This window comes from Pituophis catenifer, unplaced genomic scaffold (assembly GCF_029215685.1).
Source record: "Pituophis catenifer annectens isolate HBS135680 unplaced genomic scaffold, rPitCat1.0.hap2 SCAF_1, whole genome shotgun sequence".
Taxonomy (NCBI): domain Eukaryota; kingdom Metazoa; phylum Chordata; class Lepidosauria; order Squamata; family Colubridae; genus Pituophis; species Pituophis catenifer.
Genome location: NW_027256881.1, coordinates 239,215,872 through 239,327,057, shown reverse-complemented (window position 1 = coordinate 239,327,057; position 111,186 = coordinate 239,215,872). Strand labels below are relative to the sequence as shown.

Below are 111,186 nucleotides of genomic sequence, written 5' to 3'. Positions count from 1 at the left end.
TTAACGGCAAGGGTGATATCAGGTCTGGTCCAATTAGATATGTATAATAATGACCCAATAATTGATCGATATAAAGTGTTATCTTTGAATGGCTCGTGTTCATTGTGCATGTTTCTATGAAAGTCAGTTGACATGGGAGTTTCACAAATTTTTGAGTTAATCATATTGCACTTTTGTATGAGTTCTATAATTTTATCTTTTTGGGACAATTTGAAACCCTTATCGGTTTTATCAATTTGGACTCCTAAATATTTGTTTACCTTTCCTAATATTTTTAAGTTGAAATGTTTACCCAATTGTTCAGCAAAATCATCACATTTAATTTTATCATGTCCAAAATATAATATGTCATCAACATAAATCAAAACATATTCAATAGAATTATTATTTCTTTTAGTGAAAAAACATAAATCAGATGAAGTAGCTATAAAACCCATATCATTAAGTATTTTTGATAAACATTCATACCACCGTTTGCCAGACTGTTTCAATCCATAAAGACTCTTATTCAATAGCCAAATCTCTCCCTTTTTTGTATTCTTTCCTGGGGGTGCTTTTACATAAATTTCTTTATCAAGATCAGCATGTAGATAAGCAGTTTGTACATCAAACTGATATACATCTAAATTTAAGATGGAAGCTAATACCAATGCTGTCTTCACACTTTCTGATCTAACGGTTGGAGAGTATGTGTCCTCATAGTCATCAGGAAATCTTTGGGCAAAACCTTGAGCTACTAACCTGGCTTTATATAGGAATTTACCATCTTCTAGCTCTTTGATTTTAAAAATCCATTTAGTGCCAATGGGGGACTTTTCTGTGGGTAGATCTGTTGGTGAGTATACATTTAGTTCCTTCAAACTATCCATCTCCTTTTTCATTGCTTCCTCCCACTTAATTTTTTCTTCTAAAGGTAATTTGAGTATGTCATCATATGTATTGGGAGTCAGATATTTAGCTTGGATAGACAGTATGTAATCATCTAATCTTTTAGGTATTGTACCCCTATTAGATCTAATGGGTCTATTCTGGGGTTGTTCATTGCTATGCATATATTTAGTTTCTTTTTCAGTTAATTGGTCTACTTTCAATGTGGGATGTCCTTTCTTCCATTCATCATTAATTATTTTTGGGCATTTGAGTTTGTTTGTTGTTATAATTTTGGGGTTGGTATCTGTTGAATAATGTTCTGTGTGTGTGTGTGTAGTGTTTTTTGATTCTGGATATATCTCGTTGAGGTGTATTTTTGACCAATTCACGTGTTCATGAAACACGGCAGATCTGGATACAATGAAATGGTTATTTTTATCAATGAAGCGATATCCCTTGGTTCCTGATTCGTACCCCATAAATATTAGTCTTTTGGATACTTTCTCTCCTTTGCGTCTCAATTGTGTGGGTACATATACATCAGCAGTTACACCAAATACGTGTAAATGTCCAATTTTTGGTTTTTTGCCATACATGAGTTCATATGGGGTTTTGTTGAGTGTACTTGACCATAAGTGGTTTAGAGTATAATTGGAATAAGTAAGGGCTTCAGCCCAGAATGATTGGCTTAAACCAGCATCGTCTAACACACATTTAACCATGGTTTGTAGTAAACCGTTTTTTTTCTCTGATACTCCATTTTGAAAAGGGGAGAAGGGACAAGATAGTGCAAAATTCCTTGTAATTTTAGCCAATCTGAAAATTTGTTGGATAAAAATTCCGACCCTCTGTCGGTCATTATTTGTTTAATTTTAATATTATGTTGGGTTTCTACCATTTTAAAGAATTCCTTAAATTTTTTGAAAACTTCACTTTTATGATTAAGGGTGTACACAAACCCAAACCTACTGTAGTCATCGACTATGGTTAAAAAGTATCTTTTCCTATATTTAATTGAAGGTTTCATTGGGCCTACAACATCCATATGAACTAGCTGAAAAATTGAATGTGTGGTGCGAGTGGCTTTTTTGGGCTTAGGTTTATTTTTGAGTTTGGATGAATTGCACACGGAGCATTCCAAATAATTTTTACAATTTTTTATTTTTAAGTCTTCGGAACATTCTAACATTTTCCGTATGACAGGGAAACTTGCGTGTCCTAGCTTTCTGTGGAGTAAATGGGTACAGTTGTCGTGTATAGGTTTTCCATTGTGTAAATTTTCTGATATATTAGTATCAGCAGTTGGTATATTATTATTACCCCCTTCATGACTATCTGGCTTTGCCTCTTTGTTTTTTAATTGATAGTTTGCGTAGATTAATTCGTTATTTTGTGGTAGTAGATATGTTAGTCCTTCATTTGTGAACAGTTTGCCAATGTTTCTGTTGTTTTTAGTCATAAATACTTTTCCACCTTTGAATGTGGTCTCTACTTCATTTTCTATGCTTAATTTTAGAGTTGCCAATATATAATTTGGAATTTCGGGTATAAATAGCACCCCCTCTATTTTTCCTATACCTTTTATATGCGTGTCACCTACTCCTCTTACTAGGACTTCATTTTGGTTTGCTACTTTTATGTAATATTCCTTTTCTGTGAAGTTGTTTAATATTTTTCTATTATGAGTTGTGTGACATGTGGCTCCAGAATCGATGAGCCAAGTGTTGAGTGAATCTGATGTTGATGTATCACTGTCTTTTATTCCATATAGTGATCCTTTTTTGTTTTCCCTAGGGTTGTTTCTGTACATTTGTTTTTCTTTAGAATGTGGTGATTCCCTGTGTTTATATCTGTAGTCAGGGGAAGTTCTATCTAAGAAATGTATTCTTCTATCTTTGTGATGATATGCATCACTATATCCTGCGTTCTTGGGGCAGTCTCTTTTTTGATGTCTTTCAGATCCACATGTTGAGCATTCATGTGGGTAAAACATGTATCATGTTTTAGTCTGGCAGAATAGAAATCTCTTGAAATTTTAGTGGTTGTGGCTACACTTTGCTATAAAACAAATTAAATAATTTTTGGTATGTTTCAGATACGGTTAGATTATGTTCAATACTAGGAAGGATACTTGGGGAAATAGAAGCAATTAATATATAATAAGCCTTATGATGGAGGCAGTCTATTTCATAAGTCCAAGGTTTGTCTGGTGGATTATCAATAAAAAATAAAACATTTTCTCTCAAATATATAATTTGTAAACACTGGCTCCATTCCATTAAGTTGCTTCCATCTAATTTTAATTTTATAAAGTCTATAGATAGTGTTCCTGAGTGTTGTGAGATGTTATTTATGTTCAGGAGCTGTCCATGGTTTAAGACCTTAGCATACTCGCAATAAGGCTTAGGTATGGTAGATGCATGTCTGTATTTACTTATCTCTATGTTCTGGTTGGATCTGTGCTGACTTGTATTTATGTCTTCTTCTTTTTTCTTTGCAGGTTCGTTCTGCGCATGCTCAGTCCTCATTCTTCCCCAGCAGTCGACGAGGGAGGATCCTGTGCCTGCAGCTCCCGGGATGAAGTCCCAGTCGGCCTTCTGTTCTTCGGCTTTGTTTCCGGAGGGCCTCTGGTGACTGAAAAATGCCCGGGATGCTGTCCTGCTCGTCGGGGAGTCTCCGAAGTCGCGGCGATCGAAGAAAAAGCCACCGAAGGCTTGTCGGCCATGTTCTTCAAAGCGGTCAGGAAGCGAAGCTCGAAGCGGGCCGTCATTGGCGATGAAGTCGGGTCGCTCAGTAAGGTGTTCTTCGGCAGGTAAGTATGGTTGCCAGTGTGTCTTTTCTCGGGTGACTAGGTCTTCTTTTAGATAGTTTATTTCCTTTTGACTTTTGATAGGTGTTAGTTTAGAATTTTCTTTTTCATTTTCTGATTGTTTGTTAGGTATTTTTAGTTTAGTCCCGAATGCTGCAGTTAACACCTGTATGGCATTATCTATTTCAAGTTCAGTAGGTTGAGTGCTGTATTGTTTAAATAGTTGTTTTTTATTTATTTCTGGACTCGGGTAGGCATCTTCTTGGTAGGTTTTGTTTCCCGCTTTGTAGTTTAAGATTTGGGATTCCTTTAGTGATTGGTCGGCCATTTTGGGAGTATTAGATAGATAAGATGGCCACCATGAAAAAGGCGGGAAACTATCGCCATCTTCAGTGTTGTTTTTATAGTCAGGGGTTGACTTTCTTACCTTGGATTTTTCTTGTTTATTATGTTCGTTATCTGCTGCTGTTCCGTGGTTGTTTATCATGCTGCGGATTTTCACAAGCAGATTTGATTCAACTGTAGTTGTTTCTATTAATTCTAGTATTTTTCTTTTTACTTCACCTTCTTTGTTTGAGGTTGAGGGGGTGTCTTCTGTTCCAGCTAGTGGTTGTTTGTTTTGTGTTAGCAGTTCATTTTCTTGTAATTGTATGTGTTTCTTCATGTCTTCAATTAGTGTGTTTTTGTCAGGAGTCAGCTGGGCTGCCATTCTTTTTGTTATATATCTAGTGGCAGGTCTTCTTTTGTCTTTTTGTGATTCTTGCATTTTTATGTTTGGTTGGGCCTACCAAACCATCCTCTTGCTACCAATTTGTTACTAGTTTAATTTTTCTGGTCAGGCCCAATATAAGAGACTGAAGCCTTTCTTATAACAAAGGTATTTATTTCTTGTCTTCCTCAGGAATACATTTGGACAGCAGAGGTTCTGACAGGAGCAACGGCTTATATACAGAGGAGGCGGAGCAAAAGGTAAGTAGGGACCAATGGCAAGGAATATAATGACATCACATAATAACATATATACAAATACACATATTTACAGAGAACAAGTTAGGTATTTTCAACTGTAACAAATATGGATATTGTTCTATTAGTACACAACCATTCTTTTTGCCACAATCAAGGCTTGATATATCCAAAATTCTTCATAGATTGAAAGATTATAATTTAGGGCAGTGGTGGGTTGCCCCCGGTTCAGACCAGTTCTATAGAACCGGTAGGAAAACTGGCGGGAGACGCCACCCACTGACCCTGACATCATCAGAAGCGATCTGCGCATGTGCAGAAGCGAGGCGCATGCGCGAGCAATCCCATTGCGAACTGGTAGTAAAGGTAAGTAGAATCCACCCCTGGTTTAGGGGGGATATCATTTAACAACTATTGACAACTTTAACCCTTAAGTACCTTTGAAAGACCTGATTCAGAATAGCAGGGATATCTAACCAATAGAGAATTACAAGCTCATAATATATGTACCAAAGTTCTTTCAAATTACTACTTCTCCCACATTAAAAAAATGAGAGCCTGAGGGATGCAATAGACTCTAAAGAGAAGTGGTTTCCCTCCCCCTTGAACTGGCCAGTTTTTAAGTCTAAGAAATATGCCTACAATTCTTTACAACTTTGAACCATTTGATGGGTAGTATATGAAAAGTATCTTCCCTTTCCCCTCCCCCTCTATTTTTTTTTTCTTTAACTGAACATTAGCTTTCAGATAAAGAAGCAAAATGAAAAGATGCTCTATTTGTAACGAAATGTAAAATATGTTAAATTAAATGAATACATTTATACCTGTTGTTTGAATAAACTGTACTTTCCAATATTAAATGTCAGACATGAATTTAGAAGCAAACCAGGTCATATATCATGTTTTATAAAATAACAAATTGTTATTTTATGTGTAAAGTTTAAGTATTGCATATACTGCAGGTGTTGCATATATTTCAATTTTCAAAGACACTTAATATACCTGCTCTATTGCTTCAGAATTTCCAGCAATTTACATCTAAAAGTGCAGTTAATAATCTTAATGTACACATACATTCCAAGAGATACTTTAGTGAGCAGTGTTCTCAACAGCAGCTTTTGCCAAATTCACTGAATGAAATCAGTACAACAGTTTTCATGTAGTAGCAGTTAAAATAGTATGTAGTAACTGATATGAAGTCACCTGATATCTAACTATTAATCATAGTAATATATGAAATATGGTGTGATGGCAATAAATTTTATTGAACAACATCCAACATACATTGCTGCAACAGACCCTTTAAAAGCAAAAATTTCCTCATTCTACTCCATGCAAAAGGAACATAAAATGAATGAATTCAGCACCCTCCCCTTCTATGTCTATCAGTGGAACAACTTGCCTCCAGAAGTTGTTTTTAAAAAGAGATTGGACAATCATTTGTCTGAAATGGTATAGGGTTTCCCACCTGAGCAGTGGGTTGGACCTCCAAGGTCCCTTCCAACTGTGTTATTCTCTTATTCTGTCTTCGTTTCATATTATACGCATTATGTGAAATGCGAAACATGACAACATAAAAATCCTAGCATTTGTACAAAGAGGAGCTGAAAAGGCATCAAGCTACCTTTAAAAAAAAAGAAAAAAAGACCTGAAATCTAGGAGCTTAGAGAGATGAAAAAATAAACATTCTGGCAATGGGAAAACAGACCATTCCCAAACCTCACAGATCTTTAGGAAAAGGAAAGAAAAGACCTGGTTTTACTGCAGTGGAAGCTGAGCCAGAAATAAATGGGTCAGTTCTTAAACATAGTCAATCCTTTCGGATCAGAGAGCTCTGGAACTCCTTTTCAATTATTTTCAGAACACGGGAAACATAAACGTTTTGAATCCAACTCAGACTCTGAACATATCCATGGATCAAGTCTCAGGTCTACTGGAAGACAAAATGTGTCCAACAGCCAGACGTGGTATTCAACTGGTTCAGGCAAACCGGTAGCGGAGATCGCACGTGGGCCCGCCCTGTCCCGCCCCCACCCCCACCCCGGCTCTATGCTATCCTATTTAGGCATGTTTCCGAGGCCGGGTGCATGCACGGAAGGTGCGCGAGCAAGCAAAGCGCATGCGCGGAAGGCCAGGTGCATGCATGGTAGGCATGTGTGTGAAGTGAGCGTGCCCCCGCGCGCGTGGCAAACTGGTGGTAAGAATATTGGAAACCCACTGCTGCCAACAGCCCTAAGTCAAATGAGGATTAGACTATTGTTCTCTGTCTAAAAATGTTTGCTTGGAAACATAGCTTGAACAAAATATCAATTTTAAATTGGCCTACAAGTCTTGCTTTGATGGCCAATGACTTGACCCAAAGATTGCTCGAAGAATGACCTCACTTTCTTAATTCAGCTGAATGATGCAGTACAGCAAATTGCCCTACGATCAGATTAAGAAAAGATGAACAATTAATTGCAGGAGTTTCTACAGTGTGAAATCATCTTTGCTACTTTGAAGTCTGAAGGAGTGAAGATAATATACTTGCACATAATATGCTGCCTGGGCATGTTTGTACTGTAGTTAAGTGCAACTAAGAAAAGATACAGAACGTTATAATATTAAACGCTTCCATTACCTTTTAAATATATTCAGAATTGTTCAATTCTTGTTATTTTGTTATTTTTCTCACATAGCTGTTTTGCAATGTAGTATTCTGACATGGAGATACAAAGCTTATTTTAATCGGACATTAAGACACATATCTGGTTTGAGTTATTTATTGTTTTATTTCATTTGATCCTGTCTGTCCTCAACAACTCTTTCTTCATAACTTTAGCTTTAGCTATGGTGTTATCAGAGAAAAACAATTTAATGGACAGTAGTGTTTTATTTAGTTCATTTGAATTATTTCTGTACTGTTCCTCATTTTAAAAGTTTGAAATGATCCTCAAACATTCTAAATAAATAAAATAAACTAGTATAATGCAATATATAATAAAATAGTTTTTAAGATATTCAAATTATTCTGTTTCTAATTTTATTCATAAAATTAGGATTTCTGAGACTTAGCTGAAATCCTCAATCTGACCAAGGAAATATAATAGATTTTGGTATCAAAAACAGAGCATTTGGGTAAATTTGTGCATAGTTACAAATAGTCAGGTATGAAAAGGCCAATTCAAAGCATAGGAACAAGAAATGAATAAAGTCTTGGAAATGACACAACATGTGATGTGATATCACTATGAACAATAGATCACAAAGATAATTTTTTAAAATAAGTTTTATTAAATGTTTTACAGAAAACAAAAACTAATGCAAACTAATAAAAAGAGCAAAGAAAGAATAAAAAGAAATATAAAGAAGCTTCCTATTTCCTTTGAAGGAAATATAAGTACACTTACAAAATTATCTCTTAGTCTATGATTGCAAATAAAAAAAGTTCACTTTTTTCTATTATCCATTTTTTTTCCTAATCATCAAAACCACAAATCATTTTTTGACAAAATAAAAAAATAAATAAATTATTATATGTATATGAAATCTTAATCTGTTCACTGCCCTGAGTCCTTCGGGAGACGGGCGGTATAGAAATTAAATAAATAAATAAATAAATAAATAAATAAATAAATAAATAAGTACATTTTTCCCCATTTCATTCAAAAAAATCTATTAGGGGATTCCAGTCACCCACAAATATAAATGTTGTTTTTCCTCTTATCAAATAAGTTAGCCTAACCATCTCCAATTTGATACTTCAGCCCCCATTTCCTCATCAGATAAACAATCAGTTCACAAGAGCCCTTAATTGTGCAGTCAGTCTCTAGCTAGATGAATACTCTGATAATCGTCTGATTAATGTGAATGATTCATGAGCTGAAAACTTGATTGATGCATGTTTCACTGAAATGATATTGTAAATAGCAGCATGACAACTCATATTCAGAGAAATGATGGTAGTGAACAGGTTTTAAGTATAAAAACTTGATTCTGTGTCATGAAAATCAAAAAGTTGGCAAAAGCAGGTAGTGTAAAATACAGGTAGTCCTCAACTTACAGCCATTTGTTTAGTGACCATTTAAAGTTACAACGGCACTGAAAAAAAGTGACATGACCATTGTTTACACTTACGACTGTTGCAGCATCCTTGTGGACACATGATTAAAATTTGGATGCTGGATAACCACCATGTATACATGGTTGCAGTGTCCAAGGGTCATTTGATCGCCTTTTGTGACCTTCTGACATTTATGAAACAAACAAAATGTTAAAAAGTTATGGTATTTATATAGTTACTTACCAAGCACATCTAAATTATATTGAAGTAACCAAAATATCTCCAAGGCATATCACCCATGCTCAATTTTGGGCCTAGCAGGCCTCCCTGCAGCCTCTTGGGACCAAAAGTGGGCCACGGGGGGGACACTGCACCCCCCCATGCTCCCCCCTCCACACCCTGTGCATGCGTGCACATCTCCCGCATGTGCCCCAATCCCCCGTGCAGGCGCGGCAGAGACCCAAAAATCATCTGGCTGGCAGGAATCACACGCACATGCGGGGTGGAGCTGAACTGGGGCGATGGCTCATGTGCCCGCAGAGAGGGCCATAGGTTAGCCATCATGGTTCTATGCTTAACTTCCCCAACCCCATGCATTACCTGGATGGGTTTGTAACAAAGAAAGTGTACATAACTATATGGGGGGAGTGTAATACTGTAGGAATTAATTATTCCTATAGTTAATAACATTTAATAACATCTAATAACATTAATAATAACATTTTAAAGGCTAATAGAGACCCATCAGGCTGTGTTCTTTTAAGCATTTCTTTACCATTTAGAAAAATCAAGATTGCAACAAGCAAGCATATCATGAAGTAACCTCCCAATATGTGGCTGGCCTCACCCTCTCTGACTCATTCCTAAAGGCTAAACGTACCATCCAGAGGCAAGAAAAGAACCCAGGCCAGTTCCAATAACAATAGTAGGCATCATAAATCCAACAAAGCAGATAAACAAGTGAGAACTCAACCTTTTCATGAAGTCTGCCTTTTTGTCTGCAGAAATTCTGTATTGCAACAGTTAAATGATATTTCCGTCAAGGTGACAGCTTCCAAGAAGCCCTTTATTGCAAACTCTCTATGGCAATCGGGAAGTTAAAACTGCAACAGAAACTGGCCACATTGGCATTCAAGCAGCCTGTCCTGCAACATCAACAGGACATTCAGAAGCAAGTGGTACAGGACTATTACTGCCATATACTAGAGAAAAAGTAACTTCTTCTAGAAATCCATCAGAATGCCCATTCTAGACCAATTAGCCTCCTCAAAACTCTCAATAAGCTCTCTGCAAGACACTTAGAGTGGAAATTCCAGGCCTGGTTGGAACAAGAAAGCATACTTGAGAGGAGCAGAGCATTTTAGGGAAGGCCTCTCCACTATTGAGCAGTGCCTTGTACTCTAGCATCTCATTGAAAAATGCTCCTCCTGCAACACAACCTCCTTTGTGCTGCTTTCACAGACTTGGAAATGTAAATCTGTTACTATAAACTTATAATAATAATAGTATTAGCATTCATGACTTTGGTTTCCTAGCCTAATCTACCTTGAAAGGCTGACAAATTCCTTAAACACAAAAGGACCTTTACTCTGCCATTATGTCATGCCCTCCTGTCAACTGCCCTTGAAGCCTAATATGGGAAGATTCTCTACTGGGAGAGACAATGCCTCTATGATTCTGGACACATCGAAACAACAAAAGATGGGCTTCTCCAGTGGCTGTTCTACAGAGATATTCACACAAGCTTCTTTACACCATTACTACATAAATATTCTTTTTTTTTTTAATTTTTATTTATTTCTTTACAAACAAAGTATTTATTCACATACAGATCGCGACGGGAGCTTTACACAATATATTAACTTCAGTCAAAATATACAAATAAGATATAAAATCTATACTAACCTTATCTTCTTTTTATTCTATTATTCAATCAAGTATACCATTGGTCCCAGCATTGAAAATATGCGGAATCCTTTTGATCTCTCAAAATTTTTGTTAACCTGTCAGCTTCCGCATATTCCATAATTTTTCCCAAAATCAAATCTTCAGCCGGTAAGTCTTTCCCCTTCCAATATTGAGCAAAACATATTCTTGTTGCAGTTGTGATATATACAATCAGACACCATGTATTCGTGCCTATCTTATCTGGCCTTATATTTAATAGATAGTATTCTGGTTTCAATTGTAATTTATATCCAATGATTTCTAATATCCATCCCTGTATAAGTCTCCAAAGCTCAATTACCTTGGGGCAGGTCCACCATATGTGAAAATAAGTACCTATCTCCCCACTTTTCCAACAGTTTGGGGAGAGTCCTGGGAACATTTTGGATAGTCGGGCAGGAGGGAGATGCCATCTATACACCATCTTATACAAGTTTTCTTTGTAAGTGGTTGCCATCAGGAGTTTCAGTTGTTTTGTCCATATTTCTTCCCATTTTACCAACTCAATTGAGTAACCAATATTTCTCCCCCAGGCAATCATTGAATCTTTAACAATCTCATCCCCTATCCAGTAATTTATTAAGAGTTTATAAATCTTGGATAACATTCTTTCCTCCTTTCCTAATATAATATTATCTATTTCTTGCTGGGTCATATCTATGCCACCCTTTTCCTTGTCTTTCTCATGTTTAGAGCTGATCTGGGCATAAGACCACCAATCCAATTCTATTCCCTGAAGATCTAACTCAGTTCTTGTTTTTAAATGGCCTTGAGCATCCAATAGCTCCCGGTAAGATAGGTGTTTTTCTTTATTGTAAAGCGAGCTATATGTTATAGCTTCTAGTGGGACCAACCAAGAAGGGGTCAAGAAGTAGAATTTACCCTTGATTTTTCTCCATGTTTCAATTAAGATGTTCCTTACATAATGACCTGCAAAGCTCATATATTTTTTAACCTTATCTTGCCAAAGAAAATAGTGCCCACCCTGTTGTAATCCCGAACCTTTCAGAATCAACAATCATCTTCTTCTCAGCAGGATCCATTCCCTTATCCAAATTAAATTTGCAGCCTGATAATAATATTCCCATTTTGGTAAGCTGAATCCCCCTCTTTCTTTCACCTCTTGAAGCATTTTAAGTTTAATTCTGGGCTTTTTATTTTGCCAGATAAATTTAAGGACACATTGATTTAGCTTTTTAAAGAAATTGTTGTCTAATCTAGCTGGTGCTGTATAAAATAAATATGTCCATTTTGGGAGGATATAGGATTTTATAATCACGATCCTACCTAATAGAGATGTCTGAAGGTTCTTCCATTTCTCTAAGTCCTGTTCTGTTTGTTGAAGTAATTTCAAGTAATTATCTTCTTTAATTGTTGAGCATTTGGCTGTTAATATAATACCTAGATATCGTAATTTATTGACAATTTGAAATCCCAAATTTGCTTCTAATCCTTCCTCTGCTTTGTTGTCAAATTTTTAATGATAACCTTAGACTACATAAATATTTAAAACACATAAGACTATTGTACTCCACCCCATTACTACATAAATATACAGGGCACATAGGACAATTGTATTGCACCCCATTACTACATAACTATTCAGAACACACAGGACAATTGTACTCCACCCTATTGCTTTCAGATACCTATCCTGTTGCAACATATAATCTTGGTAGGTTCTTTTCAACAATGCTCCAAACACATCAGATAATGATCTGTATTAAAGGCTCAACTTTGAAATTTGCTGTATTAGAAGGCCATGTAACACTTCTTCTATATACTATTTATGCTTCCATATAGCCATCTAACGTTCCCATTCTTTATTTTAGATTCTATTTTTGTATCTATATATTTAGTTTTTAAGGTACGTATCATTTATATTTTTTATATTTTTATATGTTTTAGCATTTTATTTTTACTCTTGATATACACTTTGTGCTTTTTAATGACTGTACACTACCCTCTTTATGCTGCTCTAGGATCATAATAAATTTTTCATGTAATTTGACTTATCACATAAAACATAACATTCAGGACTGTAACGCCTGTATATTCCAAGCAGAACTGTGATTTCTGACAAACAATTTAAAAAGCAAAGTATAGCAAATATAAGAATGATTATTTAAAACATGAAATCACGTTAGGTTGGAGAGCTACTAGTCCTTAGCCTATTATTATGCAAAGATTTCAGCTGAAAGATACGCTAGGCCAGCAAGTTTTTACCGAGAGTTAATATTATGGCACAATATACATATAATGCAAGGGGATAAATTTGAATCTCTTTGGTATTTATTTGTCAAGCATATATACGATTACAGATAAAAGTATAAACATGATTGTGAATACATGAGATGGTTATGAATAAAAGGGGACATTAGCAGGGGTGGGTTCTACTTACCTTTATGACCGGTTCACAATGGAATTGTGCGTCTTGCGCAGATCGCCGATGATGACATCCGGGGTAGTGGGCAGGGCCTCCCACCGGTTTTACTACCAGTTCTTGCGAACTGGTCCAAACCGGGGGCAACCCACCACTGGATATTAGGACAGGGACAGTAGGCATGTTGGTGTGATTATGCACACCCCTTACAGACCTCTTAGGAATGGGATGAGGTCAACAGTAAACAGTCTAAGGTTAAAGTTTGGGGAGTTTGGGGAAGAAACTACAAGAGTCAGGTAGTGCATTCCAGGCATTGACCACTCTGTTGCTGAAGTCCTATTTTCTGCAATCGAGTTTGGAGCGGTTTACCTTACATTTGTATCTATTGTGTGCTGAAGTAGCCATTGACAGGTAGAAGAACATTGTAGCCTACAATTTTGTGTACTACACTTAGGTCAGACCGAAGGCGGCGTAGTTCTAAATTGTCTAAGCCCAAAACTATTTAGTTTTTAAAGGCATATACAAATATAACCATTGTTAAGGATATTGTTGTGTTAACCAACCAACAGAGTGTAGAGCACAGGGAAACGGTGCTGAAAGCATTGAATAAAATACATACAAACTGGTTTATCAAAGATTTTACTTTGTAGTGAAAAACAATATCATAGTCTTTAGACAATCCAAGTCTTTGCCAGCCAAATCAGTCCAGTGATACAAAAGTCCTCTTACCATACAAAACAGCAGTAGGTAATAAATAGCAGCACATTCACGCTGGTAACAGATCACGATGGTAGCATATCCACCCACGATGATAGCATCTCCACACACGATGGTAGCATATCATCAATGACTACATTTCAGCCTTCTCTGAATCTCCCCCTTCTCCTCTAAAAAAATGTGAACTCCTATGCTCAGTCAAAAACAGTAAGGAATGTGTTTAAATGGATGCTCCCTGAGTACCCCTCCCTGAGTAACTTCTGAATGTTTATTTAGTGGTCCATGGCAAAAGAGTTGAGATCTTGGATGCTACAGTGATAGTTAGTTAATTTCTTCTAATTCTAGGTCTTTAGCCTCTCACGTATGATGGCGAATCTGGCCATTCTATTTTTTTAAAAAAATTGCTTCATTTAACAATCGAGCTGGCAGTCCCACTTGTGCTTGCTAAACAAGGACTACCTGTAACCAATTGAAAATACCGGTATATGGTCTGTTGCTGTCTGAATGAGCTCACCTGAACTTGTAAGACTCCCTACTCTTAGAGTTGGAAAGGAAATTTAAATTTCTTTTCTAAGACATGGTGGACTATTGGAATTGAATTTATTAATAGGCCAGAATAATATATTTAATTTATTTGTCCTTCCTTACCAATTGAGAAAGGAAAATTACAAGGAAGCCTTTAATTTCCTCTCTCACATGGACATGGGAAATGGACATACATGAAACTGAGACTTCTGTTGATTCATTCATGTAACAATCCATAATTCTCTTTATATTCCAAATTATATATTTTTTTTCTGGGCAGCTGAACACATTTCTACAACAAAGACACTCACTCCCCACCCTCCCCCAAGGAAAATAACGGGGCTAGAAGCAGCTCTATCTGAGTGGGGATCAGTCATATTCATCCAGTATTCATAGAACAACATTCCTCTCCTTTTCTCCTTAAAACTTGTAGCACTCAGTGTCAACCAATCACTTATGACAATGATTTTAAATTCTTTGCTGATTGGAGAATTGATACCTGATCAATTTAGTTTTGAACCTAACAAAATGCAAGTGTATCTTTTTTTTTTTTTTTTGTATTGAAGATTTTCTACAGTTGATGGTGAAGATTAGCTCTCTGAATCATTTTGATTTCGTGGCTTTTCTTCCAAAAGGATGCCTCAGCCAACTGGCAGAATCTTTGGCATTCTTAACATTAGATTAAGCCTAAACCTGCTTTACCAAGGACCCAGATATTAATATTCGTGCTTTCCTGTTAAGTTTGGGGAAAGCCTCATTGTGAAAGTATCTTGACCTTAGTATGAGAACTGATGCCTCGTTGTACCATGTTTACCTTAAATGCAGGATTACCATATTTTCCGGCGTATAAGACAACTTTTTAACACATGAAAATCTTCTCAAGTCAGGGGTCGTCTTATACGCCGGGTGTCGTTCTCCTGTAACCAGGCAGACCAGCCCGAAAGGCTCTCACGAGCCAAGCTCTGACTATCCCAGCTGAGTTGCCTGCTAATCAGGCAACTCAGCCTGGATCGCCAGAGCCATGTAAAAGGAAAAGTTTTCCCCTTCCAGCTTGCTTACCTTAGCTGCTAGTCGCAACGCTTGCCTTGCTTCACTTGCCTGCAATCCATTCCATCAGCAAGCCACTCCCTGCCTGCAATCAAGCAGGCAGGGAGTTGTGGACTTCAACTCCCAAATTCCTCAGCCAGCAAAGCAAAGCTGGCTGAGGAATTCTGGGAGTTGAAGTCTACAAGTCTTAAAGTTGCCAAGGTTGGAGACCCCTGTTCTATTGGGTAAGCTTTTTTCCCCTTTGGGAGCTTTAAAAAAAATAGTTAATTGGGTTTTTTTTTAGTTGTTCTTTTTTAGACCTAGCCATTTAAAGTTTAGGAAGTTTTAAATTTAGCCTTCATATAAAAATAAAATAAAATATTTGTGCAGCTTTCTGAGATTTAGTGTGTTTCTGTAGTGTTTCACTTTAACTACACAAACACACAAAATCTCACAAAGCTGTATGTGGAATTTTGTGTGTGTAAAGTGTGAAAGTTGGGTTTTTCGGCTTTTTGTATCTGTGTGAGGTTCCTGCTTGTTGCAGGGGCCATTTTGGGTCTAGCACAGCTGCTTTTACATTGTGGGTGAGCCAGTTGATGTTTTTTAATTTTTATTTGGTGTACGTTGGAAGAGGGGTAGTCTTATACGGCGAGTATAGCCCAAACCCTATATTTTAACAGGAAAAGTCGGGGGTCGTCTTATATGCCCAGTTGTCTTATATGCCGGAAAATACAGTAGTTTTAAGTTGGATATGCACTGATGGAGATTTGAGGCTTGCCTGGAAAAAAAAGGAAGCAATAGACAGTCCTGAATTGTCTGTAATGTCCCCCATTTAGAACAATGGCGTCAGTCGTACAGCAGCTCTATTTTTTTTACATTGCCATATATGACAATGTCCCACCTGTGTTTTAAACAGACATATTATCCTGGTTTTATTACAAGGGAAAAGAAGGCTTAGGAGAACCACATTCATATTTATCCAATCACAACATGTTATTACTAAATCAAATAACAGTTTATTTATTTATTTATTTTATTTCTATACCGCCCTTCTCCCGAAGGACTCAGGGTGGTGTATAGCCTAATTAAAAACACAGACAGACAAAATTTTTTAAAAAATTAAAATTATTAAATGATAGGCCCAATTTATAAAACCCCAGATTTAAAATCCCATTTAAAACCAATTAAAATCTTTACATTGATAGTCCAGCCAGGCGGAACAAGGTTTTGCAGCAAACCTGACACTTTTAATTATCTCATTCTGATTTAATCCCATTCGCACCCCAAATCCTTTCTTTTATGTGGTTAGTACTGTCAAGATATCCATTGCAAAAGGGTTTAGGGATCACTATCAGATCCAAAGTTGATTTCTAACTCGTCAATACTATAATTGCAGAGCATTCATTGGATGTCATAAATAAGTAGTATTTATGTTGCAAGTGCAAAATATAAAACAATCCCATAGGTTTACTGTTCCACTTGTTTCAATCCACGATTTCATATATCCTGAAGGTAAAATATAAGTGTGTAATGGATTAACGTAATAGGATAACCAACAAACTTCAATGTTTCCCTAAGGCCTTATAAACATAGTAAAGCTCCTCCTCCTTTTGGTAGGTGACATTGCTTTATTTATATTTAATTTTCCACTGAGCTTGATTTTCATCTTTCTGGCCAGAAATAGATGTGGACATTAGACATTTTTTTTTTCTTTGATTTATATGCCGCCCTTCTCCGAAGACTCAGGGCGGCTTACAATGTGCTCAGCAATAGCCTTCATCCTTTTTGTATATTTATACGAAGTCAGCTTATTGCCCCCACAACTGGGTCCTCAATTTACCTACCTTAGAAAGGATGGAAGGCTGAGTCAACCTTGAGCCTGGCGAGATTCGAACCTGCAGTAATTGCAGGCAGCTGGTCTTAATAACCAGCTTAATAACAGGGTGCCTTAAACCCCTGTACTACCAAGGCTCTTACTTCTTAATGTCATCACAACAGAAGTCATAGATCCTAAGGCAATGCACTTTATCTGACAGAAAATTACAATATTCACCAGTGAATATTAGGAGAATAGAACACCATCTACCACAGTTGTCTTCATGCAGAATTAAATGTTCAAAAACCTGATTATTCTGTCACTTTGTTAAAGACTGGCATTCAATAATTACATTCTCACATCATTCCACCTTCTCAAGAGTAATGCTCAGTTCAGGGGGATGAAGTGTCTATCTGAAACATAGCTAAGACTTCTGCTTAGATAAAATTAAGTTTCCAACAAAACAAAACAATTTTTACTTCTAAGGGGCTGTTCAACTTTCTGTAGGAAAATTGTTAATGTTCCACACAAACAAGTATTGTACTTGTCAGCAATTTATATATATACTGTAATAGTTGACATTTATAAAGTAGTTCCTCCTTTCTGAAGAAACCAAGCTAAAAACTGGTTTAGTCTTAGAATGATATTTTTTTACTTTTTTTGAATCAGTGGTTTATTTTTTAAGGATTTTTTTTGAAAGGGTATTATATTGTAAACTAGATTTCTCTAGAAGGGAGAACGGCATAGAAATATTAAGACTTCTAATGTATTTTAAAGAAATGGCAAGTGGGACAAGGTCATGATTTGCTCCATCAATGGAAGCTGTGTTGAAAGAAGCCTATTGTTGATGTTCTTGCACTTACAGCTTGAGAACAATGGAGGATTGTAGCATGTAAAACACAATGCACTATGATAGGCTTCAATGTGAGCATCAGAAGAGATTGAATGCTTTCTCCAGTTCATCTGCATCTACTAGCTATGAGAAGCAAAGATCTATTAAAGGTTGACTGAAATTTCTTCAGAAGTAGTAAAACCTGTGGTAGAGCTGCCCCATAAATGACAAGACTTCTCCTAAGGCAGATCAAGGAGTGCAAGGTGGTATACTTTGCCCTCTTCACTCCATAAAATAATTCTAGGGCCTCTCCAGATTTTGCTTTTTCCAAATTTTATGCTAAATCATAGGTAACCCAAAATGGTTTGGCAATACATCTGGAATATGTGATTTTTATTGGTCTTGAAACAAAACATTTTCCATTTCATGCATTCTATTAATATAGAATTTCTTTTGCCTCACTGTGCTTTAACACCTGCATACAACCACGTAAATAATTTTTTATTTTAGTGGCAAGATTCAATTTAAAACTATGTCTTGAAATTGTACAATAAATTTAATCCTGAAATCCTTACTTCTAATTTTAGCTGAATTCAACCGAAACCCCTTTTCTATCCAGAAGACATGTAAATTTACAATTTTGTTCTTGAATCGTAAGCAGGTATCTCTTATGTTTTTTAAAAAACCTTGTTAAAGTAAGAGCCATTAAATGTACGTTTTGTTTAAGCATAATATAAAACAAGATGTAGTAATGAAAATTGAGATTTATTATATACTTTTAAAAAGTGTAAAGCAGATATTTCTATTAACACTATTGCAATCTTATAAAATTTATTTTAGTATCTATACACATTCAGCAGGTTGCCAACATATATTGAAATCTGCAACTCAAAATTAAACCATTTCATCACACTATTGTTAACAATAACAAATTAAACACAATACATGGCATGATTAAGATTTCACAACACTCAAGGTGACATGAATCCCTAAACAAGAATATGTTTCCAAACAGCAGGTTCTAAACATCTTTTGAATACAGCAGTATTTGTTTCACTTTTTGAGTATCCTGAATCAATTGTATGTTACAGAAAAGGGCCTGAATTTGCTGCTTAATATATTTTATCCAAGGAAAAGTGGAGTGTTGAAGAATTAGCATTGTTCAAGAATTTTATTTCCCTTTCTTAAATTTTGATGTTGCCGAACCACTACTCTTGGCCTTCTTTTTGGCTGATCCCTTAGGTTCTGGTTCCTTACGCTTAGCTGAGGTAATAGAGCCAGTCACTTTGAAAAAATCATCCAGCCGGCCCTGAGTGCTTCCCTGTCGGCTCTTGTTTAACCTCTTGATCCCATTACGAATTCTTTCTTCATTGAATTGCTTCTCTCCACACATGAAGCTAACAAGCCCTTCCTCATCAGGCTCATTCCACTTCAGTTCCACTTCTTCTGGGTTTACAACTTCAGGCTCCAAGAAGAGTTTTTGGGCCTCCTTATGCAGCCAATTCTCAGGCACAGAATACTTCTTAGTATCTAGTTGCTGAATAATCTTCTCTATGTTTTTGTGCTGCTTGATGAGTTCCACTGCACGCTTGGGTCCAATTCCACGGATGCTTTCACAGTAATCACAACCTAATAATATACACAAGTCCACAAATTCTTTCTGGCTCAAGCTCATATCCTGGAGAACACGGTTTAGATGAAATTCCTGAATGGGCAGTTTCTTTGCCTCACTTACAGTAAGATGTCGCATTAGCACAGGGCTGCCAAAGGTCAAGCAATCCATATCCTCAGTTGCAGCTGCGTAGACCTTGTTTCCTTTCACCAGCGCAGCACAGCTAGCTTCAGCTTCACCAGGGGCATCTACATATGGGATACCCATCAAGGTCAGCAGTTTTTTACACTCATCATTGTGCTGTTTAGTCACTTTAACTAGCCTCTTGCTGAACTTCTCTACATTTTCCTCCTCACCCATCTCTTTGGCTTCTTGCAGCTGCTTTTCTGATTCTTTCCGCCGCTCAGTACGTTTAGCCAATTCACCCGATTTCAGCTGGGGGGGTTTGCCATCAAAGACGTAGGCAGGCTTGATGCCATTTTCCACCATGCGGATAGTGCGGTAGAACATTCCCATCAAGTGGCTTGTAGTCTCACCTTCTTCATTCTGCAGCATTTCAGCTCCCTGTCGTACAGCAATTAGGAACTGGTAAATACTCATAGAGGCATCAATGGCCACTCTCCGCCCAAAGTAACTCTTGATGTCATTTTCTCGAATGGCAGCAGGAGCCATATCTGCGATCAGCTTGGCCAAACCATGGATTCCCATCTTGACTGGTCAATCAATGAATCTGAGGCAATATAATACAGGAGAAACCTAGGAAGTAAAGTAATAGGTAAATTTTTAGATGACAACAAACAAGTCTAGTAATGGAACAAGGCATATTTTTTTCTCAGTGTACTGATAATAAATCTTTTATCAATATCACACAGATCAATCATCTTAAGTGACATTTCAAAGAACTTTAGGAAGATGTTACATTTCCCTTATGGATTCTGGGTTTGTTTCTTTATGTTCCCAGCCTTTTTTTTTTCATCACTCTTCTCATTTTCATCCTTCACTTTTCTACTAGCCTAGGATACCACGCTAGGAAACAAAACCTAGATTGTCGTTGGTTAAGACTCGTGCTCGTCCGAAGGCCAATGCCTGCAGGGCGAATCGACCTATAGGAAATTCAGAGTTCGCGCACATGAAAGCAGACGGGAGAAACACCCAGGTGGATCCAAGCTTGCAGTCGACACCTTTCCGTATTGATCCCAAGAGCTTAGCCGCCCACTCAGCGGTAAGCCTTTGACCTCTTGCTAATAATGAATGGCTCTTCAAACACTCTGTTTTGCAATTCCACCATCCCGCGCCACACCTGACGTGTCCACAATTAGAAAACCCAACTGGAATGATAGCAACAATAAAAACGGTAACACCTACCCCGCTACCTGGCAGAGAGCTCTCCTTTTTCGATTTTGTGCACAGGCGCAAAAGCAACTTGATTCCGCGATTTTCCTCCTCCTTCACCACCACCCCGAGCGCGCCAGCAGGCTCCCACCGCTTTTGTCTGGCACCGCCCCGTCAGTCGGCAGCGCGGGAACTAAATCGCGTCTCTCGCTCGCGATCTCTCTCTCTCTCGCGCGCGCCAACCCGGCGCTCCGACACTTCTCTCTCTCTTCGCGCCTTCTAAATCCCGCGCTCGGGGTCGCAAGAGACGAGGCCGCGCGGTGATCTCTGGGAGATGTGGTTCTGACGACAGCTTTGTGCGCTCTCCTACAATTAGAGGGCCAAGCGGACCACAACTTCCAGCAAGCTTTGGGCCGGAGAGACTGACGGCAAGACAGCGCTCCGGAGACGGAAGGGCGGAGCGAGGATGGCAGGAAAGAACGGACGTGTCTTTCTGTAACGGGAGCCGCCGCCAACGCAGCCATGGTAAGGTGTAGGGAGAGGGACCGTCGGCGGCTGCTCTTTGCATGGCGGCTTTTTCCGGCTGCGGCCGTTAGTGATTGACGGGCCCAGTTCCGGGGCGCCTGTAACCACGAGAAATCTTCTCAGGGGCCCCTTTAAATGAATGTGGATGGCCGGAGGCTCAGACACAGAAAGAGGCTCAGACACAGAAGCTGGACCTCCGGGGGACCTTGCTTTACATTCCTGTGGAGGGAGGGATGGGGGTGTATGAAGGCCAAGAGGCTAAAGCTGAGCGCTAGCAGGCTTCAGCATAAGGAAAAGGCAGGGAGAGGTCGTTGTAGGGGCATCAAGATAATGGATTGTTGTGGTTATCCCTCTCCCTCTGTCTCCCTTCCTCCCTCCCTCTATCTATCCTCATTTTAAAGTATATAATTCAAGGTGTTACAAATGTACCTAATGCTCCCACCTCCTATTTTCCCACAACAACAACAACAACAATCCTATGAGGTAGATTGGGCTGAGAATGACTGGCCCAAAGCCATCTAGCCGGCTTTCATGTCTAGAAGTGAGAAGCCCAACTCTCTCAGTCTCCTGGTTTCTAAGCCAGCGGCTTCACTGGCTCTCACTGTTGTGTCCCTCCTCTCAACATCCATGAGGGGCAGGGCGAAATACGGTAGTTCCTTTGCCTCATACTGCAGTTCTTTCAATAAGATATATATTAAAAAAATAGTAGTTAAATCTTCATAGTCTTATATTCTTTTTCTTGTCTCACTTCCCACCCCCCATTTTTTTCTTTATTTCAGGAGCTTGAAACAATGAGCAGATACACCAGTCCGGTGAATCCGGCTGTGTTTCCACATCTCACTGTGGTGCTCCTGGCCATTGGCATGTTCTTCACAGCTTGGTTCTTCGTGTATCCTTACTATTGCAGAGATATATTTTGGTTATTTGCAAATATATAAGGTGGTCAGCAGTTCTGTGGAGAGCACCATACCTTTGTTTAGTTTAACTGCTTACTGAAAAAATCTGAATAGATTTTTGCTCTTGACCAGCGGTCTCCAAACTTGGCAACTTTAAGACTTGGGGACTTCCAGTTCCCAAAATTCCGGTCAGCATGACTAGCTGAGGAATTCTGGGAGTTGAAGTCCACAAGTCTTAAATTTGCCAAGTTTGAAGACCCTTGTTCTTGACAAATGCAGGAAAAAAAATCTTAGGCACACGCACCAGCCGGCCACTCCCACGGCCTGGTGGTAATTAGCCTGCGGCCAAGTAGTGAGCCACACTCCACATGTTGGCAAGCCCTGTTCTAGAGGTATGTCATGTTCCACTCAAAGTAAGTTCTTAACACTGATGGTGATATAATCCTGAAATGAAGAACATTTGAGATAATTTTCATAAGACAAAAGTATCATGCAGAATAATTTCAAGGTATGGCATAACATCACTCAGGAAATCACAACTTTTCTATAATATATACCAGGATTCAGGGACACACTTCCCTTGCCTAAAGTTGGTGATCATGATTCCATCATTAGAAAAGCACTTAGATAAAAATGAAATTCATTGAAATTTCTGGTTTGCCAGAAAGCAGCTAGATGACTCAATATTAGGATCTCATAAATGAAGGTCACATGTTTTCCTGTTCCTTTAAGCACAGAAATATAATTATTACTTTTGCTAAACATAAATATTTTATAGCATCATAACATGCTTTTATGTCAGGAGTGGAGATAATTGCCAAAATTCAAAAGACAAAAAAATTATTTCCTACAGTTTGAAACAACAAACATTACATTCAGGATTTGTGCCACATGCTCAGTTTAAAATTGTATTACAAGCAGGGCTGTGGAGTCGGGAGATAAATGTTCCGACTCCGACTCCTCAGTTTTGTGTACTTCCGACTCCGACTCCAGGTACCCAAAATTTCCTCCGACTCCATCTCCTCGACTCCGACTCCTCAGCACTGGTTGTGGGGTCGGGAGATAAATGTTCCGACTCTGACTCTGACTCCTCAGTTTTGTGTACCTCTGACTCCGACTCCAGGTACCCAAAATTTCCTCCGACTCCAACTCCCCGACTCCGACTCCACAGCACTGATTACAAGCGTTATTATGAAACATCATTAGAAATGCAATTGTTTCTCAAGGGTTGGAAGTAAAAAAACAACTAAAAAAAAATAATGAACATTTAAATTTAGATGATGAGAATTGTGAAATTTTGATAAAGAAAACTTGACTATCAAATGCATGTGAGACAGCATGGTGTGACAAATATTTCTAACAGCTCTGACTACCATAATAATTGAAGCTGAGAGTAGTTGCTAAACTGCTTCTGTTCCTTTAATTCATTCCATTCTGTTTAACGTAACTGAAGAAAGTGATTAATTAGTCTTTATTTTTGGCAAGGAGAGGATTGCTTAATTTCTGTATTATGAGCTATGTTAAAGATAGGTGATCTATATAGTGAGTTGTCATTCCATTATGTATAGGAAACAAGTATGTTTTTTCCCCAATTTACATTGATAAGTTTTCTATAAACCTGTCTGGTTATACCTTTAATAATGATCAGTTATGAAGTGACATCCACCAAGTATACCCGGGACATTTACAAAGAACTACTCATCTCTCTAGTAGCATCACTCTTCATGGGCTTTGGAGTTCTCTTCTTATTGCTGTGGGTTGGAATCTATGTGTGACAGTAGTTTGGAGCTATTTCAGGTGAGACATGTTAAATGTTATGCTGGGGCCTTCTCACGATAAGGATCTGATTAATAAGTGGATAGAACAAACTGAGATGAAACTTTTAAAAAGCATATTTAAAGATGTGATGTAAATACAAATAGTCCTCCATTTATAACTATTCATTTAGTGACCATTTGAAATTACAACAACACTAACAAAATGATTTATGACTGGTCCTCATATTTACGACCAACAGTCAGATCAAAATTGGCAAGCAGCATGTATTTATGACAATTGCAGCATCCCGAGGTTATATGATCCCAATTTGTGATCTTCCCAGCCAACTTTCAACAAGCAAAGTCAATGGGGGAAGTCAATGATTCCCTTAACAACCCAAGTGATTTGCTTAACAACTCAGATGTAAAACCATGCATAACACATTTAAGCTTGCTTAGCAATAGAAATTATGCTCCCAGTTGTGGCTGTAAAGTCATAAGGACTACCTGTAATGCTAAACATGTTCCAGCAGACGGAGATGAACTGAAATGCAGGGACAAACTAAAACATTTTCAGCATCCAAAAATAAGTATCAAGAACAGTCCTTTACTTTTTACCTAGCTACGGTCTCCTGAGTTTTCAAAAAGACTTGATTTTGAATAGATGTTTGTAGGCTTACACTGTTAATATGAGAATATTAAATTTCAAATTAACTATAAGAAAACTTGAAATATTCAAAAACAACCTAACAATATACATTATTTTCAACTGGGTTACATTTTAAAATGAAATAAAAGCAAAATTAATATTGTTAAATAAAGTTTTAACATAAATGCTGGTATGCATTTATGTTAAATGCATAACATTATGCATACATTTTAGAGGCAGCCATTAGAAACAACATACAGCTCTTTAGAAATATCACTTATTCCACATATATATTAATTATACAAAAACAAGTTTTAAAATGCCAAATCTTTTGCAAAAGATATCAGTATATTACAAAAGAATTTGCTTCACTGAAAAGTGTGTACAGTCAATATTTCATAGAATCGGAGTTTGAAGGCAGCTAAGTGCATGATCTGCTAAACCATTTGGAAGATTGCTACTGGGACTCTCAGTGAAGAGGAATACAGTATACCTCTTCCAGAGACAGCCTATTCCACTGACAGCTCTTTAGCATCAGGAATTTCCTCCAAATATCTAACCTAAATTTACTTCCTTGTAGTATCAGACCATTGATCATGTTTCTGCTATTTCGCTGTGTAGACTTTTCTGCAGATGAGCAGACATGCTATGAAATACACAGAAGCTTTCTCGGATGGAAGTTGTGACTTCACCTGCCATTGATGTCATATTTAAATAATGATGGTTTTTTAGTCAAACATCAGATGTGGCCAATGGCTTTCAGTTGTTGGTTTCTATGGAACTGAACATTCACATTTTCCACCAGCAAGTTTCAACCAATTGCTGGTTTCCCATGCCTGATGGGAATAGGAAACTAATAAAATAAGGCTGGATTGTTGAGAAAAAGAAGGAAGATGTTGCTATTTTTTTTCTTTCACAACATCCACCCCAACAGCATACATTTTGTTGTGTGCCTTTTCCAAGCTCTGGGTTGCTGGAGTTGCAGTTCCCTTGGCCTGTAAATTTCCAAACTTTAGTTTCTAACAACCTGAACATGCTTGTTTAAATTCTGACAAGACAAGCCCGTTTCCATTGCAGTCATAGTTACCATACATTTTTATCAAATATGCTGAGAGCTAAGTAGGTTCATTGAACGTATTTCAAATGGAGACTAGATAATCATCTGTGTTGGATGCCTTAATTAGATTCCTGCACAGCAGAGGATAGCTTAGGAGTTTTGTGACCCATTCCAACTTGAAGACAATAACTTTATTTTATGTTATTATTTAGGCAAATATATTTTTCTAAGCCAAGAATTCATGTAGTATCTATGTACAGTTTGCATATCCTGAGGTATTGAGTCACATAGATTAAATAGATCTAACGTAAAAAAAAGGAATGAAAAATGTAAGTTACAAGATCAACCATTCACAATAGAAACACTATATTTTAATCTGGATATTTATTAATGTACTACCTAACGTTTGATGTTTTGATCCCATGTTATTTGTCTTGCTTTGAATACACTGTGTGCACAATTATTAGGCAGTTGTATAGTTGAGGATTAATTTTATTATTGAACAACTACAGTGCTCTTGGTCAATCCAAAGTGTTAATAAATCTCAAATTTGAATATTTAAGAAAGTAAAAGCTTTCCTAGGAGAATATGTGTGTACAATTATTAGGCAACTATTAGTGTGCAGAATTATTATGCAACTAAATGAAAAATGAAACTTTCCTCATCTCATTTATTGTCATCTGTTAAGATGAAAATAATAACTCATAATTTACAAATAAACATTTTTGACATTTGAAAAAAAAATCAGGGACCAATATAGCCACCCTTCTTTTCAACAACAGTCATAAGCCTTCTATTCATGGAGTCTGTCAGTTTCTTGATCTGTTGACGATCAACTTTTTGTGCAACAGCAACCACAGCTTCCCGGACACTGTTTAAAGAGATGTACTGTTTTCTTTCGCTGTAAAACTCCCATTTAAGAAGGGCCCATAAGTTCTCAATAGGGTTTAGGTCAGGTGAGGAAGGGGGCCATATCATTATTCTTTCATCTTTAAAGCCTTTACTGGCTAACCACACAGTGGAGTACTTGAATGCATGTGATGAAGTGTTATCCTGCATAAAAATCATGGTCTTGAAAGATGCAGATCTTTTCCTGTACCGATGCTTGAAGAAAGTGTCTTCTAGAAACTGCCAGTAGATTTGTGAGTTGATTTTGAGTCCATCTTCAACCCAAAAAGATCCAGCTAGCTCATCTTTAATAATACCAGCCCATACCAGTACCCCACCTTCACCTTGCTGGCGTCTGAGTCAAAGTGGAGTTCTGCCCATTATTGATTCAGCCATGGGCCCATCCATCTGGTCCGTCAAGAGTCACTCATCAGTCCATAAAACCTTTGAAAAATCTATTGTCAGATATTTCTTGGCCCAGTCTTGCCATTTCAACTTATGTGTCTTGTTCAGTTATGGTTGGGTTTCAGCCTTCCTTAGCTTGGCCTTGTCTCTGATCACTAAACACCTTATACTTCTGGGCACTCCAGGTAGGTTGCAGTTCTGGAATACTAGAGCACTGGAGGATAATGGGTTCCTGGTAGCTTCACGTTTGATTCTTCTCAAATCTTTGGCAGTTAATGTGCATCTTTTTTTCCTCAACACATTTCTTGCAACCCTGTTGACTATTTGCAGCAAAACATTTGATGGTTCTCTATCACACGCCAATATCTTTGCAATTTCACGCATGCTGCATCCCTCTGAAAGACTTTTTTACAATTTTTGATTCAGAGTCAGTTAAATCTTTTTTGCTTGAGGAAAAGAAATTGTCTAATAATTATGCACACCTTGATATAGGGTGTTGATCTCCTTAGGCCACACCCTTTCTCATTACACAAACACACATCACCTGATATGCTTTTATCCAATAAGTATTGAGGTTTATACAGCTTGGAGGTGGAAAATATGCATAAAAATGATATGGTCAAAAAAGTCACTTGCCTAATAATTGTGCACACAATGTAGTGACATGGAAAACAACAAGGGAAAGCTTTAAAGAAATAATATTTAATTTTGTTCTTTTTCTTCTCCATTTCAGGTTCCAGAAGCCTTTCTGCACCTCCTTTTTACTTTTTTATTGAACAGTGTGGCTTATCACAGTTCTGGACTATAATTCTAACATGTGAGAATTCTAACATCAGATCAATAAAGCTGAATCTGTGATAAGCTGAATGTTGTGCTATACTCTTGAGGTATTGGGGTTTTTTTCTATCCGTTTAGATCCATTTATTTGTCACTGGCTGGTCAGCCACACTTAGCCTTGGGTTTGTATATATTCTCAGTAGGAGAAATAGATATCGTTCCCTAGGAGTGGATATCTATTTCTAGGGGTGGATATCTAAGCAGAATGCCAAGAATGTGAAACTGAGGTGACCATTTCACAGTTTATTGATGCATCTTATTCACTGTACGTTTTTTAGATACATGGAATAAATGCGTAACATTTAGAGTGATGCATATGTGCATCCCGTTTTAGGGAGATAGATATTAACAATGAGCTTGAAAACATTTAGGGGACAAATGTAGTCTGTGTCTTCAGCTCTTTTGAAATACTTGGATCTTTCCTATACATGATTTCAGGAAAAGCTGCTGCTGCTTTAACCAATTGCATATGTAATTGCATGGACCTACATATTCCAGAGTGGTCTCTGCTCTGATGGTGGTCCTGTATCTGATTAAATGAACTATTTTGACAAATATATTTGGCCTTAACGTGCTGCCAAATTTATTTTTGCTACAATAATAGCACTTATACTTTGACTTGTATACCGCTTCACAGTGCTTTGCAGCCCTCTAAGTGGTTTGCAGAGTCAGCATACTGCTCCCAACAATATGGGTCCTAATTTCACCAACCTCCGAAAAATCCTTTTGGGAACAACATGGAGATAGTAATTCACCTAATGATCTTTTTGATAGTCACATGCATTACTTCAGTTGCAAAGTCCAGAAATAACATTGATTTTACCATGTTTCCCCAAAAATAAGACCCTGTCTTACATTTTTTTGAATCCAGAAATAAGCACTTGGCCTTATTGCCATGCACTCAAAAGCCCAATTGGGCTTATTATTAGGGGATGTCTTATTTTGGGGGAAACTGGGTACCTCTATCTTATGGCTATCTTACGTTACTGCTAAATAATTTCTTCTGCATCTTATTTTGAAAAGGCAGTTAGTGAATAGGAAGTTTCACATTTTAGCTCATATAAATGAATCAGTTCATTTGTGCAGTGATTAAAGGATTGGCCTAGAAACCAAAATTCTAGGCTTTGCTTCCCTTAGGCATAAAAGCCACCTGGATGACTTTGGGATAGTCATTCTCTCCCAACCCACTTCACAGGGTGGTTGTTGTGGAGAAAATAGGAGAGGACATTAGGTACTTTGACCATTTGAATTGAGTGTGTGTGTGAGAGAGAAATAATATGACTCAGTCATCCAGGTCATAGTTGTCCCAAAAGTGCTTTTTCAAGAGGCAGCTGGACTTGTTTTTCTTTGAAGATGTTTTGCTTCTCATCCAAGAAGCTTTTTCAGCTCTGACTAGATGGTGGGCAATGGAAGGATTTATATTCCTTGCAGACAGCTGGTCATTTGCATTCTTTTTTATTTCTTTTATAAAAACTGCAGATAGGAACATTAATCTAAAACATGATTATTTTGTCATCTTCAAATATTTCCTGTAGCATATTATGTGCAGCATCCAAACCAAATTGTTTTTTCTTGATCTGCATCCTTAATTGCACTGTGTGTAACAATTCAGTCTACTGAAGTGAAAGAATAAGTGATGAGTCAATCTTGGGTACAAAGTAGTATACTTGGGTATTTATTTATACAGGTACATTTCCTAAGAATTAGGCTCTAGATAAGCAAACAAAAGTAGAGGAATCCTGACCACTAGAACTCCAAAACAAGAACAAAATATAAATACAAATTGGAAAAGCAGGTGGTAGAAGAAAAAGCAACTTTACTTATTCTCCACCAAACTAAAATAATAATAAAACATTAACATAGTACTCACTAAGTATATGACTTTGAAATTGTGGACAATATACAATGATTAAAGCTGTGGTAGCAACTTTTAAACAAAACAATTAGTGCTTTATATTCCTTAAGGCTCACAGTGATGGCATAAAATATTTATATACAGGCTTTAAGCTTTAACAATAATAAAAATACAAAAAGTGTATGGATTTTCCTTTTGAGAAATCATTCCTAACCTTCAGAGTAGCCAAACTTTAAAAGCTGGCTCCATTTCCACCCTTGTTTTTTCTTCCTGTTCCTCCAAGTGTCTAAAGAGGCACAGTTAGAATTTTAGCTCTTGGAAAGGTGAGCTACCAACTAAGCAGGAAGCACCATCTCTTAACCTGTCTCTATCAGACAGGAACAGATACAATTGTTAATCACTATTTTGCTTTTCAGAAGTCTGTAAATAATGCAAATGGGAAGGAATGTTCTGAGAAGATGAGTAAAGATTGTATGGTCCAAAGGTCCAGTTTATGTGATTATGCTAATAACTGAGGCACTGATGGTTATTAATTTGCTATGATTTTTGGCTAATTTTCTCTCTCCCACACTTGATACTTTGAAGCATTTTGAGACAAATGAGATATTATAGATGCAGTGTTACAGCATTTTAAAACAATGAAACCTGTAATATAAAGAGCAATACTTGTTATAAAAGATTATGCATACCAGAGAAAACTTTGATGTGAATTTGCCAATAAAAAGATTTGATATATGTATATGTGTGCTTGTGTGTATGTATACACACACACACATACATACATACATACATGCATACTTATATATAAACACAGATACCTTCTCTCCAATTCCATTGGATCGACTGGGAGAAGAAAGTGATTGGTTATTTTATTTCTGATGTCATTTTGTCTTTGCTGCCTCACCCTGATCAGGATAGATAACAAACAGTGGTGGGTTAGCTATTTATATCAGTATTGAGGAGTAGGTAAAGGGATAGTCAGGAAAATGTGAATGTCCTCATCAGATTGTTTTTAAATGAATAGCTCTTAACTAAGGGTTTAAAGATTTCTTACTGCTTGTAATAAGGGAGTATTTTGGCACCTTACTACTAAGAAGAGCCATAATAGAGCTACGATGGAATAAAAAGGAACAACGGATTCTTCCATTTCTATGAGTTTCTACTTGCAGTTCTTTAACTAAATGGGCGCCATTGCAGGACTTCTTTCCATTTGGCTGGAATAACATTGGAAGATCCCACTATGTGGGAAGCTGAAAGAGTTTAACCCCGACATGGAAAAAGTGTCACAATTGTTACAATCCTCTAGAATGACAGCAGTTCTTGCACTGCCTTCAGAAGCATGGTCATGACAGACCAATAGGTAGGTGGTAAGCAGGGTTGTGAGGGGAGTAAACATGCATCTTGATATGCATTTAATTGCTAGAAAATAGGAAGCTGGAGGGGTGTTGGATACTTGCATGGCTGGCTCTTTATAGGAAATAGGTTCTAGAAAGATAAAATATGCTTTGAAACAGATCAGAATCATTACAATTGTACTCATCAATGATAAACAAGAATTAAATTCTAGCAAAGGCTGAATGCAAATGAATAAGGATGGACAAAATCATGAATTAAAAAGAATAGTTCCAAAAAACAAACCCTCCTCACGGCTTTTTAAGCATTTTGTTTCATCTCATACTGGTCCCTGATAAATGCTTACATGATTAAATGGACAGCATCCCAAGAATAACCATAAAAGAAATTTTATATGGCCTATGGTTTCATCATTTACTCTTGTTATTCTGAGCACAAGTGTGTGTATAGAGGAAAAAGACTCCAAACAAAATCATGTTAAAATGTACAATATTTTCCTCTATTCTCCTTTACATTGGCTCTGTTACAATTATGTCCAAACTAAGGCACTGACGAGAAGGAAGAGGAGGAGGAGAAGAAAAAAAGAATGTAGAGGGAAAGAGGAAAACAGAACAGTGGGTGAAGAGAGAAGCTGATGCTATCAGGATGGCCTAGAGAAGTACAGGCAATGGTTGTCTTCATGATAACTGAAGCTCAATTCTGCACTGAAATGCCAATCAGTGCAATCCTTCAATAAGCAGTGCTTAGCAGTGCATCCTTATGGAAGATTGCTGAACTCAAATTCATTTCTTTCTGTCACTCATCAGTGAATGGTGAGTACAGGACTGCAATTTAAACTTTTTTTTTGGCCAGAGAGCCTTATCTAAAGTATATATTATCTTCAATGTTTAAAACATATAGTAATGACATCAATAAATTACAATTCCAGTTTGAGTTAATGTTAGTTATCTGAAATTAAGTGCCAAATTAAATACTGTATGTATTAAAGATTTCCTACTTCATGCCTGTTTGCTCCTTAGATCTCTTCCTGTATCTGTAAAAAAACTGATCATTAATTCTTTCTTGTGCAACAATGCCAGCTGGTGGCAAGTTCTAGTAATGACAGCCATGCTGTCTTTACATGTCTGTTTTCTCTGAGGTGGACCTAACTAGAACTTTTCTGTCTTCTCCCTATATCCATGATGGCGAACCTATGGCACGCGTGCTAGAAGTGGCACGCAAAGCCATTTCTCTGGGCATGCAAGCTGTCGCCCATTGCTCTTCCGGGTTGCGCCATGATAGCCAGCTGGTCTTCACGTGCATGGAAGCGCCGGAAACCAGAAGAGCAGCTGCCCAGTGCGCGCATGCATGCCAGCCACCTGGTCTTCTGGTTTCTGGTGCACATGCGTGCACGAAGACCAGCTGGCCGGAATGCATGTGTATGCCGGAAACTGGAAGATCAACTTCCTGGCATGCGCACTGGGCAGCTGCTCTTCCAGTTTCTGGCACTCCTGAGCATGTGAAGACCAGCTAGCCAGCGTACCAAAACCCAGAAGAGCAATGGGTGATGGCTCGCGTGCCCAAAGACATGGAGAGGGGATCCCAGCAGTTGCTTCCTAGGGGAGCAGAGCTATCAGCCAGGATGGGCAGGCTGTGGCTTCCCTCACTCCCTGTCTGAGTGGGCATCTTGCGCAGCTCCAGCCCTCCAGCCTGCGGCTCCACCGCACATCCATGGTCCAGAGCACCTGGCTGGCTTGGGTGCACAGGCCAACGTTAGCTAGCTGGGCAGCCAGCCACCCTGCCCGCTGCTCCTGCTGGGGGTGAGAGGCCGGGGGCGGTTCTCGCGCTGCCACTTCTGGCCGGGATGCTGGAGCAGAGTTGGGGCGTAGCTCTCTTGCCTGCTGGCCCCCCAATCCAAGCCCCAGGAATGCCCTCCAAGTCTGGGAAGGGGCTCCGGCTTTCCAGCGGAGGGAGATGGCATTCCCCCCGCCCAACTTTCTCTCCCTTTTCAGGGCTGTGGAACTGAGTTTTTGGTGGGGATATCCCGCTACCCCAACAGGGACCAGGGGAGCAGGTAGGGAGGTGCAAGGGCCCCCAAAAGGCAAGGTGGAGCCGGTGGAGGGCCCCTGCATGCGGGGCTCATCCCTCCCCCACTGCTGACTGCTTCGATGCCCCCCGCCACCCTTTTTTCCCCATGACCCAGGCGAATTTTCACATTTGAATTTTGAGACTCCCCCGTGCGCTGGCCAGCTGCTCTTTGCACTCGCATACACACCAGAAACCAGAAGACCAGGTGGCCAGCGCGCATGTGCATGGCAGAAACCGGAAGATTATCTTTCCAACGTGTGCATGCACACTGGTCAGCTGCTCTTTGGTTTCAGGCATGCACACGTCTGCGCTCCCCTTTCAGCACTTGGTGCTGAAAAGGTTTGCCAACACTGCCCTATATCATCAAGTGTATCATCATTGCTCCCAATGAATAGGAATACCCAACTGCTATTTTTCTTTAGGAGCTATTCTTGGGCACACAACATACAGCATCCCAAAGAAAGATGTCAATCATTAACAATGAATTAATTTTATATTGCATCCATAAGTACCACTTGCTTTAAAGCATCCCGAAGAACAATTAGACCAGTACATTATTTTCTGAAAACAGGTTAAAGGTAAAAGTTTCCCCTGTCCAGTTGTGTCCGACTCTAGGGGGCGGTGCTCATCTCTCTTTTCTATGGTAGCTGAGGCAGTCAGCATTTCCATGGTCATGTGGCCAGCATGACTGAGGCACACGGATTGCTGTTACCTTCCCACCAAAATGGTACCTATTTATCTATTCAAATTTGCATGTTTTTGAACTGCTAGGTTAGCATACATATTAATACATTTATTAGAAGTGTTCTCATAAAACTATTTTTAGCTATCATTTTTCTCCGGGAAGTGCGATTTTTAGCATAGATATACAATGCAGTGTCAAATATGCAACACGGATAATAGCCTAAAAGTATGCCTACCTGGTAATAGATAAATTAATAATGTGGCAGTTTCACCAAGGAATGCAGGCAACACTACTGTATGTTTTCACAAAGACACCAATGCTTAAAAAAATATCAATAGCCAAGGTCTACTTTAGTCATTTTTAACTACAGTAATCCAATTTAAAAGCTTGCAGTGCTGGATGGCTGGAATATGCCAAAGGCAGGAATGCTTCTTTTCATATATTCTTTATACAGTAATTTCATTCTGGTTGAGAGAGCTGAACCAGCAGCTTCTTACTTTCCCCATCAGATTACCTCCTTGTTTTCTATGCAACTGTTGTTGCTCCTACATAAATCTTCTTTTAACTATTTTAGAAAGAAATGGCCAGTGCCTGAACCAACCTAACTCATTTGTCTTCGAATAAAAGGCTGATACCTTGACATTGTGCTTATACATCTGACTTATCCCAGCACCTAATTCAAAATCTTGGCTCAGGTTGGCACTCTGTGGATTCAACTTTGGTTTCCTATGAGGCACAAGCCAATCAATAATTAACTTGAATATTGGCTGCTGCTTCTTTTCTCTTTTTGGTGAAAAACCCCCATGTGGTTTAGCAAATTAAAATCTTGTAACAGTAAATTACCTGAAATATGAAGGATATTCAAAGCCTAGAATGAAGAAAGGTATTTTGTTTGTTACCTCACAGAGACCCCTGTGACCCCTTAGGGATTAAAAAAAAAAATCAGTGTAGATATTTTTAGCACTGGGTACATTGCTTCTGGTGGCCTCCTTTTCCTGGTTTCAGGCACAAGGGTTAATACTATAAGTTTTTCCATATTCTCTTTGGGATGAATGTATTTTTGGCAGCAACAGATAATGGGATTTAAAAGGTTTCAGTCAATGCTTTTTCGATACCAGCATTGTGAAGTCCAGTTGTAGAGCCCAGGAGCTATTTTCTCAAGTATATTTGAAGAAGAGAGCTATCTTCTTGAGAAGCATCTTCATCCAGTCCTGAAAAGAAGGCACTTTGGGTGCAGATGTGACCTGCCTGAGAGTGGCTTTTGCAGGGTCCTTGAGGTTTGTTGTCTGCCAAATACAAATTTATAGTAAGATAGATGCAGGAAGAAGTGAGAGGTAAACCCCATAGCTTTTCCATTGGTTATTGCTATTAAAAACAACTATCAGCCCTGAATTCCAGTGTCACCAGGATTTCTGCCAAGCATAGCTTTAAAGAGAAGCATCTGACTGCCAGCTAGAAAGTCGAAAATTCCAGTGTACGACTTGCAACGCATCTAGATAGAATTCCTTTTCAGACAGATCCAGTGTTTCCATTTTAGAATAGGACTTCTAACATCATTGGTAAGAAATTTGCATTAAAAAGCTGCTTCATTGACTTTCTGGGCACCAAGATTTGTTTCCAGTCAAGCCATATCTTTCAGTTCTGAGATGTCTGTTCTGAAATAGACTGAACACAAGCATGGTCAAGCCTAAAATTTTAAAATCCAGTGTACTCAGAGGCTAGAGGAATTCTAGCATCCTACAGCAAATCAAGAAAACAAAATGCCTCTGTATTTCCTTGTTTTGCTTGTGGCTTCCCAAAGTATGACATTCTAAGATTAACCTCCATCTGCTAGGAAGGAAACCAAAGTAACTCAGGCCCAAAGGAAGAGATTATCGATTAGAAGCAACTAGTCAGGGCGTGGTGTTCTTTGAAGAGAGCATTCAGTCAAATGAGTCTTGGAGCCCATCGTTTTTCTGCTTCTATCAAAAGGGTGCAGGTGTTCCCGAGACTCATTCACAGAGCCAATAAAACTGGAAATAGTAGTCATTAAAGAGAGAACCCATCTGCTCCACAGGGGTACTGCAGTTAGCTTGGCCCTGTGAGGAGGGAATGGAAAAAAAAATAAGGTTCAAGGGAAATGAAGGTGGTTTTTTTTTTTTTGTTTTTTTTTTTTTTACTGAGAGGAACTCTTATCTTGAGGGAATCATGAAGTTTTGCAAATAGCCATCATTATCAGAAACAATTTACCTTCGGCGAAGCAAACCATGGAGAGTTGGTCAGATCATTAGCTCAAAACTATTACTTCTTTTGGAAGAAATGTAAACGAGTTCAAATTTAAAGTCAAAGTAAAAAGTGAGCTCATACTCTGAATGGGTCCCTAGAACTCTTGGATCACTAGAACTCTTCTCTGATTTTATGAAAGAAGGCTAATTCCCTGTGCGTTTTCAAGGCACAGAAGCTTTTATACTGATATCTTGTGTCAGTAAATCACACTTCCCCAACAAGCTCCAGACTTTTAAATCTGCTCCCTAAAAGTTCAAGTCTCTCCTGTGCTCTCACACAAGTAGTTGCACTAGAATAGTGTTTCTCAACCTTGGCATCTTTAATATATGTGGGTTTCAATTCCATGCTGGTTGGGGCATTCTGGGAGTTGTAATCCACATATCTAATAGTTGCCAGGTTGAGAAACTCTGCACTGGTGCAAAAACAGCAACCCCAATACTGTGGCAAGAAATTTCATAGTGTTCTTAAAGCCTCTCAATTAGGAACATATTTTTCTCTACTGAAGATTAATCCTAAAATGAAATAAGCATGCCTGTGAAATCTAGACATTCTCCTTCCCATGGATACAGGATCATTTCTTATCTATACCAGACTTATCAGAAAGGAATTTAAATATGGGATATTCGCACCATCCTTGTACATATTGCTATATGTGGATATAATTTAGACATTCGTTTGTCTCATTTAACAGTTTACAATTTTTGTTCACTCAAGTGCCCAGCTTAACGTGATGCCAAAGGGAGATTTGTTACCAAAGGGCAACTTCATTGCTTTGGCTACATTCATTTTTTTTTCACTCTAAAAACTAATATGCCTTACAAATGTATCCTGAAGAGGACATGGCAAGCATTGATACTCACAGGCCTAGCTAGTCGGAAATGGTAAGTAAATTCCTGGAATGGCATCATGACCACAGGCCAACGGTATGTTGCTCCCTAGAAAAAAAACAACAACTAGTACCTGGGATGAAAGAAAGCTATTGCTGCTGTTTAATATTTCCCCATTTCCCAGACTGTCAAGACGATTTGGATCTCCTTTGCTCTCTGCTCCCACATTTTAGCAAGAAACTGATGTTAGAGAACAGTAGACAGGAAGGTACCATATATACTTGGGATAAGCCAAGAACTTTATGTGCCAAAACACACCTCCAAAACGGAGTTTGGCTTGATCCCATCCTCTCAGTTTTTTAATCGAATTCGGTTTTAATTGGGTTGTTTTAAATTCGGGCCAAAATTTATTTAATTGTTTTTAAAATGTTTTTAAATTTTATATGCTATGTTTTATCCTGGCTGTACACCACCCTGAGTCCCGCAGGAGAAGGGCGGTATAGAAATATAATAAAATAAATAAATAAAAATAAATAAATAAATAAATCTGCGAGTATATACAGTAATACATTTTAAAAGTACCTGTCTACAGTAACTCATATATACTTGCATCTAAGTCTATCCATGGATAAGCTAACTCAAATTTTTAATCAAAATATGAAACATATTTTGTTTCATATTTTGAAACAAAATATGCTATGGATTATACATGGATAATCCATAGCTTATCCATGTATAAACTAACTATGAAAATTAAAACATGAGCATTTCAAGGTTCATCTTATTTACAGATGGGTTTATATGCTCAAACTCTTATGTTTCTGTTTTGAAAGGGACAAGGGGAGAGAAGGGGAAATGAAAAGAGATAAGGTTACTAAAGAGTGATTTTCAAGAAACTAAGGCAATGATATCTATTCCAAACAAAACTAAGATCGGTCTAAGAACACAACAAATTGAACCCGATTTTCTATTATAAACAAAAAAACTAGATGCAAATACATTATCCAGCAGGTAAGCACTTATTTTGTGAGATATCTTTTTCTTTTTTAAAAAAATACCTGAATATCTGTTGCATTAGACAAGTTGTCTAGGTTATTTCCAGTGTGCAGACATGGACTGTTGGATGTGAGTTTACAAAGATAGCCAGATATAGCTGAGGAAGCACTGAGAGGAAGGAAAGAAACAGAAAGCAACAACGATGAGCAGGTCATTTTCAATACAGCCTTCTCTTGGCATTGATAATAATATAAATGCCACTATTTACAATATATTGGCCTATGAATTAATGTTCTAATTTCATTGTAAAGTACTCTTTCTCACTCTGCACTTTCACCCACCAAAAATACACAACTCCTAATTGTATACCATTATACCAGGCTTGGACTTGAAGAAGGAATGCACCGTAGCACTGGGACCAGTGGTGGGTTCCTCCCGGTTCAGTCCGGTTCGGCCGAGCCGGTAGCGGTGACAATATGACATCACCGAACTGGTTCTCCCCCTGGCCCTCCCACCCACTCCCACATTATTCTTATCTTTTATTTGGTCCCACCCGCAATCTATTGCTGCCTCCTGAGTCCCAGCTGATGACTAGAGGGAAAAAAACTGTTGAAACTCTTGCCGCGGGGCTTCAAAGGGCCGTCCTACAGCTGATCAGTGTTAAAAGCAAACAAATGAGTCGGGTCGTAAGTGCGAGGACTGGTCGTAAGTGTGAGGACCTTCCAGAAATGACTCTGACCAGCTAGCCATGCCCACCTAGTCACATGACCTCCAAGCCACACCCACAAAATAAGCCACGCCCACAGAACCGGTAGTAAAAAAAATTAGAGCCCACCCCTGACTGGGATGCATTCTTCCATCTTCTTTCCTCCTTTGCCCTTTGAAATATCTCTCCGGAGTCTTTTCAGAGGTGCTATTGTTTTGCAGGCAGGAAGAAAAGACTGAAAGTCTTTCTTGTGTTACAGCAGAAAGCAAAGTATTTGGGGCTCCAAGGAATAACGGAACTACATTTTGCGAAGTTATTTTGAACAGATCTAAATCCTGAAAGTGGTAACTGACAAGCCACTTCTCTAATTTCCTCTTTGCTTTCTATGAAACATTTTATAGGATACATTAGATACAATCCAAAAACAATAGCATGAAGACTCCTTGATCCAAACCGCTCTGGTTTTCCAGGTCTAACTATACAGACGAATATCACAGTGGAGTAAGGTACACAGAGGAACAAAATGGTCTTTTAAGAATACAGAAGATGCCTTGCATTAAAGCAACACTGGCCCATCATCAGATTAGGATCATTAGGCAATATGTGGTGTTTCAGATGCAGCTGGCCTAAAACTCCCAATGATCTATCCATTCTGTCCTGACAGTAGTTTTCTAGTACTTATTTATTTAATTCATTTGCCACCTATCTCACCATGGGGCTATTCTAGGCAGCTGACAATAATCAGCAGCATCTGCAACAGTGGAATATTGGAGTGTAATGAAGGAGATTTTGCAGCACCAACTGGAGATGTCAGAGACCAAACCTGATTTTTTGGGGGGGCGGGGGGGGACACACACAAAATGTATGTGCTCTGTCACTGAGCTACAAAACCCTTCCCTTTCGACAGACAGAGTTTCTTCTGTGTCATGCCTAACTTTCTATCTTCAGCATGTCAGGATATGAAATACATGGCATCCTCCCAGAGTAGCACTGACACTTTAATTTTTGACTGTGGCCATTTTTAGGGTTGTTGCAGCAAATGGCTCTGTAATTATGAGATGAGAAGTGGCATAGAAATATAGGTAAATGAACCACCACAAAGAAGTATCTGCCTTTCTGTGAAATCTCCAGTCCTGTGAGGAAGGGAAGATAAGGATTCTTAAATGGGGTAACCAGATTTGATTTAAAAAGTGCCTGATTGTCAAGACTCACCAAAAGCCTGTCCCCCATCTTCCTCATGACTCAGTACTATTTTCCTATGAATTATATTGAGAATAGTACTCTCAATTTGTGAAATGATAGCAGATATCACATCTTTATCAACTATTCATATCATTTTGGAATTCTCCTTTCTCAATCTGGTTTCCTATTAAACTGTTTTAGCTTTTGCATTTTCTACAATATTCTTTGCCAGAATCTGTGTTTTCCCAAAAGTTCTTACTTACTTCATTTCCAAAGTAAGATTTGTGTTCACTGATGTAAATTTGCTGATGGGAATACGATAAGTGATATTTCCAGATCTGCAGGAATAAACAAACAAACAAAAAAGATATACCTCAAATTTTTGCTTATCTTCATACTTTCCTGCTGTGCTTTGCATGTATTCACTCAAATATGATTCCATCATTTGTCACTGCTAATATGGTAACCAAGATGCATGGAAAAATCCTAAATTGGTATATTTAGTTATCTGGATGACAAAATTTCCTTCCTAGGAATCTGATCTTTAAATCTGATGTATGCAAAAAATGCCTACGGTGGAATACTGGAATATAAAATTAACTGAATTTCCAAAAATAGCAAAGCTGACCAGGTTGGTCAGAGAAAAGACAATAAGGACATTTTTGAAAGATGAAGCTGTATGTGGACTTTTTGTTGAAAGAAGGAAAAAATGACTTGATAATTACATGATTTGGAGGTTAAAAAGGGATGGAGAGTTGGAGAAAACTTTAAAATGATTATTACTTGACTAAAAAAAGGACAGAAGGTCATAAATGTTTTTTCTTTCTCTTTCTCTCTTATCCTCTATTTTTTATTTTCTATCTTTGTTCTGGTTTGTTTTGTATATTTTACTACACTGAAAATTTCAGATAGAAATATATTACAAAAAAGAACTGCCAGTCTAACAAAGCTTATTATGGCTGCCATGCTCCCACTTACCTGCAATTGTCCCCTGTAGCACAGACTTGGGGTAAGATGACCACATTCGCCTCCAACAGTGACACAGACTGGAGCACAGGTGCTGTTTCTACAGGACACAAATGATCAAGATGGAGCAGGAGCTTACTCTGCATAGGAAGTTCCACAAAATGCTAATCATTCTAAAGGGAAAGGTTTAGGACTGTGATCTTCTAACTAATGCAACCGTATATATTTCTGCCTAAAACCAAGCCGAAGGGAAATCAGATAGTTTGGAATGGGATTCATAAGCCATGCCTGCTAAGAATGTATGTGTACCATCACCTCACAAAGCTTTACATGCAGCATAGGGCACAATAGGAACAGGCAGTGTAGCCAAGGAAGATCTGGCACAGACGGAAAAATAACAGGTGTTCTCCTGTTTGGATATGATTATATTGTATATACATCAATGTATATATATATTGTGTATTAATGTATAATGTATATACATCAACAGCTTTTACCATCCTGTAGCCTCCAGATGTCCTAGGATGACCATTCCCATAGTCCAAGTCATCAGAGTTTGAAAAGAAACTATACTAGCAAATGTAATGGCTGGTAGTAATGAGCATGTTCTGGAGGAAAGTAAAGAAGGAATTAAAGATGTACAAGATATATTAAGGAGGTGCTTGCAGATAGTTAAAACATATGTGAAGAATTTGTAGCTCAAGAACGGGGAGAAAAAAGGTTTCAGAAGCCTTGGCTGGTTCATTGCAACTCAAATCTTCCCTGCTTGCCTATCAGGGGTTCTTTCGAGTCAGTCCTGACTCTTCATGATTGCCTGGGCTGATCCTTGCAGTTTTCTTGGCAAGTTATTTATTTTTTTCAAAAGAGGTTTTCCCTTGCCTTTTTTTTTAAGACAGAGAGTGTGACTCACATTCTATGTGTCTAAAGCAGGATTATAACTCAAGCCCTTCTGGTTTCTAATCTGATGCATTAACCACTGCATCAAAGTGGCTCTTTCCTACATGCCCACAGGCTAATCATTAGTCAACTGGGGAGAGCCAGATTGCAGTAGGGAGGAGGAGATAGGCACACATGCAAGAAACAAGGGGTGACTGGGCTGCTGCTGCTCTTGGCCACACTACTATGATGCCTCTGAACCATGATCTATTCCTGCATGTTGTCTTTGGGGGCAAAACATTTTTCCTTCTTCTGTTAAATAAGCAAACAAACAGGCATTGTTTATTTGATTTATATGTATTCCCCTCTCATCTCTGGATCATATACCAGGCTAACATTTTAACATTTTAACAACAACATTTTAACTACTCAAGCCCTAACGCCCAAGATCACAAATAATAATGCAAACTTATAAGAAAGCAGCAGTCAGTGGCAGATCTTGACAATCTCCTGGCCCAAATGCCTGGGGAACGGCCAGGTCTTTAATGCCTTATGAAAGGCTAAAAGGGCTGAGGCCATCTGAAATTCTGGAGGGATGACATTCCATAAGGCAGCCACAGAAAAACACAGTTCCTGGGTCCAACAAGAAGACATTGTTTAACATGCCACACTGCTAGATTTGGTGGGATGAGCAGAGATGGTGGAAATTGTCTCTATTCCCAAATAATCAGGGAAAATAGGAAATATGTCTACCATTATGCTTCGTTCTTATGATGCCAGGCTCCTTAGCATCTGGTTGGCTGATGCTCCGTCGCTGCCGTGATGTCTGATCGGAAGGAAAGCTGTTGTATGTGAGGGGGAGGTTGGCAACATATTTGGACTTGCCCTGGATGTTGGTGAAGAGGGAGGAGGGGCTGGCATTGGGACCCCCAAAGTCCCGTGATCGGTCAGAAGTCTTTGGCCACTTTGTGTGGGAAGCTGTCTTGCCGCTGATCCCCCTTGATTTGGCTTTGATGTTTGTCACTGGTAGGAGTGACACGAAGCTTTGGTCTATGAAGAGCAACAAAATAAAAATTAATAAAGCTAATTTGAGAAGGGACCAGCAATGGACAGATAGATAAGAGCCTAAGGTGTGATAACTAAGACAGCATAATTCTCAGAAATGATAAACCTGTGGCTATTTTCTAACACTGTAGACTCAGTTAGACAAACTTCAATTTTTAATATAGATGAAAATTCCCTTAGGAGAATTTCTGTGAATTCTGGCGTTTTAGTCAGATATAGAGTACATTCTCAGTGAAGTTTCTTAACACAAATATAATTTCATATAAAAACATTTTTGTAGAAAATGCATCTGTACGAACTGGTTTGCACTAGGCAACTGATAGAAAAGCCAGAATTATTGATTAAATCTTTACACACATTGAATTTATCAATTTCCATAAGAAAACCAAAATCATTCTCTAATATTTAAATATTCTTGACCATTGTATTCTGGAAATTCCAAAAAGAATGCAACAATTAGGTATAAGTAGGGGAACCTACTTATAGGCTCCCCTACTTATACCTACTTATAGGTATATAAGGTTATATAGGTATATAAGATATACTTATACCTATACTTATAGGTATAGTAGATAAGAGATTAACAGAGTTGGAAGGGACCTTATAGGTCATCTAGTCCAACCCCCCACCTAAGCAGGAGACCCTACACCATTTCTGACAAATGGCAGTCCAATCTTTTCTTGAAAGTCTCAAGTGATGAAGCTCCCACAACTTCCGAAGGCAAGCTGTTCCACTGGTTGATTGTTCTCACTGTCAGAAAGTTCCTCCTTTTCTCCAGGTTGAATCTCTCCTTGATCAGTTTCCATCCATTATTCCTTGTCTGGCCCTCAGGTGCTTTGGAAAATAGCTTGACCCCCTCCCCGCCCCTCAAATACTGGAACACTGCTATCATGTCTCCCCTGGTCCTTCTCTTCACTAGACTAGCCATGCCCAGTTTCTGTAACCGTTATTCATATGTTTTAGTCTCCAGTCCCCTAATCATCCTGGCTGCTCTCCTCTGCACTTTTTCTAGAGTCTCAACATCTTTTTTATAGTGTGGTGACCAAAACTGAATGCAGTACCCTAGGTGTGGTCTTACAAAGGCTTTATAGAATGGTATTAGTACCTCACTTGATCTTGATTGTATCCCCTTGTTAATGCAATTTAGGATTGTATTGGCTTTTTTGGCTGCCGCTGCACACTGCTGGCTCATATTTAGTTGGTTGTCCACTAAGACTTCTAGATCCCTCTCACAGTTACTGCTATTAAGCCTGGTTTCACCCAATTTATATGTGTACTTTTGGTTTTTCTTACCTAAGTGTAGGACTTTACTTTTCTCTTCATTGAATTTCATTTTGTTAGATAGGGCCCAGTGTTCAAGTCTGTCAAGATCCATCTGGATCTTTCCCAACAGAATGATCTTTCCTAACAGAATGATCTTGAAATAAAATGATTAAAACCCCGAAGAGTAATGTTTTGAAACTGATTCAGTTTTATGTACAGTAAATAATGATGCTAATATGGCTTCATCACCCAGATCTTCTTTGCTTCCTTCTATTAGGCGAGAAGAAAAAAAATATTCACAGAAAAACATTCATTTACCTGATGAAAAAAGCTCTTGGCACTGAGCTTTGGTTTGCTCAAAACCATTGACAGTCTTGCTCTAATTCCTCCTTTTGGCTATATGAAATTAAGGCAGCGGATCTTTTCTTTTAATGGCTACAATACTTGTTTAAAGAATTGATTCTGTGAATGTAGATTGTTTACTCCTAGATTGCCAGGTGTACAAATACCTTCTAATAACCAAAGGTATCCAAAAACTAGTAGAAAAATTATTATTATATAACCACATCCTCGTTATTCGGCATGTACATTTAACTACTGTAGAGAGTTTGTGTAAGAAGCTATGGTGTGATATAGCAAATAAATATCTATTTGGCAGTAAATAAGGATCCATTTAACACAACAGTATAGCAGAGAACTCCCTACAGCATTTGAGGAAATAGGGTAACTAAATGGTGCAGAACAACATTCACACAGAAAATGAACTACACCAACAAGACATTTGGTCATCTAGATTCTCTTTCCTCGCTCCCAAAACTTGGCTCTACTTCTGCATATTCAGGAAATAATGAATAAATATGAATTATTGCTGCAACTACAGCACCACTTTGGGGGTGGGGGTGGAATGCTCGGGTGCTCTGCCTTTAATGGTCTTGACCAAGAGTTAATGCATAGGTTCAAATCTGAAATTCCAACAATTGCATATGTACTTTTGAAATGTCCTATTATCCTTGGAGGATGTACTTAATCTCTCCTCTAAATCACAATTTGTTCAGAGCGATTCCAGGAAGCAATTGTTTGCTTCCTATTAAATGATCAACACTGTGGCCAAATTCTGCAATGGCAATTAGAAATTTCTGGTTCTGAGCACAACGCAGGCATGCTTAGCTTGTGCTGTAAGTGGGGTTTTAGCTTAGGTAATTTCCATTTTAATGTTCTTTCCTACTTTTTGGTCTACAACTGTAAATTCTTAAATAAATAAATAGGACCAAATGGTTTTACCTATCCGGTTGGTGGCGACAGTAGTGGTCCCAGAAGGTCCAGGAGTAGATATGTTGTTGGGAACAGAAGAACAACAGGTAGAAAAACAAGGTGGGTTGAAACAGACTACTATGTTATAGGCAGGCAAGGCAGGGGACAAGTCAGGTACATGGGTTGTGGCTGTGAGAAAGGAATTAACAGAATCAAGATTAGTTGTGTCAAATCCAAAACCAGCATCAATTAGCTTCCTGCACTAAATATATAATTCATAAAATTATGTTTTAATTTAACTTTTCTTTCAATCTGGATGAATTCCCTGGTACCTACCATTCTCAGAAGGGGAAGCATTGTTGGGGGTATTCGATGATGCAGTAGTGGAAAATGTCATCTTATTTTTATCTATGTTCTGACCGGACCTAAAATGCAAGAAAAATGCAGGCATGAAGTTTTGACCAAAAACAGAAACAGATGTCTAGCAAAGGGAAGAGATGCAATAAGATAGAGGCTGTGCATGAGGTCACATTTCAAATGAGAAGATGACTTAAAACTATTGCAAAAATAAAAAGGAGGGGGCAGGAAACAGGATGGAAAGTAGAATTATTGTTCTGAATGAACAGAGATCTACATATGAGCATAGTTGGACAAAGTAACAAAGGGCGAATGGGATAACATTGCTTTAAATCAGTTCTAAACCCACCCCTTTCCACTGGAAAACAGATAACTCTTAGGATGAGATTGCAAGCATAATTAAGAATTTGATAAATGGTCCTGGTTCCAACCAAAACACAATCCTCCCTGGTCTGCTAACTGTTAATGTTTTCTATCTGATGACACCCATTTACATTATTCAGCACACAGCCACATAAACATATAACTGAACATCACATTTTGCAAGCATAGAAATGGTCCAAGGAATCTGAGAGTTGTTTACTTTCCTAGTACAATCCTAGATCCTTTACATTCCATTAAATGCTGCCTTGTTAGCTGCATCAATGGAGGATGATATCAGCCTATGAATTTGGGGTGAGAACTTTATGGCATCCTGCTTTCAGTCTGAGTGCAACCCAAATCTATTTAGTGAAATACAATTCATTAAAAATGAGGATGATTTCTTGCAATTAAGAACTGCACTTTCAATCTTCCTATTTTTCAAGTTATACTTTTGCTTATACTTATTCAAACTAAATGTGACTTTAACACATTATTTAAGCTTGGTTTCAGTATACCAATTTAAGCCTTATAAAAACTCTTTCCCTGTTCGCCTTTGTTGAGGAGAAGCAACACTAAAATGCAGACAGATATAAAAAGAAGGGAGAATGCATAAAAATACAAGGCGGCAGATTTGAAAGAATAGGACAAATGTATTGCAGCATATTGAAAAAGTAGGACCATACCATGGACAGAGAGCAACTGGGACGCCAGGACCTCTGTGCTGAAAAAGAGCCAGAAGGCAAGAAGTAGGCACAGCAAAAGAGCTACAAGGCACCGAAAACAGAAAAGGAAAGGAGGAATGGAACAACCAGGCAAGGGAAATTGTAACAAAGAGCATTTGATGGGAAGAGTAGGCAGAGAGGGATTTGGGGAGATAAATAAATGGAGCAAAAAAAAGCAAGCAAAGGGAGGGAAAGAGAAAGGTCAATTTAGTAATTAACGTTCCACTGTGAATTATCCAAAATACATCATTTCAAACTGGTATACAGCTAGGATATGTGGACAATTACATAAAACAGCACAGGTTCTAGAAACTGATCAATGACTATTTACAACAGATCCTAAATATGATGTGCAACAGTGTACCTGTACACATTTCATGGTGTTTATATACATTTGTTATAGAATCTATAAATTGGAAAAAATTCTAAGAAGTGGTCATGAAAAGAAATATCCTAAACATATACCAGTGTCAGTTGAAAGTCATAGCTTGGCAGCATGTAAGGGATGCAGGCATTCAGCTGCTGCTGCCTACCCTCAATACCCTTTACTGTATTATTCTTTTGTCATCCCAAAATGGTAAGGCTGGCTCCAAACATCTGCATCAAAAATTCCTTAAGAATTTTCCCTCAAGTCAAATGGGAGTCCAATTACTTTTCAAAGCATATGACCAGGAAGAGGGAACATACCCTTCAATATCCACAAGGTCTTCCTCACTGCGGTAACTTAGCACATAGAGTGTAGACATGGACACCACACTATGAAAGAGAAAACATCAAATAAAGTTTCTAAAAATAGGGTTTCTGTGTTTCAGACAGAATAGGAGCTCTACCCTAACAGGCTGTTTTTGTTTGTTGCTTATATTCATGAATGTAAATGACTTTGACTGAAAAAGAGTTCTACTTCACAAGCTTATTCCTATACTCTCCAATCTCTTTTCCAATATCTACAAAACATCAACTGACTATAACTGCCATTACTATAGTGTAGCTCTTAAAATAGTTTTTACAAAGAATACAAAGAAAAGTCTCACATAGTGATGCACATTTCCATTTAATTCTCACTGATGAAAGCACCATGGTGAAAAGATGATGACTATTTCAGAAGAAATAAACTACCATATTTTGCGGAATATAAGACACATTTTTACCCCCTAAAATAGGGTGAAATTTTGGGTGCGTCTTATACATTGAATGTAGCCCTGCCACCTGCTAGCCCCCACCCTTTGGCCTCCGTGCGTACTCTCAAATGGAGCTTTTGGAGCTCCTCTCAAACGGAGAGATTAGAGATTATGGCGATTGGTAATATTGGTTATATACCAGAAAAAACAGAAGGAAAATAAAACAAAAAGATTAGAGAGAAAGAATATTATGGCAAAAAGTGAAATATATAAATTGTGTTGGAGAAAACTAAAAGCCGTACAAATTTTGACTCAGCCAATACACTGTTCAAAAAAAATATATTGTTTGTGTTTGTTTTGAAAAACAAATAAAAAACTTTTCTAAAAAATAATAATGGAGAGCCTCTCAAACAGCTTCCAAAAGCTCCATTTGAGAGATTGCCTTTGCAGCCTCCAAAAGCTCCAAAAGGTCTGTTTGCAAAGGAGCTTCTCTTTGCAAAGGCAGCCTCTCAAACGGAGCTTTCGGAGGGTGAAAAAGCAAGGCACGGAGGCCAAAATGGCAACCTGGAATAGCTGCTGCCTTGTTGGACCGGTTCCGCGCTTCCCCTGCTGTACTCACTGGAGCTCCCTGCGACGATCAGCTGCATTTTTGAAGCTGCGTATCTGCCCCAACGAGGCGCATGCACACTCACAACCAGCGAACCTGTTGCTAAAGTTCATCTCTGGGAACAGCTGATTGGGGGTATTCTGGGAGCTGATCCACCCACCAATCAGCTGCTCGTGCTGAATCAGGCTAATGTGCTGAAGCTGACTAGGCTGTTTGCTAAGGATGCTAGCCAGATGAATACCGATGGATGCTGGTAGGCAGAGGCAGATTTTTTCCCCCCTTATTTTCCTCCCCCAAAACTAAGTTTTGTCTTATATTCCGGAGCGTGTTATACTCCAAAAAATACAATAATATAAATAATACATATCCGTTTATCTACTCATATCTATTCACTCACTGGCTAACAGGCCTCTCACACATTCTGAGTGTTGCACCAACCCAAGGAGTGCGTAGTAGCCCAAATGTGCAGTCCCTCACCTGAATGCCATGATCACCACCAAAGCAATAATGGTACCTTGCAGAAAACGTTGACTGATGCAAGCTTGGTCTTTGACTCCTTGTGGGGGAGTCTGCACAAAATAAAAGCAAAGGGACAAATCATGTCAAATGTCTGCTTGACAAATTTAGTTTTGAGTCTTATAGGTTGCTTGTCATCTTGTTAATAGCAAACTGTACTTTCTATGGAATCTTTGGAATTCTTATCTAAACCTTTCCAAGGAAAAATAAATATTCACAAATCAATTAATGGAAAATGTCACATAGGCTAAGGAATGGCAGAGCTACATGGAGGGCAAGGCAAGTATTTTAAAGTAGAAATTACAAATCACTAAAACAGCTGCTGGATGAAATGAATTTGAGCACCAGCTCATAAAAGAACTTTGCATCAAGGAGTGTATCACACATAATACAATTCTTAGCCACATCAACTATGAATTTATATTCATAGCCGATTAATATAATTTACAATATGAATCCATATTATTTAGAAATGACAGAGGATAGCATATTAACATTTGTAGAACAGGCTGGTGTTTACTCAACAGTGTAATATACATGCTGAACAAACATGACATTGCTCAGAACTCAAACAAATCTTTTGCTTCCATATCTTCAAGTATCACAGAATTTGTACAGTAGGAGAATCGGAGAATCAGCTCCCACATCTCCTACCAAAGACCAGAAATTTCCAATGATACCTCCTTTAATACAGAAAATCAGACAAATTATGTATCTTTGTAAAAAGTTACCTTGACTGCCACTTTGGGGGACCTCTTTTTATGCGGTATGCTTTCTGCACGGCTGAACTGACTCCCAGCTTGGCTGTATTAAAAAACAAAGTTTATACTTATCCAAATAAGCATTTTTCTTCTTTTATTGCATTTTTGCCCTGGTCATTCTTCCATTTCTAATGGAAGTTGTTCAACAAATAAATAAATAAGTGTGTGTGCATGTGTTTATGATATGATATATTATAATATTATACAGGGGGGAGTGGAAAGCCACTAAACGAAATGAAAACCATACATTTTCTTGCACAAGGAACCATTACAAGTATGAACCTGTCTTCAAATTTGTTGCATTGTTTATCTGATTGTACCATCCTTCTTTGAAAATGTACTACTGTAGGCCTTTTCAAGAATGGGCTTAAAAATATTGATTTACATTCATATATATCTTGGGAGAGTTCGGAAATGTGCCCTATAAACCCTACTGTAGAGAAGAGGTGTGTTCTCAACCATCAGTGGTCCATATGGACACTCATATTGTCTAGGAACTTGAATGGTGCAATATTTTCCTCTTCTCATTAAGGATTAGAGAAATATCACGATGATGCTCTTAATTATGGTAGAAGGAGAGAAAAAAAGTCCTTTCCTGCTCTCTTGGAAAGGGAACTCAATCTTCAGCTTGGAAAAACACCTGAATCTATTCCAAATCTCTTTGAGCTTCTCTATTACTTTAAATCTTAATATAATTACAAGTGCCACTGTACTCAATGTAGCCTCCTCCTAAATCATAGGATTGCAACCTACATGTTATTTTTGTGATAGAGAATTAAATCTGTCAACAGTCCTTTCCTCCAGGTGGCCACTCCATATTATGATCCAAAGCTGAATAAAAGTTATGTTTAAAATTCAGGTATGTGTATTACCTGAATGCGCCAGAGCTTCCAGTTGACTTCATACTGTCCAACCTTTTGAGCTTGGCCAGTTTATGACTCCACCTCTCTAGTTCATCAATCCGGTTCTCCAGGTTGTCAGTCAGTTTGCAGAGCTCCTTCACAGCCCCAACATTTTCCATAAAAATCCGCTCCTGCAATGAGCAAAATCAACGTTTGCTTTTATACAGAGATTGTCTGATGGGCTCAAATCTTTACCTTGTGATTTGGTCTTTTATTTTCAAAGGGTAAGGATGTTTTGTTTTCACAATTTTTTTTTTTTAAAAGAAACTTAACACATCAGGCAAAGTGACTTAACAGACATTTTCCTCAATGTGGGCGTTTGCAAAAATCTTTTCACTCTGCAAAAGTTGTAGAGAAAAAAGTGGATACAGAGACTTTGCAATGAGGCAACTTATGTAAAAGTCTATCCTTGAAGAAAGGATCTCAATCTCAGACTCTTTCCTCCGCTCCTTCTTTGATTTCTGAATTTCTCATATTCACGTGTTTCAAAGATGAAACTCAAACAATCTGGGTAGGTATTTTTCATATGTTTACAGTATCATTAATTCACTGCTCACTACCATTCTTCTCTCTTCTGGAGAAAGATTGCTTTCTGACTACTTAAAAACCTTATGTACAGTTTAATGAATCTATATTCCACTCCAAATTATATTTAAGGCAGCTAATGCTAATATAATTATTATAATCGTAATTATTATAGCACATGCCAGCTCTGAGACTGATTCAATTGTTGCTATTATTAAGGTAAGGAATTTGCCACTGATCATACCTGATATCTCCAGGAATGAATGCAATGACATATGCATTTTACCCATGTAAATACACTCTTGACCATCATCAAAAATTACATATCTAGCTTTATCTATCTTCAAGATTGAAGATAGGAGTACAATCAAAATGTGAAACTGTATTTTCCAGATAACCACAATTCTATAGTGTGGCTTATAAAACCATTTTATGTATATTTACTACAACCATTTTATGTACATTTACTGAAATGTAGGAGTGATCTCTTTCTGGTCCATATCAGTCTTCTATTTGTTGATTCACAAATCTATTTCATCTCTGCATTAGTATCTCAATTTTTTAAAAAAATTCACAAAAATATATTTTACTATATTGTCACAAAATAAACCCTTTATAATTCACTATAAGTGAAAATATTTGGCATTATTATTTAAATTTATTGGCCACCCACCTTACCCCAGGGCTACTCTGTGTATAATTATATAAAATATGTATACAATTTATTTTAACAGAATAAACATTCAATAGGTAAGGATACCTATGGACTTATTTTATTCTATAATCTGCCCTACATCTAGGTTAGGGCAAGACATTCACTCACATATCATGTGAAAAAGTAGTTGGCATACTTTTTCACTAGTTTGAATTATTCTTGGTCCTTATAAAAAATAAGCAGTTACTTGAAGTCAAGCTAAATGTAGGAGACACAGGAAGAACTAAGACCTGTCCTTTCTTTTCTTCTGAAGGCTTTTTGAGAAACATAGACCGACCAGCTACCTTATTATTCTCCACCAAATCACCTGCAAGGATTTGAACCAGTTTTTTCTTGTCAGCAGCCTTTCTATTTTTGTTTTTGTTTTCTCCTTCACATCAATTCAAGCCAGCAAGTGTAGTTGTTGGCTCTTCTTAAACCAAGCACTGGTAAACAAAACATCTAAGATGCAACTTAAAAAAAGGGGGGGGGATATATTTTCCAGATTTTGTATGGATTTAGTCTTCTTCAGAATCTGTTGCTAGTTTATTTCCAAGAGTTTCACTCACCTTATTTACCACAAGGAAATTCTCAATACTTTTCCCACTGGTAAAGACGATTTCCCCAGAATCTTTTACTGCTTCTGGAAGAATCTCCTTCACCTCTTGAGCAATAACACCTGCCCAGGAAAAAACAACATAAAACATAACAGCTTTGAGCTCAAGAAGTGTCATTATAGAAGATATTTACGCCAAAAAGTTACAATTAAAGATATAATTCAAACATATGTATTATTTTACAAACATTAGCAACAATTGCAGTAAAGTAGTTATTTTAAATTTTTCACTTCAGAAACAGCTAAAAGGTTCAGTGTAAGCATAGGCCCTAGAAAAACTTATGATAACAGAAAGATAGTATTTGTATGCCAGAATGATTTTGGCATCAGGAACTCTTGCATGAAGCACACTACTTTCATCACACCCTTACACTCCTTCAACTAAGAGATGAGCTTAAGCAATACCTTAGATTGCTTCTGGTTAAAATCAGTGGCCTGATGAATACACCTTCATTATGAAAAGTGCTACAGAAAATATCTGAACAGGTGACAGATCCTGGCTGGCCTTGTCTGGTATTGGGAAAGCGTTCCTTGAAGGAATTGAGTTTTACCCATAAAGTATTTGGAATCTACCATGTGCCCCATAGTGAGAGAGGATGAGGGGGAGGAGGAAATACTGTATTTTTCGGAGTATAAGACGCACTGGAGTATAAGACGCACCTACCTTTTTTGGTGAGGAAAAGAAGAAAAAGAAATCTCCCTCTGCCTCTGAGCAATTTTGCCTCCTTGCAGCAAACAGCCTGCTTTACTTTCATTTTCGTTTTCAGCATAGCTTGATTAGCACAAGGAAAAAAAAATCTGCTCCAGCAATTTACCTCTTTGCAGCAAGCAGCAGAGCTCTGTGCAAAACAGCTGAGAGCAAATCAACTGAGAGTCGGGAGGACGATCCAATCAACTTGTGCTAATTAGCCTGTGCTGAAGGTGAAAGGAGCTGTTTTCTCTTGCTATTTGCTTGCAAGGAGGTAATTGCTGCAAGACAGAAGCCAAAGGGTGGGGGCCAGTGGGTGGGCAGGACTACATTCGGTGTATAAGACGCACCTAAATTTTCACCCCCTTTTAGGGGGGGAAAGGTGCGTCTTATATTCCGAAAAATACGGTAAATGGAACAAGTATTAATTCACCATTGTGTGATCATATACCCTATCTTGCAACACCTGCCCATAAGGTATTCCAACATCTATGTTCCAACAAAGGCACAAAAATGTGCTCTGCATTTTACTAATTTGCTATGAAAAACAATAGTATAAGTATAGCAATTACAGTATATCTGATATTTAAATTAAGTAAAGATAGAGTATTAGGCCTGGGTTTTCACATCATGATGAATGATGCTTGGTAAATGATTTTCCTGCATCTTGTATAGTGTTAAATACCTAGGTATTATACAAAAACATACTCTCTAAGTATAGAAACAATCTTCAGAAAAAAATGTCACATATAACTATAACATCATTGCCAAACCCATAAGCAAGTATCATCAAAGAGAAGCCAAGAATATGAGGGTCCATGGAACAACTGTAATCAATAGTTTTAGATGTACTTGTTACAGTAATGTAAATTAAGCTCAAGGTCAGAAAAATTACCTGTACCTGTCTCAGTTGTATTCTCCAAGCCAGCAGTGGCAGCAAACTCTGGCTTGTAATTATAGTGCACCAGCCGCATACGGGAGATTCTCTTCAGTTGCTCTGTGGTGTCTACCTAAAATTATAAGAAAAAGAAATCTATAAAAGTACTCTATGGTCCTCAATACTCAGGCACCAGATAGTTACATCTAACCATATTTGACAAAAATCAAAAAGGTGTAGTGGAAGTTTGAATATACGGTAGATAATCACATGCCGATTTCAGTTCAGTATTTATGTGTTCTCTGTATTATTGATTTGAACAGTGGGAGCAGCAGAATTTAGCCTTTTGAGAAAGGACAGCACTTCAATTTTCAAAAAACCAAGGAGACTTAGTATTATTTTCTACCACCCGAAGCAAAGCCTATCCAGTTTTATAACTGGCTGTAATGCTTAGTATCTGTGCTGACCTTTACAGAATAAAGTACTGTATATTCTATAAAAACCAGCAAGAATGTAAATCATTTGAATATATTTAGAATACCAAAGTGAAAATACACACACACACACACACACACACACACACACACACACACACACACATTTAGGTAGGTATCTAAACTATTAGTCTAAGCTTAGAACTGAAACTCTAAGCTTAGACTAAATATCTAAGCTCCCAAATCCAAATGTATTTATCTAGTGTTCAGGAATTAATATAAAGTATTTTTAAGTAAAAAGAAAAAAGCAAACAAACTGGGAATTTGGAAGCCAGGTCAAGTTACAACCTGAGATTATGGCAATCTAGCAACTCTTCCTTTCATATAGAACACAAAGTATTAAAATCAAAAGTTTGCAATTGCATTTTCCAAAGACAAGTTGATATACAGTTAAGGGTATAGCAAGTCCCATGTACAATAATGGAACCTTAACTAGAAGTATAGTTACATAAAGAGCCACGGTGGTACAGTGGTTAGAGTGCAGTACTGCAGACTACTTCTGCTGACTGCACTTTGGCAGTTCAAATCTCACCAGGCTCAGACTTGACTCAGCCTTCCATCCTTCCGAGGTCGGTAAAATGAGGACTCAGATTGTTGGGGGCAATATAATGACTCTGTAAACAACTTAGAGAGGACGGTAAAACACTGCAAAGCGATGGCATAGGAAAAAAACAACAAAACACACTGTGAGACAGAAGTATTAAACGAATAACTGCCTTGGTATGTTTGCCTCCTGAACATTGTTGAGACTAGAACATCTGCTTATTGCAAGTGTTAGGCAAAGGTTGGCCTATTTCTATAATGTTCGTTTTTTGGTTTGCAATGAGTACTTGCTCAGTGCTTATGAAAGTTTCAGTTCAGAAATCTAAAGTGACAGTGTGGATTTTCAAAGCAGATGCAGTACTGAATATAATTTCTGGAGTGAACACTTACCTCTTGGATATCATCTTTTACTCGGATGTCTGATGGATGCATAAGGGATCCCATAACTTTTACATTGCCATGGACAACCAAGGCTTCATCAGGTCGGTCTGTGTTGATGCCAACCCGGCCATGGTGAAAGACAGTGTCAGGGAGCTGAGAGCGTTGCCAAAGTACATCACTGTCACTCTCAAATTGACCTGGGTTAGAAGCCTACAAAATAGACATCCAGAGAAGAGTTGGGGGTTAACTGTCAACAATTGCAAATGATTGAGAAAAACAGAGAAGAAAAGTCCAGTGGTTTTACAGCAGGAAAAAGTATAGGATAAAGTAAAGCTCTCCTCCTGAAGAAATGGAAAAATATCCATTTGCACCAATAGCCCATTCACTGATAGGGAGGTTAAACAAGAAAGAAACGGGACCCAGCAGTCTTCCACAAGATACTTATTAGCCCAAAGCTTTTGCAAGTATATTACATGATATACTTGATGGACAACTGTGATAGAAGGCAGCCACACTTTATGTGCACTCATGTGTTAAGGTGAAAGATAGGTTATACAATGTCATATAGAATATTATGGAAATTTCTCGATTTGCAGTACTTATGATTATCAGCATGGATAAGAACACATAATTCTTTGCCCATGTTAAGAGACAAGAGATATAGCCTCTGTCAAAATCTACTTTATATCATAGTTGTTCCTTTAGCCTAACAGTAGACTGCTTATAACCAGAGAGAGCTGTCTGATCTAGTTTGCCAACTCAGCACAAGGAGCTTGAGTCAGCGTGTGTTTACAGAATCAGCCAGATAAACCTTCTTTCTTAGCTCATAACAGAAAGGTTATATTGCAAATAGGCTTTTCTTACACTCAGTGGGAACAAAGTGTTCCATAAAGTAAAAAAGCATCCCCAGCTCAAAATAAATTCTTGCAGGATTGTGAAGGAAGAGCCTGTAAGAGATTTAGGTGAACAAGAGTGATGAATTCCTCTAAGCAATTTGGAAAAACGGGATAAAAAGGAAGAAACCATTTTATTCTACATATCCCTGGCAATTAGATTTCTAGGGTACATGGCTTAAATGTTGTGTTTTCATACAGAGTTGAATATCAAAAAGGGATTCCTGGGATGTTTCAGTGGAATTTCAAATAGTAAAAACATCAGCGTTTCAAAAGATTTCAACTTTTTCATTGATGAGCACAATACTTTGTCCTACATATATAGACTTAGTATGCAACAGTTGCTGAATAATTTATTGCCCTTATAAACTGAGTCTACACATTAATAATGATTTTATTCACATGAAGCATTTCTATATAATTACTGATCAAAATAAAAATCTACAGTATTTTAAACAACTGAACCAATAATAAAAATAACTTAAAATAAACCATACAAATTAAAAACTGTACAATTGAAATAAAATGGAACAAAGCACTGAGGAATTGTTTAAAATGTTTTAAAATAATTTACAAAGGCCATGTTTTTACTTTTTCAGGGAAAAACTGGGAGAACACTGTTTCAATCTTCCAAGTTTACGAGTATTGGATCTCCAACAGAAAAAGAAGCTTCTTCATTTCTTATACTCTTACAATCCAAATGTCCTGTTACTTTAATAAGATCTGGCTCGCAGGATACCTACCATATTTTTCGGAGTATAAGACACACTTCCCCCCCCCCCCCTAAAAGAGGGTGGAAATGTTGGTGCATCTTATACACCAAATACAGCCATTTTTGGCCTCCTGAAGCCCCGCCCCGCTCATCTCATTTTTGTGAAAAATGGGCCCATTTTTCGCAAAAATGGGGCATGCAGAGGGTTTGGGAGGCCTGCAGAGTGCTCCTGGGGGATGGGGAGGGCAAAAACATACCCATTTTTCTGAAAAACGAGCCCATTTTTGTGAAAAACGGGGCGTGCAGAAGGTTTGGGAGGCCTGCAGAGAGCTCCTGGGGGCTGGGGAGGGCAAAAACTTTTTTTTTCTTACTTACCTCTTCAAAATCTTAGTGCGTTTTATACACCAGTGCATCTTATTGTCCGAAAAATACGGTACATTTCAAAGAATTTTTTTCCCCCAGAAGGTATCTGTGCCACAAAGCCACTTCTTTGGCAAGCTCCATTTTTTCATTCTTCTGGGCAGAAGTAATTTGCTTTGGCATATGCTTCAGAGTATCATACATAAAGACTCAGAATGGTGCTTGAATGGCTCAGCTTTGAAGGGGAGGAATGGCGGCTACAGATGGGTATGGGAATAGGCACCATTTAGGCTTTACTTCAGGCAGCAAAGTATCTTTGCTGATAATGTTAACATATATAATTGCTCACATCTCTCTCACATATACTAGCATTTGCTGACTATCTTATGGTGTTTAGATTCTAATCTCTCTTAAGCAAGGTGTGGTGCCTTTATATTACATTATAAGGACATTTTAAAAATCAATAAGGAACACATCTCTTGAAACCTATTTTTAATACCAAGATTTTATGTACTATAAACATGAGAATAGTGTATTTCCATATGGACTAGATCTAATTATAGGATAAAGTTCAGCTAGTTCTATATTAATATTATACAAATTTTTAAATCTTCAATTTTAGTTCCTTTTAATTATTACATACATTTTTGTGATTTTACTGTTACATTGTTGTTGCTTTTTGCTTATATTTTGTTTGCCATGTATCAAAAAAAAAAAAATCAAGCCAAAAAAAAAACCCCCTAACACGGAACTGTAAATTAGTGATATTAACTAGCTACTATTACCATACAGGCAATTACTAAAAATACACCATGCAGCAAATCCATCTCTTTCCAGGGAAGTGACATGGTACAATTGTGTATACAATTATGTATATTTTGCACAATCTTACTGGTATGGAAATGTGTGCAATTCACAGGTGCTTCTAATGTATAACCAAACCACGTATTTGTGCTAATGCAGACAGATCCTTACCCTAATTGGTCAAATCGGATGCAGCTAAGCATCATGGATATACTTCCGTTTCCATCTGCTTTACCCACTAATCTACAACAAAGGTCCCCCACCCCCACCACCCCGGAGACTGCATAAGTCAGCATGTTACTTACTTGTCTGCAGACTCCGGGGTCCCCGTCTGCCCTCTGTTTGTGTTTTACCCCCGAACCGGCCCTTTGCTAGAGGAAATGGACACAGCACTTAAAAAGGCAGCAGGGCGGAGACAGCCAACTACAAAGTCACAGCTTAGTGTCCTCCTTATTTGCTTACTAACTTTGGCAGTGAAAGAGCCACAGCTGACTTCTTCACTTGCCTTTCCCCAAGGTTATTCCATCTAAAGCGAAGAAACATTCCACTTGTTTATTCAGATTGCTAAACAGATTGTTAAGAAATTTGATTAGCTAACCTTATTTGGGGACATCAGTTTCACAAATATTCCAAAGTCAAAAGGGCAGAAATAGCCCCACTTGAATAAAGTATGCCCCTAGATGAAATCGATCATAATACTTCCACAAGTTTCCCTCATCTGTATTTAACATTTACTTTTTGGGAACTTTAAGGCATAGGTCTGCAAAAGTACAATCTCTGGGGCAGGTTTAACTTCAACAAAACTGATGAACATCTAATCCAGAAGACTTGCCTTGTGGCTTGTATCACAGAAACAGGGAAATTTGATAACTGGTGGTATTGGTTATCACTAACACAATTACATGATTAACATGGACACCACTTGTAAAATCTATTATTCAATATTCCTAGATACCCTCCAAGAATAAACCTGCTCTCCTTGCATGTAATATTTACTTCAAACCTATAAGTCTCGAAAGCATTGGAATTCATTTAGTGTAAGCATTTACCAAAGGCCTTCTTTGTGTAGAAGAGAGAGTCAGAGTTCCGAAAGCTAAACAAGATTAGGGTAGAGGGTATTGTGAATGAGAAAAGAAAAGCAAGGAACACTGTGGAACAAGGAGCAGGCTGGTATTGGGTTTAAGAACATGAAGGAACTTCTGTCAAGTAAAGTATAAAGCTCTAAATGTTTACAATCATGGGAGGATATGTTGCAAGGGAAAGGAATAGACTTACTCTAACAATGATGCGCTCTGAGATATGAGCAGCCAGAGTGTAGTTCTGGTTCTGAGAGTGAGCTTGCAAAGCCACAACCAACATGAAGTATCTGAAACAAGACAGGACCAGTTAAGCATAGGTTTTTCCCAATTTCCCAGATGGAAACATAGTACATATGAAATATGAGATTTTCTAGAAACATAGTGGACACTTTATCAAAATATTCAAATCTTCAGTACAAGATAATTTTCAAATTTATTCCATTCTTTAATAAAATAAAGAAAAGTTTGTCAGACATTAGAACAACTCTACTTAACACTAAATGGCATTCACAACATACTGAAAACCAATTAATTCAGTGGATGACAATGGCTCTGAAAACCAGCCAGGTATGGTGGCAGACTATCCTGTAGAACCACAAAATACATTTAAAATATAACTGCAAAACTCCAGCAATTCATTTAAAATTATCCATACTGGACAGATTTGCAGAGCTCATCAATCTGTGTCCTTTTTCCTGAATAGATATCAGAGATCAACCTAGCCCAGCACAAGTGAAAACCACTTTTTTTCCACACAGGAAATGAACAAGCATAACATCAATCAGTGATATCAAAATATTTGAAAATTCAAAGTTGATTTTTTTTTTCCTAAGCCTCTCTGCTTTTCAAGATATTATTTTATGTTACAATTTTACCAAAGTAAAACTGAAGTATTAAATTCCAATCACACATTTCACAATTCAGTTTTGTTCCTTTGTTTTAAAGGAGAGAACAATCTGAGATCTGTGGCTGAGAAACAAGAGGGCAATACAGATATTCTGCTTGTGTAGCATGGACAGTGAAAATAAAGCTCCCTGTATGGGTCTGGCAAGTCCTTTTCACAGAAAAGTATAGCGTTATTTCAAATGATCAGCTATGAACAGTTTCAGGTATTCTAGCAGTGTGAACAGCATGTATTTTCTAAAGCAACATCCAAGTAGTTGCTTTGCCATGTCCTCTCTTATCCCACAGCTGGCAGGAAATTATGCCACTCTGAAACTGAATCCCCTAAAACATAATGTCTTTACCATACACTTGGAACAAATCTGTGTTGCATTTTTGCCTAATAGCTTTAGTGCAAAACAGTCCAAGGGCAATGATCGGTGGTTCCCTTAGCTGAAATTTCAGCCTCTTCCATGTGGCACTCACAAAGCTCTGCTTTCTCTATGCATTATCATTTTTTTCTGTTCCCAATGCATTAACAATTGAACATTTTTACTATTATTGTTTCTTGAAACTTTGGATCAACAGATGGCCTATTCAATTTACGGACCCTTAGGTGGCAGCCAAAAGTTGGGCACATACATTATTTTGTATCTCTTGGCTGCCATCCAATGCTAGCCTGGATTTCTGCCACTGAGATGCAGCCATGGAATAAGTCCTACTGAAAAACCTGACTCTAAGAAAGGCTTAGCTATGGGAAATCAGTATGGGATCTGTAAACTATCAATTTCTAAATTACATGATAGTGAATATAACGAGAGTAGGAAGAGATTCCCTGGAAGCAGCAGCATGGGAAAGCCATTGCCTGCAAAGAGGCTACTGTACAGATTTGCAAGAGACAAGCCCTTCCAATTAGACTTCCAATTACAGGCACAGGCTGGTCAATTTCAGGGCTTTACACTGAATGTAAACACTGAACAACTAATTTAAAAAAGAAAAGTGGCTGCAGAAGACAGAGTTCTGAACTTGCAAACACAAAAGGACTAAAAGGCAAGTGAGTAAGTCAGGGCCAGACTGAAGAGATGGTCTCAAAGGAAACCAGCAGATTCAACTGGAACCACAAGATTGTTGGCAAATGTGTGTCAAATTGGGCTGCCTCCACAATAAACTTCACCACTTCCTACTTTGCCTGGATATAACTTTTTGAAATGACACCTTAGGAAAACACTTCTGGGGTGTAGCACCCTAGGCCATCCTCAGGTGACTCAGCTGTAAGAAGATATTGAGATACAGGTGGAGACATGTAGACAGGCACTTGGGGAATCAATAGTGAGTTATCCTTATTTATGGCCATTTACATAGCACAAAAAAGTTGTTGCCCAAAAAAAAAGAGGCAGGTTGGGCACAAGAGAATGACTGACCCAGTTATTGTGTGATTCTTTAGCTGAAAGTAGATCTTGAATTTGGGTATCCCTTGATGGAATCCTTAACCACCAAAGTTATTTTAAATTCCACATTAGTTTCATTATTATCCTGAGAACCAGTGGTGAAATTTTCCCCGGTTTGCCACCGGTTTGCTGCCTGCGAATGTGTGGTGCACGCCAAGCATGCCAAATGTATGCTATATGCATGCGCATGTGCAGTGCACATCAAACACATACTGTGCACACATGTGAAGTACACACCAAATGCACACTGCGCATGCACCAAATGCACACTGTGCGTACACACATGCATAGTATGTGCCAAACACATGCTAGGTGCGGAAAATGGAGGCTTGGGAAGGTATGTAGAACAGCGAGGGGGGTGAACAGCTGCGCCGAGCGATTTAGATTCACTAGAAAGCAGGATTTCCTGCTTTCTAGCGATTTTAAATCGTGTGGCACAGCGGATCATCGGAAATACCGGTTTGGACCAACCGGTAGCTTTTATCACTACCGGTTCGCCCAAACTGGTGCAAGCCGGTAGGATTTCACGATTGCTGAAAACCTTTATGTTGAAAAATAGCTCTGGAAATCTTAAATAAAAGTCATCAAGTGGAAGCTTACCTTTGATCAGGATTAGGCTTCCCCTTCTTCCTCATGTTATTGGCCGTGGTCTCACTGAAGTGCAGCCGCCCCACTGTGACCTTTGTGACTTGCTCTGGAGGCAAATTGACCCTGAAAATAGAATAGAATAGAATAACAGAGTTGGAAGGGATCTTGGAGGTCTTCTAGTCCAAGCCCCTGCTTAGGCAGGAAACAGTACACCACTCCAGACAAATGGTTATCCAATCTCTTCTTTAAAATTTCCAGTGTTGGAGCATTTACAACTTCTGGAGGCAGTTCCACTGATTAATTGTTCTAACTGTCTGGAATTTTCTCCTTAGTTCTAGGTTGCTTCTCTCCTTGATTAGTTTCCACCCATTGTTTCTTGTCCTGCCCTCAGGTGCTTTGGAGAATAGCTTGACTCTGTCTTCTTTGTGGCAGCCCCTGAGATATTGGAACATTGCTCTCGTATCTCCCCTAGTCCTTCTTTTCATTAAACTAGACATACCCAGTTCCAGCAAATATTCTTTATATGTTTTAGCCTCCAGTCCCCTAATCAGCTTTGTTGCTCTTCTCTGCACTCTTTCTAGAGTCTCCACATCTTTTTTACATTGTGGCGACCAAACTGGATGCAGTATTCCAAGTGTGGCCTTACCAAGGCATTATAAAGTGGTATTAACACTTCACGTGATCTTGAGGAGAGAACATTAGAATAATGGAGGATCTACATGTGTCAATTAATAAGTTGAAGCAGGACAAGGACATTTTATAAAAATCATGGATCAAGAAGTAGAGGGAACCAGAATTTAAAAAGAAAATAGAAGAAAGACTAGAGGACTAAACATAGAAGTAAATACATAGCTTGACCCCAGTGCCTGATTTCTCCCTGAAGCCCTGAGTAGTACTCACATGACAGGATTAAAAGGTCTTTTGCTGCGATCTGACTGCGACTGTTCTATGTTGATTGACTGGTTTAATGCTTCCAACTGGAAAAAAAAAGGAAGATCCAGATCAATTTTAAAGACAGTTATGAATACATTGTTTTCCTTTATGCGTATTCAAGTGGATTCAATCTTAAAGAGGCACTTTAATTTTAAAGAACTGCAGTAAAATAATTATATGTACTTGAGACTGGCAATTTCCTTCCTATAGGAGAGGAAGGATATACGGAACACTTGAACATATAAATTCACACAGACACGCATATATGTACTTCCTAAATGTACATTTTTTATGTGTATAGCTTCCCAGAGTTACCCTGTGATAAGATGGGCAGCCAATAAATTTAATAAATTTAAAAAAATTAAAAAGTAAGTATGCCATTTAGATAACTCCTACAACAAATATAATCACAGGGAAATTAATAAAGAATGTGTTGTCTAAGTCAGACCATCTGTCACTATTTATAAGATAAGCATACAATTAGCAAACTAAAATTGAAAAATAGTTCAGTAAGGATTACACAAATGTTAATGCTCTAAATTCTAATAATTAACTTCACAGAAGTGGGAGCAAAATATAATAAAAATACAACAGCTTAAGACCTAATGTAATTCTTCATTGTATATTAGAAACAGGATTTGATAAAGGGCATCCCTACAAAAGATCTGGATACAAAAACATATTCCATACTCCCCTTTGAATGTCTATAAATTGATATATAGATGGTGTCTAATACTACACAGAATGAATTTTATACCATAAGTACAACAAAAATGCTAGAGCTGTAATTCTTATATGCTTTCTATTTGATTTTTAAAATTGTATTCTAAATTCATAAAGATGATGTCTGTATAGTAATGGATTTTTTTTTAAAAAAAGGTAACAGCTGTTAACTAAAAAAATATCTGGATTTTTAAAAGTTGCAAAGATTCTGCTAATCTGATCACCTGTTTACTAGAGTCACACACCCGTTTTGTAAAGGCTATTCAAAAGAGAAAGGTAGTTGGGTCCATGATGTTTTCATTCATTCATTCAGTCAGTCAGTCATTCAATTTGTATAGCCACCCATCATATTTGTGACTATGAACAACCAAGCAAAACTATTAATAAATAATACAAAGGTCAATAAAAACAATAACCTCTTTAAAACCCAATTAAAACGAACATTTAAAACCAGAAAACATAATAAGCAGGCAAGACAATATGCAAGCAAGCATATAAGTTTAATAAATAAATAAATTAAAGTGCAAAGACATGTGTCAATCAATATAGCCATCCAACAGGCTCCAAAGCAGTGGTGGGATTCAGCCAGTTTGCACCACGTCGGGAGAACCGGTTGTTAACTTTCTGAGCAGTTTGGCAAACTGGTTGTTGGAAGAAATCATTAGGGCAGAGAACCGGTTGTTAAATTACTTGAATCCCACCACTGCTCCAAAGCCATATTAATATTGTCACATATAAATATGTAACTTTGCATCATTTTCCTCAGTAAATAAATTTGTTTTAATTGGGTCGTTCTTATTAATTTTTAGGATTTAAAAGGTTCACAATCTTTTAAGCACCAATGTATGCACTGGGTATCTTTTCTGTTTTAATGGTTATCTAACTGTGGTAATTTTAATGAGAATTTATTTTATGAATATGTATTAAATTTAATTAAAAGCAAATGCTTTGTCAATTACTTTGACCTAAAACTTAGCTTATCAAATATGCCACACAAACAAACTCAGATATGCATTTGTAATTCCATATTTTGGATTGTTCTACTTATTTTTACTTAAAATTCCATGAAACTGTAAACAAGCCCCTTAAAAAATCTATATAACCCCCCCCCATTTTATTTTTAATAGAGAGACACATTTACACATTTCCTATCCTTTTAAATGATGCAGTTCACTATTCTTAGACTTGCCTTCACCCCATGCAGTTTCAGATAGAAGCATTCAAGTGGCTTCAGACCCTCAGGAGTCTTGACAAATTTGGGCTCTCCAATCATACCAATGTACACGGTGACTTGGAAGTGGTTCTTTTTCTGGCACACGAAAGCATCATCTCCCACAGAGAAATTGAAGCCTTTATCTGCATCCACTCGGTATGTGGGCATAGGTCTGTAAGCAAGGGAAAAGTAGACAAGAGAACACTTGTTGGACAAAAGAACAAATGGGAGCACCAGTAAGACACGGCTATATCCAAAATTTCTTTATGGGCAGTCTTGTTTCCACCATCACATATGGCTGAAACCAGAGATTTTCAAACCTTTTCAAGCAGCACAATGTGTTACTTTAAAAAAAAAAAGCCCCCAAAATCCTGATCAAAAGTCAAAGTTGTAGTGAAATAAAATTGGCTGCACTCAAGTCAAACAACTTCTTCAATCCTGCTGGAGGTGAACATGTGAGAAAGCATCAGAAAGAAAGGTTTAAACCAAAAGCTTCATCAGAAAGGAAAACAAGAAGGAAAATGGAAAACAGGGAAAGACAGCGGGTGCTGAGTCAGAGAAATGGGCAGGACAGAAGGAAAAGAAGAAGATCCCAGAGCAAAAGCAGAGTTCTGTGTGGGAGCTTCACAGCCTCTCAGTATTTTGCCTTCATTTCCAAAAGTCTGAAATCCTGTACAGATTGAGGCTCCTCCTCAGACATGCCAATGGCAACTGGATAAACTCTACGCACTGTCAGCACCTGTGGGGTGAGTGAACCTGGCAGAGTTTGTAAGGAACCATTTAGATCTTCCTCATAGTAACAAGAGGGACCTCAAGCTGCTAGAGATGTGCCCTGAACAAAAAGCAGATGGTGGTCACAGAACAAGCTACCTTAGTCAGAAAATATGAGAGGAATTTCCTTTCCCTTCTCCCCACTCTTCACATTTCTGGTGATTCATTTTGCTATTCCTTCCTTTCTTCCTACATATCTTGGCATTCTACTCTATTGAGAAATCAAAATTTTCCCACCCATCACCTAAAAGCAGACATAGACCTCTTCCTCCTTAATCTTAAACCACTGCACACTGTCTTTGGGTCCAACTATGACTTCTGTAAAAATATTCAACTCATCAATAAAACACGAGAGAAACAGTTACAAAAGGGGAAATCAAAGCAAGCACGAGTACTCCTTCAAACAAATTCTATACACAGTTCATTTGAGCTGATTACTGCTCAATACATCTCTAAAACCAGAAAAGAAAGACACTTTTGGTTGTCCAGGAGAGTTAGGAAAGCTTCCACCCAAAGGAATAGGAACTATTTAATGTCCAAACCTCTATAGGTATTAAGATTTTTGGACTCCATTAGAGTAACCTCATACCTTGTAATCTGTTCTCAACACCGTCCATATCACCCAAGCAAGGCTATAAACAGCACAAGGGGAATTCAATGTGTCATCAGAACAGTTCCAGCATAGATAAATAGTTACTGAAATAGGCCTATTCAGTCATATACAAAAGGAGGCATATTCCACAGAAGCAGGCTTGGTAAGTCTTTTTCTTTGTCATCATGCAAATGACATCAGCTGGCATAGGACCCAACCTTCACAACTTAAGCACAGATGTTTGCAGAGGAGAAATCTTCATGCTGCAAACTATAGACAAGGTGGCTTTGGCACAAACAAGGACTATGATGATGTATCTTTTATAAAGGAGTCATAACATAACAATATAATGTAATGTAACACAACATAGTATAATGGAACATAACATGTCAAAGGGGCTGGTTACTTGAGGGACCACCTATCTCCCACAACATCTGCCTGGTTGATTTAATATACTTGAGTTCCTTTCATTACATAATGTTATCTTTCAGGACTCTAGAAGTATACCTTCTCTGTGGCAGCATCTGTCCTCTGCAATGAAGTTGTCATCAAGATCTGGGTGGCCCCACTCTGCTATTGTTTAGAAGAGGCTAGAGCCATAATATGACCTGGCTCTTCACCCAGGGCTTTGGTGAGAAAGAGAGAAAACTGCTACTTCATTCCATTCAGTCTGTTGTACTGGCCATCTTTTATATTTTATAGGTTTTATTGTAATGTCTTGGATTATAAATCATTGGGTGGTATACAAGTTTAACAATAAATAAACAAACAAATGCCAAAGGGTTTTGATGATTACTTGGAGTGTCAGGCCAGTGAAGATCCAATTAAACTGATTTATTGCTAATCATGCCTATGCATGGGAGTCTTCTAAATGGTTAGCACCTGCTTGGAGTTAGATGAGGGTCAAAGGAATTCAAGGGAAGTTGGACTTAATTCATCTGTGTATGCTTTTCTATGTACTTAGTTCCCCAATCACACTGCCCTTAATGGAGTATGCTTTTTTTAACAATCAGAAACTGCCCTCCTATAACTTGAATCTATTTGCCCATGTTCTACACAGAGAACTCTACATTTTCTATGTGATACCTTTCAGTATTTGAAAGTACTATTATATCTTGCCTCAGTTGTCTTTTCTTACTGATAATCATCCCATTTCCTTCAATCTCTCTTCACAGAACCCAGTTTTTACTCCTAGGATCATCTATGTCACCTTTTTCTGACTCTGTTCCAAAATCTCTGATCCTTCATGCCATTCCACTCAATACCATTAGGAACCGTACTCTTAGGAACCATGGGTGAGCACACTTTCCTTTTTTTTCTAGCAAGCCATTTATCCCACTTAATTGTCATCCAGCCTATAATTAGCTTGCTACAAAGGCCATGAAGTATAAATGCTTTGCTGAAATTAAGATATATTATGCCCATAGCACTTTTAGTCTACTACACAAATTACTAAGTTTAAGAAAAAATGAGGTAAGAACAAGTCCTGTCAGACTAATAAAATCATTCTAATGTCTGCTAATTACTATATTGTTTTCAAGATGCTTTGATTTAACTTTCAAACATAGCCTGCACATCTATACAAAAGCATACAGAAGTATGAGAAATAAGCAAAATGAGTTTAAATTCTTAGTATAGGAAGACAAATATGATCTAACAAATGTCTGTTACAATGAATTCCATTATTGAAATACTGAAACTGTAGGATACAATTTATTGTACTGAAAAAAGTGATGTATGACTCATCTTCGCTCTTAAAACCATCACAGCATCCTGTCAGTCATATCACTATTTTGGTGCTTGACAACCGGTATGTATTTATGATTGTTACAGCATCTTGGAGTTGTGTGATCCCCATTTCTGACCTTCCCAGCCAGCTTCCAACAAGCAAAGTAAATGGGGGAAGCTTGCTTCACTTAACAATAGTGTGATTCACTTAAAGACTGCATCAAAAAAGGTTGTAAAATTGGGCATATCACATAAAGTCTCACTTAATGACTGCATCACCTAGTGATGGAAATTCTGGTCCCAACTGTGATTGTAAATTGAGGATTACCAGTATCATCCTTGAAAAGATCCATTTAAAAAAACAACCACCATATATGAGCTTTTTAAACATAGATTGGAACATAATACAGAGCAATTCAAGAATAAATGAAGTAGAATTAACTCTGAGCAATGTAGGAAAAATGAAAACATGAGCATAAAGTCAAAACAAGAAATAAGGATTAGTGATCCCCTAAAAGGTGAATAATGTTCCAGATCCTGAATCTCTGGCAGTGAGGATGTCTAGGTGGCAGCATAATTTCTACAGATACATGATCTTCAGAGAAGATAAAAGTTTCAGGACACTGCAATGTTTATAAGAATGGGGAGGTTCAGGTCCACCTTATTGAATCATGGGTGGATGTCTTTGGTCAAGCCATTCATTCTCTGCCTGAACTATCTCAGAAACTAGCTGGTGTGAGGATAAAACAAAGTGAGGTCCTCACATAAGTCACAGCTCTTAGAGAAAAGAAAGATATAAGTAAAATAAATGCTAAAATAATCATTAGCACTCTTCTAAGGTAGAAAATTAAGATAAGAATATGATAGATAGGATATTATGGATTATAAACGTACAGTCTGTCTTTATTGAAAAATAGATGAAGGCAAAGTTTCAGATCATTCTGAATAATAACTGCTGCCAAACTCACTCCACCAACACCTGGAACCAGTCCATGAAACATTCCTAGGAAAGGGTTATGCTGAAAGTCAACAAATGTATTTTTTTTAGTCATTTGCTGCACATTCATTTTGTGCAGTGCTCTGTGCACAGACAGCGTATATTCATACAGTTGCAAGTAAGTTGAACATTTAGTCAATAAATTGACTGAAAATAGCAGAATGCTAGTATTCGACTAAGGAATTAATGTTATTCACCACTACCCTAATTTTCTTCCCCACTTGTCAAATGTCTAGCTAAATTCAGTGATTATTGATAGTAATGGTTATTGAAGTAAGAAACACAAAACAGTATTATAGCGTAACTGTGCTGGGTAGAAAGTTGCAAATTAAAGGTTTCAGAGAGTTGATGTAGTACAGGCAAATGGATATATATTGGAAAAGTAAATGTTATTTATTTTCTTATTATACACATTTCTATCCTGCTGCAATCAAAAAGAGTCTTGACAACTTACATAGAATACAGTAAGACAATTTAAAGCATCCACTTTGCCATATTGGTGGCCACTAGAAGTTCATTCTTATTTCAATGCAACCAATCCTTCTTGTCTGATTTCACTTAACTCCTCACTAACCTACCGTAAGGGTGAAACAAAACACTATTGTTAAACATTATACTGAGCCACATCAACATCCATGGCTTTTTCTTCCTCAAAGGTACATATCAGTTTTAGAATTTCCCTTACTACCTATCTTTTATTACTTACTGGATGAACTAAATGCAGTGCAAAAGACTGGCATCTCCATGACATTTTAGAAGAGACACTGGCTAAGATTAAAGTGTTTGAGAAAGAAAACAGAAGGAAAAAAGAGAGTGTCATGTTTTGCACCTATTGTAACTTTATTGTATCATAATAAAATCCTCGATTCAATACAAAGTAATAACTAGTTTTGACATTAGTAATACAAATGTCCTCAATCAGTATTAATTTCCCCCAGTATTAATATTAGCTATGTAAAGTCATGAGCTGATGTCAAGAAGCCAACAAAGAAATTCTGGTACTTTTTAAAAAAGATAATTGTATTAGTGTCAGATATTTATCTTAATGCAGGAATGTTTCTATTGTATTTTGGTTAATCCAAGCGACCCCGTAAGTCTAGTTTAAGGAGCACATCTCAATAACATTTTTGTCATTTCCCTGCCCAATAAAGTAAACTGTCATTTGATCAAAGCACCACAGGTTATCAACCTTCACATGCTCTTGTATTGATTCACATTAAACTGTGATTAAAAAATGGCTCACTGCAAACACACTATCACCACTAGAATTGATCCAAATGATAAAAATTAAAAGGGCTTTAATTGACTTAGTTGTATCTCAGGAGTTTCCCACTGCTACTCTGTGAAAATGCAAGAATATTCCATAGAGATAATATAATTCTTGCCTACTTTCCTAATTGGAATATCTTTTATGGCAACTTTCGCTATAAACTTGGCACAATTTCTCTGTAGCTAACAAAATAATTTATATAGCAGTAAAATTCTTGTTGTGAATTATCTTTAACTGGGTGAAACAGTTAAACAGTTTGTGGGGGTAACAATTTTTGAACTAAGCTATCTCAAATAGGCTAACTTACAGAATGTGTCAAAATCTGGGATTCCTGCCTCCTGAGGGAATGAAGTTTGGGAAAGTTGTGGCTGCTTCAGTGCTTTTGGCTGCTACAGCACTTCCTCTCCCTGACCCATGCTGCAATGCCAGATTCCTTCCCTGACCAATGCAGCAACTCTTACATGCCCCCGTACATCCTTCTCAAGCCATACTGCATGCTGCACGCCTTCCCTGACCGGGCATTGCACCACCTAAGCACCTCCACAATCCTTCCCCAAGCTTTGCCCCTTCTCCAACCCATGCAGCACCTTTTGGGCACCTTCACACACCATTCACAACCCATGCCATTCCCCTACCCCAATCTTTGACCTGCAATTAATTAATACAATTAATTAATCAGCAAATACACATTTTGTAATTAAAGTAAGCTTTTGAAGCTCTAGCAAGCTTCAGAAATGAAAGAGAAAAAAAAATAAAACAGTGGACATTTTTAAATGTATTTTTGTTTTGTTTTTCAAGCTTAGCATCCTGTGAAGCACTTAAAAAGTTTTTTTCACATGTTACTTTCTAAAATTAGGCTTAAAAAAAATGCCATCACTAAAAATTCAAGATGAACATTTTTCATCAGGAATAAAAAAGAAGCGAAAGCTTCTCCTTCTAATTTTATTGCAAGAAACCCAGTACTGGCTATGAATTCTGCAAATCAAACAGGGTGTTTTTCTTTACCTCCTCATATGTAACACTGTGAGGAATGCAGCCTTCAGGATGCAAATCAGGATGTGCTGCCAAGTGCATCTGAAATCTCAAGACTGAGTGTCAAGCATATCTCTCCCCAAATCAGAAAGGTTGGGCGGAAATCGAAGTCTTCCCACACTTCCCCTGACTATTTCTTGCTCAGATCTTGGCCCTTTCAAGCAAGCCACATCACTGCAAAATATTCCTTTGATCGTAATCCGTAGGAACTTCTAATTAATACTGGGAAGCTCCAAAAAGCTGAAATAGTCCAGGGCACCGAAACAAAGGATCAACACTTTCACAAAGCCCCTTATTTCTATAGAAGGAATAAATACAGGTAGCCAGGAATTGGTGCTGAGTTTTTTTCCCCCCTTCTGTGTTGGGCCAGATCTCAATTTCTTTATCGCTCTCTGTACAAGTTATGGAATTGTTATTTACTCCCAGCCTTCAAGATCAGTCTACATTCATGAAAATATAATCTTTTCTTTAGAATCTTTTTTTGACCTGTAATATTTTATACTCTTTCCAATCTCTTTGGAAACTTGGGCTGAGAGCTTTTCATTTATAAGAGACCATCACCAGCTTGTGGCTGGAACTCTGGTGCAAATTATCACAATCTGGGCAGTTTTATGATTGTCTCCTTCCATACTGAATGCCTAGATTTTAATACTTAAAATTTTATTTTAATACTTAAAATTTTATTTTAATACTTAAAATCAAAAGATGTATGTATGTATGTATGTATCTATGTATCAGTGGTGGGTTGCTACCGGTTTGCCCCAGATCAGGCGAAGCAGTAGCAGCGGCAGTGGGAGGCTCCACCACCCGCCCGGATGTCTCTGCGCAAGCGTAGAAGTGGCACGTGCACACGCCCACAAGCAAACTGGTAGTGAACGAAATTGAAACCCACTACTGGTATGTATGTATGTATGTATATTCTAAACAAATAAAATTTTGATTTTGTTTATTCCCTGGAGACTGATTTATATTTAAAGAGGGGGAAGCAAGAACTGAATCCTCTAGTTACCAAACCTCTATGCCACATGGCCAGAAGAGTAATTGTAATTGTAATTACTGTATTTTTTGGTGTATAAGACGCATTCCCCCACAAAGTGGGCCAAAAATGGGGCACGTGAAGGCCAAAAATGAGGGGTGCGGAAGCAAAAAATGGGGTGTGTGGAGGCCGAAAATGGGATGCGCGGAGGCCGAAAATGGGGCGCAAGGAGGTGGTGATAGGTGGTGGCAGCGATAAGTGGTGATGGCAGCGATGGGCGGCAGTGATCCCCGCAGCCTGGAACAGCTGATAAGCGGTATTCTGGGAAGCCGATCCAACCGCCAATCAGCTGCTTGTGCTAAATCAGGCTGTGCTGAAGCTGACCAGGCTGTTTGCTGTTTGCTGCAAGGAGGCAAATTGCTGGGAGGCAGAGGAGAGGCAGATTTTTTTTTTGTTTTGTTTTCCTCCTCAAAAGCTAGGTGTATCTTATAGTCCGGAGCGTCTTATAGTCCAAAAAATACGATATTTAGATTTGTTTGTTATTGTTTTGTATTTTACTTTTTAAGTGACAGGCAGCATAAGGTAAGAAAGCCCTTTCCATGAAGTTATGAGATCACAGATGAAATGCCCTTGGAAGATAGATAGCAGCCATAGGAATTGCCATGCTTCTACCTGAAAACAGAAGTCAGGACCCAGTTGTGAAGACCCAGATAGCTTCTACAAGAGGAGGTTAGGGACCTCCAGATTCTCACTTGTGGATCTCAGCCCTGCTATAGGATGGCCAACTAGATACTTCCACAAGGCTTAGAAGAAATATATGAAGACCTTGGCAGACAAGGCATATATATTCATTTGACTCTCTATATTTAAGATAAATTGTTCTGAATGACCACATTAGTGATAAACCAAATGCTTCCAATTTTCAGTAACAAGTGAGAATATAATTATTTTGTAGAAGGCAGGTTAAAAAAAAACCCTACTCATAAATTGGAACAAATGGTATTTTAAATCAAATCATTTAAGAGAATTTAGCACTTGGGTCTTATTTAAAGTTTAGTTTAAAGTTAGTATTTCAAAGATATACTGGGAAGTGGTTTGAGATTAAAAATATTTAATCATTTTAATACATAAAATATGCCAGATGTCATCCCCATTCCCAGCTGTAATGATCTGCAGCCTCAGAAATCAGAAAAACCTTTGCCTAAGAAGAGCAATTCATCTATTTTTGACTCCTTTAGGCTATTGTGTGATCTCTAGAAACTCATTTTCTTTGGTACCTTCTTACTAGATGTACTGTTTCTTTTTAAACTCCAACCTTTATCGTCTTCATAAGAAATTGTCAGGTAAACAGGGGGGGAAAATCAGATATTAAGAAAAACTGGATTCAGAAGTAATTTTCTTGTCAGAACAGTATATTTGCAGTGGATTTATATAGGTAATTGGCTTGCATTTCCTTGGTCAAAGAAATTTGTGCCTCTCCCATGTAAACATGGGGGAGACACAAAGAATGGCATAAAGATCAAAATTCTTTTAAGGTTAGAATAAATATCTATACTCCAACCTATCTGCCTTCTCATGTTCATGAAATTATTTATAAAATAAGAGAATGCTGGCATATTTTAAGGAATGGGCAAGCAAATTCTCTGTTATTCTTGGCAAGGGGTAAACTTATTTTGAAAGACAATATGGATAAAAAATTTTCTCTTTTATTTCGCTGGAGTGTGTGGAACCTTCATTACCATAGTTGTTCTTAGCAACCTAGCAAAATTCACTTCTAACTCACTTCTAAAAATGAAGCTGCATTATGAGATCATGACATTACCTCCCCCCCCACCATAGCATTACTATAGAAGATGCCCTCTCCTAAATTAGAAAAAAATACTGCTTGACAATGTCAGAGGTAGGCTAACTGCTACCTGCAATGTCACCAAAAATATCCTTCAAATTTGCTGTATTGAAGAAACATCTCTCCACAACTTTCAATCCCAGCTTATTTAGAGCCCTGAAGGCTCAATGTTAAAGCATGATTTGCTAAAACATTAAGGAAAAAAAATTATCCGATGAATAAATAACTTAAAATGCACCACTTTTATGTGTAAAATACACTTTTATTATATTTTAATTTGAAAGTACTACGCACTGGATTTTTAATTATTTTTTACCATGACATACATTTTTCTAAATAAATCCACCCCTGCTCTGATAGAATTGCTTTTTAATTGTTCAGAGGAAAGGTTAGTAAAAAAATTTGCACTAATTTGCCCTTTGGCTGACATAATACATCAATATCTTACTCTACTCCCATTCTATGCCTTGAAGGAACTTAGATAAATTGCCTTCTGCAAGACCTTGGGAAGGCAGCCCTGGAGGGCACACTTTGTTTGGGTATCCCAGGCCATTCAGGGGCAGCCTCTCACTGATGCCACAGCTGGCTTTCATGTAAATCACTGGCCTTTTCTCTCCAGATTGCTCTCATGAAGGCAGATAACCATCTCATTTTATTTGGTATCACAAAAAGCCAAGGTTCCCTTTCCCCACAAATGGAGACAAACAAGAGATACAAGCTGTCTAGAAATAGAGAGGATTTTTTTTAAAAAAGGAGGCCATTCCCAGAATCCATGTGGCTGACTGCCAGTTCTCTATCACCTTTCTGGAATGTGGGGAGGATGTGCAGCATTTTTTCCCTTGAACATTTGTCTTTCTCACCCTGTAAACTCTACCCTGGTAAGCTGGCTTTCCTCAGCCTCTGGCTCTCACCTTATGTGGCTTCTTTACCTTTCTTATGTCCATATAAGTCACCTAGATTGTTCTCCAGCCTTAGCATTTGTATTGCCCTGTATATATCATGCACCCGATTTCTTTCTATTCCTTTGTAATAAGCATAGCACCAACATAGCATAACAATGTAATATGTTAATAATAATGTAATGTAATTAATATAATAATAACATAGCATAGTCTAATGAAGAGAAGGACTAGGGTGTGACATTAGCAGTCTTCCAATATTTGAGGGTAGTCACGAAGAAGAGGGGATCAGACTATTCTCCAAAACATCTAAGGGCAGGACAACACACAATGGATGGAAATTAATCAAGGAGAGAACCAACATAGAACTAAAGAGAAATTTCCTGATAGTTAGAACAATTAATCAGTGGAACGACTTGCCTCCAGAACTTGTGGGTGCTCCAGGACTGGAGGTGTTTAAGAAGAGACTAGACAGCTATTTGTCCAGAATTGTATAGGATCTCCTGCTTAAGCAGAGTGTTGGACTAGAAGACCCCCAAGGTCCCTTCCATCTCTGTCATTCTGTATTCACCCATATTTCTCTTTTCTTCACCTTCTATAGTAAAACTATTTAAATAGCTTTACACCCAAACACCCTCAGCGCACACTGTATCTAAACTTCCCTCTTTCTTTTTAACTCCCCCTTTAGCTTTTCACCTGTAACACTTCCATATCTCACCATCCTCATCTTGCACTATTTCTCCTAGAAGCCAATTCCCATTACTCCTTCCTAAATGTGCTCTCTCTTCAGAACTAATAATGTAATTAGTTCCATTAATAATAGAACTAACTAACTATATTATCAGTTCTGGTTCATTTTTTAATCACCTATCAATTTTTCATGGTAACTTTTTGCTCTTTAAATTGATAAAATAGTTGCTGATTGTAACCACAGAACATATTCCCCTGTCCTGAAACCCCTTTTTAAAAAAAACACATTAAAAATGCAATCCAAAATTTATTTTGGATGAACTAAGTTGATGAGCACCTAGCACAAAAGTAGTCATAGCTCACCTATTTTTACTCATATCTCTAGTTTTTTAAAGACTTCCGTTCTGTACTCTAAGATTTAAACTGCAGACACCTCTATGCTAGAGTCCACATAATTTATTGGCAATTATATTTCTTCACAAAGATGAAACAAACTCACTTGATGCTCAACCTCATGATTCAAGACTTGAGTACACAGGAAGAGATCTTATCCCAGTGTCTGAAGGCTGTGAGGGTCTGGATGGGAACAACAGGCTTCAGCTGAACCCTGGCAAGACTGAGTGGCTCTGGACTTTGGGTCCCATTAGTTTCACGACTGGTTACATTAGCCATCTCATTAGAGCTAGATCTAGACTAGGAATGCTCTGGGTAATATCAGCGTGGGTTCAAGGAGATGTGCCTTCTCTGTCATGACAACTACCATATGGAACTTTCTCCCCCCCCCCCTCCCAAAAAAAATTGGATTACTTCCATCCTTTTTGACATTCCAGAAGGTCCTCAAGATCTGGTTATGTAATCAGGTCTGGAGGTTTCACGAAACCAGAGACATGCTTAAATGGTTCTTTGCCTACTGTTTATATTTCTGATTTTATAATATTTATTGTTACAGTGATTTTTTTTAAAAAAAATAACTTGTGGTTCTTTACATGTGTTTTTTCCCCCATTTATTTTAGGCCATCCAGAATCACCTTCAATGAGATGGGAGGCTATGTAAATTTGTTTAATAATAAATAAGAGGCACTGAAATATACAAACATATACAAATGCCCACAAAGCATTTTAACTGAGAAATAACTGCAAGAAAAATAAATAAATGAAGGGGTGTACAAAAATGCACACATTCTAAAGCAATCTATCTAAAAATGTGTTAGGAATTTTTAGGCAAACTTTTAAGAAACAAATTCACAAAGTGGTGTTGAAGTGAGACACACCAATTTTAAAGGTAGGAAAATAAAACCACAATAAAATTGAACATCAGATTCCCTACAAAATTGTGAGGTGTGAAATGTCTGCTCATCAGCACTATAGTCTTGAGTGGACCCAAAGGAACCCTGTTGAAACTGTTAGGCAGAGGAGTCTACAGCATATGATTGTAAATACTCACAGTTCTTTATAGGTGGCATCATACAGAGTCGACCACTTGTTCTGCTGATGTGGCTGCCATTTTATAGATTGGTAGTTGGGATCCAAGTAGGAAGAGCTGTTCAAGCTGTCATTATCCTGAATCAGTCCTACAGCAATAAAAAAAAATGAACTGAAATTTGCCCATATACCTGATGCAAATGCTACTTTTCTATTCCTCACTCGCAATGCAACAAAACCCATAAATTTTTATTTTCTTTGCCTTGTATTCATTTTACAACCACAATTGGGACCAGAAATCTTGTTGCTAAGCAAAGCATCATTGTTGGAAGCTGACTGGGAAGGTTACAAATGGAGATCGTGTGACTGCGGGATGCTGCAACCATTGTAAATGTACAACAATTTACAATGTGCCTGATCACAGTCACATATCAGTGGGAACACTCCAACAATTGAAAGCATGAGCAATGATCATTAAGTCATATTTTTCAGCACCATTGTAACTTTGAACGGTTGCTAAATGAATGGTCATAAGTTGAAGACTAACTGACATCAGTTTTCTTTTCTTTTTTTACAACTGATGAGACTTCTCACTTCCCACTCTCAATGCGGTTGTACAAAGATGCTCTTCCTGAAAATACACTGCCTTTCTGTGAGCTTCAGTCCAAACCCCATACCTTGTTCTCCATGTACTATTTAATAAAAAAATTCTACCTCTTTGGAGCATAAATAGTATCTGGGTACTGATAATACTAGAACGGAACAGAAAGAATAACTACAGTACATACCTGGGGAGAGCGCCCCCTGCTGATGCCAGGGAGGTGTCTGAACTCTTTCAGAGTTGAGGGGCACAGATCCTGTACCTGGCTCCTGTTTTATCATTCCATTGAACATCTGGGCATTGAGAGTGTTTGATGGTGACTCTGAGTGTTTCCTCTTCTTGGCAGGGTGCACTGGAAGTCTGTGGAAATCAATCATAAATTACAACAGGCATGCAAAGGAAAATTACAGCAGGCATGCAAAGGAAGAGCCTGTAGTACAGTGGACTAAAGCACTGTTATTAACATCCGCTGCTTGCAATTACTGCAAGTTCAAATCTCCCCAGGCTCAAGGTTGACTCAGCCTTCCATCCTTTCAAAGGTAGGTAAAATGAGGACCCAGATTGTGGGGGCAATAAGCTGACTTTGTATAAATATACAAAACTATGAAGGCTATTGCTTAACGCATTGTAAGCCGCCCTGAGACTCCGGAGAAGGGCGGCATATAAATCAAATAAAAAAAAAAAGTTTATTCAAATTTAGCCTATGTATGTATGTGTGTATGAGTACATATACTATATATTATATAACATACACACGCACACATCTTGTATCCCAGACATAAAGTTGTCCAGTAGGAAAGACTAAATTAGATTACTAGCCTCCAACTGACAGTCACAACCTGACCTACAAGAGGCAAAACGGTTCCAGCCATAAATGTACTCCTCTGCTACCTTTCCAACCTTGTTCCCAAAGAACTTACTCTGCTCCATGTTGTTGAAGTAGCTGATGAAGCATCTGCGATTGCTGAGCATGATGGAGGTCACCAGGTGACATGCCTTGTCCTATAGTGAACTGTGGCATCAGAGGCTCAGCCTTTGCGTACATGTCCCGTTGCATGCTGGGATAGTGATGGCTGTGCTGCTGCTGGTGTGAATGAGGAGGTGGTGGTGGTGGCAGTCCCTGAAGGTGGGGTGGGGGTAGAGGAGGCGGAGGGGGTGGGGGATGCTCTAACCGTGAAGGGGGAGTAACTTGACACATATTCTCAGGAGTCATAGTTCGAAGAAGGTGAGGATCTAAAAAGAACCAGAAAGATGGATTAATCTAAATGAAAAGTGTCAGTTCCCTGTTTTCAGAAGTCCTAAACTATGATCAATCATCCCATTTCGGCTCTCAGTCAGAACAGCACAAAATAATAAATACAAAATGTCAGTTCAATAATAGAGACATTCCAGGTCCTCTCCTTAGAGTTTCAGCTTTCATTAAAACAACAAGTAGATTATCAGCTTTTTCATCAGTAGTTGGGAGCTGCATGGCAATAATGCAGCAATGTTTGTAAAGGGCAATGGCCAGATTTCAGCCCTTTTTTATATTTTAAAAAACATTAATAGGGGTACTAAATTTAATAGATGCTCACTGAAGCTATGTTTATTTCTTGCTGCATTTGATACAAAACTGTTAATTTTATGATTCTGATTCTGGTTTATTGCTTGTTGCGTGTATGTACACTGAGAGTTTATGCACTGGACACAAATTCCTTGGGTTTCCAATCACACTTGGCCAGTGGTGAAATGTAAAATTTGTTACTACTGGTTTTGTGGGCATGGTTTGGTGGGGGGTAATGTGACTGGGTGGGCATGGCCAACTTTTTTTTTTCTTTTAAAAGCATTTTTTCTACAACCTCTTTGGCTGAAGAGGTTGTAAAAACAATGCTTTTAAAAGAAAAAAAAAGCCTCTGACGATTGGGCAATTTAGCTGGAGTCGTCAGAGCCTTTTAAAAGCATTTTTTAAAAACAACTTCTTCGGCCAAAGAAGTTGTAGAAACAATGCTTTTAAAAGGCTCTGACAATCCCAGCTAAGCCACACAATCATCAGAGGCTTTTTTTTTTTTACTTTTAAAAGCATTTTTCTACAACAAGAGGTTGTAGAAAAAATGCTTTTAAAAGTTTAAAAAAAGCCTCTGATGATCGCGCGGCTCACCTGGCATGGGCGGGGCAGGGATTTTTGCTACCGGTTCTCCGAACCACCTGCCGTCATCATTACCGGATCGGGTGATCCGGTCTGAAGCGGGAACATTTCACCCCTGTTCTTGGCCAATAAAGAATTCTATTTCTATTTCTGTTTCTGTTTCTATTCTATTTCTACTCTATTTCTATTCTATTTCTAATTCTAATTCACTCCACTCCACTCCATTCTAATGTTACCTGAGAGCAGGGGTGAAATGCTCCTGGTTCGGACTGGATCGCCCGATCCAATAGCGATGGCAGCGGGTGGTTCGGAGAACCGGTAGCAAAAATCCCTGCCCCCCCCATGCCCAGCTGAACCTCGCAATCATCAGAGGCTTTTTTTTTTACTTTTAAAAGCATTTTTTCACCGAAGAGGTTGTAGAAAAAATGCTTTTAAAAATTAAAAAAAAAGCCTCTGATGATTGCACGGCTCAGCTGGGCATGGGCGGGGCAGGGATTTTTGCTACCAGTTCTCTGAACCACCTGCCGCCATCACTACTGGATCGGGTGATCCGGTCCAAACCGGGAGCATTTCACCCCTGTTCTTGGCCAATAAATAATTCTACTTCTATTTCTGTTTCTGTTCTATTTCTATTCTATTTCTACTCTATTTCTAATTCTAATTCACTCCACTCCATTCTAATGTTACCTGAGAGCAGGGGTGAAATGCTCCTGGTTTGGACCGGATCACCCGATCCAGTAGCAATGGCAGCGAGTGGTTCAGAGAATCCCTGCCCCCCCCCCCCCCATGCCCAGCTGAGCCTTGTGATCATCAGAGGCTTTTTTTTTTTTACTTTTAAAAGCATTTTTTCTACAACCTCTTTGGCCAAAAAAACCCTTTAAAAGTAAAAAAAAGAAAAAGAAAAAGCCTCTAATGATCGCGCAGCTCAGCTGGGATCGTCAGAGGCTTTTAAAAGCATTTTTTTCTGCAACCTCTTAAGGTTGTAGAAAAAAATGCTTTTAAAAGTAAAAAAAAAAGTTGGCCATGCCCACTCAGTCACATTACCCCCCCCCAAGCCATGCCCACATAACCGGTAGTAACTAATTTTACATTTCACCACTGCCTGAGAGCTTCTCATTGACTTTCAGCAGTGTGACCTTGACCACAGCCACAAAAAATGGCTTAACAGCTGCTTATGTCCCAAGGACTGTGGGTTGCTCATATCTATCTATCTATCTATCTATCTATCTATCTATCTATCTATCTATCTATTTGAGTATGAGCAACCCGCAGTCCTTGGGCCATAAGCAGCTGTTAAGCCATTTTTTGTGGCTGTGGTCAAGGTCACACTGCTGAAAGTCAATGAGAAGCTGTCAAGTAACACACAGACAGAGAGATAGCATGTACATGCATGCAATTAGTAAAATAAGTCTGAACCACATTACTTAATAAGAAATAAATTTAGTTTTCTATCAAATGAATTAGAATTTTAGGAAATAGCTAGTATGAATATGTGCATGCATATCTGTGTCTATGTGCGTCTGTATATTATACAAAATGTATTAATTATAGCATTTAAATATATTTAAATATATGTTGTCTAGAATAAATGAATTAAAAAAGAATAAGAACAAACAAGTTCAAATCCAGCAAAAACACTATCAGGCAGTAGCTAAATTCATACTGGAACAAACTAAGGAATTTGAGACTGCAGAGAGCCAAACAGAGAAATGTGTTATTTGATTGGTCTGATATGATCCTTCTGCATGATGGAAAAAAGCTAGAGCTAGTTAAGTTTATATATCACAAGAAATATTGACATTTGCTTATTTCATGTTCTGACTTTGTTCTGACTTTGTTTATAGAAATAAAGAGCAGTAATATAAAATAAGAAGCTAACTACATTTTTTAACTTTGGTCTCCTACTAATACTCTCTCCAGAAATATATATTAACTATATATATTAACTATCAGCTTCTTTGTAATTATTCTGCATTCAGATTCTAGTTTATTACTGACTATACACTTCTTCCCGCTCCACTTTTACTGTTTATTCTCCCCATTCAAAGCTGCACTTATCATTTGATTTCCTTCTTTTCAGTTCTGCCCCAGGAACTTTTTTCTACCACACCAACATGATTCTATTTTCTTCTCATTCCAATGCCATGAATGAGATAAGCTGAGGTCATCTTTAACTGTATTGAAGTTGAAGTAATGTTTTCCACCTTATTCTGACATTATCTAGTGAAGGAAAATTAAATTACTGGCAGTGATTAAGAACTGAGACAGAATAGGAATTAAGGAGGGAAGAGCAAATTTAATGTTAATGGTTCTTTGTCAACTCAAACATGGGTGGCTAGTTCTATAACTTAGTAATGGAGAAAGATCCATTGTCTCTTAAGACAATACTGAATCTGAAAAAGCATGAAATGTTGGATAAAAATACACTAGGGTCCATACAGAGACACAGTAAATTTTCTATTTTGGAATAGAACATTCTAGAAAATAGAATTAATAACCAACCTCTCAGCTTTTCCATGTTTGAAATAATAAATAAGTTTGCAAAATGAACTTGATGGATCCTGTTCAAGGTTTAATTTCAAAGTAGTTCATATAGGAACCATTTTACTCATTTGAGCAAATCATCATTTCCAATGATAAATACTCATTGCATGCCACTTGGTTAGCAAAAAAGGAGCCTTGGTAGTACAGTGGTTTAATGCACCCTGTTATTAACACAGCTGCCTGCAATTTCTGCAGGTTCGAATCTTACCAGGCTCAAGGTTGACTCAGCCTTCCATCCTTTCTAAGGTAGGTTAAATGAGGACCCAGTTTGTGGGGGCAATAAGCTGAGTTTGTATAAAATATACAAAAGTATGAAGAGCAATAGCCTTACTATTGCTTAATGTATTGTAAGCCGCCCTGAGTCTCCGGAGAAGGGCGGCATATAAATCAAATTAAAAAAAAAAAAAAGAAAAAAAAGAAAAATACAGCAAATCCTTTCTCTTATCATTTTTGGGAATGACCTATAACATATGATGCTCATAATGTTTGTGAAGGTAATTACATTACTGAGGCAAACTATAAAGCAAACTTCCGAAGGAAGTTTTGCCACTTAAGGGTGGTGCTTAGCATAATAAGTGTCCCATCATCCACAGCTATCATAGCTAATGGCCAAAACAAGTGGTAATTGCAGTCTATCTCATTTAGAAGGCTATAACTTGCAGAAAGTGTCTGCAGAACATTCACCAAAGCCCTTGACTCAAGTTCACATCCCTCCTTAGTACAACAGATTGAAAGTTTACTTAACTTTGAAGCGTGATTTAAAATTGGAAATGTATATACACGGCTTTGCTCTGTCAGAGTGTAGGGCTAACACTCTTATTAAGTCAAAAAGGTTCCATTCAAAGCCAAAATTAACATGCTTTGAATTATAAGAAACTCAGGAGGTAAAAAAGACAAATCTGCTTATAGATATTGGTTTTCCCTCAAGTTTACTAGTGTGACCTTTTCCAAACTGGTGTCCACCCTCCAAATGAACATATTGTCCATTACCCACAGATAATACAGGATGTGATTGTAATGGTAACACATGGAAGAAGAATGGAAGAGGGTTTAATTTTGATCACTATTTGGGCCAGAAAAATCAATAACAGAAGCAAGTATTATTATGGTTCAGAAAGACCAGTAATTCAGCCATTCTTCCATCTCCACCCTGCAATCAAACAGCACTTTTAACTATCCACATTCCATTTTAAGATCAATAATTAGAAATGGTCAAAATTGAAGAAGCTATTTAAATGTTAAAGCAATATTAAAATATTTTTATAGATGTATATTATAGGGGGTTGTTTATCCTATGATGTGTATATATGTAAGTGTGGGTGTATATACATAAATACAAATAAAGTGGATTTCATGCACATTTTATTAAACCACTTTTACAAGGCAGGCTATAACAAAACAAACATATGAAACAGTGTCCTTGAACCAAACTTTTTATTTAGCAATGCTGTGAAAATAAACTGGGTGCCTAAACTATTCCATTATATATTTTAGCTCATATGAGAAGCGAGCAGTGTGAGTTCATCCCAATTCTGAGTTCATCCTAACTCTGATGGCCACAGTTTGATAACTGGGAACATCTTATTATTTTGTACTGATCAATAGTACAATGATCAGTGCAAAATAATAAGACATTCAATTCATCCAATAGGTATCCTTTTGTCCTCATTTCTTGCCATCATTATTCTCTGATTTCAACTTCCCAATATCCAAAGGTTCCTCTAAAAAATCCACCCACAGAAAACAAATAAGAACGAGAATTCAAAAAATGAACATTCTGTTCAAACAAATTCAGACTTAGTGCCCTTCCAACCTTTTAAAGTTACTGGAGTGAAATAGTTAATGTTCAGGGCAATTAATCAGATTCTTCTGTAGGAGGATGCATTAACAGAGGAAGCAAAAATGATTATGAAATTAGAGGGGGGGATTAAACACAGAGGAGGCTGACATAAAACATAATAAAAAAATAGCATTAGCACTTCCCCATTTCCTTTCTTAAAAAATAACTATTACAAAATCTTGTGAAGTTGGGTGCAAATTAAAATATGTTTATTAATAAGTTAAAGTTAAATGAAGGTTGAAGCTTAGAAATGACATCAAATGACAAAGGATGGTGAAATCCCACCCAAAAACCCCGACTCCCCACAAACACCCAAGTACCACCAGAACTTTTAGGAATGACAATGGTTGGCAGCTGTTTCAGAACAGACAAAACAAAATATTTAGCAAAAACTAATTTTTCACTACTTCAAGATAAGGTGTAGTCACAGAACTGTGCTCTAGATGATACTGAAATCCTACTACAATTTCAATTTTCAAACAATTTTAGGCTTTGTAATAAACTAAGTAGACACCCATAGAAGCAACAGCAAATCCAAATGTTTATTGTTTGAAAACTGAATGGTATAACAACTACCGTAGAGTTGTACCGTAGAACACTGAAGCAATATATATGTTCTTGAAAGCTATCTCCTCTTTCACGTCTCAAGGTTACCTGGCATGCGAACGCCTCTCTCAAAATAAGAGAAGAATTCTAGAAATTATGAGATCACAAATGCAACTCTTTATACATACTCCAGGGCTTCCTGGAGTTGGTGCATTACCCCCCAAAAAATCTGAAATTCAAATTATTCCTCCCTCCCCCTGCCCACCCCAGAATGATGAGGTAGGTGCTGTTGTTTTAATGGTGAGAGAAAGCAGTTCACTCTGTGGCAAATACTCTGGCCCCTTGGCTATATTTAAAAAAAAGGGCCAGGAGGAATTCCAGGGATTTTTGTAGTGAGATAAAAAGAACTCTTGACCTTTTTCACAGAGAAAGGAGAATGAGCTACTTCTACAATGAACAAGGCTTAAATTTTAAAGGCAGGGGCCATTGGGGAAACTTCTGAAGTTTGCCACAGGCAGGACCGTGCCCTTAATTCTTTCGCCCCTATTGCTAATTCTGTTGTCTCAACCTCCAAAAAAGACTACAAAAGTAGCTAGTGAGACATAATTCTCCCCTTTCACACCTACAAAGCACGGGCAGCACAGAACAGACACCATCTGGTTAAGGGGGCGTGGGGAGAGAAAGAGGGAGAGAGGGAGAAAGACCCACCCTCTGTGATGCGGCTACGACTTCTGTGCCTGTCACAAGAATGGGAAGAGAGTCCTTGACATCAAATATAGCATACAAAGAGAGGGCAGGAGCCACAGAGTATACTCACCACCTAAAAACAAGCTCATGACAATACCTCTGTTTTGTTCTTCATTTCCAGTACGGATTTGTCTTTACATAAACCTGCAGGAGTCTTAACAGCATGTTCACCCAACAAAATGAGGCTTAATCCTTCTGTTCCGTGTCCTCACAGGGCAGGTCACCCTTATCCATTTCTCTTTCTCTCTGGGAAGGCAGAAATACACCTTTCCCTTCCCACACGGTCTTGTGTTCTTGGTCCTGCCCACCCAAACCGCCCCCCCTTTCAAAAGGGTAGTGGGAAAACAATAGGCGAAAGTCTAAGAATATTTACTAACTGATAATCTCTTCACGTATTGCAGCAGTCTGTTTTTCCCTTTTCTGATAAAGATTTCAGAGCCAACCACTTCTGCCAACCAAAGAGGGGGGGAAGGCTGGTGCTTGGGCTCTAATCTTAGCACTTACCATTCACCTGCTGAGGGGAGTAAGCTTCGGATCCGGAGTCTGGGGGAGAGTCGGGTAAAGTGCTGAAGAGCAATTGAGAAAAAGAGAGGAAAAGGTCAAACAAATGTCTAGCAGAAGTGATTACGGTAAAATAGGTTCTGAATCTTAGGTAGATGGACTGAGAGAGCATATAGCCCCATAATCTACACCACCCCTGGTTAGCAGAAATTAATTATGAATTTGTCGTCAAGGTTCTTGAATACAAATGCTTCTGAACCTGAACTCAATCTTATCTCTAATATAGCAGGTCATCCAGTAACAATTCCCTTCTACCAAAACCCTTTATTGCCAATAGCTGTTCCTGCCCAGAGTAGCAGGAAACCTTCCACTCTTAGCACTCCAAACAATTCACTACAGCCCCTCCCCAATGAAAAAGCAGGCATTCTCTCACACCCATACTATTCCTACTAGGAGCATTTTAATGTATTATTCTTAGGCATTTCATGTCATGACTTTTGTTTATCTGCTAAAGAGATCCACCCTACTTCACTCAGAAAGTCATCCTTTTTTGAAAGAGGCCAGACAGAATCTGTTGCTCATGAAGAAGATCCCCATCTTCACCGCAAATACAGAGAAGGACCCACTGACAACATTTCTGTAAATCTATGGGTCAAACTGTAGTTTCATCAGGTAGCCCTGAGATCACACAGAAAACAATTTCAAGCAAAACTAACTCAAGCATGACAAAGAATATGAATTAATGCTTTTGTAAATAAAATAATCTTCCAAAGATTCCACAGAATCAAACAACTTATTTAGCAATAGCACGTAGACTTATATACCACTTCATATTGCTTTACAGCCCTCTCTAAGTGGTTTACAGAGTCAGCATGTTACCCCCAACAATCTGGGTCCTCATTTTACCCACCTCGGAAGGATGGAAGGATGAGTCAACCTTGAGCTGGTGAGATTTGAACTGCCAAACTGCAGCTAGCAGTTAGTTGAAGTAGCCTGCAGTACTGCACTCTAACCACTGAGCCACCTCGGCTCTATTATTTCTTAAATCAGTGAAATTAAGCAAAGTTTCTAGTCCTGGTGGTTTTTCTATAGCCAGGTGTAAGGATTTAATTGACTTTCTCATTTATATGGAGCTGAAAGTTTACATCATGGGTCCTCAAACTGTGGGCTGCGGGCTGCATGTAGCCCGCTGAAGACATTAATCCGCAGGGCCACGAGGTTGCCCTGCCCACATTACCCCACACACCCTTCAGCAGAGCGCAGGGTTTGCCTTCGGGGGCCCTGCGGACTGAAACTGAAAGGTAAGCTCAACAAACTTGGCCTGCAGAATACTGCTGGAGGTGGTGGTAAAAGGAGGCCATAAAATGGGTGAAAATGGCCCGTTTTTCACCTCCCCTGCCTCCAGAAGATAGAGACAGAGAGAGAGAGACAGAAAGAGAGAAAAAGAGTGGGAGAGAGAGAAAGAGAGGGGGGGAGACAGAAAGAGATAGAGGGAGGGAGAGAGAGAAGAGAGAGAGGGAGAGAGAGAAAGAGAGAGAGAGAGAGGGAGAGAGACAGAGAGACAAAGAAAGAGAGAGAGTGGGAGAGAGAGAAAGAGAGAGAAAGAAAGAGAGGGTGGGAGAGAGGGAGAGAGACAGAGAGACAAAGAAAGAGAGAAAGAGTGGGAGAGAGAGAAAGAAAGAGAGGGGGGAGAGAGAGAGAGGGAGGGAGGGAGAGAGAGAAAGAGAGAGAGGGAGAGAGACAGAGAGACAAAGAAAGAGAGAAAGAGTGGGAGAGACAGAAAGAGAGAGAAAGAGAGAGAGGGAGGGAGAAAGAAGAGAGAGAGGGAGAGAGAGAGGGAGAGAGACAGAGAGACAAAGAAAGAGAAAGAGTGGGAGAGAGAGAAAGAAAGAGAGGGGGGAGAGAGAGAAGAGAGAGAGGGAGAGAGAGAAGGAGAGAGAGGGAGAGAGAGAGACAGAGAGACAAAGAAAGAGAGACAGAGAGAGGGAGAGAGAGAGAAAAAGAGGGGGGAGAGAGAGAAAGAGAGAGGGAGGGAGAGAGAGAAGAGAGAGAGGGAGAGAGACAGAGAGACAAATAAAGAGAGACAGAGAGAGGGAGAGAGAGAAAGAGAGAGAAAGAGAGAGATTTCTCAAGTTCCTTGGGTTGAGAAGAATGGCTGCAAAACTGAGTTTTCTGAAGTGGACCACTAGTCTCCTAAACAACTGAAAAAACAATTTAGTAAAAAGAAAAGGCAACCAAAAGAGCAACATGAAAACAAAAGCAAATAAAACACCCCCAGAGCAAAACAAATTAAAGTTTAGTTTATGTACATTGTTCAACGGACTGTTTAGGCCACTCCTAAAGCATGTTTTTCTCAGATGTTTTCCTTCCAATTTAGTTGATTGCATTAAAGTGTAGCCCAACCAATTGTTATTATTGCTATAATCAGTTCTTCACTATTAGGATATCCAGGTAGTTCATTTTCTCCCCTTTTACTGAATTTGATTTTGGAATCTTTCATCTTATACATCAGGCAACCTAAGTATACTTTGGATATCATGACAGCAGCCACAGTAAAGTTTAAATTGTTGTCATATGCCCATGCTATTCTATGTCTTCCTGATAATTACTAAAACTCTTGATCCAAATTAAGCATATTGTACAACACTATGGTAAATTATCAAGTTATTCTTATAATGAAAAAATGTATAATATATTTCCTATTATATCTAGATCTCTATGGATGTTTGTAAAAAATTTATTTTGTTTAACTCATTTCAGTACTTTGGAATAGTTATTTGTAGAAAGGTTTCCTCACTGACAGAGTTTTAAAGAGTGTTTTGGTAGCATTCTGTGAGCTTAATATAAAATTAATATAAAAAGAGATTATTTGGTGGGGGGGATGTTACAGGCTACTCCAGTGGATATATAATATGGATTGAATCAATTTCTCTGTTAGAAATGTAATATTTTCAAGGAGATTCATATGTTTTGGATTTGTTCTATGGTAGCAACATTTTGTTTTAATATTCATAAGGTTGCTAATAGGGTGAGGAAAAAGAAGTAGGAGATAAAAGTGTGAATGTAATATTATATTTTGAAATTTGTAACTTAAGGAAGTATGAAGAATTTTGAATTACTATGAGTGGAATATAGCTAAACAGGTGAAAAAATATTAAATTTGATCTAAAAATTTGAATGGAAGACATGCATTCACTTTCTACCTATAAAGTGGCCTTTTATTGGCATTTTGTAAAGCCCAATCAACCATGTGGTATAGTTTTAAACTATTTTTGTTTCATGTATATTTATATTTATTTCAGAATCATTTTTCTTTCTGGTTCATCTTACCTGAATCTTTTTCCACTCTTCTTTTAATTTTGTCTATTGCTATTCTTTTTTTGCTTGTTTGTATATTAAATACCACAATACAACTTTTAAAAATTAGAACAGTCTACACATAAACCCCCAACTCATATAAAATAGAAAAATCTCAAGAAAGAAGCCAAATTTTTTAGTTTCTGTTAACTTGTTATGTTTCTTTCAATGTAATTTTACTAATATATTTGTATTACCCCAGTCTGCAAAGAACATTACAGACTAATAAACAGAATAGGAAATGATTTAGATTCTTTTAGATTTACTTCAAAGTGCAAAATATTTTCAATAAATGTCATTTTTAAAGCAAAATTGAAAATGAATTCCTCAAAATTAACAGCTAGTTCTTGGTGTTTCAAAACAAACCTATTTGTTCCATAAGGCAATCTTGCAAGTTTCTAACAGGTCAGTGAGGTCAGTCCCAGCTTAAAAGTCTGATTCTATACATACCTCCCAGCAGCTGATAACAACTGCTATCAAAATTGAATGGCAAAGTCAAGTAAACAGAAATAAGCCAGTTGAAAGTGAAAAGGTACAGAAGAAAATTTAGTAAAACCCAAATAGAAAATGAGTTAATGGAGAGTCAGTTTAGGACAACTCTGAATTTCCCACTTGGTGGGATAATCAGGGTAATTGTCTGAAGTGCAGGTCACTAGTTATACTTATGCCATAGACTTTTACACTTAGTACACGTAGTACAACAGTACTAATATCTAATCATTAGTTGAAAACTCTGGCTAGACCAGGGGTGGGTTCTACTTACTTTTATTACTGGTTTGCAATGGGGCCCCGCGCGCCCACTCACTTCGTACACACGCACACTCTTCTGCGCAAGCGCAGAAGCGTTTTGATGATGTCAGGGTCAGTGGGCGGAGCCTCCTGCCGGTTTTACTACCGGTTCTATAGAAGTCCTTAGCTGCAGTTCATTTAAACATTTAAAGTTAGTGGACCTATCAATTTACATGGTGGTTCACAGTCTTTACTTTTCGTGATGACAAGAAAAATAGTGAAAACACTAGTTTTCATAAAGCAGATAAGGTTTTGAAATTAAGATAACTTGAAAATGAAAATGAAAGGATAGAAGAATATGTTACATCAGAATGGTTTACAGCACTGAACATATTTAAGTTTAGTCTACGAAAAGAATTAGAAAGCCTGGTGAAGACAGTGAAACAATTAACATGCAAACTGAAGTATATTTTAATTTGAGGTAGAAGACAAGAATGTGAGGTTTTAGGCACAGACTTAAAAACGATGATAGCACAGAGGAAATTTGTTCTGTCCTCAGGACACCAACCAAAGGCAATCTTCTAAGTACTGATTTATCAGTATTTTACTTGCCCCCAATAAAGTACTACCTACTTTGTTGTTATTGTTTTTCTACAGGTGGGGTATACTTTCAAACAGAAGTTTGATCTACAGCTACCTATCAGTTTTTATTTTTTAAAGATTCTTAAGGCCCATAGAGGTGAACTCACCATTTTTCTAAGGCACCAAAATGAAACAGGGAACCAGATTTCAAGGGGGTGGGGGGAATCAAAACTGCCCTTGAGATTTGTGAATGGCAGCAGCCAACTGCAAGGTTTGCCTAGCAGCTATCTAGAGTTGCCATTGAGTATGGAGTCATTTAAGGTCTAAAGCTATTCATTGCGGGAGGAGGGGGATGACACAGAAAGCTATGTTTTGCTTTGTAATTATATGCTTGCTTCTCACTTAAAAAAAATGAAATAACATTTTAAAGGGTAATTAGTCAAGACTGGCAAGTGGGTGTCTTATGGGTATCCCAGATCTGTGCTGTTCCCTTGGTTTCATTTCTCTCTGTATGACTTTTAATAGACCAGATGCATGATCCAGGATTTCCAGATTTGAAAAGTTACTTGGGGTAGCTCTAATCTTATCTAAATATGCATATTTTGAAAATCAAGACAAAACATCTTGATCTGTCTGTCAATATTTATGTGACTGAAAAGAACGCTCTTTTTTTGTGTGGTTGTTATCTCTGAGCAATTACAAATTAGAAATGGTCAAAATCTCATGAGATTTCAGCATATATTTTTTTTTAAAAAATGGGGTGCATGAGTGCCATCTAGTGGTGTTATATCTGTCATAATGCCTGCGCTGTCATAATGCACGGGCAATCCCAAGTGTGAACTATGAGGCAAAGGCACACACTGGAATAAGGGACATTCCTTATACCTGATAAATACATTTCCTCTTATTTGATGGGAAAAATTGTAAATACAAAACCACGATCTAATTTTGTCAGTCTAAGCTAAGAAAGGTCTAATTGTGTATTTTGGTATAAGACGTCTTCAGGACACACACCCAAATATAGTGTTATCTCAGGTTAGCAAGTGAAGTCCAAATCTATCTACTTTCTCAAGCCCACCTTCCAGTTTTTAACTCTTGTGTAGGAGTCAACTCAAGCTTAACTAATCTTATGCTCGAATCTCATCAACTGCATGCTTTAAATTTTGTGACTCAGCCTTCTTTAGAAGATTAGAATATCCATAAATGTTTTGTGGAATCATTCTGTCAACAGCTAGGAAGCATTGCTAAGCCAGTATGCAGTTGACTTTATAAGCATAATGGTTTCTGTAAGAAATCTGAATTATTGGTCATTTTTGTTTCACTATATTTTTTTCTGGGAAATTTCTTTATAATATTATAATTTTATTTCCTGTCTATCTTAAACAGCCTTTTGGTTTTCTATTTTGGCATTATTTTCACACATCCCTACAAAACTGCAATGAAGATTCAGTATTTCATTTACTTGAACTGAAGTCCTTCTCTAATTGTCCCAACTCTCTTTTGCAGAAGTCAGCAAATATATAATTCCTTTAAATCTTTTCATAATCTCTTTTCCACTAAAACAACATATCCCATCTCTGTTTTAAAAAAATGAAATTTGATCTGGATTCCACATATTAGTCAAAAGGATTTATAATGTAAAACCCACAGATGATCTAATTCAGTTCCCTAAAACTGAGTCACATTTTTAAATTCAGTCTCCCTGTCCAATCCCCCATGTTATGTTTGAACACTAAGATGACATTGGTTGGTAAGAGACATTACAGATTTGTTCACATTGTTTTATGTCTTTAAACCACTTTAATTATTTATCAATTTAAGGCCCTGGAAACTTATATTTGCATAACCATAATCCCTTACTTACCCAGATGTGTAGGAGGCTTCTGATTTGATTGGAGGAGGTATGTTGGACAGGCAGTGGCCACTGAGAAACCCTTTGGGTACTACCATGCCATTGTTGTTATTGCAGTTGAGATGAGCACTGTAACTGGGCCCACATGGATTTGGCAAGGGGGGACCGTGCCGTATTGGAACTTGACTGCTTGAAGGGCCAGGATGGAGACCATGACGGACTGGGACTTGGGTGCTTGGGGGACCATGATGGAAGTTACCACTGGGTACAGGAGTAATTACATGACCAATACTGGAGACTGATGCATTGACAGTAGCAGAGCTGGCAGGCTGAGTATGAGGATAACCGGCTGATGCTGGAATGTCAGAGATGGAATCTAAATCAGAACTGAAAGAGAAAAGTTGGACCATTTGTGTAATATGTGCATCTTGCCACTCTGACGTAATATAAAGACTGTATCTATTTCTAATCATATACATTGTTGGACTCAGCCATAATGTCAACCCAGGATTTTCTAACCATGGTTTTTCTTTTTTGAACAAATTTATTGGCTTGATCTGCACATCTAACTTACTCTCAGTGGATAGGTTCAAACATAAAGGAAAGCCAAAAGCAAAACCTGCAGTATTCCACCTTTAGGAAAATATATAAAAGTACTGAAAAGAATGGAAGCAAAAGATGAAGAAAATATTAGCTCACACCACCATAATCTCATATGCAACCCTCATTATCACTCTTACATCAAACATCATCATGGAGTACTAAGAATAAAAGTGAAAGAGGACACTTACATATCTTGTGAGTCCTCTTTACCAATGTATTCTTCCAGGATGCTGGTGTCAATGTTTGATGCTTCAAGAGCTCCGTTAATATCATGACCTGAAAGAAAGACCAGATATCACATAAAATAGCAAAAAAACAAAACAAAACAAAAAAAACCCAGACAAGATCAGTCTTTTTCTATAAGGAGCTCTGATAATTCCCCATAACAAAACTTCTGATTTAAATAACAGAATTTACTTTAAAATGTTAATTGAAATAGAAAAGGAAATCCAACCCAGATGATAAAAACTAAGTATTTATTACTCTAGAATAATCAGCTGGAAGAATGGAAACCATTTTATTCACGAAGTTTCGTGCATCTAAAACAGTTTGTATATAACATATATAGTGGTAAGGATGAGAGGGGGGAAATGGAGCTAGAATTGACACTGAATCATGTGAACACAAAATTTGTTGCAAAATGTTGATGAAGATTCTCAGTCATCCAGGCAGAGATGTCTGAAATTGTCTGAAGGTTGAATCTTTGTAATGGGACTAATTTTTAATTTCAGAGACGTTTCACTGCCCATCCAGGCAGCTTCCGCAGTCAGCGCAAGGCAGTTAGGCAGAGAATCATTGGGATGTACCAATTCCTGCCACACCAACCTCAGGGGATTCTTCCCTAAAATGATTCAATGATTCAACCTTCTGACATCTCTGCCTGGATGATTGAGAATCTTCATTGTCAAATCATGTGGTTTGTTTCTACAAAAAGCTATAAACTATTAAGATGATTTATTTGCCATATTGAAACAATATTCTGTCAACTGACTATCTTAACAGGAAACACTGCACTTTCTTAAGAGAAATAATTAATTCCAGTCTATTACTCTGAGCTAACCAAAATCAATGACTGCTCTGCTGCTTCTTATATTCCTGTCATAGTTCTAAATAAAGTTTTCTACCTTTTCATATATTAAAGGCTGATTGGCTGTCTGGTTGGCTTGCAGGCTTCATATGACCTTCATCCAGTGGTGAAATCCAATTTTTTTTACTATTGGTTCTGTGGGCATGGCTTGGTGGGCATGGCAGGGGAAGGATATTGAAGAATTTCCATGCCCATCCCACTCTGGGCCCAGCTAGAGGTGGTATTTGCCGGTTCTCCGAACTACTCAAAATTTCCGCTACCAGTTCTCAGAACTGCTCAAAATTTCCGCTACTGGTTCTCCAGAACCTGTCAGAACTTGCTGGATTTCACCCCTGCCTTCATCCTTTCAATACCAACCAACATCCCCTATCAAGATTTGGTAACCCAATAACAGGAACAATTTTTTGTATTGCCCCTATGTCATGAGAACCGGGGAGAAAGGAGGGGGGATAAAATAAGAAGTAAAATCATGTTTTAAGCTCCTGTGGCTTTAAGCCACTGCTTCTTAAAGTGTGGTCTGCCCCAAGAGATGTACAACAGGGATCTATAGCATCAAAATTATTTGCCAGATATTGAAAATATTTGCAAAACATTGAAGCACTATTACTGTTTTCATGATTGCTTTTTACTTGATAAAAGTTTTACTTTGTTAAAAAAAAGTTTCATGAACATTTTTTATATATGTTAATATATTATGGGTGTGATATTGCTATTTTTGCGGGATTCAATAAATATTCAACAATAGTATCCATTTTAATTTTAATGCAGTAAATGTCAATAAATATAACTCATACAAACACAAGCTCTTTTGGAGTCCTCCATAATTTTTAAAAGTGAGAACGGGTCCTAAGAATAAAAAGTTTAAGAAATGTGCTTTAAGCCTTCTCTTCTACGTAGAACAATCATTCCAATTTAAAATCAGAACAGTAGAATAGAACTTTCAATATCTATCCTATCTGGAAATGTCCCTGTATCAATGCCAACATATCTCTTGCCTAGTGGTGAAATCCAATTTTTTTTACTACCAGTTCTGTGGGCATGGCTTGTTGGGCATGGCAGGGAAAGGATACTGCAAAATCTCCATTCCCTCCTCACTCCAGGGGAAGGATACTGCAAAATCCCCATTCCCTCCCCACTCCTGAGGGAAGGATATTGCAAAATCTCCATGCCCACCCCACTCTGGGGCCATTCAGAGGTGGTATTTGCCAGTTCTCCGAACTACCCAAAATTTCCACTACCAGTTCTCCAGAGCCTGTCAGAAGCTGCTGGATTTCACCCCTGCTCTTGCAGTTCTTGCCACTGAGCTTTTAAGTTTCATAAATTATTATTATTATTATTATTTTTAAAAAGAGCAAAAAGACTAGCTCACGCTGCCTCAAGTAGTAACTGGTTTCTTTTTCCATTGTCTTACAAAATTCTCTTCTTGCTTTTGCACTGTAAAAATGCATTGAGTTCCTTGATAGAAAATGCTTGCTTTATATAATTCCTGGGAGCCAGAAGTTCTCTGGATTTTAGATACTACTCCTGGTGCTTAAAATATTTTCAGTGAAAAGGGAGAAGGACTGCTATTCAGAGATGCAATAAATTAAAGACATTTTCCTGAATTCTCATCTCATTAAAATGCTATGCCTGTTTGCTCACTAGATAAACACACACATACAATTTCCCACCCCAAAATCTTGTTCTACCCTCCCCGCCCCCACAAGAAGCATTCTGGTTCAAGATTAATCCTCCATCCCCACACCCTCCTAAAGGGAAAAAAAAGTGGAATAAAACAAAAAGAGTTGGTTTCAACCTAGAATTGCATCCAATGAAAATCTTTTTCACTGCTAGGCAAACAAATCAGCAGAAATAAATCCAATGAGGAATTTTGTCAGAGGAATCCATGAGTGTGCTTAGAAAAGTAGAGAGTAAAAAAGGAAAGAATCAGGGTTTTGCTTTTTTTTTTTTAATCACACAAATTGGGAAAGAAAGGGCTGGGACAGGATGTAATGAGAAAGCCTCCAGTTCTGTATTTGCTACCCTGTGAAGAATCCACTAAATCAAAATCACCTCATTCCCTGCTTATTATTATAATAGGAAAGCAATGGCTTAATCCACATTTTATCTTTATCTGTACAGGTAGTCCTCAACTTACAACAGTTTGTTTAGTGACTGTTCAAAGTTACAACGGCACTGAAAAATGTGACTTACAAGTTACGATCGTTTTTCACAGTTACGAACTTTGCAGCATCCCCGTGGTCATGTGATCAAAATTCAGATGACTGGCAACTGGTTCATATTTATGACCGTTGCTGTGTCCCAAGGTCATGTGATTTATCTTTTGCGACCTTCTGACAAGCAAAGTCAATGGGGAAACCAGATTCACTTAACAACTGTGGCAAGAAAGATCGTAAAATGGGGCAAAACTCACGTAACAACGGTCTCACTTAACAACAGAAATCTTGGACTCAATTGTGGTCGTTAAGTCGAGGACTACCTGTACTGATGCTACTTTGAGAATTAGCATTCTCCTTGAAGTTCAAGACTTGGTGCTCCATTGGTTTCCACATTTCCTGCATTTTGACATCCATTTCCTAATTATGCCTATCTTCTTGTTTAACTGGTATTATTTGTATTCTATCCTGCATAGCTTTTCTTACGTTTAACTTATATTTTAAAATATTTTTTTCTTACAGGATGGAATTGGCCCCCGTATATGGTTAGCCACTATTAAAAGCATTATTTTTTTAAAAAAATAATGTTTTAAGTCCCTTGTCAGTTTATTTAACAAATGCCTTTTCAAGAGTCCAATGGCAGTGTGTTACTTTCCCTCTTTCAATCATATGAAATATCAATACATTTAGAGGCATGTTTTCCATTATAAGCATTACATTGATTCTTCCATGTGGTACTGCTAATAGATCTTTCTGGTGACATTGCAATGTATAATTCCACTCAATTATTGCTTAGTATTAACTGTAAACTGGCCACAATATCTTCTTCAACAGATGAAGATTTTTAAAAGTTTGTATTGTGTGAATTGGCCTTATGTGTTCTATTTCCAGCTCTACTCTTCAGCCATGCCATTCTGATTTGCAAGTATCCCCATTAATACTCATTCACTAAGATTAGGAAAACCCTTAAATAAGGTTCAGACCAGAACTCCCCATTTGTATTGCTTTCTTTTTTCCCAACAGAGATCAATAGGAGTTTTTCCAGGAAGATAACAAGTAGGGCATGAAAGCAAGATTTCGGCTAAGCAATGCCTAACTTGCCTCAAGTGTTAGTTCAATGTCTAATAAATACTGTGGTCAGTTTTCATTTACATTATGTTCAGATCAGAGATGGGTTTCAGCAGGTTCTGACCAGTTCTGGAGAACCGGTAGCGGAAATTTTGAGTAGTTTGGAGAACCGGTAAATACCACCACTGACTGGCCCTGCCCCCATCTATTCTCTGCCTCCCGAGTCCCAGCTGATCGGGAGGAAATGGGGATTTTGCAGTAACTTTCCCCTGGAGTGGGGAGGGAATGGAGATTTTACAGTATCCTTCCCCTGGAGTGGGGTGGGAATGGAGATTATACAGTATCCTTCTCCTGCCACGTCCACCAAGCCAAGCCCACAGAACTGGTAGTAAAACAATTTGAAACTTACCACTGGTTCAGAAACAGCATTTGGAAATAAATCTTAAAGGTGAAATGGATATTTAAAATATAGGAATATAGCTAAACTCAATAAGGCAGAATCATTTTTATTCTTTTCATAGTAGTAGAATTTATTTGATATCCATTCTGAACAAATTCTGTTGCAACAATCACAGCTCTATATTTTCTAAAATTTGAAAGCAATAAATTGATCGGCTACATTTAGTAAGCAAATCTGTAAAGATACAAATCAGAAGCAAATAAAGAATTCAAGTGAAAAAAGAAATCTATTTCTGTGTTGTATGTGCATGTTGGATTATAACTCAATGTTCAGAAAGAATGGCATATTGCTTTTCCTAGCCAAAAAGTTATGTGTGGATCTGGCAAAATAAATAACAAATGCTGTTTATTTCAAGCTTTTCATTGTGGCTGTTCCACCATGGTATTATTTTTAGCTTGAGTGGTAAATCTGCCAGCCATCTTGTCTTGAAGGTCACCTTCTTGAAGAACCTCAAAAGGAACCCAAGCATAGGTGAGATAAGCAACCAGAAGCAGGACGCATTTTGGTTGGATATCTTAGGAACTAGAGAACTGATAAGAATTCTTTTTTTTTAAAGAGTGCCAAGTCCTATACTGTAGTTTTGATAAGGGAAGAGCTTTTCCGTTTCTTACTTTAAAGTAAGCAAAGTCTCTGAAGAGTTTTTCCCAACTTTAGACTAGACGCTAGAGGAATTTGAATTAGCCACCCTAAATTAGCATTGGCTGACATGTCATTCCAAGTGTCTCAATATGTTATTTTTTCCCCATGCTGTTTCTTGCCTTAATACTCAACTCTTAAAGTTTTAATGCAAACAAAAACAATGGGTTCAATCTTATGTTCTCTCTTTCAACTACCTGAACAACTGGGAATTTCTTTTCCAAATCTGTTCTTCATTTGCTTTTTCATAAACTCCTTCATATGTCTTTCTGTCTCTTTAGAGCAAAAAGCATCTCTGGAATGTCTGCCACTCAGTGCAAGCTCTTAAGAGCATCTTGTTGCTCAAACTTCTACTCAATAAAGACTTGTTACCAAAAGCCAGCTTAGGTGATTAATTACAAGCTAACACTACTCTTTTTGGAGTCACGAGCTCTTAACAACATTAAGCAATGCCCCTTTGCCCCCATCCCTTTCCAGCTAGAGATTAGAGGGAAGCAGGAAGCTTCAGAAAACTCTCTCTCTCTCTCTCTCTCCCAAAAGCTGCTATATTGTTCGTAGTTCTAATAAACCAGGTGGTGATGATGATTATAATGACGATGAATTCAGTCTGTACTCATCTTTCCTTAGTCAAAAGTCCTTCCTACTTTGAACCAGCCCACCAGTTTGAATATTGATGCAAGATGGAACAAGATACTACAAACTCTAAAATAGTCTAGTAAAACAAAATATCCAGCAATTCAGCTGAAGGAACAGCTGTTTCTATAGGACCATGGTGAACACATTCTTTTCAAGAAGAGTTCATTTCCCAACTAACAAAGCATCAACAATTATGTGTTTCTTGGTTAGCCAAACCAATGTATAATTCGAAGAGCTTCTTTATAACATTAACCACGTTTATTCCTTTTAAAAACTGCAATCAAATTTTCAATCTTACGGTTTTTAGATTTTATCATGAAGGTGAATTAAATTTAATCTATTAAAATTCTATTAAAATATAACTAAAGGTAATGAAATAATATACTTTGCTACTTTCAGAAATTCAATCTGAAGATGTAGTTTTCACAATTTTGTTTTCAATTCTTCCAACATTTAATGGACAAAACAAATATATACCAAAACACCACATGCAGCACTGCTTTATAATCAAACTACTGTTTAGTGTTTTCTTTGCAAGTCTCATCCTTTCATCCCTCTTTTATTCCAATATGTTATAAGGAAGTTTGAAGGCTTCACCATGTGAAGCTTACACACATTCTATATTAAACAAAAGAAACTATGGTTAATCATCATTTGACCCTTTAAGTAAGCACAATAAACAACTTAAAATGTGGTTTATTGTTTGTTAGTGTTTGCAATGCTAACTATAATTCTCAGTCTCAATAAAGTAACTAGATTAAATGAAAAAGGAATGAAAATCTAACCACTGAAAATGCTAAAAAAAAAAAAAGCTGCACAAATCCAAAGCTTACCCAGGATCATTCCTATATTGCTCAACTGTGATTTGGTACCTTATCCAACACAGCCATTATCAGAATTGTTCAATCTAAGTTTCAAGTCAAGACTATATTTTATTTAGGAGACAAAAGCAACATATTTACACCATTCATGGGTGACAGTTTAAAAATGCATTTGCCTTTTTGCAGTTACATCACACACAATTCAATTTCCAATGCCCCAATATCTTTTTTCAAGTATCAAACCAGTTATCCCTCATTTTACAGATGTGCATTGTTTGATTTCTTACATGGATAGATAACATTACATATGTTATATTATGCTTTATTCTGTTTTCTAACCTATCAAGAACATTTTCAATTTTATTTCTTCCATCCAATTTGCCAAAAGGATTCAAATAGATATTAGAAATTATGAGAATTGTATGTTTGGTACCCAGCCATTCAAGGCCTGTTTTATTTTGGAATCTGGAATAGCAGGCATGCTCAGAAGAACTCTCTTCCTCTTATATCCGATTATAAACAATGCTCATTGGAAAAGAAAGGTAAGATGGCAATCAGTGCAATATTTGTAGTCTATAAGGTCCACCAAGATTACAAAGGTGAGATTTCTTGCAAATCACCATTCAGATTTTTTATTTTTTAAAAAATAAGACTCCCCTTAAACCTAATATATAACAAATTCAACTTTCTAGATCAGGGATGTCAAACACAATTTCATTGAGGGCCACATCAGGGTTGTGTTTGACCTTGGGGGGGTCAGGTGGGCATGGCTGGGGTGGGAGTGGCCAGGGTAGGCATGGCCATCTCAACGTCACTTGTGTTGGGGGCACTTCTGGTGGCCTCGGCGGGGCTGGGGAGATCCTCCTGCAGCCCTCTGCCAGTGAAAATGGAGCCCGGGAGGGCCATACATGGCCCTCCCAGGCTCCGTTTTCAGCCATGACAGCCTCCTCTTGCCCTCTGCCAGCAAAAATAGGGCCCTCCCAAGCTCCATATTCCCTGGCAGAGGCGCCATGGGCTGGTCTTTCGCTATTTCCAGGGTGGCCCCACGGGCCCTGAGTTTGACATCCATGGTCTAGACTGAAAAGCAAACTTGTTGAATCTCAAGAAAAGGGGAAAATGTATGCTTTGACATTATCAACATATCATAATCCTAAATTTCTAAAAATATCATATAATACTGATACTCATTAAAGGTAATTTGTACCTAGCACAAAATATAATCATGTTTTTTATCATTAGTTGGAGCAAGACAGAAGAAAATATGATTCCCCCAATTTTTCCAATGGTGTTTAAGCCTGGCTTGTTATGCTTGTTTACATCTATCACCCAAATATGTTTATGATCCTGGGAGAGAGATGATAAATTTTGTTTTCTATTTTCAAGGATATAGGTGTACACGCACAGAGACATGTGTGCGTGTCTATGTGTGTTTGCATGCTCACAGACACACTCCTACACACGTGCCTTCTGAACAATGGCACTGCAGCTTTGGTACTGCTTCTTGCCAAGCAAAAGTCAACAATGTCACTTCACGTTAGACCATCTCATTGTAAGAAACGCTTATATAGATTTTAATACAGTTTGTAAAATATGATGCCTTTAGAATGTTAGCAGAAAAAGAAAAAGCATAAAGAAATGAAAAATAGATATTCCAGGCAGCCTGGGGAAACCTGTGGTTCTCCAGATGCTGCTAAATTACCACTTTCTAGCATCCCTAACTCTCTCAGCATGCTGACTGAAATATGCTAGGAGTCCTAATTCTGCAATATGGGGGTGGAGGGGAGGAAACAACCTTTGTTTGTTTGTTTGTTTAGGTAGATCTCACAGTAGGGGGTTTCATCAGTGTTCTGTGCACATGAGACTGCTCTTGAAAAAAACATAAACCTACACACTGCAAGGCACGAATAGAAATGGCAAAGCAAATTTGCACATTTAAGGAATTATCTGGTTCCTATTTTCATCCAAGAATACCCAATCAGCTTTTAGTTTTATACATAGTTTATAACTAAATAGTTTTAGAAATCTGTTCTAAAAGTTTCCAGATTACAGTATAATCAGGAGAGTGTTCAGTAGTTATTCCCTGTTAAACATTCAATAACTAACATTTCACAACTGTTATGTTAAAGTGTCTCTCTTTTCCTATAGATATACAAACACCAAAGCAAGGTCTCAAATCAAATAAAGCTAAGAAAATCTCTATCTGGTTAGTGCCTCAATACGCACTACCTTCAATTCAACAGAAGAGAAGAAGGAAAAATTGTGTTGAATACGGAATACCAATACTTACATTAGGCACATAGAAGTCTTTTTAGCTCTATTATTCACTTCCTAGACTTCTCCAATTGGTAATTTCCAAGTATCTCTATAACTTTTTCTCAAATTATTTCACCCTTTTATTAAATTTGCTTCCCATCCTTATTTCAAGGAACTAGGTTGGTGCAATTTCAGCCTTTTAATAATGCTCACAGGCAGGTAGGGTGTAAAGTTTATACTTTCCTCTGGCAGATTATCTAAAGAGAGATCTCCCAAAACTATGGTGCCACCATGATATTGGAACTATAAACAGTATACAGTTGCGAAAGTTGTAATCCCTAAACATTAAAACAAAACAAAACACAAGGCTGAGGAACAGGACAATATATACAGGTAGTTATACAATCTGCTGTATACAAAGACATAAAAGATAGGCTTGGGAATACAGGAAACTGAGCACTATACAGGTAGTCCTTGTTTTACAACAGTTCATTTAGTGACCATTCGAAGTTACAACAGCACTGAAAAAACTGATTTATGATCTTTGCAGCATCCCCATGGTCATGTGATCAAAATTCAGGCACTTGGCAACTGATCATATTTATGACGGTTGCAGTGTCCCAGAGTGATGTGATCATCTTTCGCAACCTTGTGACAACCAAAATCAGTGAGGAAACCTAACAACCGCGTTACTAACTTAACAACTGTGGCAAGAAAGGCCATAAAATGGGGTCTTAATACGTGTCTCGCTTAGCATCAGAAATTTTGGGGTCAATTGTGGTCATAAGTCATGGACTACCTGTAGTTTGACCAAGTAAGTTGCTTTTCTTTCTAATGCAGTTCCTTTCCGCTTTACTCTGCTTTGGTCTACTTTCACTCTCATAAAAAAAAACAAAAAACAAAGGAGGAAATCACCACTGAAGCACGGTTGTTATGAGAAAAGTAGTGTTTTAACAGGCAAATGAAACTGCTATAGTAGTGTACAAATATTCATGTTTGAGAAATTGACAATGTGGTTTTGTGTTTGCTTAGAAAAGCTACATTCTATTCAGAGTCTCTAATAAAAGGCATTAATTCAAAATCAGGGATAATATCCTTTATTTTTAGATTAGTTAATCTGGAATTTAAGAGACTATTTTAAAATGAAAACAATTGGGAGTTGAGGCTGGTTTTCATGCCCATCAGACTTAGTATTTCCCCCACTACAAATCGTGTGAAGTCAGGAAATGGTGGAAATATTTGTGGAAAGGAGAAAGTGAGAAAATAATATAAATTCAAGTACCCTAACAAAATGAACAGGGAGTGGGAAGAGCTGAATCCTTTGTGCATGTGAGAATGTCAGGAATTCTACTGTTTGGACTGGTTTTCTCTGCCAGACTTAAATGTCTAAACTTGGACGGAATCCAAAGGAAATTTCCAGTGTAAGACCAGCTTTCTTTGTATTTGCTGTTTTGCAAACGATCTGCCTACTGCAAACCCACTAAAGCCACCTATCCTCACCTCTTGAGGCCTTTTTGAGGGAGAAATAATTTACTGGTAGTCCTTGACTTTCGACCACAACTGAGCCCAAAATTTATTTTGTTAAGCAAGACATTTTGTAAAGTGAATTTTGCCCCATTTTATGACTTTTCTTGCCACAGTTGTTAAGTGAAATACTGCAGTTGTTAAGTTAGTAATATGACTGTTAAATGAATCTGGCTTCCCCGTTGACTTTGCTTGTCAAAAGGTTGCAAAATATGATCACATGACCCTAGGACACTGCAGCCGTCATAAATACATGCCAGTTGCCAAACATCTGAATTTTGATCATGTGATCATGGGGATGCTACAATAGTCGTAAGTATGAAAAACGGTCATAAGTCACTTTTTTCAATGCTGTTGTAACTTGGAACGGTCATTAAACAAATGGTTGTAAATCGAGGACTGTCTGTATTCCTCTTTCAATCTTCCTTCCATCCCAAAGGCTACAACTGCAAGAAAAAACATTACCCTGTGGTCACAAATTTGCCTTAAATGGAGCAGAAAGAATCCTGAAAGCTTTACCCATTTCTGAAAATCGCTCCTTCAGTTTAAAACCAGTAAAAAATAAATCTGGGTTGAAACAATGGATACTATGTAGACTGAGACCTTTAACAGTTGTGAACAAAAGAAAGAAATTGTCTCCATTCCCTCAGCACCACAGTTGTACAATAGGAATATTAAATATAATTAATATACAGGAAGGTTGCTTTCAATGCACTTTGATGATTTGTTAAACATTCCTGATACTGCGAGAACTAAAATCAGGGTGATCATATACTGATTTTTCACATCACAAAGGCACTTACAAGGAATTCACTTAGCAAGTGAATTCAGCAAGACAAGGGAGTTTCTGATTAGGTCATTCAAATAAACAACTACCACCACCACTGCCCCATAAAATAATTCACTTGGGCATCCTACTATACAGACGTGACCCCTAGCACCTTTGTTTAATATATTCCTGGATTCATTTTATGTGGAAGTATAATCTGTTTTAGCCTGAATAACTCTGTGCAGCACAACCTAACGGTGCTTTAAGTCTTTGCATTTACAAGACTGGGAAACTAAACACAGAATGTACACAAACTGATATGTTTTATCATTTTTATATTTATATAAATAACTCCTCCTTATACTTTTGCTCTGTTGCCCAACATCTAATCGGCCACGATCTTTCTTAGGCCATAAGGTGGGAGAGAGCGCAGAGAGAGGGTTACGGCCTTGAATACTTTAATTAGAACCAGATGCAGAAACTTGGGCAAGATGAGCAGGTCAGCCATTTTAACAGACTGATGAGCTTCAACAAAAACTCATGGAGGAGGGAGGGGGAGAGAGAAGGAACCAGAGGGAGAGAAAGCACAGCACCAAAAGGTAATAATAAATGGTAAGAGACAAATATAAGAGAAATGAACTGTTTTCTTGTATCAGTGATCAGTCTATAATCCAATAAGCATTACACTACTGAATTAAGAATACACACCTACAGCTAGGTGTCTTGCAATCATACAGTATATAATAACAGAACTCAAGTCTTTGTTCAAAGCAGGGGTTGCATACTGAGTTAGACAGCCACTGCATCCATTAAGTTAAGTATGTAGAGTTGAGCAGCTTTTTTGTAACAGAAGCAGGAGTAATAGAACAGCATCTACCATCTCTTCCTGGGCACTCCAGAAGTCAATCTAGTTAATGAAAAAACTGCTGATTATCAGTAAAACTCCTTCTCCTCCTCCTCCTCCTCCTCCCTGCCCCCTTATGTCATGAATCGAATCGAATCAAACAGAATAGAATAGAATAGAATAGAATAGAATAGAATAGAATAGAATAGAATAGAATAGAATAGAACAGAACAGAACAGAACAGAACAGAACAGAACAGAATAGAATTCTTTATTGGCCAAGTGTGATTGGACACACAAGGAATTTGTCTTTGGTGCATATGCTCTCAGTGTACATAAAGAAAAATAAAATAATTCATCAAGAATCATAAGATACAACACTTAGTGATAGTCATACGTTACTAATAAGCAATCATATCATACTAGGAAACAAATAAAACAATATAAATTGTAAAGATACAAGCAACATGGTTATAGTCATAAGTGGGAAGAGATTTTTAGACTGTAATCCTGAGGGTAACGACTGTCTTTCACTAACTCCGCAAGCCATTTTGCATGTCTTTTGTGAGCTAAAATTAAAGCAAAATGTTGAAATAATTACTAAACAGAATGAGTAAATTTCAACCATAGAATTGTGTTTGCAATAAAACAAATGTTGCTTATGGAAAAGGAGAGATCCACCCTGCAACGCCACAAACACTGTTTTCTCCTGTGGAGAATAATCAGGATGAGGGCCCATTAAAAAGCAATTTTAGCCTATTGTAATTTTTTTCCTGATCCAGCGACTGAGAAATAAATCTCACTGCACTACCAAGGCAAGCAACTGTGATACCATAATCCAGTGGTGAAATCCTCCGTGGGTTGCGCTTATTGTGCATGTGCAGTGTGCGCCAAATGCACGCTGCATGCATGCCCATACACAGTGCACACCAAACACATGCTTTGCGCTGAAAAAGGAACCATTTGAAGGTAAATAGAACAGCGAGCGGGGGAACAGCTGTGCCGCGGGATTTAGATTCGCTAGAAAGCAGGATTTTCTGCTTTCTAGCAAATATAAATTGCGCGGCACAGTTGATTTTTCAGAAATACCGGTTCGGACGAACTGGTATCTTTTTTTTACTACTGGTTCACTTCGAACCGGTGCGAACCAGTAGCATTTCACCCTTGCCATAATCCTAAATAAGGGAGAGGTGGCTAGACAAAGAAGTATCTTTTGACTCATTTTTGCTTAAATTAGGAGATATAAACTTGACCAATAAATGCTGCATCTTAACTACGCTGCTGCTCAGTCAGAGTAGACCCCCTGTGATAGTCAATGTCAGTGGAAAATACAATTTCACAGCCCCAAATGCACAGCCAGGATGAGATAGGTCTAGCATTCAGTATCCAAGTTATTAATCAGCTTCAGGGACCAACTGAAAATTTGCTTTTAATCTTTAAAGCCTGCAGATATTGTCAAACATCTACTTGCAGGACTGGCTCTGCTAGCCAGAATTGGCCCACCTTGAGTGGGGTTGCTCCGACTCCCCCTCCCCAAATGAGTTTAAGAGGATGGAGGCACAAAGGTCCATCTTTTCAGTATCAGCAAGCACTTTATGGAATATCTTGTTGCCTGAGGAGCACCTCCCCTAAAATATTACTTGCCTTTTGTAAAGCAATGAAATTATTTTGTTCCAATAGGCTTGCGGGATGGACAGTGAATTTATTTTGCTCTGGTGCCATAATACATCATTTCCCGGGTAACAACAAAGTCAAGATCTATTCTAGGCCAATATGTAAGATTTTGCTTGTGAGCAGTTGGCACTCAGGATTTTCCCGTCTATGAAGGTATTTATATGTTGCCCCTAAAGGAACTTCCAACATATCAGAGCATACAAAAGAAACATGATGGATCACCTCTACAGCTGACTGTAACACCTGGGTTGTCCAGTTGTTCTTTCTTACCTCTGTAAAGACTTTAACAGAGAAATGGAGGCCTGTGTTACATACAATATATAGAACAGTGGAAATGTTCATACCATGCTGCATTCTGAACAGACTGTTAGAGGCACTTGCTGTAGGTGACTTCCACTTCCCCTGGCCCTGTTTGTAAACCTCTCAAAAGCGTGAACCAGGATGCACTGGGAGACTAGACATGGATCTCTAGGTACTATATCTGTCCCAGTGGCACTTCCAAACCCAGAACCTGCAAATTTGAAACGATTTTCCTTTGCAGGTAGCTGCCAGTAAATTTCAGTGAATACCAAAACAGACTGTGAAATCAGTGTATGGGGCTGCAGCATCGGCACATTCTCTGGGGCTCATTGTCCTCCTCTCCCAGCTTCTGCTTTCCTTCATGTTTATACTTCTCTGCCTATCGATTGGCCTGTTCTCCAGCCCTGCATCTGAAGAATCTACAAAAAAGATTCCTAACTAAACACTGTCCTGGTTGGATGGGTGCAGAAGGGAGGGGAGAGGTGCTGCAGAAGAGACTAGGAAAAACATGCTGTTATGCTCAAACTTTTCTTCTATGTCATCTAGAATCAGTGTTGCAATCCTGTATCACCAGGCAATACATGCTGCAGACGATGGAATCCCTTTCAATGAAATATTTCCTGCAAGAACAGGCTGAACCTCAAGTACATTCTGCAACACACACACACACCTCTAAGCAGATAGAACACCGTGTAACAACATCCAACCCTGCTTAAGTCAAAGCAAAGGATAGGCAGGCATTTTTAACCCAGTGAAAAGAATGGTGAGGTCCAAGAGTGTTGGCTGGGCCCTTCCCCCAAACAGCCTCAAACCAGACATGCAGTTTAGCATTCCCCATCAATTATATCCTCTTTATTACCCGACTGTAAAATTAAGCAGCCACTCTCAATAGAACATATAACTCCTGTAACTTGAGAGGACACCATCATTGCCATCACATGGTATCTACCCCCCCTCCCAAAGCCACAGAGACCACCCAGAGCAAAGTCTTTCAGGCCACTTATTTCCTAGAGAGTGAATAAAAGAGCAAGTGGGCTGGAAATGGAGAGCAGTCACCAAGCTATAATATAATATGCATAGCTGTAATCCTTCCCCTAAAAACCCAAAAGCCAATAAAAGCTCACTCATCTAGTCTCAATTTATACTTTATTAGACTCCCAATAAACCATCCCAAACCATTTATTTTATAAATGCCACATTTCCTGCAATCTACTTAGGCTAGGATTCCTCCAAATGTAGCATACATACCCTTCTGTACAAGCCTCCCTCCACAAAATCTCATCTCTATGGCTTGTAGCCTTCAACTTATTGAAAAGTATAACACAATTCTTAATCTCTTCTGTTGTCATCCATCCTCCATTTCTAACTCTTGTAACGGTTGTATAGACTTCCACTCTATAGATGGAGCATTTGGGCAGGAGTATATTTTTAAAAAACTAAATAAATGATAGAAATCCTGAGAATGCACAGCATAAAGTTAAACTTCTTTTTTCTACTTCTAGCATTCTTGTTCCAACATCAAGTCAAGAATGATCAATCTGATCATAGGATTTTCCCTCTACAGCAAGCCTATGTTTGAGAATGTCAGCATTTCTGCAGAGGTGCTTCTGCCACTGCCAAGGATCTTACTTCTACTACTTCTTCTACTCAAGTAGAACCTCTTTCGAGTGCAGATTCAGAAGACCAGAGTAATTATTTTCAAACTCCCAACTATTCCTTAAGATGGTTTTTTTGGGTTTGTTTTAAAATAGCTGCATGGGCATCCAAAAATCCAAACTCTGAATTTTGAAAATAATCATTTTAATGTGGGGCCCTTAGTGGTCTTTGAGCTTGGTGGTTTTCTTGCAGACATTTCATTAGCTAGCTAGGTAAGATTATCATTAGTTTTAGCAGGGATTAATGTTTGCTTTCAATTTATATTCTAGCAGCTTGTTCTAGGGCACAGGTGTCAAACTTGTGATGTCACGTTGCCATCACGTGATGTTTTCACCATTCACGGAGCTGGGGTGGGCGTGGCCTGCGTGTGACACATCTGGCCTGTGGGCCGCCAGTTTGACACCCTGACCTAGGAAATTTAAATTGAAAGCAAATCCCATTCCCAACTGATGATGTTACCTAGTTTGGTAATGAAACATCTGCAAGAAAACCACCAAGCTCAGAGAGCACCAAATACCCCACAGTTTAACACTGAGCTACAAATATTGTCTTCTGGCAGAATCATTTTGATCTGATATCAGGGGACATACATCACAAAACACAATGATCTCTCCCACTCTGGTAGAGGTACTGGATTACAACACCCACCTGCTCCAGCCAGCATGTGGAGCATGTAAAGTTAGAAACATCTAGAGAGCAGTAGAGTGAAAAAACCATAGGTGAGATCCAGCAATGCCCCAAACTAATGGTTCAGGGACAAGAAAAGTCTGCTGGTCCATTACAAGCTCATTTAGACTAATTCACTGAGACAGTCAATCAATCATGATTATTTCTCAAAGACATCTTTTTATTATTTATCATTTTTAAACCAAGGGAGGCTTCCAAAGTCATCATTCTAGAAATTATCCATTAGTGAAGTTCTTTATAATGATATTTCGTATGTCTGAAGCAGCCAAAGAAAATCAGAGACCTATTCAATTCAGGTTATTTATTTAAATTTTCAACCAATCTCTCCTGATGTGAATAGGATTATGTACCCGAATGCATAGGATTATGTATTGGGTTACACTATTACATCATTATGTTATGTTTATACTATTGTGATTTAATTTTAATGTTATTATTTTGGGTGATTTGTAAGTCAGTTGGAGTTTTCGGTGAATTGGGTGATTGGGACAATATATAAGCCTAGTAAAACAAACAAACAAATATATAAAATAAACATTACAAGATACATCTCTACTTTTACCACTGGCAAATTAAGACCACCTTCAGAACAACTTTCAGAACTAGATTCTTAAGTTAAAGACATGCAGTTTCAAGTAGGGTACCGTACTGTATGTACTTGACAATATATCAAAAATTAATTTTCACATATCCCTAATTATCATGGGGAGACACTTGCACTCATCAAATGGCAATTGGTTGCAGTTCTGCCTTGAATGTCAAATAAGTGCGCTATTTAAATTAGTCCTTACAACCTTGTTCCTAATGCCCTACCATCAGATCAGCTTTCTGTCCAGGTCTGAGCATCTTCTTTGGGCAATTCTCACATCAGCATCATCCTCCTGGCCTTTCCTGGCTTCCCGGTCTCTTTTCCATCCTCCACCCTTCGCTGGCCTCTCCCCTGCCCATGCCAGCTGTGAACACTGGCTTGGATGGGGCCATTGTCTTTTGGACATTGGGACAGAGGAGGAGGGGAAGGTGTGAGCAGCAACACAGTAGAGCATTTGTACACTCCCCAGGGCTCTGCCACAACTGTCAATGGCCTACTTGTCAATTCATGCGCTAAGATGGAGGAAATCATAGCACATACAAACATCAGCATTTGATGATTGTGAAGGTGCCTGCCTAGAGACACACATTGGCCCATTGATAAATCAATTTTATTTTCAGTCTTCACTGTTAACATCACAAAACCCTGTATTCCATCTCAGGACAAGAGACAAGAAAGGCTGCACTGAAATGAAGCTCTTCTCATGCCTGCCTATGACCCTTGCTCCCCC

At 38.0% G+C, this 111,186-nt stretch overlaps 3 protein-coding genes across 4 annotated transcripts; 1 reads left to right on the top strand and 2 right to left on the bottom strand.

Annotated features, from left to right (window-relative positions):
* Positions 1-18,682: 18,682 nt before the first annotated feature.
* On the bottom strand, positions 18,683-21,118 carry FEN1 (flap structure-specific endonuclease 1). 2 transcript variants are annotated; one of them, XM_070957325.1, is made up of 2 exons: positions 20,911-21,118; positions 18,683-20,301 (listed from the first exon to the last, which is right to left on the bottom strand). In XM_070957325.1, the coding sequence occupies exon 2, from the start codon at positions 20,251-20,253 to the stop codon at positions 19,105-19,107; it is 1,149 nt and encodes a 382-aa protein (XP_070813426.1). In that variant the 5' UTR covers positions 20,254-20,301; positions 20,911-21,118; the 3' UTR covers positions 18,683-19,104. The 2 variants fall into 2 exon arrangements, with proteins under 2 accessions (XP_070813426.1, XP_070813427.1); XM_070957326.1 differs by having other exon boundaries at positions 18,683-20,275.
* Positions 21,119-21,294: 176 nt separating this feature from the next.
* TMEM258 (transmembrane protein 258) lies at positions 21,295-27,921 on the top strand. Its single transcript, XM_070931969.1, has 4 exons — positions 21,295-21,402; positions 22,182-22,291; positions 23,947-24,095; positions 27,788-27,921. Exons 1-3 carry the CDS (start codon positions 21,400-21,402, stop codon positions 24,071-24,073), a joined length of 240 nt encoding a protein of 79 aa, XP_070788070.1. The 5' UTR covers positions 21,295-21,399; the 3' UTR covers positions 24,074-24,095; positions 27,788-27,921.
* Positions 27,922-35,777: 7,856 nt separating this feature from the next.
* Positions 35,778-93,583, bottom strand: MYRF (myelin regulatory factor; the record flags this gene model as incomplete). Its single annotated transcript, XM_070957324.1, has 27 exons — positions 35,778-35,929; positions 36,977-37,051; positions 38,002-38,107; positions 40,091-40,165; positions 40,806-40,893; positions 42,423-42,719; positions 45,279-45,437; positions 45,585-45,673; positions 46,652-46,732; positions 47,378-47,446; positions 48,893-48,984; positions 49,663-49,735; positions 50,565-50,725; positions 52,383-52,492; positions 54,013-54,127; positions 55,422-55,622; positions 58,487-58,552; positions 59,457-59,547; positions 62,191-62,301; positions 63,079-63,155; positions 65,024-65,219; positions 77,293-77,419; positions 78,059-78,231; positions 78,792-79,104; positions 86,178-86,239; positions 92,707-93,081; positions 93,486-93,583. Coding segments are annotated over 27 exons (3,567 nt in total), but the record flags the coding sequence as incomplete, so codon positions are not given.
* Between the last annotated feature and the right edge of the window lie 17,603 nt (positions 93,584-111,186).

What these genes read in the sequence shown, in the direction of transcription:
- FEN1 (XM_070957325.1), bottom strand. Translation starts at nt 20,253, where the DNA reads ATGGGAATCCATGGTTTGGCCAAGCTGATCGCAGATATGGCTCCTGCT.
- TMEM258 (XM_070931969.1), top strand. An exon ending in TTCACAGCTTGGTTCTTCGT is followed by an intron (nt 22,292 to 23,946) that starts GTATCCTTACTA and finishes AATAATGATCAG; the next exon opens with TTATGAAGTGACATCCACCA.